The sequence below is a fragment of the Physeter macrocephalus genome, chromosome 9, assembly GCF_002837175.3.
Source record: "Physeter macrocephalus isolate SW-GA chromosome 9, ASM283717v5, whole genome shotgun sequence".
NCBI classification, from domain to species: domain Eukaryota; kingdom Metazoa; phylum Chordata; class Mammalia; order Artiodactyla; family Physeteridae; genus Physeter; species Physeter macrocephalus.
The window spans coordinates 20,065,565-20,189,966 of NC_041222.1; the positions used below are offsets into that span (position 1 = coordinate 20,065,565).

General features: G+C 35.9%; 2 protein-coding genes, 1 long non-coding RNA gene and 1 pseudogene across 3 annotated transcripts; 3 read left to right on the forward strand and 1 right to left on the reverse strand.

Annotated features, from left to right (window-relative positions):
* Positions 1-5,238: 5,238 nt before the first annotated feature.
* Positions 5,239-6,136, forward strand: LOC102984791 (olfactory receptor 13C3-like; annotated as a pseudogene).
* An 11,158-nt stretch (positions 6,137-17,294) lies between these two features.
* On the forward strand, positions 17,295-18,538 carry LOC102985084 (olfactory receptor 13C4-like). Its single transcript, XM_024126466.1, is given in 6 exon segments — positions 17,295-17,352; positions 17,355-17,378; positions 17,381-17,442; positions 17,444-17,538; positions 17,759-18,234; positions 18,237-18,538. Coding segments are annotated over 6 exon segments (1,017 nt in total).
* A 20,326-nt stretch (positions 18,539-38,864) lies between these two features.
* On the reverse strand, positions 38,865-39,797 carry OR13F1 (olfactory receptor family 13 subfamily F member 1). The gene is given in 4 exon segments (XM_024126361.1): positions 38,865-39,126; positions 39,128-39,550; positions 39,552-39,710; positions 39,712-39,797. Coding segments are annotated over 4 exon segments (930 nt in total).
* Positions 39,798-59,840: 20,043 nt separating this feature from the next.
* Positions 59,841-119,552, forward strand: LOC112065537 (uncharacterized). The gene is made up of 4 exons (XR_002892085.3): positions 59,841-59,915; positions 61,335-61,443; positions 118,601-118,718; positions 119,353-119,552. It is a non-coding gene; the product is annotated as an uncharacterized lncRNA (long non-coding RNA).
* Positions 119,553-124,402: the final 4,850 nt, after the last annotated feature.

Below are 124,402 nucleotides of genomic sequence, written 5' to 3' on the forward strand. Positions count from 1 at the left end.
TTCATGTTACTAATTATCATCCTTTCATTTCACCTTGAAGAACACCTTTCAACATTTCTTGTAAGGTGAGTCTAGTGGTGGTGAACTACTTCAGCTCTGTTTGACTGGGAAAGTCTTTATTTCTTTTTCATTTCTGAAGAATAACTTTGCCAAAGTTCAGTGTTAATATCTACAGTATAACTCAATAGACTTTCCTAAAACACTGTAATTTGATGATGAATTATTACCTGTCTGAATTCACACCTTCTTCCCCTCCTCCTCTTCCTCTCCTTTGCTTTTATCCCTCCTCCTCCTCCTCTTCTTCTTCATTTTTGTGGCCTTAAACATATGAATTCCCTTTTGTCCTGTGAATTTATTTATTTTATTGCTTATTGGTGTCTTTTTTCATTCCAAAAAAGGTGATGCCTTCCTGAACCAAATTAACTCATCTAAAAGGATGAATATAAAAAAAGCAAAAATGTTAAATGATGCATTTAATTCACAGCAAATATCTGTTTTATTTCATTTATAACATCTAGATTATTTTCAATTCAGACATTTCATTTTGGTAATTATCATTTGAATAGTAATTCCTGACTTTGAATTAACTTTATTTTGGTAATCATAATTTGAACTAAAAAAGCTCTCACATTTCATAAAGTTACTTTGGTGAACATTTGCCCCTGTTTTCATATGTTACATGAGTAGGAGAATGTCATTTCATTTTGGAGCTTTAGTCCAGCCACAATTTGTTCCCATCACCATTCTTAATTGTATCTGTGGGTCACTGTCCCTAATGTACCAGAAGTTTCTCCATTCCACAGGTCTTTCATTGCAAGTTTAAATTGCTTTGGGAACTGGGGAACAATTAAAACTGTTGCATAACAAATATTTATTCTTCCACATCTGTGAGATCTGGCATTGTTTGTTGAACCTGACCTTAATTCAGAATGCTGACATAAGTATGAAAAAGGAAGTAATGGGTTCTTTTAGGAGGTGGAAATAATTTATCTGTGTAATGGTAAGTATTGAATATCATGAAACTGTACCTTTTCAATCTATAGTAAAAGCTATTATTCAGTATTAATTTGTAATGTGAATAACTTGATGCAATATAGGTATCAATTTATTATCACCAAAATACAGCTGAGAATCATTATAATTATTATTATTTCATTATTATTTGTACAATGTCTGTTAATCCTTAAATTAATTTCCATATGATATCACATTGTTTCTTTAAAATTCTTTAAAATTCTTTAAAATCTTTCCCTGCAAGGAAAGTAAGGCAAGTATCTTTATCACTATCTTACAAATGAGAAGACTGAGGCTATAAATTAGAAGCATAGAACCTCAAACGAAAGACTTTGATTCTAGTCTGAGATACTTTTCCACTATGCTAAACCTGTGTCAATAAATGTTACATGATCCTCTGTACTTATAATGCATAAACTGGTAATAATTTGTATAAGATGGCAGCTTGTTAATACTAACTGAAAGATATTTTAAAAAATTAAAGCCAGCTCCAGATGAACAAATGTGACATATTAAAGTTTTCCTGATAATTAATCCACAAATGCTGCACAGGGAAAATGCTTAAGAGTTTAGAAAATAATCCTTCACCTATTCAGTCAGAACCCATCTATTATGTGCTACCACTGTATTAGGCTTAGGTGTAGAGGGATGAGCAAGACAGGGACGCTCCTTCCCCCATGTCTCGTTACCTCACAGTATAACAACATAAACAGTTTAAAGCACTGGGAGCAGAAGTAAACCAAAGGTAGCAAGACAAGCCTGGGTCAAGGTGGGTTTGACTTAGTGAGGGGATTCCTGCATACGAGGGAAAGGCTTGGAGCAGATGGCAGGGAGAAGCAATTCAGGTAGCCTCAGATGCATTGTCATTGCAGTTGTCTGGAAGAGGAAGACAACAGGCTCTGTAGTCCTGGACCCAAAGGGCCTGGCTAGAACATCTTCATGTGTCCTGGTAAATCTTGCTGTCTTCTTCCATTTGCGTTACTGACTGGTCTGATCAAGGGTGCTTATGTCCCTTATCCAGTACATCCTCTGACCAATTTCTGAGCCCTCTTGGGGAGAATTTTGATTTGTCATAAGAAGGAGTGTAGAGTAAGTACTGAATCATTGCCTCCTTTCTCTGGGCACTGTTGAATGAATGTAGTCTTTGTGACCCTTACTTCTCTAAGGTTCTCACTAACCATTCCCTGCTGTTGACACATGATTTCTATACAAATTTTAATGCAACCAGTTAGGCAGGGTAGTAATGTAAAGACAATGGACTTTGGATATTTCCTCTTCCTGTTATTAGTCATGTGACACCAGCCAAGTGAGCTAATTTCAAGCCTAAAATATGGCACATAAGATCCTAAAGTAAGATTTGGCAACAAAAATGAAGATTTCTCCTCCCTCTTTTCTTCTTTAAAGCAAGTTTTGGTCTTAAGATGAATAAATAAAAATTTACAATCTCATATGGGCTAAAGTTTTCATCTCCAAAATTGTGATTTTATATTCCCTTATTGTCTTTCTCTTCAAAGTTGTGATATTTCTCTTGTGTATTTTTTTTTTTTTTTTTTTTTGTGGTACACGGGCCTCTCACTGTTGTGGCCTCTCCCGTTGCGGAGCACAGGCTCCGGACGCACAGGCTCAGAGGCCATGGCACATGGGCCCAGCCGCTCCGCAGCATGTGGGATCTTCCCAGACCAGGGCACGAACCCGAGTCCCCTGCATCAGCAGGCGGATTCTCAACCACTGCGCCACCAGGGAAGCCCTCTCTTGTGTATTCTTAATTAAATTATTCCTGTAGTGTGAATCCCTTCTTTGAGTTGGACTTTAATATCTGCTCTACAGTAATTTCCCCAACTTCTATCACATGGCAAACTAAGTGGCAGAGTGGGGGAAAATTGGCTGTAATGAAATTCTTAACACTATTAGCCCATGTGAGGGCTAAACTTGTGATTTTGACCAATGTCAAATGTGGTGATTATGGAAAGGTCAGTTTTCACATACAATCAGTAATGTGACAAACCCATTAATCTAATTATCTTAATTCCTTGTATTATGTTTCTGCTAAAAATCTCATAAAATCCTATAATTTGGTGGGTACTAACATCACAGGATCCAAGCGTTCAACCCACGTTCTGTGCTTTCTAATGATAGACTCCTTCCCCACCAAAAGACGTGCCAACATAGCATAGAGAGATCAGCTCGGTGGTTTGCGATGACCTAGAGGGGTGGGATAGGGAAGGTGGGAGGGAGACACAAGAGGGAGGGAATATGGGGACATGGCGTGTGCATATGGCTGATTCGCTTTGTTGTACAACAGAAACTAACACAGTATTGTGAAGCAATTATATTCCAATAAAGATCTATTAAAAAAAAAAAAAAGACCTGCCAAATTCTCTGACTTTAGAGCCTCTCTGTGCACCTGCCATACTTTCCTTCTGAGATGCACTTGCCACCACTCCACCACGGAAACTCCCTTGTCCAAAGAGGATGTGCTGCCAATCCATTTACTCCTAACTTTTGCTCACCTTCTCACTTTTTAAATACTCCCCTTCTTTTCTTCCAAACTTGTCTAATTCTTTCCCTGCTTCCGGATCCAGCCCATTTCTGAAACTCTTCCTGAATTCTCCCTGGCATGATTTATTTCTTATATACTTTTTCCTTATGGGGAAATCTATAAATTTTACTCAAGCTACATAATGTCATTATATTTATAATATATTTTATATGTACTTTTCCTATATCCCTAACTGAATTGTGAGCTCTGTAGTGGGAGGCACTTTATTCTTTTATTTATCCTTACTGTGCTTGGAATATGACTGGGTTCAAGATAGGCTGTCAGTAATATTCAAAAGCTATTGTAGTGGTCTGGCACACATTTAACCTGCTTTAAAAAATGCTTCCAATAATATTTTTTCCCTAAGACTATTTAACTCTTTCAATAATATTTTTTTCTTAAGAGTATATGAATATTGAATTTTCTCTAAAACACAAAAGGAATATGTTCTTGTCATTTTCCAGTTTGGTATGCCAATCCACATAATAAGGCAAAAGAAAATCCATTTGTATCAGAAATATCTGGATAATCTGCCATCTCAGTGTAGATTAAAGACTTGCTACTCAAGTGCTTTCAAGACCTGTTGCATAAGTATAACCCTGGGCTATTACGAGAAATGAAGACTCTCAGGAGCTGCCCCCAAAACCAAAACAGAATCTAAAGCTTTTCAAGATACCCAGGTGATTCATGTGTATATAAAAATTAGTGATGCTGTGAACTAAACTTGATCTGAGCTTTGAGCTCTACTTCACTGTTTACTATGAGGTTAACCTTGGAAAAATTTCATGTTTTAATATTTGAAAAAATGGGAGTAATATAAACAATGATTGTATTTTGTTAAGCATAAAGTAGTAGTACATATACACATGTGTATACCTATTTGTATAAAATATTTAAACCTTCTTGCTGTTTTCTTAGGTTGACTTAAGTGAGTAAATTATGAAGGTACACTCTGAAGCCACAGAATGAAAATAAGTTAAGAGACTATGTAATACTCTCCAAAGACTGTGTGTGACATTCATGTGGATCTGGTCTATGCAATGGTCTTGTCACAGGAACAGTCACACAAGATACTAAGAGGAGCTGGAATGAGATCAACAACTATCTACATTTAAACAGATGTTAAATTTCAGTTTATGCTATTCAATTTATTATTATTAATGTCTATTAAAAAATTAAAGTGCCTAATATAAAGTATGCAGTGTCAGGCGTAGAAAGAAATATGTACCAAAGACATCAAAGTTGCTGTGAAATTTTGACCATCATGAATTGCAGAATCATATTTTCAGTCCTTGTTGAGTAGTCTCTTGCCATCTCCACTGCTTACTTTCTGGGGCAGATGAAGTCAGGCTTATAGTTGCTAATTAGTCAGGAGTTTTAGAAACCTCATCCCAGGAACAAGGCTTCAACAGCAGGAAAGGTTACTTCTGTATGTTTGCTTGATCATAGGTAGATCTTCACATATTGGCAATGGGCATAGGTACTTCCATCCTTCCCAGTTTTATTGTATTCTAGTCATACACATTGTTGAAGATAGCTGGATGTCAGAGTTTCAAGCAAACACTCCTTATAATACATTCTTAAAAAATCAATTGTTCAGGTAATATGTAACATGTAACATTTGTTTCTTGGCAGTGAATATATTTTATATTAGATCTTCCTTTGACATACTGAAAGTGGATGACATGGATAAAATCAACCAGACATTTGTGCTAGAATTTCTTCTTCTGGGTCTTTCTGGATACCCAAAGCTTGAGATAGTTGACTTTGTTCTAATTCTAATTATGTATCTAGTGATTCTGAATGGCAATGGTGTTCTGATAATAGCAAGCATCTTTGATTCCCATCTTCACACCCCAATGTACTTCTTCCTGGGAAACCTCTCTTTTCTGGATGAGCTTAATCTCAAAGAAAAGGAACATTTCCTTCCCTGGATGTGCAGTACAGATGTTCTTAGGATTTGCAATGTGGTCAACAGAATGTTGCTCCTTGGCATGAGGGCTTTTGACTGCTACGTGGCCGTCTGTAACCCTCTGATACCCCATCATCATGAGCAAGGTGGTGTATGTACTGATGGCTTCTGTGTCATGGCTGTCCGGTGGAATCAACTCAGTTGTGCAAACATCTCTTGCCATGTGATTGCTTTTCTGTGAGAATAATGTTATCAATCATTTCCCATGTGAAATATTAGCTGTTCTCAAGCTTGCTTGTGCTGATATATCCCTCAGTATTATCACCATGACAGTATCAAATATGGCATTTCTAATTCTTCCATTGCTGATCATTTTTTTCTCCTACATGTTCAGCCTCTACACCATCTTGAGAACGAACTCAGCCACAGGAAGACGCAAGGCTTTTTCTACCTGTTCAGCATATCTGACTGTGGTAATTATATTTTATGATACCATCTTCTTTATGTATGCCAAACCCACGTCTCAAGAACTGCCTGGAGAAAACAAGTTGCAAACTTCTGACAAGCTCATTTCCCTGTTTTACGGTGTAGTGACACCTATGCTAAATCCTATGATCTATAGCTTGAGGAATAAGGATGTAAAAGCAGGGGTAAAATATTTGCTAAACTGAAAACCTATCCAATAAGTATTTCAGAAATGCAGATCTTTGAGTAATAGGCACAAAGATGGACTTATAGATAAATCAGTAAGAAGCTTTGAGGAAACTATGTTTAAGGAGAGATATTTTTATTTTTCCCTTCACTAACCTTACTCAGCTAGAATTACTGAGAACTGTAGTTTGCTATAAACTCAGCTTCCAGTGTTTTCAGATCTCACAAGTACAATGAATTTCATTAAAGTCTCATCCCAGGTGGTATCTGAAATGAGTGTTTCTGGTGTACTGTACAGAAATGTAGTAGAAAACAGTTACACATAACTTTGGAGATAGAGTGGCAAGAGTACAAAATCTTCAATTCCACAAACTACCTAAATGACATTGGATAGTCTATTCTTTGTAAATCATAGACTTGTAATAAGGAAAGAGATAAAACCAGGTACCAGTGTCATTATAATTTCAATAAGTTGGAGAAAGCACCTAGCATAGCACCAACTTCATAGTGTCCTAAAATTTCAGAATTAAAGCTGGCTCCAAATTGAGGACTAAAAGTTACTACTGAGTACCTCTTTTACCCCAAGCTAATACTTATGAGAGCTAGATATCTCCCCTTAAAGGTCACTCTGTAATATAAGTCACACCCTCCTTGCCCCTCCCCCCATACCTACATAAAGAGAAGTTCGAGCCAGGGGAAGAAATAATCAAGGGAGTGTTCTGCCTTATGTGAAGTGTACAGTGCTTGGTGGGAGGTGTCGCACTACAGTCCCTGGGGAAGAATGGGAACGTTTTTTGTTGTAATCCAAGCCAGGTGAGATGGTGCTGCAAAAGAGCTCTTAAGGTTTCGGGTGCTTGCAAAGAAAGAGAGTCTGGCTTCTGGCTTGATGAGTGGAGACCTGCTGAGCTCTTGAGGCTGCAGACCAGAAGAGGAGCTAGAGGTGGAAGGAAGGTGGGTATTCTAAACCAAAAAATAAACCAAAACATTTCAAATCTGCTTGAGATGTTCTTACAGGCTCAGAATGAGTGATAAAATCCATGCCTGGGGAAATTAAGTCAGTTCTTGTCATTCTCTAATGAGTTGAAACTCCTTAGTAAATCTATTTTTTTTCTTTTTCTGTAGAGTCCTCGTCTAGAAGGCCAGTGCCTAGCATAGGGTGTCTTTGGGCCACACCATCCAGCTTCCCCATGGTCTCTTAGCTCATTATGATAGCTGGGTTTTGACTTCATTTTCCTACCCAGTCTTCCTTTTTCCTACTTGTTTTAGAGCACACGACCCCATATCTCCTACTCAGAGGCTTCATTCTTTGCCAGTCTACTTCCTTCAGGTTGACCCAGGTTTCTGCCTAGATGATCTGGTCACTAAATTCTGCTCTTCTGCCACTGTCCCACCAGAATGAGTGCTGTCACTGTAAAAAAACTCCAGATGCTCTTCTCTCTCCTCTGGGTTGGATCACATTGGTGTTGCTTTTGGTTCAGAAAGGCATGTACCCAACCCTGTGGCTGACAGCTTTTGAACTTCTAGTGCTTCTCCTCTACCCTCTCACTAGAGGCCCTGCATTTGATCCATACTTAGTTCTCTTTAACTTTTGTTCTATGACAATGTTTTAGGCATATAAAAATATTATTTATATTGTTTTAACCAACTCCTTAGCACCTTAATTTTTAATTTTTTCCCACAATACCGAGTGTCAACATCTAATATGCAGGCTTATATCAAGTTGAACTCTTCACCTGCTAAAATATTCCATAGGTATATAAAACTGGATGGTATAGGGCTTTGATATGAACAAGCGTACTCATGTTAATCAATGATCAGAAAATTGACAGATTTGATAATAAATGTCTTTCCCTGGAAAAATCAGGAAATCTCCAATAGATTCTTAGGTGTATTATTTTCTAATTAATAAATAAAATTTTAATTAAAAATATCAAAAAGTATAAAAAAATTGTCACTATGGTCATCTCCTAAAGCTACCATTTAAAATATTTCTTCTAGTAACTAGGAGTCATACATTGAACATGTTTGTATTTTGATTTATCACTTAATATGCTATGAACCCTTGAGGTTAAAGGGTTTTTTTGTGTGTGTGTGTACAACACCTGTGGTTTCAGAGGAAAATTTTAAGAAGTGAAGTTAATAGAGAAGGTGGTATGAACATTTTCAATTTCTAGCTAAATTACCCTCTACCCACCCTTAATACCATCATAGGAGTTTTCCCAAATATGTTTACAGCTGTTTACATACATACATACATTTCTCTATTTATCTATATATACACACACACTTATGTATTTTTTCTTTAAAACCTACTTTTAGAAATACTTATTTTCAAATACTTAACAAAAGAGCAAGAGTAATTTAACAAAGTTCCATATACCATTCACATGGCTTAAAAAATTACCAACACATGGTCAGCCTTCTTTCATCATTATGTATCTTCCTCATCCAGATTATTTTGAAACAAATCCTAGGCATAATTACATCAGTTTATCTGTCTATCTATCTATAAATATCTATATATCTAGTATATATTTATAGATATATATGTGTAATGTGTAGACATACACTAAGTGGCAAAAATCCAAGTGCCACTATTCACATGGTAGTCTACAAGAATGCACCTCCTGGAGTGCATAAACTATAAGATAAATGATGCTCTCTCCAGTTTAGCAATAGGACGGTGCTGGTGATGACTAAAAGGGCGCATGAGCCATGTAAAATACATTATTTCTCGATCCATTGGATTGTTGCCATGAGATAATACAGGCTGTATACTACCTGACTTTCTAAATTTCAAGGGAGCCCAGTTTTTAAAATTAAACACTGCAACACTTACCCAGGGTTGGACATTTTACAGAACACACGAGGATTCAGTGTACACTCATGTAAGGCTAATGCTTCCTATAACAGTATAGGCTATGGTCCTGCAGGAGGAAGGAATTTCAGGCCAAAAAGGAGAGTTCTGAAACTTCAGTTGTACCTGCTAGGCCAATTTTGAGGAACTGTCTCTTAGAATATTTCAGTCAATGTTGGTTTATATACCCAACATATTGCCATTAACTGCTTATTGAGTTTGAGTACATATTTTGAACCCAAAATGTTTATTTCTCCAGGATGCTATCATATAGATAGTAGTAACCTCCAAATATACGTTAGCTATAGCATGCCAAAGAGCTTCCCATAGGCTCACTTTATATCAGCAATCACTTTCCCTTCTTTCCGCCTTTCATTAATTTTTACCCAGATTATCCTCTTTGGGGTAGAACTGTTAGCTTCAGCAAGAGGACTGATCCATAAAGCTAGCAGCAATTTAAATTTGGTCAAATATCTTGTGTATTATATAGAACAGGGTTGGATAAATACAAGCATATTGGCTTGCCTCATTAACCAGGTAAGAGAGAAACAGAACCTATTAATCCCATTTTTAAAAGGGTAAATAAAGAATGATCTGTATTATTTTAACAGTGTGGGCAGTAGTACCTAGATGTGTTGTCATGGTATCATGTTCAGCAACTGATCCATGTCCCATTAAAACAGGATCAGGCAAAGAAAAAGAAAATTTTTAGAAATATAGAAGTTTCTATAAAGCACCTGTATCATTCCCACAATTTTCCCCATGTCTTCCCCTCAAAACATCTCAACGATATGGCCAATAGTGATCTTCCTTTAAGTCCACATATATCATGTTTTAACACACATTGATTCAGCCTTGAAAACCATCTTTTTGTTCTCCTATCACCCTCCAATTTTGTAGAAGCAGGGTTTAAATTACCCATTTCAATTTTCATTAGTCCACATTTTGTGGATGGGGATGTAGATGATGTCTAATGGTTTGTAACTTGTTGGATTTCACTTTGACTTCCTTAATTAGATAACCAGCATCCAAATTCCTCTTGCTATAGGCCTTAAGTAGTGGTTGAGATATTTGCATCATTTGCCAGGTATGCAAATCCAAGAATAAACAAGAAGAAAATGTGTGTCTCTCTTAGTCAAGACTCATTGTTATTTACCCAGAAGGAAGGGTAATGGGCCAATGTAATCCACTTGCAACTGAGACTAAAAGCAACCTTTTCTGCTGACAAGCATTAAAAATTGTTAGGTACATATCCAGCTCCCGAGGGGATCAATGAGATGCATATTTTTTGCACACATTACTGCATTGCTTGAATGCCGCCATGCCCTCTCATCTCCTGTTCCCCAAAAGGCCACTTCCAAAAAGAGAATAAAGGCTTCCATTTGTTATTTCTAGTCCTTTTATGAATTCGTAAGGAAAATTCATATCTATGTCTATGTGATAGACATAGATATGCCCTGCTTTGATTATCCCTCAAGTCCATAAAGTGTCCCGTAACATACATCCCCATATAGGAGAGCTTTATCTTGCAGTCATGTAAGGCCTATATTTTCAGACCATATTGCTAGTCCATTAGCTTCTGTCTGAAAATAGGTAAAAATTCATATTATGTCATTGTCACTATCTGGGTCCTCTGATGAATAAGGAAGACTGTTTTTAATTCTTCCTAATTAAATACTAACAGTGACTTTGGAATATTATTTCATCACTTTTACCTCAGTTTACTCATTCATAGAAAGGGAAGTCTTACTAAACAATATTGTACAGAGTTTTCCAGCTCTAAACTTCTGTGATCTTATTAAAAAACCCTAACATATTTCCATTTGAATTTAATGTACACATAGTATGGTTTGTGGTGTGAGTGTGTGTGAGTGTAGAGTTGTGTGTGTTTGTGTCTGTACACATGCATAAATACTGCTCTTTTTTTCTTAAGTAAATTTTTATTGCTCAGAATCCAAATACTTTATTAAATATTTTTTCAGCTTTATTGAAATATGATCGACAAGTAAAAATGTATATATATATATTTAGGTTGTACAATATGATTTTTATGGTGTGTAACATGAAGAGTTAATATATGTATACATTGTGAAGTGATTACCACAGTCAAGCAAATTTAAACATCCACCACCTCACATAGTTACTTTTTGTGTGTATGTGGTGAGAACACTTAAGATCTACTCTCTTAGAAAAGTTCAAGTATACAATAGAGTATTCCTAACTGTAATCAGCTTTCTGTAAAAGATCCCCATAACTTATTCACTTAATACCTGAAAGTTTGTACCCTTCGACCAACATCTCCCTATTTACCCCACTGCCCAAACTTTGGCAACCAACATTCTAATCCCTGGTCTTATCAGTTCTATTTTTTTTTTTTTTAATTCCTATCAGTTCTATTTTTTTTTCTTTTTAAGAGTCCACATGTAGGTGAAATCATACAGTGTCTTTCTGTGACTGATTTATTTCACTTAGCATAATGTCTCCAGATTCATCCATGCTATCATAAATGGCATGATTTCCTTCTTTTATATGGATGCATAATGTTCCATTGTATATGTGTTTTTATATATACATATGTATATGTATGTACATATATATCATATTTCTTCATCCATTCATCAATCAGTAGACAACTTAGATTTTTTTCCATATCTTTACAATGGTGAATAATGCTGTAATGAATATGGGAGTGCAGATATCTCTTCAAAATACTGATTTCATTTCCTTTGGGTAAATACCCAGAAGTGGGATTGCCAAATCATGAGGTAGTCCGAATTTTAATTTTTGGAGGAACATGCGTATCATTTACCTTAATGGCTGTACCAAATTATATTCCTACTAGCAGTGTACAAGGGTTCCCTTTTCTCCACATCCTCTCCAACACTTGTTATCACTTGTCTTTTTGATAATAGCATTATAACAGATATGAGGAGCTATTGTGGTTTTGATTTGTATTTCCCTGATGATTAGTCATGTTGAGCACCTTTTCATGTACTTGTTGGCCACTTGCATATCTTCCTTGGAATAATGTCTATTCAGTTCCTTTTCCCATTTTTTAAATTAATTTTTTTGCTATTCAGTTGTATGCATTTCTTATATATTTTAGATATTAACCCCTTACCAGGTATATGGCTTGAAAATATTTTCTCCCTTTCCATAGGTTGCCTTTTCATTTTATTGATAGTTTTCTTTGCTCTGAAGAGATTTTTAGTTTGATTTAGTCCCATTTATTTATTTTTTGCTTTTGTTGCTTGTGCTTTTGGTTCACATACAAAAACTCATTGCAAAGACCATTGTCAAGAAGATTTTTTCCTAAGTTTTCCTTTAGGAGTTTTATGGTTTCAGGTCTTAAATATGTAAGTCTCTAATCCATTTCAAGTTATTTTTTATATATCAGGTAAGATAATGGCCTAGTTTTATTATTTGCATGTGGATATCCAGTTTTCCCAACACCATTTATTGAAGAGACTGTCCTTTCTTCAAGCAGTATTCTTGTTGTCCTTGTCAAATATTAGTTGACTGTATATACTTCGGTTTATTTCTGGACTTATTCTGTTTCGTTGTCTGTATGTCTGTTTTTATGCCAGTACAATACTGTTTTGATTACTAAAGCTTTGTTTTACAGTTTGAAATCAGGAAGTGTAATGCCTCCAGCTTTGTTCTTCTTTTTCAAGATTGCTTTGGCTACTCAGGGTCCTTTGAGGTTTCTATGAATTTTGGATTGATTTTTCTGTTCCTGTGAGAAAACCATTGGAACTTTTATAGAGGTTACATTGAATCTGTAGATTGCTGTGGGTAGTATGGACATTTTTAACAATATTAATTCTTCCAATCCATGAATTTGGGATATTTTCCCATTTATTTTTCCAATTTCTTTCATCAATGTCTCATAGTTTCCAGGGTACAGATCTTTCACCTCCTTGGCTAAATTTATTCCAAAGTATTCTATTGTTTTTGATGCTATTATAAATGAGACTGTACTCTTAATTTCTGTTTCTGATAGTTCCTTGTAAGTGTACAGATATTCAATTGATTTTTCCTGAAACATGGCTGAATTAATATATTAATTATAACAGTTTTTGGTGGAGTCTTTAAGGTTTTCTATATATAAGAACATGTTATCTGCAAACAGGGATAATTTAACTTCTTCCTCTCCCCTGGAGAAGAAGCATTTTATTTATTTTTCTTGCCTAATTGCTCTGGCTAGGACTTCTGGTACTATGTTGAATACAAGTGATAAGAGTGGGCACCCTTGTCTTATTCCTGATCTTAGAGGAAAAGCTTTTAGTTTTTCATTGTTGAGTATAATGTTAGCTATGGGTTTATCATATATCCCTTTATTACATTGAGCTTCCTTCTTTTTATACCTCATTAATTGAGAAATTTTTTAATCATGAAAGGGTACTGAATTTTTCAAATGCTTTTTATGCATCTGTTAAGTTGACAGTAGAGTTTTTATCCTTCATTCTGTTAATGTGGAGTTTCACATTTATTGATTTGTGTGTGTTGAACCATCCTTGTATCCCAGGGATAAATTCCACTTGATCATGGTGTATGAGCCTTTTAATGTGCTGTTGAATTCAGTTTGCTAATATTTTGTTGAGGACTGTTGCATCTATATTCATCAGGGGTATTGGTCTGTAGTTTTCTTACAGTGTCCTTATCTGGCTTTGGTATCAGGGTCATGCTATCCTTTTAAAATGAGCTTGGAAATGTTTCCTCTTCTTCAGTTTTTCGGAAGAGTTTGAGAGGGACTGGCATTAATTCTTTTTTAAAATTTTGGAAGAATTCACTACTGAAGCCATCTGGTCTAGAGTCTTCTTTGTTGGAAGGTTTTTGATTATTGCTTTACTCTCCTTACTCATTGTTGGTCTGTTCAGATTAACTTACCACAATCAAATACAGAAATTTTACACTTTACCCTCCCTTCCCCCAATTTATGTAATTGATGTCAGGTTTTACTTGTTTCTATTAGCAAATTTCTGTGGTAGTACTTATTCTTACTAGTTCTGTCTTTTAATTTATATACTAGTATTAAAAGTGATTTACATGCCACCATTACAGTATACAATAGTCTTTGTTTGTATTTATATTTAACTTTAGCAGTGAGAGTTATATTTCATATACTTTTATGTCTCTGGGTGGTTGTAATTGCCTCCAGGACCTTTGTCAAGATTTCTGGTGCTAGGTCAAGGGTCAGCTTCATTGTTTGAAGACAGCTGGCCTATTATAAGGTGCATGGATGCATGTAGTTCTCTGTAGATCCTTGGGGGTCTCCCATTAGATCACTGGGCTAGTCCCTGGATGGGAGACTGCTCCCAGACCATAGCTGTGAGAAGTGGAAGCCAGTTTATAGTGCCCTTTCAACATCTACAGTTGGATCAATGTCAAGTGCCTACCTCCAGAGACACAGACATATGTGTCCCTTGGCAGGTACCTGGGTGAGCAGGAATACTTTCTGATTATGACTGTGAAGGGTTGGAGCTGGGTTACAGGACTGCTTCAAGACCTGTAGTAAGACTGAGGTTGGCAGGTACCTCCAGGAGCTCAGATGAGCATGTCTTCAGGCAGGTTCCTGGGTGGGCAGGGAGTTCCCAGCCTGAAGCTGCAAGAGACTGAGACAGAATTACAGGGCTGGTTAAGGATCTGCAGTCAGACTGAAGTTGGAGGTCTTGCAGTGGGGTACAAATGGGCATGCCTCCTACCTGGTCCCTGGATGTCCAGGACTATTGGCCAAGAGCGTCTGGAGTCAGGTCATGGGTCACCTAAGGGTCCACAGCTGGGATTAAGGTGGGTGAGCCCTGTTACCTGGGGCTTGGAGTGGTGTGATTCCTCTGGGTCCCTTGGCAGATGGCGCTGATGGCTAGTTCAAGAACAAATAGGGCTGTAGCCAAGTCCAAAAGGGCACAGGGCTGTTTCTTGGTCAGTAGGTGGCACCACAGTCCGCCAGCAGCAAGTCTCCTACTTGAGCATGGGCCTGCCTTCTAAAAACAATCCTCCAGAATCCAAATATTTTACAGTGAAATGTAACATCTATTGGAAAGTTAAAGTCAGAATCTAAGTGTTAATATCTATAATGTAGCTTAATAGACTTTCTGAAACACTTTAATACAACAATGTGCTGTCTGTGTATCTGAATTCATGCCCCAAACTATCCATTCAGGACTTTCAAAACTTCTTTCTGGCCTCGAACATATGAATTCACTTTTATCCTATAAATTTATTTATTTTATTTCTTATCTGTCTTTTCCTTTCAAAAAAGGTTGGTATTAATATCCTGTATGAAATTAGCTTATCTAAAAGAATGAAGATAAGTAAAAAAAATTAAATGACAATGCAATTAATTCACAGAAAATGTCTATTTTATTTCATTCATAATATCTAGATCATTTTTAAGTCTAGCATTTCATTTTGGTAATTATCATTTCAATTAAGAACTTACTTTGAATTAACTTCACTTTGTAAATATATTTGAAACTAAAAAGGTCTCACATTTCATAAAGTTAGTTTGGTGAACATTTGCCCCTGTTTCCAAAAGTTGCATGGGTGGGAGAATGTTATTTCATTTTTGAGCTTTAGTTCAGTCACGTTATATTCCCAACACCACTCTTAATTGTGTATGTGGGACACTGTCCCTGATGCATAAAAAGATTTTCCATTCCACAGATCTCTCATTCCAACTTTAAACTGCTTTGGGAACGGGGGAACAATTACAACTGTTGCATAACAAACATTTACTCTTTCGCATCTATGGAATCTGACATTGTTGAACCTGACCTTAATTCAGAATGCTGACATAATTACTAAGAAGAAATTAACAGGTCCTTCTAGGAGATGGAAATAATTTATCAGTATAATATAAGCCTTGAATATCATGACACTATACCTTTTCATTCCATAATTAAAACTATTATTAAATTTGTATTTAAAATATGAACAGCATGAGGCAGTGCAGTTACTAATTTTTTATTACCAAATGCAGCTGTGATTTGTTATTCAGCATACTTTGGGAGTTTATTAGAAATGCAGAGTCACAGGGCCTGCACCAGACTTAGTAAAAGAAAATCTACATTTTAACAAGATACCCAGGAAATTTATATACATATGAAGAATTTGAAAGACTGAAATAATTGATTCTTCATAAATCCACCAAGGCCAAAAATTCTGGGTAGTTCTTGGTGGGAAAACATGGTATAATAACTTTTGGTGTTGTAGCCCAAAGAGCTCTAGACTTCATTGGCAAAGATCTGAGCTTCAAGCTCCACTGTTTACTTATAGGCTGCATTACTTTGGCCATATTCTGTCTTTCACATTTGAAAAAAAAATAGAGTTAATGAGAAGATTAATTTTTTTGTAAAGTATAAAGTGCTACACACACATACACAGATATATATTTAAGCATTATTATTGTTTTCTCAGGTTCACTTAAATAAATAAATTACAAAGAATAACTTTGAAGCCACAGAATAAAACAAAAGAAGAGAGACTATTTTTCTTCAAAGATCTCCACTGTATACTTGCAGAGTTAGTTTACACGCTGGTCTTGTAATGGGAAAGACTACGAGATCAACAACTAACTAGACCTTTGAACAATTGTTAAATTGCTGTGTATGTGGTTCAGTTTACTATGATAAAATGTCTGCCCTAGAGGCTTCCCTGGTGGCGCAGTGGTTGAGAGTCCGCCTGCCGATGCAGGGGACACGGGTTCGTGCCCCGATCCGGGAAGACCCCACATGCCGCGGAGCGGCTGGGCCCGTGAGCCATGGCCGCTGAGCCTGCGCGTCCGGAGCCTGCGTGTCCGGAGCCTGTGCTCCGCAAGAGGAGAGGCCACAACAGTGAGAGGTCAGCGTACCGCACAAAAAAAAAAAAAAAAAAAAAAAAAAAGTCTGCCCTATAAAAATACTCTATTTAACAGACTGGATGGAGATCCAGGGTGTCAGGCAGACAAACAAAAATGCATAAAATCAAACTTGCTTTAAAATTTTCAAAATTTCTGTTAAACACTGAATCAAAATTCCAGTCCTTGTTGAGTTGTCTTTTGCCTTCCCCACCACTCTGTCACTGAGCCTGACTAAATGAAGTCAGGTTTGTCATCTGAAATATTCTAAGGCTTTTAAAAAAACCCAACTTAGGGTGTCTTCAACAGTGGGGAAGGTTGCTTCTGAATTTGCTTCTGATCCTAGGTAGATCTTCAAACATTAGGCACAGGGCATTGAAATCTCAATTTCCCAATATGATTGTATTCTAGGCTCAGACATTCTTGAAGATAACTGAATGACAGAGCTTCAAAGAAAACATTCTTTTTATTTCACTCTAGAATAATGCCTATCCAAGAAATTTGTTACATTTGTTGTTATTTGGCAGTGAAAATGTTTTACGTTGGTATTCCTTTGACATCCTGAAAGCTGGGACATTGATAGAATAAATAAGACATTTATGAAAGAATTCATTCTTCTGGGACTCTCTGGTTTACCCCGAGCTTGAAATTATTTTCTTTGCTCTAATTCTTGTTATGTACATACTGATTCTAATTGGCAATCATGTTCTGATCATAGCAAGCATCTTTTTTTTTTTTTTTTTTTTTTTTTTTTTTTTTTAGTACGTGGCTTCTCCCGTTGCGGAGCACAGGCTCCGGACTCGCAGGCTCAGCGGCCATGGCTCACGGGCCCAGCCGCTCCGCGGCATGTGGGATCCTCCCAGACCGGGGCACGAACCCGTGTCCCCTGCATCGTCAGGCGGACTCTCAACCACTGCGCCACAGGGGAAGCCCGATAGCAAGCATCTCTGATTCCCATCTTCACACTCTCATGTACTTCTTCCTGCACAACCTCTCTTTTCTGGATATCTGCTATACATCCTCCTCTGTCCCCTCAACTTTGGTGAGCTTAATCTCAAAGAAAAGGAATATTTCCTTCTCTGGATGTACAGTGCAAATGTTCTTAGGATTTGCAATGGGGTCAGCAGAGTGTTTCTTCCTTGGCATGATGGCTTTTGACCGCTACATGGCCATCTGTAACCCTCTGAGATACCCCATCATGAGCAAGGTGGTGTATGTACTGATGGCTTCTGTGTCATGGCTGTCTGGCAGAATCAACTCAATTGTGCAAACATCTCTTGCCATGAGATTGCCTTTCTGTGGTAATAATATTATCAGTAATTTCTTATGTGAGGTACTGGCTGTTCTCAAGGTAGCTTATGCTGATATATCCCTCAATATTGTTACCCTAGCAGTGTCAAATATGGCTTTCCTGGTTATTCCCCTGCATTTATTTTCTCCTATATGTTCATCCTCTACACCATCTTGAGAATGAACTCAGCCACAGGGAGACGCAAGGCCTTTTCCACCTGTACAGTGCATTTGACGGTGGTAATTATGTTTTATGGTACCATCTTCTTTATGTATGCCAAACCCAAGTCTCAAGACTTCCTTGGACAAGACAATTTGCAAGCTAGGGAAGGACTTGTTTCCATGTTTTATGGGGTAGTGACCCCAATGCTAAATCCTATAATCTATAGCTTGAGAAACAAGGATGTAAAAGCTGCTGTGAAATATTTGCTGAGTTAGAAATCTGTTAACCAATAAGACCAAAGGGAAATGTGGGTGTTTAGTGTATAAAGACTAGACATGGCATCATTGCGCAATCATTGACAACCTTCTTTGGGGAAAGCAGAGTTATATATAGAGATTTTTATTCTTTGTTTCCACTATCTCAGCTTAGCTACAATCCCTGAGAACAGTAGTCTGCTACAGACTCAGATTCCAATAGATTCTGATCCATATTTCACAAAGGCAGTCACTTTAGAATCTTATCCCTGGTGATATCTGAAATGAGTGTTTTTGGTGTACTGTCTGGCAACACAGTGGAAAATATCACACATACTCTTCAGAAATAGTGAGGCAGGAGTATAAATTCTGTTCCATCACAAACCACTTAATATTGGGAAAGTTATTCACTTTTTCTAAAATGTAGTTCTCTTATTTGAAAAAAGAGTAATTAAACACTGCTCTCAGTGTTATTGTAAAGATTGAGTAAGTTGTACAAAACACTGGGCATAGTGCCAATTCATAGTAATTCCCTTTGTAGAGGATGTTGTTTGACTTTTTCTGTTGACCCAGAATTTAGGTATTGAAGTGGAGACTCCAAATTGAAGATAAATGACACCAAGTAGCACTTTTTATTTTTTAAGCTACCAATTGTTAGAGTCAGGCATCTCTCCCTTGTCTTCCTACTGGTATCAACCACCACTCTTCCTTGCCTCCTCTCCCCACATATCTATATAAAGTAAACATCAAGACGGGGAAGATAGAATCAAAGGAGATTTATACATCATGGGAAGTGCTCAATGAATGGTGGGAAGTGTTTCACTACTGTTCCTATGAAAGAGTGGGAAGACTGTTCTTATCCAAGACAAGTAAGGTAGTGCTGCAAAAGCTGTTGAGGTTTTGGGTGCCTACAAAGAAGAACTGACATCTGGCTTGATGAATGGAGGCTTGCTGAGCTTTTTCTTTCTAGGCTGTAGACTAGCAGAAGAGCTGCTCTGGAAGAGGGCTGGGGGATGGGTGTCTTAGGGCTGAAAATAACCAGAAAGTTTTTAGTTTGCCTGAAATATTTCTTTTGACTCTGAAGATCTGAAATTTGTGACTGGGAAGAGAAATTCATTTCAATTTATACTCCAGTGAGTTGAAACTCCTCAGTAAACCTATTATAGGCTTTTTGGATGGTTGGTTGGTTTTTGTTTTTTTTTTCACTTTGTGTAGATTATTTTTCCATGGCTGAGCACAGCATGTCATTGGTCCATATCACCAGCCATTGTGATAGCTGATTTCAGCCTTATGGTACTACCTAAATTTTCTCTTCCCTATTGGTTTTGGAGCCATAGTATGACCCCAGACCTCCTACCTGAGAACTGTACTCCCTGCCAATCTACATCCTTGGGTAAATCCATGTTTTTGATCTATGTGATCTGGTCACTAAAATCCTGCTGCCTGTCTTCTGTCTCGCCTGGGTTGGAGTGTTGTCACTGCAGCAAACCTCTAACTGTGGGTCCTCTCCTCTGGCTTGTATCACAGTGGGTGCTGCTTTTGGTTCTATGTAGACAGGCATGTACCAAACCCTTTAGGTGAGGCTTTTTAACTTCTCCCTATTCCACTGGGATGAGCCCTACACTTCAGTCTGATCCAAGTGTGATTCTTTTCAAACTCTGACCTATGCTACCAAGGTTTTAGCTCATGTCTGTATGTTCATGGTTCTACTTCTATTGTCCCAGCCAATTCATTAACACCTTAATTCCCTCCCCACACAAAGCAAAGGGTGCTAGCATCTCATATGCATGTTTATATCAAACTGAATGCTTTATTTACAAAAATTGATTAAAATTATTCTTTCCGTTGCTATATAAAAAGTTGGCGCTATGTTGCTTCAATTTTGACAAGTTCTGCTCATGTTGTTGAATGCCCAGAAAATTAACAGTTTTAAAACTAATCTGCCCACCCAAGAAATTGAGAAATCTCAAAAAGATTGTTACATGTATTATTTTGTGATAAATAATAGATATTTTAGAAATTCAAAAAACTGTGGAAGACTACAAAGAAGAAAATATTGTTACCACTGTTGCTACCTCCTACAGGTGACCACCATTAACATTTTTATTATTTATCTTATTAATTTGGAGTTTAAAATTAATCATTTTAATGTTGACTTATTTTGGTGCACTGTGGTACATTTGAAGTTGCTATTTTGAAAGTTTTTTTAATGTGTGTACAGCTCATTAGGTTTCACAGAATAAATTTATTACATAGAAAATGAATTTACTATAGCAGGTGATATGATTTTTTTATTTCTCTTGTTAAATTATATGCCCCTCCCCCCAAATCATATTACCTGCTGTCAGTGTCACTGAACATGTTTCCTCAAACTTTTGCAGCTCTGGTCTGTGTGTGCATGTGTGTGTATACATATATAAACTTTTAATTTTGGAAAATTTCAAATAACCATAAAAAGAAAGCTATATAATGAAACCTCATATACCAATCACTTAAACAATTGCTAGCTCATTGTTTCACCGATATCTATACCTACTCACTCCCTTTTTCCAGATTTTTAAGCAAGTATTAGATATATATGTGTGTGTAAATAATTTTTATTTTGAAATGAGTTCAGACTTACAGAAAAGTTACAAGAATCATAGAAAGAATTTTCTTTAAGCCTTAACCCAGGATCTTCAGATATTATATCTTACCACATTTGCCTTATCATTTCTTTATATATATATATGTAAGTATATAAATATATATGGGGAGAGAGAGCTGTTTGACAGTAAGGTACAGATATTATATCTCTTTACCCCTAAATATTTCACTCTGTCTTTCTTAAAAGCATTCAAAGACTTTTTTTTTTTTTTTACCATAAACAGAATATAATTATTGACTTGAAGAAACAATACTATTTAATTTAGGAGTCAGCAAAAAATGACCCTGGGCCTTGGCTTGCTACCTATACTTGTGTGGTCCATGAGCTAGGAATGATGTCTACATTTTTAAACTGTTGAAAAAATTAAAAGAAAAATAATACTTCATGGCACCTGAAAATTATTGGAATATCAAACTTGAGTGCCCATAAAATTTTTAAAGACCTTTTATTTGGTGATAATTATAGACTCATAGAAAATTACAAAAATAGTATATAGAGTATCATGTACCCTTCACTCCACTTCCCCCAATTTTGATACCTTATATTATAGAAGTACAATATCAAAACCACAAAATTGACATTGGTTCAATACTCTTAACTATACTACAAAACGTATTCAGTTTTCACCATTTTCCATGTATTCATATGTGTGTGTGTGTGTGTGTGTGTGTTTGTGTGTAGTTCTATGCAATTTTATCCTATGTGCAGATTCTTGTAACAACCACCATAATCGAAATATATACCTGTTCCATAACTACCAGGAAACTCCCCTTTTGCTACCCTGTGATGGTTAATTTTATGTGTCCATTTTGCTAGGCTATGGTACCCCATTGTACATCAAACATCAGTCTAGATGTTGCTGTGAAGGTAGTTTTTAGATGTGATTGACATATAAATCAGTAGATTTTGAGTAGAACAGATCACCCTCCGTAATGTGGGTGGACCTCATCCAGTCAGTTGACAGCCTTAAGAGAAGACTGAAGTCCTCAGAAATGGAAGGAATTCTGCCTCCAGACTGTCTTCAGACTTAAGACTGCAACGTTGACTCTTGCCAGAATTTCCAGCCTGCCAGCCTTCCCTGTAGATTTTAGACTTGCCAGTCCTGACAATCACATGAGCCAATTCCTTAAAATCCATCTCTCCCTTTCCCTACCCCCCCTTACTTTCACTGACTGTCTTTATCTATCTATCTATCTATCTATCTATCTATCTATCTATCTATCTATCTATCTATCTATCTATCCACATCCTGTTGGTTTTGTTTCTCTGCAGAACTCTGATGAATATATACCCCTTTATATTTGCACCCTTACTTGAGCCTGTCCCCTGATAAATGCTAAGTTTCTCTTCTCCTTCTCAGTAGTCATAAATAAAGTTTGAATTGAGCGTAGCATGCTCATTTATTTACATAGTGTCTATCACTGCTTTCCTGCTACAATGGCAGAGTTGAGGAGTTGTGACAGGAACAATGTGGCCTCCAAAGCCTAACGTGTTTACTATCTATTGCTATATAAAACCATTAGTTCATACTGATACCTCAATTTCAATGCAACACTAGTAGTTGCACTCTGTCTTCCCTTTTTTATATCTGTATCTTCTACCTCTAGCAGTGAGATACTTGCAGGGAAAAAGAGTGCTGAGGAAATAAAAATCACCAGTGAATATAAGCCAAGAAATTACCAGAGATCACATAGGCCTGGGCACCATTTTATTTCCTTCCAGTCAGAGTAGAGACCATGTCTTTGGTGTATGGCATGTTCAATGGAGTGCCACAGGGGTAACATCTTGTGGGGCTTAAGTTTCCTTATAATAAGGGCTATTTTAGATTTGTCTTTAAAACTGTTTTTAAAAGTCTAGAAAAGATGAAGCTAATCTACAAGTAACTGGCTACCAGAACAAAGAAAAAAATTCTAACGTCCTTTAAAGGAATATGACAAAACCCAGCACTCAACAAAGTCAATTTCACAATATCTGGCATCCAATAAAAAATTCAAGTTATACAAAGAAGCTAGCTAATATAACCTAGAAAAAATTCAATCAATAGAAAGAGACCGAGAAATGGTAGAGATAATGGAATTAGAAGACAAGGAATTTAAGTGGGCTATCATAAATATAATAAATGTGCTAGATTTAAAGGAAAACAGGAATATAATGTGGAGGAAGATGAAAAAAAAAGACCAAGCACCATTTCAAGAGGTAAAACAAGTAGTGCCTTAAATTGTTACTGGATGAGTTTAATAGAGTAGAAGCTGCAGAAGAAATGATCAGTGAACCTGAAGACATAGCCATAGAAAATATCCTAAATGAACCACAAAAACTGAAAGGACTTAATACAAAGTGAACAGAGACTCAGTAACCCGTGGAAAATACCAGACAATTTAACATACATGTATTTTTAAGCCCCAGAGGGAGAAGAAAGAGAGAGGAGAACAGAAAAAATATTTGAAAAGATAATGACTGAACATTTCCCAAACTTTGTGGAAACTATAAATCCAAAGACCCAAGAACCTCAGGATGACAAAGCAGGAATATGTGAAGAAAATCTTAACAAAAAGCATCATCACATTGCTGAAAACCAGTGTTACTCAAAAAAATGTAAAGCAGCTGGGGGGAAAAACACACAATAAGTATAGAGGAATAAAGATAAAAAAATAATGCAGACGTCCTGTCAGAATTTATGCAAATCAGAAATCAACAGAATGATATCTTTAGAGTGGCAAAAGAAAAAAAAGTCTGTAAACCAGAATTCAATATTCGGTAAAAACATCTTTCAAAATTAAGGTGAAATACTTTTTCAGAAAAGATGTAAGCATGTTATATCTTTTTCCATCCTTTTAGTTTTAATCTACCTGCATCTCTATGTGAAAGTGGGTTTTGGGGGACAGTTTTTTACTCCAATATGACAATCGCTGTCATTTAATTGCTATGTTTAGAATATTTAAATTAAGTGTACTTATTATTTATTATAATTTAGTTATACCTGGAATTAGTCTACCACATTTCTATCTCATTTTCTTTGTTTCCTTTTTGCTCTTTTTCTGACATTGTTTTGGATTATTTTTATATTTTTGTAGGATTCTATTTTATTTTAATTGCTACCTTATTACCTATGCTTCTCAATTTATAGTTTTTGTTGGTTGCTCTAGATGCTGAAGTTTACATTTTAAATTTATGACACTCTATGGTCTAATAATTTTTTTTTTTTACCATTTCATGTATAATGTTTGAAGGTTAAAATGGTATACTGTCATTTCCCCTCTCATTTTTGGTGCTATTTTTGTCATATTTTTACTTCTGTCTATATATTTAGACCCCACAATTCTTAGTTATCGCTTTTGTTATGAATGTGTCAAATTAACACTTGTTAAGTGGAACACAGAGTGCCAGATGGTGAGCCATGGTTCAACAAAAGACCACAAGAGAAATGGAAACAGAGAATTTTACTACTCACAGGTCCTGGAGGTCTTGCTCAGTATGCCTTGAGGAGCCACATACAGAGGTCAAGGCAGAGTGTAGAGAAAGAAAGAGATAGGATCCAGGCCCATGTGTTTATTAGGGTCCATGGGTGAAGTCTTTTGGGGTTCCCAGGCTAAGGCTGGATTGGTCAATTCAAACAAAGAGCTGGGTTTTGGTAAGGCCCAGGAAGGTCTTATCTAAGGGTCATTCAAAGGGAAAGCGCTGGGGGAGAGGGGAGACTATTAATCACAAGGGCTGTTAGGGAAGTTATAACAGGAACTTACATTTGTTTGTGATGCTGCATGCTGTTACCTAGGGCATGCACTTGAATGAAAGGGGGACTAGTGTCAGTTTAATGTCCCTGCAGGCTACTTGGCCAAGCAAAATGGAAACCAAGGCAGCAAACAATGGAGTAGCTGAGCTAAACTCTCAGCACTTCTGCTTTAAATAGTCAATTATTTTTATTTATTTTTTTAACATCTTTATTGGAGTATAATTGCTTTACAATTTGTGTTAGTTTCTGCTGTAGAACAAAGTGAATCAGCTATATATATATATATATATATATATATAAGCTGTATATATATATATATACATATATATATATATCCATATCTTCTCCCTCTTGCATCTCTCTCCCACCCTCTCTATCCCACCCCTCTAGGTGGTCACAAAGCACTGAGCTGATCTCCCTGTGTGATTCAGCTGCTTCCCACTAGCTAACTATTTTACATTTGATAGTGTATATATGTCAATGCTACTCTCTCACTTCGTACCAGCTTACCCTTCCCCCTCCCCGTGTCCTCAAGTCCATTCTGTAGTCTGCATCTTTATTCCTGTCCTGCCCCTATGTTCTTCAGAACCATTTTTTTTTTAGATTCCATATATATTTTAAAGAAATATAAAACCATGAGAAAAAAATTCTATTTTGTTTACTCACATATTTACCATTTTCAACACTCTCCATTCTTTTTTGCTGATTTATGTTTTCATATGATGTCATTTTCTGTCCACTGGAAAAACTATTTTGTTAAGTGTAGTTCTACTTTTGGTAATTCCTTTCAGCTTTTGTCCAAAAAATTCCTTATTTTACTTTCATTTTTTAAAGAGTATTTTTGCTATACATAGAAATTGGTTAAGAGATTTAGTTTTCTTTCAGCACATTAAGGACATTGTTGCATTTCTTGTGGGTGGCATTACTTCTACCATGATGTATGCCATCAATATTATCTTTAATCCTCTAGATATAATGTTTCCCTTATTTGGCTATTTTAAAGATTTTCTTTTTAGTACTGATTTTCACCAATTTAACTGGGATGTGATATAGCTATTCATATGTGTGTATTTGCCTGTGTGTGTTTTTTCTGTGTGTGGTGTTTATATTATTTGTAGTTTTGTGAACTTCTTGTATCTGTGGGTTTTTTTGAATTTGGAAAAATTTTGGCCATTATTTCTTTCCATTCTTTGAGTTCTCCTACTCTCTCTTCTCAGCTACTGGGGTGCCAGTTCTATGTATGTTGAATTGCTTGATATTTCCCATGTGTCACAGAAGCTCTGTTCATTATTTTTTTTCAGTTTTCTTTTCTCTTTATGCTTCATTTTGAATAGTTCATTGCTATGTCTTCAAGTTCACCTATATTTTCGTCTGCACTCTATAATATGCCATTCATCCTATATAGTAATACTTCTGCTTTACAAATTGCATATTCTAGTTCCAGAAGTTATTTTTTAAAAATAACTTTTATCTTCATTATGTTCTTCCTTTTCTCTAAATTGTGGGTAATTTGTAATAATTCATCTACTAATTTCATCATTTCTATCATTTCCCAAACTGTTTCCATTGAATGAATGGCTTTTATTTTTTCCTGGTTATGGGCCAGATTGTCCTGACTTTTTGCATTTTTTTTGTTATTTTGGCTTGTATGCTAGTCATTTTTAACTTAATCTCATTGAGTGCTGGATTTTGGGGTCTCCTATTAAAGTGTGTTGCATATATTCTGGCAGGCAGTTACTTGCAGATTACCTTGATACCTTTGAGGCAAGTTTTTAAGTTTTATGAGGGTATATCTAGATTTGCATTTACCCTAGATCAATGGATGTGATTTACTTTGGAACTGTTAATAATTCTGCCTCTGAGGGGACATTAAGCGATGTCTGGATAAAGTTTTGGTGGTCACAACCTGCGGTGGGGGGAGCACTGCTACTGAAATTAATTGGGTTGAAACCAGGGATGTTGCTAAACACCCTACGATGCACAGGACATACCTCCATAGCAAAGAATTATTCAGCCCAAAGTGTCAATTGTCCTGCACTTGAGAATCCCTGTCCTAGAGTTAGTTTAGCCCTACTGCTAGCTAACAATTCACAGGTCTCTAAATGCTCTGGATGTTCAATGAAGATATTTTACTCTTGTTGCTTGGGACTCAGATGTCTCTCAGACCTTTGTGAGCTTTGGGAATGGTTTGTCTTATAACTCCCCATTGGTTCTTCTTTGCCTGAACTCATGTTATTTCACTGTTCTGCACGTGTGCTTTAGTGTTCAGCAGCCAATTTGATGGAACCCCTCTGATGGTACCTGGAGCTATTTCTTTGCTTATATTTTTATTTTTTAATTAAAAAAATTTTTTTAACATCTTTATTGGAGTATAATTGCTTTACAATGGTGTGTTAGTTTCTGCTTTACAACAAAGTGAATCAGTTACGTATATATATATGTTCCCATATCTCTTCCCTCTTGCGTCTCCCTCCCTCCCACCCTCCCTTATCCCACCCCTCTAGGTGGTCACAAACCACCTAGCTGATCTCCCTGTGCCATGCGGCTGCTTCCCACTAGCTATCCATCCTACGTTTGGTAGTGTATATATGTCCATGCCACTCTCTCACTTCGTCATAGCTTACCCTTCCCCCTCCCCGTATCCTCAAGGCCATGCTTGAGGACTGCTTATATTTTTAATCTCCAGAACTCTGCCCTCTAAAGCAGCTGCTTCAGCCCCTTTAACTCTTTTCTGACTTTGCTCAATTTAGTGAGACCACTGTGATCTGTTTGGGACCCTCCTCCATAAACCAGAGTCTGAAAAATAATACTAAATTGGCTTTAATTCTAGTCTTTTCTTCCAGAGGTCACTGTCCTGCCTTGCTTGTTCAGTATCTAAAAACTGTTTTTTCATCTATTTTGTCCAATTTTCTAAAAGTTCATGGTGAGACTGTAAGCATGGCTATAGTTAACTTATTATTGTCAAAGGCATATGTTCCCTCTTAGCTTTTCTGGTTGTATAATTTTTCACTTTTTCAGAACATATACTATTCATATATTATTCTGGCATCTTCATTCTCACCTATATTTTATTCTTAGACTTATAATTAAATATTTTAAATGCTCACTGCTTACCCTTTTGCCCAAGTTTCCCCATTCATCTTTTGTTTGAATGGAGATTATCCTCTCCTCGACTCTAAAAGGGGATTATGCGTACAGCATTCCTTGGGTCTTACGTGTTTAAAACCATTTTTCAATATCATGGGTATTTGAAGGACAGCTTGACTAGATATAAATTACTTGGTATGCATTTTCTTTCTTGAGTGTTTTGAAAATGCAACTCCACTGTCTGACCTTTTTCAGAAATCTAATGTTGGACTAATTCGTTTGCCCTTATAAGATGTTAACCATTTTGTTTTAAATATTTAAAGATTTTGTATTTTAAACTCCAGTAGCTTTACTGAGATACCTATCAGAGTTGATTATGCTGAGCTTATTTTTTCCCGGCACCTGGTAGACACTTTCAGTACTTTATTTACAAAAAGTTTTTCTAGGGCTTCCCTAGTGGCGCAGTGGTTGAGAGTCTGCCTGCCGATGCAGGGGACACGGGTTCGTGCCCCGGTCCGGGAAGATCCCACATGCCACGGAGCCGCTGGGCCCATGAGCCATGGGCGCTGAGCCTGCGCGTCCGGAGCCTGTGCTCCACAACGGGAGAGGCCACAACAGCGAGAGGCCCGTGTACCGCAAAAAAAAAAAAAAAAAAGTTTTTCTAGACTTAAGTTTTAAATATTAATTATATTTTATTGTTTTATTTCTTTTGTAGAGACTCAAATTTTATTTATTTGTAAAAATAACAATATTTCTTCTTTGCCTCTGTTTCATTGGATAGATTTTCTTGATCTTATTTTCATTTTGTTGATTGCTTCCCTTTCTTCAATGCCCTTATTAAATTTCATTCTAATCTATTTTACCTTAGCTATCTTTATTTTAGTCTTCATTTTTAAGATGGCTTTGTCTTTTACTTATTATTTCCTGAGTTCAACCAATTTTTTTTTCATTTCTTCCTGATACACTAGTTGAACAATTTCTTTTTAATTTTTGAATTTCTGATTCCGGTGTTTCCCTCAAATGCTTGTTTGAGGATACTGGTATTGATTTGTAGTGTTGTTTTACAATTTTAATTTTCTTCTTCTCCTCCTCCTCCTCCTCCTCCTTCTTCCTCTTCTTCTCCACCTTCTTCTTCTTCCTCTTCCTCTCCTTCTCCTTCTCCTCCTTCTCCTCCTCCTCCCTCTCCTTCTCCTTCTCCTTCTCCTTCTCCTTCCTTCTCCTTCTCCTTCTCCTTCTCCTTCTCCTTCTTCTTCTTCTTCTTCTTCAGGATGAAGGGCAGAAGTTTCCATCAGCTGAGACATTTTGTTTCTCATTTTCTACTTCATTTTATAATGGTTTTGAATATAGTCTACTTTCATTATTTATTTCATAATTTGGATTAGTTTATATGATTTGTAGGTCAAGAGTGTCCTCAACTGTCTGTGTTTTGAAGTAGAATTTCCTTAAATAATTGCTTTGACTCCCTCTTCCCCTTCCCCTTCTGCAGAAATAGAGAGAACCTTATAACAGCATTAGCTTGCTAAAGCCACTTTACCCTTGTCCTGAGGGCTCTCTGGCCCTCCTTGTCTTTTTTTCTCCTTTATCTTATCTAAGTAGGAAGGAATTGTAGGCCCTCCAATATTATAGAACACTTTAAAAAAATAATTTATTTATTTATTTGATTGTGCCAGGTCTTATTTGCTGCTCGTGGGCTCTTTAGTTGCGGCTCACAGCTCCTTAGTTGTGGCATGTGAACTCTTAGTTGTGGCAAGCATGTGGGATCTAGTTCCCTGACCAGCGATTGAACCTAGGCCCCCTGCATTGGGAGCGTGGAGTCTTAACCACTGCACCGGCACGGAAGTCCCTATTTTAGAACATTTTTGTTTAGCATGACCCCAATTTTCCTTTTTGCTTCTTTGCTCTTTTACTTCTAAATCTCCAAAGGTGACTCTCCCTTCCTTTTCATTTACTTTTTACCCCAAATCCATGACTTTAGAAAACAGTCACCTCAACTCATACACACTTTTGTGTCCCACCTGTATTCAGGGCTGTGTTTTGGTTTTAGGTCAATCTTAAACTTGCTGCTTGTATCCCCCTTCTCTTTTCCATGCTAGTCTTTGCTCTGTGAAAAGATTCAGTGAGAACATGAGAGATGCTACGATTTAATGTTAAATTTTGTGCTTATTGGTACTTCAAGGTTGGGCATGTTCTGTCTTCTGGTTTTGTGGGTTTGAATAGCTTTATTTGTTCTTCTGTTGTTCTGTTTTGTTTTTGGAGGTTATGTAAGGAAATGTGGATTTAAGCAACTGCCATTATCATCAGTTACCCATAAGTTTACATGCATTTTTAATTGATTAAAATAACATTTCATTTCTGAATTTATTAGTGTTTAATTGCATAAGAGTGAAACTAACCATATTTTCATGTATGAATTTTCTATTCTATATATCTCAGTTTGTGATTTTTCCTTATTATTTGATTATCCATTTTCTAATTGGGTTTCAATTGGAAATTGTGCAAAGTAAATGAATTGGAAATTCTTTTTATTTTTATAAGAATTCTTTCTATATTAAATTATCACTACCTCATATAAATTACAGGTTTTTGATATTTCAATATCTTTAATATGCTTTTAATATTTTATGTTTATTATGTTATTTGACTTTTTAGTGATAATTTCTAAGCAATTTTTATTTATAGAGAAGCTATTAATCTTATATATTATTATTAAGTAGCCAGGTAACTAATTGAATGTTTTTACTACTTATAATAGTCTTTTTGGTTGATTCTATTTTCTTTTTAAAAAATGGCTACTCGGGCTTCCCTGGTGGCGCAGTGGTTGCGCGTCCGCCTGCCGGTGCGGGGGAACCGGGTTCGCGCCCCGGTCTGGGAGGGTCCCACGTGCCGCGGAGCGGCTGGGCCCGTGGGCCGTGGCCGCTGGGTCTGCGCGTCCGGAGCCTGTGCCCTGCGGCGGGAGAGGCCACAGCGGTGAGAGGCCCGTGTACCGCAAAAAACAAAAAACAAAACAAAAAAAAAAAAAAAAAAAGAAAAAAAAAATGGCTACTAGTACTGATAACTTTCTCTTCTACTCCTATACTTATACTCCTAAGTTTGTATTTCATGTATTTGCATAAGCTGGATTATTCATAATTAATGCTAAATAACAGTTTTAGAAGCTACCATTATCTTGACTCTTTCACAGGAATGATTCATGTGTTTTAACATGGAGTGTGATACAACTATTGGCTCAAAAATATGTTTTTTTATTATTAAAAAATCTTCCATTGCAACAAGATTTTCAAATTAGCTAGTGCATTCATAATATTAGTAACATTTTTATAACATTTTCTCTTTTTTTAATTTTATTTTTTATTGAATTATAGTTGATTTATAATGTGTTAGTTTCAGGTGTACAGCAAAATGATTCAATTTTATATATATATATGTGTATGTGTGTGTATATATATATATATATTCTTTTTTAGATTCTTTTCCCTTATAGGTTATTACAAAATATTGAGTATAGTTCCCTGTTCTATACAGTAGGTCCTTGTTGTTTAAGAAGATCCCTCTTGGGAGTTCCCTGGTGGCCTATATATATATATATATTCTTTTTTAGATTCTTTTCCCTTATAGGTTATTACAAAATATTGAGTATAGTTCCCTCTTCTATACAGTAGGTCCTTGTTGGTTATCTGTTTTATACGTAGTAGTGTGTATAAGTTAAACCCAAACTCCTAATTTATCCTCCCCCTCTTTCCCCTTTGGTAACCATAAGTTTGTTTTCTATGTCTGTGGGTCTATTTCTGTTTTGTATATAAGTTCATTTGCATAATTCTTTTTAGATTCCACATATAAGTGATATCATATGATATTTGTCTTTTGTCTGGCTTACTTCACTTAATATGATAATCTCTATATCCATCCATGTTGCTGCAAATAGCATTATTTCATTCTTTTTTTAAATTATTTTATTTTGTTTTTAAAAATTTCATTCTTTTTTATGGCTGAGTAATATTCCATTGTGTGTGTGTGTGTGTGTGTGTGTGTGTGTGTGTGTACACACCACATCTTCTTTATCCATTCTTCTGTCGATGGACATTTAGGTTGCTTCCATGTCCTGCCTATTGTAAATAGTGCTGCAATGAACATTGGGGTGCATGTATTGTTTAGAATTATGGTTTTCTGTGGATATATGCCCAGGAATGGGATTACAGAATCATATGGTGGCTCTATTTTTAATTTTTTAAGGCGCTTCCATACTGCTCTCCTTAGTGGCTATACCAATTTACAGTCCCACCAGCATCTCCCCGATTGTCCTGAAATTGAACTTGAAGATATCTCCTTCTTGTACCAGTAGTTTTAAATATGTTAATTATTAAAAAGTATAAAAACACAAAATCTAACTAATTATTTTAAGGAAAAATATACAGAAAAAATAAAACTAAGGAAAGTGGAAGATATTAAAGGTTTCTGTTTAAAATGGCATTTATTCAAGACATTTTGAGCAATTGATTCAGTTTTATTTTTCATGTCTTCTGATATAAGGGCTAAGAAGGGCAAAATAAGTACATACATCTCAATAATTACTTTAAATATAAATAAACTAAATGCTCCAATCAAATGACATAGAGTGGCTGAATGTATAAGAACGTATACACCCATGTGTATGTGTGTGTGTGTGAGTATATATATATATATATATATATATATATACTCACACACACACACATATATACTGCCTACAAGAAACTCACTTCAGATCTAAAGACACACACAGATTGAAAGTGAGGGGATGGAAAAGTGTTATTCTATACAAATAGAACCAAAAAGAAAGCTGGGGAAGCAATACTCACGTCAGACAAATAGACTTTAAACAAAGACTGTAACAAGAGGTAAAGAAGTATGTTATATAATGATCAAGGGACCAATCCAACACGAAGTTATAAACAATTGTGAATATATGTGCACCCAACATAGAAGCACCTAAATACATAAAGCAAATATTAACAAACATAAAGGAAGAAATTGACAGTAACACAATAGTAGTAGGGAACATTAACCCCCACTTACATCAATGGAAAGACCATTCAGAGAGAAAATCAATAAGGAAACACTGGCTTAATGACACATTAAAGCAGATGACCTTAATAAGTATATATAAAGCATTCCATACAAAAGCAGCAGAATACACATTCCTTTTAAGTGCACATAAAACATTCTCCAGGGTAGATCACATACTAGGCCAAAAACCAAGTTTCAATAAATTTTAAAAGATTGAAATTATATCAAGCATGTTTTCAACCACAACAATATGAACCTAGAAACTAACTACAAGGAAAAAAACCTGCAAAAACAAAAACAGGTGGGGTCTAAACAATATATTACTAAACAACCAATGAATCACTGCAGAAATCAAAGAGAAGTTAAAAACAAAATACCTGGAGACAAATGAAAATGGAAACACAACGACCCAAAATAAATGGGACATGGCAAAAGCAGTTCTGAGAGAGACATTTATAGAGGTACAAGCCTGCCTCAAGAAACAAGAAAAATCTCAAATAAAAATCTATTCTTTCATCTAAAGGAAACAGAAAACAAAGAACAAACAAAACTCAATATTTATTATTTCCATTGTAGTAGCACAAATAATAAATATCAGAAGAGAAATAAATGAAATAGACTTTTAAAAAAAGGAAATATCAATGAAACTAAAAGCTACTTTTTTGAAAAGATAAATAAAATTGATAAACCCTTAGCCAGACTCATCAAGAAAAAAAGAGAGAGGGACCAGTACAATAAAATCAGAAATGAAAGAGGAGAAGTTGCAACTGACACCACAGAAATACAAAGGATCATAAGAGATTCCTATGAACAATTGTACGTCAACAAAATGGACAACCTAGGAGAAATGGATAAATTCCTAAAAATGTACAGTCTCCAAGACTGAATCAGGAATAAATAGAAAATATGAAGAAAACAATTACCAGTAATGAAATTGAATCAGTAATTTAAAACTCCCACCAAACAAAAGTTCAGGATCAGATGGCTTCACAGGAGAATTCTACCAAACATTTAAAGAAGTGTTAACACCTATCCTTCTCAAACTATTCCAAAAAATTGAAAAGGAAAGAATGCTTCCAAACTCATTCTATGAGGCCAGCATCACCAGGATACCAAAACCAGGCGAAGATATCACAAAAATAGAAAATTACAGGCCAGTATAACTGATTAACATAGATGCAAAAAATTTCAACAAAATATTAGAAAACTGAATTGAGCAGTGTATTAAAAGGATCATATAATATGATCAAGTGGGATTTATCCCAGGGATGCAAGGATGGTTCAGTATCCACAAATCAGTCAATGTGATACACTACATTAACAAGTTGAAAAAAAAATCACATGATCATCTCAATAGATGCAGAAAAAGCTTCTGATAAAATTCAACATTCGTTTATGATAAAAACTCTTAACAAAGTATGTATTCAGGGAACAAACCTCAACATAATAAAGGCCATATATGGCAAACCTACATCAACATCATACTCAACAGTGAAAGGCTGAAAGCATTTCATCTAAGATCAGGAACAAGACAAGAATGTACACTCTCACAACTTTTATTCAACATTTGATAATAATAGCTCTAGCTATTATTCTATTTCCTATTATATATGTATTTTCAAGTCTTAGAGGCATGCCCAATTCTTCTCAAATTCCCCACTTCATCTGAATACCCACTAACACCATACTGAAGATACTATAAAACTTTTCTGTCAAGAGCCATAAAATTGTTCATTGCCTTTGATGAAGTAAACCCACTCCTGGGAATTGATTTAAAGATATAATAAAAGATAAGTGAAAAATCAAACATAGGAAGGTGTTCATTTAAGCATTAGTTATAATAGGCACTGATTAGAAACAATCTTGAATAGAGGAATGATTAGGGTATATATTTTCAAATCCATATGAATAAATATGTAGCTAATATAATGATAATTAGATACAGAATGGCAACTGTGTGGAAAGGGTGGACAGTAGTGTGCCCAGATCTATAATCAGACATAGAGGATGAAGAGGTCACACTATCATCTGTCACTCCTGCATGGTGACAAATAAAAATCTGCAATACTGCATATTGCTGATGTGATGTCCCAGGGATCAACCTCTTCTCTTTTATTGTCTATGCTCACTACCTTAGTGATCTTATTGATTTTAAATATCATCCATATACTAATGGCTCCCAAATTTGTATCTCTAGCCCAGACTTCTTCTCTAAACACATGACTTGTATATTCTTCCATGTAGTTATCATATTTAATAGATAGTTTGAACCTAACATGTCTAAAATGAATGCCCGATATTCTCCCACAGATCCACTTCAGTTACAGACTTTCTTGAATCAGTGAGTCATAGCTGTATCCTTCTCACTTTTCAGTCTGAAAACCCTGAAGTCATTCTTGATGCCTCTCTTCCTCTATCACCCATATCCAATCCTTCTGGAAATCCTGTTGCCTACCTTTTCAATATATCCAGAATTTGACTATTTCTCACCATCTCCACAACTATCACTCTGGCCTGGAATAACATCTTTTCTCCAAATTACTACAGCAGGTTTCTAAAATCTTCCTGACTCTAAAATTATTCCCCACAAAATGATCTTAGCACAACATGTGATGATTTTTAAGAACTTGTAATAATACTATGATATGTGAACATGATTCACATCTTAAGGAAGAGAGCTATCGATACCAAATTAAGGTCTCAGATTCTGCTTTTCTCACTGTAGCTTCTAGGATCATTCTGTTGTGCTTGTCTTTTACTGATAGGAGGTCTCACTAGAGTGATTTATTAAAAAATAAACTAAGCATATTTAAATGGCCTTTAAATATTTCTTCCTTCTAGTATATATAGAGTGTATTTGTAAATTAAATTGATGAACTTGGTTTTTACTTTTTTCTCTACACAAATGAGAGCTGCAGCAAATAAGACAGAATGAAACCTTGTATTTATCCAGTTCTTCTTTGAACAGAGTCCCAAGGGTTGTGTACTTAAACTTTTCACATTATTAAATGGATTCTCCCTTTCCCTAACACTTTATAACAAAGCTCTGCACATAGTTTTCCTAAATTCTGATCAGTTCTGAGCTGGGATAGTCTCATCTCCTTGACACTTAACATATCCCCCCACCCCGATTCTAAAAGCATTAAGTAATAGGGTTCAGTCTCTTCCATTTAATGCTCTGAGTCAGAGTTCCCATAATTCTCACATAATAAGAATTGCCAGGTGTTATAAAACATACAGATTAGCATATATCTCCTCTGGAAGTTCTGATTTGGATCTAAGTTGAACATTTGCATGGTATTTTTAGCAAGCATTCCAGGTGATCCTTATTTTCATGATGATTTTGGAAAGTTGCAGGATAGCTTAAAACAAGTAAAGTAGCACAGGTATTAGTATGTTCTCAGATTGTGGGAAATTAGTGAAATGGAAAAAAAAGACCGTATCAGAAATCATGTAAAATCTTATTCACCTGAAGAAAGAAAAGCAGAGATATTTAGAAAAAGACTTTAATAAGACATTCAGGAATCTCATGGCATGGTTAAGTTCCCATTTATTGTGTGATTGCAAAGGCAAGCATTTGTTTCCTTTGAGTTCATATGACTATATTTGAAAATGGTACTTGGGAGTGGGTCACAGTGAGATGTTCCTTAAGACCTTGAATCAAAGTTGCTCTCTTAGAGCTAAAATATTAAGTTTTCCACAAGGGATTGAAGTTACTCATCTGTTGAAATTAATCACCTGTGTGAGTGAACCATCTAAGGATGCTGAATGTAAATATTGCAAAGTGTGAAGTGGATGGTACTGCAGAGAAGCAGGACTGAAATGTGATACAGTTTTGTAAACTGCTTTCCAATGAACTGTTTCCTCTATTGATAAAGAATGTTGTAACAATGGAGGTTGCTCATAATGAAACACAGAATGATAAAGAAGTAATCAAAATGCAGTTCAGGATTACATATACAGTTCTATCTTTGGAAGACAGAACAAAACATAATTGGATGATGCAGAAATTTATGCCATCCTGGATCTAGTTGTTTAGACAAGATGACTCTTGCTGAAGCATCTGAAATCTGAGGACCCTCTCTAGGCCTTTGACGATTCAGCCAGGCGGGTTAAGAGCCATTTTATTGGGTTTTGCCTCTGGACAGCTGGTTGGCCTCTCAGGCAATAACTAGCTCATCCATATCCCTTTAAAACACTTACAAAGTTGTTGAAGATGATAGCACATGCTCACTGGAGCTGATGAGGCATAAAACTACAGATTTTATTTTCACCCACATAAACAAATAAGATGGATATTTATAGGCTCAATGTTTGTGATTACTTGAAATCAGGTAAATGTTTTGTTGTAAGTGATTGTAGAGATTGAGTGGGTAAGAGTGTAATATATCTTCCTTTTTGCTTTTATTATGATACAAATCCCCAGTCTCTACCTTTGGAGAGATTCTGAATTAATAGAACTGTTCATCTGATACCTGAGAAAGAAAAAATTTTCTCATGTTTACTAAGGGTACTTGGATTAAGAACAACAGCTCAGTTCCTATACATTGAATTCTTTCCTCCGACATGGTTCCTTCATCAATCCATTCACCCTCAACTGAATCATTCCTTGCAAGTTCTCTCTTGTTCAGAATGGGACCTTCTGTTATAATTATCTAAAATTGTCTCACCTTCTCTAAGTCTTAAATTTAAGGGGATTATGTTATTGCTAGCAAGAGTCACCTTCTCCATAGAATAAAGCCATCATCCACATATACCCCAAAGACATCTCTCTGATAAAGAGGAAGTAATGTACATGCATTGGCCTCATAACTCCCCAGCTCCAGTGAGGGTGGAAAAGACAAGGAAAAACTCATTAATATGCAATATTGGTGTAATTATAATTTATGTAATTTTGCTCACATATGTCAAATATATCCATGAATCTTTTCGCACAATATGTGTGTACATTAATAAATAATTTATTTTGCAGTGTAATTTCTACAGGGTAGAAATCTGTTGTTTCTTAGCCATAATTGCTCAATTCAGCATGCTCTAAGGAAAATAAGTAACATGGTGTGTGTTGTGTGTGTGTGTGTTGGTGAATTCACTTAGACATTCAGAGTACAATATGAGAGTACTTTGACCTTATAACCATGGATACTTTAAGATCTCCTGAATGCTATTCCTTTACTCCACTTTATATACAGGATTACAATGCACAAATACCTGTCATGATGTCTTTGAACATACACAGATATTTACCAATCCCCCACATATACATCCTAAATAAGCAAAATCATTCACGTGGTAGTTTATCAAATCTAACAGATTTCACATTTTAACATTTAGAGTAGGAAAATTTCTAAAATTAATGGTGTCTTGGTTTTATGAACTGATATACCTCGAACTATACCCACACTTACATAAAAATACTAGTTCTTCATAATTTCAGACATAATTACAAATCATATGAGGATAAATTATTTCAAAATATACTAGGCTTAATATCTTACACTCTTGGTATATTAGTTATTGTCATGGTGCTGCTAAAGTTGAACACTTAGATGATATAGCAAATTAAATATGAAAAAATAAGCAATCATCTAATTTTAATGTTATATTAATATTCAATGAATGCTAAATACTTCTCCAGAAACATGATTCATTCTACCTAAATTATTTATTATCAAAAGTTTTATTTACAAGGTAAATCAAGACATTGGACTTAATGTTGAACTCCTATCTAAAATGAATATTTTCCAGGGTTTGGTTTATTCCAACGACTTTGCAATTTTCTGGATAATGTTGGAGATTATCCAGATGAGTGTGCTTGCTCCCATATTATCTGAAGATAGAAATTAAAACATTACCAAAGAATTTCTAAACAGCAATTTTTTCAAAGCTGCTTTCACCTCTTTGTTTCGTAGACTGTAGATGATAGGATTCAACATAGGGGTTAACACACCATATACCAAAGTCATAAATTTATCTATTTCCTGTGAATTTACAGATGAGGGCTTCAGGTACATGGAGAGAGCTGTCCCATAGAACAAAACCACCACAGTCAGATGGGCTGCACATGTTGAAAAGGCTTTGCTTTGACCATCCACTGAGCTGATTCAGGATGTTGGAGAGGATGAAAGCATAAGAGATACAAGTTAAAAGCATCAGCATAGGAACAAGAAGTATGGTGATCACCAGCATGATTAATTGCACCATGGAGGTGTCCACACAAACAAGTTTTAAGACAGCCAGAATTTCACAAGCAAAATGATTGATGACACTACTACTACACAGAGACAGCTGCAATACAGACACTGGTTTCACCAGGGCAGTGAAGTAGCCTGTCACCCAGGAACCAGCTGCAATCTGCACACAAATCCTCTTGTTCATGATGATGGGGTATCTCAGGGGATTGCAGGTGGCCACATATCAGTCATATGCCATAATGGACGGGAGCACACACTCAGTGGAGACCATGGCAAGAGAGAAGTACATCTGAGTGGCACACCCTGAGAATGAGGCAGTGTTTTTCCCTGAAACAGTTTATCAGCACTGGAGGGAAAGCAGAAGAGGTGTACCAGACATCTAAACAAGAGAGGTTGCTGAGGAAGAAGTACATGGGTGTGTATAGGCTGGAATCCAGGATGGTGATGGAGATCAGAATTATATTACCCAGCAAGGTGATCAGGTACATCATCAAGCACAAATATGATGACCTCAACTTTGGGGTAGTAGGAAAATCCCAGGAAGAAAAAAATTGTTACAGATGTCAAATTTGCCTGGAACATTTTATTATGTCATGGTCATTTGCATATATGCATAGAATGATTAACATTACATATTATATATAAAACATAAGATCCTCTCCCTTTATATTTTCTGGTATTTTTTCTTCACATCAACTTGTAGTCTGTGCTTAAATGTTTCTCTAGCTTGGTGATAGCATTAGTAATATATATGTGAAGGAATTTGTCATCATCAATAAGGAAAATTTCAATCAGGAAGTCAACAAAGTATCTTCAAGGTGTTATTTTTGCTGCAAGACTTTTTAAGGCAATGTTGGGGAATGGCAAGATTTATTTCATAAATATCATGAGAGACTGAGGAAAGAAACAATCTTATGGGGTCTTTCTTTTTCCAAAAGCACATTTGTAACTTATCTATGGTGAAGACATTTGTTTACCTCTGAACCATTGGAATGATTTTCTTCCCCTAGTTGGGTAACAGTCTTTTTAGGAAACTTTTCTGCTTTCCAAGTTCAGTATCTTCTGCCATTTTTAGGGTTCTGTCCAAAATAATTTGGGAGATTCAGTTAGTAAAAAAAGACAGATTTCTGCAACCACAGATTAATTAACTGAAAAGCTTGAAAATTTAGACAAAGCCCAGACTTTCCATCTCAAACCCACGAAAATGTTGATATTCTCGTGATGGGACTTATAGCCAAGATTTCCTTCATATGGCCAGAATTGTCCTGACATATGTGCTCCAGAAACATCCTCCAAAGGACCAGCCATTCACACTGTAAGGCAATTTAAGTTTTTTGTTTCTTGTGAAAAGTTTCTAATTCATGCAGCAAATTAAAGTTAGAAATCTATTTGTACAGTATTAAAAATTCTGAAACTCCAGGGACAATCTCCCATAGATCCAATTATAGTCAGTAGCTGATCTGTTCTAATTCTTGTGTTATTCAAAAAAGAAATTACCTTTTTCCTGTCTGTGCTGACTTTGGGAAGGGGAACTTTGCTCTGCTCCTAATTGTGTTATTAACTCAGTCAATCTGGTTTTTAATTCTCACTGTTTCCCTTTTTGTTTGACTATGGAAATGTCCTTGCTTTTCTTTCCTCATTTAGACAAGATTCACTGCAACCACAATACAAATGGTTGACCAAAAGGGAGAAAAGACGTTGACTGACATCTGGCCCAGAGTCCCATTTCCAACTCACTTGTTCAATTCCTGTAGACCAAGGCTTATATGGCTGAACGTAAATCATTTAGGTTGACCTGATTATGCCTAGGGGGAAGGATCAGAAGAGAACTGTACTTTAGAGATACACTCACAAAGTTAAGATAGAGACAGTGGGACTTCCTTGGTGGCGCAGTGGTTAAGAATCCACCTGCCAATGCAGGGGACATGGGTTCGAGCCCTAGTCTGAGAAGATCCCACATGCCGTGGAGCAACTAAGCCTGTGCGCCACAATTACTGAGCCTGCACTCTAGAACCTGTGATCTGCAACTAGAGAAGCCAATGCAATGAAAAGTCCGCACACCGCAACAAAGAGTAGTCCCTGCTCGCGGCAACTAGAGAAAGCCTGTGCAGCAACAAAGACCCAATGCAACCAAAAATAAATTAATTAATGAATTTAAAAACAGATGGAGACAGTGACTAAGACTGAGGAAGAAGGTTGCTGACCTGACTCCCTACTATGTATAAAGCACCAAACCATACTTCTGCTTTGGAATTACCTTGAAGCACACTGAAAAGAAGAGAAATTCAGAACCTCCATGATAGTTTCTGTCTGAAAAAGAAATAGCCAAAATTTTAACAAGTTTCCTGATGCTTATGAGTCTGTATTCTTCCCTATCTCCAATAATAGTAATAGCATTTACTCACATACTTAGGCCAGCAATCTAGAAGTAATCTTCGATCCTTTTCCTCCCTCTTATTCCATACCTAGCTCAGAAGGAAGTCTGTCAGATCTTCCTGAAAAGTACATCTTAGATTTCCAACTTCTAGTAACGATGGAGTATCTTGTGGCAGAGTAGCTTAGATCAGACTAACTCTCCTGCTACTAACAATGTAAACTCTGAATCAAATATAAAAAACGACTGTTTTATGACACTGGAGACTGATCAAAAGCAGGCAGAACAGGAGGGAATCCAACCCCTGAAAGATGTGAACCAGACTGAGTGAGATCAACAGGGCACTCCCAAGTCCATATAGCAGATGGTACGCAAGCAGAAAGTAGCAGTCTTGATCTGAGGAATCAGATTAGCATTTGGGGCTGCCAGAGCACCTGGAAATTTAGGGATACATCCTGGAAAAGAAGGAGCCATAAAGGAGGAAACTAAACTCTATGTAAAATCTCTCATCAAATCCTTGACTGACCACTGAATTGGGCATGAAGAGAGTGAGACTTCTTAGAACCCAAGGGAAAGTGACAATTGGAAGGCTAAAGAGTTGAGCAGAGATTTTAATAAAAAGCTCACAGCTGGGGAGAGAGAGTTTGGCATTCAAGTCCCACCAAAAAGAAGGGCTTGGTAAATACTTCTAGATTTCCATTGAAACCCAGGTTGTTTTTCTATGCATTAGACAGGCATATTGGCCCAAATAATGGGTGTGGTCTTAAGTGAGATTTGCAGTTACCTCACACAGAGCATTTAAGTTAAGAAGCATCTTAGTTTATACCCCAGCTATTGTGTAGCATAGGAAATATTCTTCAGGGAGTCAAGTATTATAGAAGAATCTATAACCACAGAAGGATTTATTTACTGTAAGTGATTTTTATCCAGGGACACTCTGGAAAGGGCATTGAGTAGATATGGTCAGTTGACTCCCTCAAACATCATTAGTCTCTGCTCAGGAATCCAGTTGATAAAGGGCCTATACCAGGAAACCTGTCTTTTTTTCTCTTTCTTCTAAGAGATTCCACCTGATAAATAAAGTGAATGGATCACAGGCTAGTTGCTTTAACTCCTTAATCCTTGGGCAGATAGAAAATTCCTGTCATAAGGTTTTTACACTTTACATTAAGTGATTTAATATTCATTCAACATAGAGTGAAAGAAATTGAGGAACCATACTGTAAACCCAAGAGCAACCACTATAAATCCTAGAAATAAATTTAGCTTAAAAGCTAATAAAGGAGGTACAATGAAATAAAATAATAATAATTTAAGACTTCATTCATCCAAAAATACAGAAATCAAAGAAAACAAGTAAGAAAAACGAAGGGGACAAATAGAAAGCAAATAGTAAAATAATGGATTTAAACCAAAACATATTGATAATCACATTAAATATAAATACTAAAAACTCCAATTGAAAGACAGAGATTGACAGACTGGATATAAACAAGGAAGATACAACTTTGTTGTTTTAAAAAATACACTTTGGACAAAGATACAGAGAGGTTGAAAGTAGAAGGATGGAGAAAGATATAACAATCAAAGACTAAATAAAAGCTGGAATGGCTATATTAATTGCAGGCAAATTCACTTCAAGAAATAGAATATTGCCAGAGATAAATGATAAGAAGGTCAAAGCATCAAGAAGACATTAAAATAAAATCTAAATGTATATATAGCTAATAGCATAGCTTCAAACCTATGAAGCAAAAATCGACACAACTAAAGGAAAAATAGGCAAATCTATAATTATATCGGGAAATTTTTAACACCCACCTTCAATAATTGGTAGAGTAAGTAAACAAGAATTCAGCATGGATTCAGAAAATTGAAAAATACTATCAAACAAATTGATTTGTTGACATTTGTAAAACACTATTCAACAATTACAGAATATACAGTTTTTTCAAGTGAGTATGGAACATTCACCAAGATAGAGATATGCTGGTTCATAAAACAAGTCTCAATAAATTTCAAAACACTGAAAACATAAGAAAATGTTCTCTGACCACAACAGAATGAAATTTTAAGCCAATATCAAAATAATAATTAGATAATTCCAAAATGCTTGTAAATTAAGCAGTACACTCCTAAATAAACAGTGTGTCAAAGAAGGAATCACAAGGGAAACTAAAACATATTTTGAGTTGAATGATCATGGAAATAGAATATGTCAAAATTTGTGGGATGCAGTAAAGCAGTGTTAAGACAGAAAGGAATAGTGTTAAATGATTATAGTAAGACAGAAGAGAAGTTCTTATTCAGTTATCTAAGATTTCAACTAAGGCTGGAAAAAGAAGACCAAAGTAACTCAAAGTAAGTAGAAAGAAATAATGAAGAGCAGAAACAACACGCAAAAAAACAGAGAAATGAACAAAACCAGAAGTTGGCTATTTGAAAAGATTAATGAAATTGGTAAACCTCTAGCTAACTCATTAAGAAAAAAAGTGAAACCACAAACTAAACATTTCAGGAATGAAAGAGGGAATATTACTGCAACAGAGACAGCTTTGCTAGTGAATTTTGTCAATTTAAAGAGTAAACAATATTAATCTTACAGAAACATTTATATGAACTCAGAAAAGAGGATAAACTTCCATATATCAGGAGAGAACACCTATGAATCTTTTTTATGAGGCCACCATAATCTGGTACTAGCAAAACCTGACAAGAATATTATAACAAAAGAAAATTATAGACCAATATCACTAGTGGATATAGACTCAATAATTATTAATAAAATCTTAGCAAATAATATCCACCATTATATCAAAAGGGTATTATATCATGAACAAGTGGGTGTTATACAAGAAAGGAAAGATCAGTTTAATATTTGAATATCAACCAATTAATTTTATCACATTAACAGAATAGAGGGAAAAAATTCTTATGACAATGTCTATAAATGCAAATTTAAAAATTTACGAAAATTCAAACCCTATTTATGATAAAACACTCTCTGTGAACTAGTAGTAGAAGGATACTTTCATAAGGACATGAGCAATATAGTAAAATAGGAGTTTCCAGAGCTTGTCGCCTCACAGAAACATCAGTTTGAACAACTATCCACAAATGAAAATACCTTCACAAGAGCTAAGGATTCCAAGTGAGAGATTAAAGATGGGTAAAGACTTCTGGGTTTTTGTTGAAACCCAGCACAAAAATAAGAAAAGACCCATTAAAGAGGGTAAAACAATAGTTTTGCATTACCCATGTCATCCTTCTCCCAAGCCTGAGCAGTGCAGTTCGTAGAGAGACTCCTACTTCATGGAGGAAGAAGAGTGTAGTGTGTACCCTACTTCCTCATGAGCCCCAGCACCAGGCTCACCCCAGTGAACCCTGGCACCATGCTAGCACCTGTAATCCGAGGCTTGCCCTTCCATATATAGGCTCCTGGCTGCCACAGTGCCAGTCCAGGCCCAAAGGCCCCAGGGTCCAGGTCAGGCCCCATGGACCCAGGCTCAATGGCTGCCTCAGTGACCCAGCTTCCAGGCCTGCACCAGGGTTAAGTTGGCACCTGCAGCCCCAGGATCCAGACCAGCCCCTGCTAATAACTTCAACAGATGCAGAAAAATGTGTTTGACAAAATTCAAAACACTTTTCTGATAAAACTTTTGACAAATTTTAAGAAATATACCTCAACATAGTGAAGGCCATATATGACAAACCCACAGCTAACTTCATATTCACAGATGAAAAGCTGAAAGCTTTTCCTCCAAGATCAGAAACAAGACAAGTGTTCCCACTCTTGCCACTTCTATTCAATATAGTACTGGAAGTCTTAGCCAAAGTAATTAGACAAGAATAAGAAATAAAAGGCATCCAAAATGGAAAGGAAGAAGTAAAATTGTCTGTGTTTGCAGATGACATTTTCTTATATATAGAAAACCCCAAAGCCTCCAGCAAAAAAGAGGAATTAATAAACAAATTCACTAAAGTTAGAAGATACAAAAATCGACATACAAAAATCAGTTGCATTTCTATACACTAACAATGATCACGAAAAGATATCAAGAAAGCAATCCAATGCATAATAGCATCAAAAGTAATATAATACTCATGAATAAATTTAATCAAAAAGATGAAAGATATGTACACTAAAAATTACAAGACATTGATGAAAGAAATTGAAAAAGAAAAATAAATGGAAAGATATTCTGTGCTCACAGATTAGAAGAATTAATATTGTTAAAATGTCATACCACCCAAAGCAATCTACAGATTCAATGCAATCCCTATTAAAATTGCAATGGAATTTTCCAAAGAAATAGAAAAAGCAATCCTAAAACTTATGCAGAATTGCAAAAGACCCCAAATAGCCAAAACAATCTTGAGAAAGAACAAATCTGGAAGCATCACACTTCCTGAATTCAAAATATACTACAAAGCTGTAGCAATTAAAACGGTATAACTGGCATAAATAGACATATAGACCAATGGAACAGAATAGAGAGACCAGAAATAAATCCATACATTTACAATCAATTGATCTTTGACAAAAATGCCAAGAGCATACAATAAGGAAACGATGGTCTCTTCAGTAATTGGTGTTTGTAAAACTGGATATCCACATGCAGAAGAATGAAATCGGGCCCTTATACCATCTACTAATATTACCTCAAAATGGATTAAATACTTAAATTAATACTTGAAACTGTAGAACTGCTAGTAGAAAACAGGGAAAAAGCTTTCTGACGTTGGTCTTAGCAATGATTTTTGGTTATAACTCCAAAAGGACAGGCAACAAAAGCAAAAATGGACAATTGGGATTGCATCAAACTAAAAAGTTTCTGCACAGCAAATAAACAAATAGAGTGAAGAGTAAACCTATGGAATGGGAGAAAATATTTGTAAACCATACATATGATCAGGGATTAATATACAAAATCTATAAGGAACTCAAATAGCTCAATGGCAAGAAATCAAATTCCCTGTTTAAAAAAATGGGCAAAGGACCTGAATAGATATTTTTCCAAAGAAGACATACAAATAGGCAACAGGTACTTGAAAAAAATGCTCAACATCACTAATCATCAGGGAAATGTATATCAGAACTACATTGAGATATCACCTAATATCTGTTAGAATGGCTATTATCAAAAAGATGAAGGATAAGTATTGATGAGGATGTGGAGAAAAGGAAACCCTTGTGCACTGTTGATGGGAATGTAAATTAGTACTGCTATTATGGAAAACAGTATGGGGGTTCCTCAAAAAGTTAAAAATAGTACTACCATATGATTCTGGGTATATATTCAAAGCAAATGAAATCAGTATCTCAAAGAGAGATCTCCATTCCCATGTTCACTGTAGCATTATTCACAATAGCCAAGATAATGGAATCAAACTAAGTATCTATTGATGGATGAATGGATAAAGAAAAGTAGTATATTCATAAAATAAAGTATTATTCAGCTTTAAAAGAGAAGAAAATCCTGTCACATGCTACAATAAGGATGAATCTCAAGGATATTATAATAAGTGAAATAAGCCAGGCACAGAAAGACAAATATTACATGATCTCACTTATATGTGGATTCTAAAACAGTTGAATTCATAGGATAATAGAATAGAATGATGCCAGGGGCTCAAGAGTAGAGAAAAATTCAGAGATGTTGGTCAAATGGTACAAAGTTTCAGTTATGCAGGAAGAATAAGTCCTAGAGGTCTAATTACAGCATGGTGAATATAGTTAATAAATACTATATACTTGAAATTTGCTAAGAGAGTAGATCTTAAATGTTTACTCCACATACACACAAAAATAACTATATGAGGGATGGATATGTTAATTAACTTGATTGTGATAATCATTTCACAATGTATACACATTTCAAAACATCACATTGTACATTATAAATATATATACCTTTTATTTGTCAATTTTACCTATATAAAGCTGGAAACAGATAAAAATAGTACCTAACAACAACAACAACAACAAAGGGTACTTCCAAAGCATAATAAAGGACATCTATGGAAAACTTCAGCTAATACCAAACATAATGAAAGAAGAGCTGAAACTTTTAATTTCGAAAATCATGATATTTGAAATTTTCTTTTAATAGATGTTGATGTTTTGAGATCCTATCTAAGAAATGTTTGTCTTCCCCAGGGTAAAAATGATATTCTGTGTGCCCCACAAGAAGTTTTATAGATTGAATATTTATGTTTAGGTCTATTATCTACCTCAAATAGATTGTTGTATATGGTGTATATACTTGTTCCAGCATTATTTATTGAAAAAACTATCCTTTCCCCATTGAATTACCTTGGCATCTTTGTTGAAAATCAATTGATCATATATGTGTGTTTTTTTCTGTACATCTTTATTCTGTTCATTGATTTATTTGTCTTTCTTTATGTCAGTACTGCAATGACTTGATTATTATAGATTTATATTGAGTTTAATGATGAGGTAAGTGTAAATCCTCCAACTTGATTCATCTTTTTCAAGATTGTTTTGGCTCTTCCAGGTCCTTTACATTTCCATGTCAGCTTAGAATCTTCTTGTCAGTTTCTCCAGAATTTCTGTCTGGATTTTGAATGGGATAACATTAATCTGTAAACTGACTTGGGAAGAAATGATATCTAAATAACATTGAGTCTTCTAATCCATGACAAGGTATCTCTGTAATAGGTCTTCCTCAATTTCTCTCTACAATGCTTTGTAGCTTTCACTGTAAAAGTCTTTTTTTGGTTGTTGAGTTGTATGAGCTGTTTGTATATTTTGGTAATTGAGCCCTTGTTGGTTGTATCATTTGCGAATATTTTCTCCCAGTCCATAGGTTGCCTTTTCATTTTGTTTATGGTTTTCTTTGCTGTACAAAAGCTTTTAAATTTGATTAGATCCCGTTTGCTTATTTTTGCTTTCATTTCTATTACCTTGGGAGACTGATCTAAGAAAACATTGGTACGATTTAGGTCAGAGAATGTTTTGCCTGTATTCTCTTCTAGGAGTTTTATGGTGTTGTATCTTATGTCTAAGTCTTTAAGCCATTTTGAGTTTATTTTTGCATATGGTGTGGGGGTGTGATCTAACTTCATTGATTTACATGTGGCTGTCAAGCTTTCCCAACACAATTTGCTGAAGAGACTGTCTTTTTTCCATTGTATATTCTTGCCTCCTTTGTCAAAGATTAATTGACCATAGGTGTGTGGGTTTATTCTTGGGCTTTCTATTCTGTTCCATTGATCTATATGTCTGTTTTTGTGACAGTACCACACTGTTTTGACTACTGTAGCTTTGCAGTATTGTCAGAAGTCTGGGAGGCTTATGCCTCCTGCTTTGTTCTTTTTCCTCAGGATTGCTTTCACAATTCTGGGTCTTTTATGGTTCCATATAAATTTTAGGATTTTTTGTTCTAGTTCTGTGGAAAAAGTCATGGGTAATTTGATAGGGATCGCATTAAATCTGTAGACTGCTTTGGTAGTATGGCCATTTAAACAATATTAACTCTTCCAATCCAAGAGCATGAGCTACTTTTCCATTTCTTTGAATCATCTTCATCCCTTTTTAGATATTTTATAGTTCTCAGCATATATGTCTTTCAACTCCTTGGTCAGGTTTATTCCTAAGTGGTTTTTTTTTCATGCGATTTTAAAAGGGATTTTTTTTTACATTCCCTTTCTGATATTTTATTATAAGTATAAAGAAATGTCTTGCCTTATTCTTGATCTTAAAGTCTTTTAAGTGACTTTATCTTGTTATTTCTCCTTGCCCATGTCCCTACATTCTGCCTCTTTTTTTCTAGTCTATAAATGGAAGGGACTGAAATATATCATCTTCTTTTTATTTTTAACTGTGGCAAAATTGGTTAAATTTACCATCTTAACCAATTTTAAGTGTACAGTTCAGTTGTGTTAAGCATATTCACGTTATAGTGCATCAGATCTCTAGAACTTTTTCATCTTGCAAATCTGAAACTCTGTGCCCACTATACAGTAATCCCTGTTGCCCCCATCCTTGGCAACCAACTTTCTGTTTTCAGTTTTTATAAGTCTGACTACTTCAGCTGAGTGGAAATCATACAGCATTTGTTCTCTTGTGACCAGCTTATTTAGCATAATGTCCTTGATGTTCATTCATGTTGTAGCATGTGACAGGAATTCCTTCTCTTTTAATGCTGCAGAATATTCCATTATATGTATACACGACATTTCCTTTATCCTTTCAATTGTTAATGGACATTTGGGTTGCTTCCTTCTCTTGTCTATTCTGGATAATGCTGCATTAAACATGAGTGTACAGGTATCTCTCTGAGATATCACTTTGAGTTCTTTTAGGTATATACCCAGAAGTGGGATTGCTGGATCATATGGCAGTTCTATTTTTAATCTTTTAAGGAGGCTGCATAATGTTTTCCATAATGACTGTACCATTTTATATTCTCACCAGCCACGCACAAGGGTTTCAACTTTGTATTCTTGCCAACACTTGGGCATAGGAGCTACTGGATTGAGGGGCTTTTCTTACTTAGGTAACCTAGGTATTGCAAAATCAGCATTTTTCATATTCCCATTCCCTCTTCCCCCACATAAAACAAGCAAGCAAGCAAACAAACACCATGTTTCTCCTGCTCTGTTCTGATCTTGAGTAAATCGTTTAATTAACACTCACCAATTTTCAGTTACTTTGTTAGGTGCTGGTGATGAGAAGATGATAATGGTATAAACACTTCCCTTACCATCTTCTCAGTCTAGAAATATAGTGTAAAGGTGGAATCATTTGTGAAGCATGGGAGTGAGTGGGTAACCTTTGCTGTGGTCTGGAATGGGTTACAAAGGACTTCTTGGAAGAGTTGATACCAGAGTTGAATTTGGAAGGTTATTAAGGGTATCCAAATGAGTATGTGAAAGAAAAGATTTCCAAGACAAATAGAATAACATGTATTTAAATTTAGAGCTGTAAAATGTCATTTTGCATTCAGGAAAAAAATAAGTAGATTGGTGTGATGTGATCATTATATATGAAGAGGGAGTAGCAGGTGGTAAAGCTGGAATTGTCACACAAGGTTGTCTATGCTAAGTTAGTAGCTTTATAGCTTACGTTTTAGGTACTAAAGAAGTAATTTTTTTTAACCAGGAGAAAAGCAATATGAATATTGCTTAAATTTTTAAAAATATAACTTTGGTGAGAGTGGGGAGAAGAGATTAAAAGTAAAACTGAAATTAAAACTCTGACAATGAAAATGGATGGGCAGAGTTGGAGTGCTGAGATAGAATAGATTGAGAAGTGTGTAACTTGGGTTATATTGCCATCTGGTGTTCACCATACAGTATAACTTGATTCGGGGAGTTAGAACGTTAGAGTTGAACGTAATTTGAGAAAATTTGGAAAAGAGGAAAATGAGCTCTCAGCGGAGATCAGAATTTGGCTTTGCAGGTGCTTAATTAATGTCTTATTTTGACACATTCTAGAAGCTCCTGGGAGCAACATGAAAGATGTGTCACTTTCAGTCGTTTTAGGAGGGTCTATGTGCATAGATAAATCATGAGGGAAGTCACCTAATGAACATGTGGGGCTGAGAGAATTGCTTTGACACTTTCCTGATCTCCCTTAAATAAGACAATCTTTCATCCTGACTGAACGTAAGTCTGGCTGAGTAATCATTAACTTCCCCAAAGAAGAGTCAAGATTATGGGAAAGACAACCTCATCTTCTAAGAAGGTAGGGTTTTTATTCAAGTTGAAGACTCCACGGAGTTAAATTTTCTAGAGGGGGAAGACCATTAAACCAAGATTAGGGTTATTACATAGGAGGATGTATTAGTTTAGTAGGCTTCCTTAACAAAATACCATAGACTGTGTGCCTTGAACAACAGAAATTTATTTTCTCCCAGTGCTGGAACCTGGAAATCCAAGATCAAGGGGTTGGCAGGGTTGGTTTCTCCTCTGAGGAGACCTCCCCTGAGGCCTCTCTCCTTGGCTTGTGGATGGCTGCCTTCTTCGTGTGTGTTTACATGGTTGCCTCTCTGAATGCACCTGCCTGGTGTCTCTCTGTGTGTCCAAATTTCCTCTTGTTACAAGGACACCAGTAGTACTAGATTAAGGCCCACTCTAAGGAACTCATTTTAACTTGATTATCTCTTTAAAAACCCGATCTCCGGTCCCATGCTGAAGTTCTGGAGGTTAGGACTTCATCTTATGAGTTGTGGGAGACACAATTCAGCCCAGAAGAGAGAGTATGGCTGGCTATTTCATACTTCCTCAGGAACATACTCAGGGCCTATTGTTAAAACTAGTACCTGGCTCTGGGAAACACTGGGAAGTCCTGTGAAGTAATCTGCCTGCCAAAATCCATACTGATTGTCTCTCCAAGTAGTGGTGAGTTTTCTTTCATGGCGGCAGGGATAAGCTTTCTGGAACCTTTCTTGAACTCGGGTACCAGCAAAGCAGATGCTTTAGGCAGCGGTGCGGGTGGGGGTGTGTGTGTGATGGTAATTGTTAACAGCTGGGTGCACAGAACTGTGTTTGTACTGCATTTCCTAAACAGAGAGTAAAGAAGACATTGTCTCATTCCCAGTGGACAGGGACCTCAAGGCCTGAAGATTTAATGTAGTGTCATTTTTGCTTCCTAGTATAATTTTTGGTTTGTTTGGGTTCTCTAAGCCTGGCATAGAAGTTAGAGTTTTAAAAACTCATGTTTAAGAAAAATTTCTGAGGAGCAAAGTCAAAGAAGTGTGGTCAAAAGAATCATCAAAACAAAAGGTGGTTTCAGCCTGAACTAGGAACCTGGGGGCAAAGCCAAGGGTTTAGAAAGTCCAAGGAGATGAAAGCAAGAATGGATCCAAATGGACAGAGGGAGGGCTGAAGTGGACAGAGTAACTTCAAATGGGTGAGATTTTGAATATTTCTGGTCGTGTGGCAAGGGAAGAATAAATTTATTTAAACACATTTAAGTATGACTCCCTTATATCACATAATTGTCTATTTTGTGGATAAAATGTCTTATATCACTTTTGATTACCATTACAGTGCCTGGAAAATAGTAGTGGCTGAATAGAGATTTGATAATTGAATAAATAGCTCATCACAGAGCTCATGCTCCTGTAAACCAGCACAAGATAACAAGCAGCGAAAGGCTACACTGGCCTACCTTGTGTCGAAATAGGAAGAAGCTCTACATGTGAGCTCTACACTCTTGCATTTTTCCAAGTACAGTTTTAACTATTCCTTGGAAGGATTGAGTTTAAATTTAAGCTCTATGCTGTTATAACCCTCTAGCTACACTAGATGGCGACAGAGACTAGCTTGTCTTTGCGGTCGCCCTACTGAAAAGCTTTCTCAGGAAGAAAACAAATTCACTGGTTTGTTTTCTACCTATTGTTATTGATATTTACAAATAGTGAAAAAAGTTGTTTTACTTATATTTTTATTCAGAAGATTTTAAAACAAAAATGAACTCTCGAAGAGACTTGTAGTGTCTTATATCAAAGATTAAATAATAAGTAATAGTTCTGTGCTCAGCACTGAGCTGGAATCTATGGGGAATAGCAATAAGGAGAAGGCTTCATCCCTGCGCTTGGACTTACTAATATCTCTTACATTAACATAATGTAATGTATCAGTCATTGGCTCCCTGGCCTCGCCATTGCTCAGGGTAAACAATAGGAAAGCTCTATGAGGAGCACCTCTGATCTAGTGCTGCTTCTGCTTTGTGTAATCGCCAGGTAAGATAAAGCATTTGTTTCAATGTTAAGTGATTTTTAACGCTTCAGCCAAGGCAGAGCTCAAGGTTGACCCATAGTGTGGTTTCAGTGGGGGTGGGAGTGTGGTAGTAGACTGTCTTGACAAGACAGACACTATTGTTTCTAGTCAATGACTTCAAAGAAGGTGTATTCGTTTTGCTAGGGCTGCTATAACAGAGTATCACAAACTGGGCTGCTTAAATAACAGAAATATATTATCTAGCAGTCCTGGAAGAGGCAAGGCCAAGGTCAAGGTGTTGGCAGGGTTGGTTCCTTCTGAGGGCTGTGAGAATCTCTCTGCCTCTTGCCTAGCTTCTGATGGTCTGATAGAAATCTTTGGCATTCCTTGGCTTACAGAAGCATCAGCCCAATCTTTGCCTTCATCTTTGCATGGTTCTGTGACCATTTCTGTATCTAAATCTTACCCCGCACCACCTTTTTAATCTTCTGAGAGAAATTATACAAGATAAGGTGCTTTAAGGATATTATAATTTTTGAACAGTTATGAATTCATTTATAAACATAATTATAAAATTGAATGCACACATAGGATATAATGAGACACATAAATGCTGACTGAAGGGGACAAGGTAGGGGCTGATTCAAAGATATGTTTAGCCCCTTAATTCATAAACCCTTGCCTGAAAGAAGATTTGGAAAAATCAAAATGATCTATTAATTATAATTAATGTAATGGTTTTTCAAAGTACACCTGGAATGATCTTTGATAAGAGTCATGTGGCAGATTAAAGAAGGCTGTGCATTCTTAGACACTCCAAGACAAGACATGGGTCTATGTCACCTCCCCTGAAGTGTGAGCAAGCCCTGTGCTTGCTCTAATAAAATATTGCAGACATGATATTGCACCAGTTTTTCAATCCAGGCCTTAAGAAAGTGGCAGCTTTCGCTTCTTAGCTCTTGGAACACTTGGTCTTGGAGCCCTGAGCCACCATGGAAGAAGTATGGCCGCTCTGCTGGAGCCACCATGTGGAAAGAACAGGCATTTGAGTGAAGCCATTCTGGATACTCCAGTCCAGTTCTGCTGCAGCCTAATCCCACCAAATTTTCCCTTTTTATAAGAAAGGGCTTACCCTACCCCAGTATGACCTCATCTTAACTAGTTATATCTGCAATGACCCTATTTCCAAGTAAGGTCACATTCTGAGTTGGGGAGTTAGTACTTCAACAGATGAATATTTGGGGGACACAATTCAACTCATAGCAGAAGTCTTTAAAACTGTTTCTCAGGTCGGTATTATAAGTATCCTCTGGTTGATTTCCTTTTTTGGGCGTGTGTGTGGCTTTTAAAAATCATGAGATGGCCCCTGTATAAAATGTATAAAATCTATCATAGAATCTATGCTAAAAAGCAATAAGTTATCTCTCCTTCTCTTTCTTCCTCCCTCCCTCCCTCTCTTCTTTCTTTATTATTATTATTTTTTACACAATGGTGTTAGACTTACATCTGGTACATGACTGGCAAATACTGAATCAGTAGAAAACAGGAGGAGCACAAAAGTAGGAAAGGATAAGAGAGGTTTCTAATTTATCAAAATATTAGCAGTCATACTTCATGTTTTAAACAAAAATGACAACATGGAGCCTCATTAAGTTATGAATAACTAAGTTTCCTACAACAGATATTCTAAGGCCACTTAGCCAAATGAATCTAATTTTTTTTTTTTGAGTCTTGAAGGACACTAGCTGCTTACCTCATAGGCAAGGCAGGCAGGCTCCTTGAAACATCATTCTGTATTCTCTCTGCTATCCAAGATGAAGCACACTGGGGAATGATGTGGCCTATAGCAGCCAAACTGGCCATGAGGAAGAATGCTCAAAAACAGGATGTTAGTGACTTTAGTGAGTGCATGTGTCAACCTTGTTGTATTGTAACTGGACTTTTGGTGTTGAATTAAATTTGTCTTTACAAGATGCATTATTTACATTATATATGATTAGAAAAATGTTGTTTTGGTCCTTCATACATACAACAAACTTCTAAAGAATTCTTTCTATGTGAAGGCTCAATTTTCAGCACAGAGAACTCAGAGCGGGATAAGACATGATCCTTGTTTTCAGGAGAATCCCTCCATGCAGTTGAGCTCATTCGACAACCTGGATACACACATGTGCATTACAGCAGCACGAAGAACACTTGAATATCTGCTGAGCCCAGTGCCAAAATCCTGGACAAGTGTCAGAAACTCTGCATGTGCATATCGTTGATGAGGATCCCATGCCAGCTCGTGGGAAATTCTTGTACTCCTGCCCTTGCCTCTTTTCTCAAACCTCTTTGACTGTTCTGCTGGTCACGTTTATGGGTCAGGCAAGTGAGGGTGGGCAGAACATCTGGAGAACACCTCCTGGATATACTTTGAGCACATTTGCTGAGTATGATTGTCATCATGATTAGTGTCCTCCTCCCCAATGAAGGACGACTATTGAATATCCTCTGTTAACCTTAAAGTGTTCATTGATTCTTCAGTTCATCAGCATTCTCAAATAATGTTATTTAAATACTTAACTCTTCTTTCACTGGCTCAAATTTATTTTCAAAGCTCTCAATTTTGCTTTATTCAACAGCTTTTTTTTTTTTGCGGTACGCGGGCCTCTCACTGTTGTGGCCTCTCCCATTGCGGAGCACAGGCTCTGGACACACGGGCCCAGCCGCTCCGCGGCATGTGGGATCTTCCCAGACCGGGCACGAACCCGTATCCCCTGCATCGGCAGGCGGACTCTCAGCCACTGCGCCACCAGGGAAGCCCTCAACAGCTTTTTAATATGTGAAAATATATTCCTGGTTATAATTGTATAATTTATTCAGGCAGTAGAGTCCTATTTCTGCAGAAAACATCTTCCTCATTTGTATGCCAGATCAGCTATACTCCTTCAGAGAACAGCGTGTGTCCAGTGGTCTGCCAGTGGAGAAAGTGTGAGTCCCACTGTCCCACAGCAACCAAAGAGCTGGGCGGAGAACTGCCAGGCAAAATGTACATTCCTAAAAATTGCGAAAGGAGCCCTGGTGGTTGGACGTAGCCTAAAGTGGAGGTCTACGTGTTAGTATAAGATAGAGTCCTAACCTTCAAGGAGTCACACAGACTAAAGATGGCACCTCATTTGTTTTCATTCACACTGTGTTCCCAGCACTGAGCACAACTTACATGTTCCCCGACTGTATAACAGGTTGAAAACAGTTAACTCAGTAGTTTTATTGGAGGCTCTATTAAAAACTGCTTAAAGGACCAACAATTTATTTGACAAATGATTTTCGGGCAGGTCACAGGAGACTACAAGCCCAGTTGTTTTTATTATTGATTTTGTTATTTTTAAGAATAAATAATTTAGAAATTGACAAACATAATTGAAGTATGGCCTATCAAATCGAAGCAAAGCAAATTTGCACATCTATAAATCAATAAACCAGAAAAATTATACTCCTGACTAGTGCATGGTGTTTGCTTGCCTAGCCAGTGCTCAGTAACCATTTATTAATTTGAAATTGAAGGAGAAATTTCAAAAAAGTAATCTCAAGTCAAAAACAATGTATATTCTTTTGTAATAAAAACTTTACACCATGATGACAAGTTTAAAGCTCTCATTTGGCATTGCTTGAGTCCCTACTATGTACCCAATATCCAGACCTATGACGCACCGTCCTTTTCTGAACTTTATTATTTCACAATAACAATTTTTCTTACCATGTATATACAAATTAAATTGTCTGTCATTCTCTATTAATAGAGAGAAGGAGTTTCTTTTATTAAGCTCTTATTGGAGACAAAATTTTCCCACTCTGAGAAAGATCAAATAATTTCTAGCCTTTCAAATTCTTTAATTCCATAAAAATTAATGCTAGGAATATTTCAATTAGGAAATATGTGCAGTAGTTAACTTGTTTAAGAGTGTGGTAAAAGTCATTTCAAAGAGACTCAGTTCATGGAGGACATTAATTATAGCAAGAGGTCTTTTGATATTGACATCAAATCACTATAATTTAAGTGTTTTGACATGTGCTGACATGCTTAACTTTCTGAAACACATTTAAATATTTCTGTAAATCATCTACTAAAGGTGAAGAGAAGACTACCCATAACACCAAGTATCCTTGAGAAATGACCACGGCATTCACTGTGAAGCCACATTACAGAGTCAAAGTTGCTAGTCCTTCTGCAGTGTAAAATGAAAATGTTTTATGAGTCTAAGTGGGACCAGTGAGTATTGGTGCTGCCGTTGCTAAAGGAGCCACGGCAAGGTGACTTCAATTCTTGTAGGTAGATAAAACCATCCTCTGTGAGGGTATCTCATAGGACTTAGCACACAACATCCAAGAGTTTAATTATTCGCAGACATAACCATACAGTTTTAAAATAATTGACTGAGGGACTTCCCTGGTGGTCCAGTGGTAAAGAATGGGGGAACTAAGATCCCACATGGCGTGGGGCAGCTAAGTCCACATGCCACAACTACTGTGCTTTGGTGCCGCAAACTACAGAGCCCACGTGCTCTGGAGCCTGCACGCTACAACGAAGAGCCCACACGCCACAATGAAGAGCCCATACCACAGTGAAAGATCCCACATGCCGCAACTAAGACCTGACGCAGCCAAAAAAAATAAAAGAAAATAAATAAATAAATAAAATAATTGACTGAATTATATGCAGTGTCTACACCTTACTAAAGTGACCAGGCTAAAACAAGGAAAAGTGTCTCTGAGTCATCTGCAGTGTACATGTTCCTGTGAACAAAAAAGGAGTCTTACCTACTTAAGTCTAGAAAAGGAGGAATTTTGCCCAATATAGAAAAACGTTATCCAAAAGACAGTCTGACCACTAGAAAAGTGAACAGGATTGGGGGACAAGGAGAGATTGCTGGCTTTTCTACATCTCTGTTAAAATATTCCTCAAGAGCATCCAATTCCTTTGCTCCGATTCTTTGTCACTGAGCAACCTTCTGATGATGCATTCATTTTCAAACTACTGAAGTCTCCTGTGTCTAATACCAGGGAAAGAGTGCCCTGAATTTGCTGGAAGTATTTCTTCTTCCATGATAAATTAACAAATCTGCTAGTGTCTGCTTTACCACCTATCTCTTGAGAATTTTGTTGTTATAAACCAGCCCCTCAGAGATCAGTTCCAGACCCTCAGAGATCAGTTAACTCTTGGCACACTGACAAATTCAAATTTCTGGGACTAAAAAGGAAGCAACTTTTGGAGATGATGGATATAGTTATTACCTGGATAGGGATGATGGTTTCATGGGTGTATATATATATGTCAGAACTCATCAAGTTGTATACGTTAAGTATGTTCAGTTTCTTGTGTATCAATTATACCTCAGTAAAGATGTTTAAAAAAAAATAAAGAAAAAAAATCAAGGAACAGACTCTGGGCTCTGTACGATCAACAGGCTCTGAGGCTTATTCTCATATCTCATATCTGTGCTCCGTCAAAGTCAGCATGTTCTAATCATGACTTGTCCCTGGTGCAACTGTTTGATACAACAACAGCAGTAACAAATTTGTGAGTGATAACCATGAGTTAGCCAATATGCTGAGTACTTTCTCATATATTTAATTATCTAATTAGCTCTTTGCCCTGTGAGACAATTTCCATTTTACAGGTGAAGTAATAGAGGCTCAAGGTAAAAAAATAACTTGGTCACACAGTGGTATATTTATGGTTTGAACCTAGGCTTATCTGACTCCAAGATCTTTATGGTATTGCCTGCTGTCTCTCTCTAAGTTATTAAATGAGTTTTCATAGAGATCCTGTCCTTTACTAGTACAACGACTTCCTGGTAAAGAAAACTCCTACATTGTGAACAACCTAGATGTTAACAGTGGAATAGATCTCACCAATTAAGACAGTGGAATATAAAATGTAATATCTAGTTATTGAACTGATTTTGAATTTCTTAATAGACCTCTATTTGACTAAAAGATTTTAAACTATTAATCAACCCAGCCATGGATGGGCTGGGTTGATTGTCTGTGGCTTAATTACTCTAGTGTCCTCCACATTGGCAGTCTTTTCACAAATACATTTAAACTTGAGTCCATCACTTGGTGCCGTGAAGGGCTACCAAATTTACTATTTAGGCTATAAGGTCTAATAAAAGAAATAGTCAAATAAATATAATTGTAATGAAATGTGTTGTTACAACCATCTGAACCAGTTGCTGTGGGAACCTTAGGTAAGAGCAATAAATCACCTGGGCTTATGGGAGAGCTTTACCAGTAAGGAGCTCTCAGTTGGCTCTAGTCTTAAAGGATAGATGAGTGTTTGCTGGGTGAAGAATTGAATAGGGGAAAGTGCTTTGCAGGCAGTAAACCCAGGCTCTACCAGGCATTAACATGTAAAAAAGTTCTATAAGACCATAGAATGGTAAGAAATACAATGTGGTAGGTTTTTATTTGTTTGTTTTTGTAATTATGAGCATGTTGGCTAGAGGTTAAGACAGGTGGCATGTAAGGGAGAGCCAGATCATGGGAAAGTGCTTGACTCTCTGTTGCTTACAGGTTTTTTCTCCGTGAGTGATTTCAAGTCTAAAGGAGGAGACTCAATGAGACAGACGTAGGTCCTCCATCATCAGGTAGGTTCTAATTTTTAAGTCTGATTGTCTCAGCTTTCTGGACTTCGATTAGCCTCTGCTTCAGGTCATGTTCAGTGTATGCAGTGAAAAATGGGATGGATCTTTTCATTCACACTGGACATTCTTTAAAGAGGTTGTCAGTGTGTGGTTATGAGACCGTTGTATCAGAAAAATCTGGAAAGCTTGCTGAAAAGGCAGATTCCTGGATCCTGGGACTTTGGTATTCTTGGTTTGAGTTAATGGCAGGAATCTAAAGTTTTAACAAACATCCTGCAAGATTCTGTTACGTATATAAATGTGGGTACCCTTGTTCTATAGGATAAAATACAAAAAGATATAGTTACATTAATTAATGGCAGCCATCATATAACTTAAATATTTTCTTCCCTTTAAGAGAAAAGAAACTACAAGACAATATATTGATAACATTAATATAGAATTACAAATCCATCTTCTAGATCTAGAAGACTATGTATATCATGAGTTAGGATTAATTCAATTTATGTACTATTCTTATGTATATTACAGCAGAGACTACACAATGGAAGCCTGTTCAACCTGAATTTGCTCATGGAAGTGTTCGTTTTGGCTTATAGTCTAATTTCTCAAAGCTTAAATTATCTTCCTCATTTAGACACAACAATATTTCATATAAAATATTGCATTCACATTATGCAATCAATAAACAACTGAAACTGTTTAGGGGATGCCTCCTTTGGGAAAGAATCCAGGCTATGTAGTTCACCATATACCCCACCCAGTCTTTTCCACCCTGGGCTCTTGCCTGGCCCATAGGACTAGTCCTGTCTCCCTGAAACAAGGCTCCTCCACATCTGGCTACTGCATGCCTTCTAGTTTCATTTTTGCTCTTTCCCCAGTTCTCCTCATGCTCAAGCATTGCCAAACATTGGGAGGTGGTTGGTCAGAGACCTTCACACTTCTGTGTCTTTGCACATGCTGTCCCTTAGGTCTAAAATGCCCTTGTCAACTTTATATTCTTGGTCATTTTTTAAGAGCCATTGCAAGTATCATACCAGTTGTGCAGTCCTCCCTGACTCTTCCCAGGCTAGGTTAGGAATTCTACCTCTGCTCTCTAACAACTTTGTGAAACTCTCTAGCACTTCTTAGCATGTTGTACTATAATCAACTGTTGAACATCTCCACCACTAAACCATGACTTTATTCAGTATTTGACATTTAAAATAAATTCTTACCTAGGCTTGGTATAGAAAGGATCCTTTCAAACCCACAGGCAACCAGAAGATCTAATAATCCCAGTGACCCAACTGCTTAATTATCTTTCTAGTAGACATTGTGACATTATTTTAGAAGAATGAATATCCATTTTGACTTTATCCAGAAATTTTGGGGCAGAGTTCTTCAAGTAGGTGCAGTGTATTCTTTCTTATTTCATTACAGTTATTACACTTCTGAAACGAATATATCAAAGGAGACCTAAAAACCGACTTTATTAAAATTCTTCCTATCAGATATACTACAACTACATCTTAGCTGAATGCAATTTGTGGTAAGTTCTTAGAAGAAAATCCTATTCTATATTTAACTGTAGACTTATCTAACATAGAAGTCACATTTAACTCTGAATTCTGTTTATTCTCTGTTTGGTAAAATAATCTATTGCCCCCTTCATAATAATTCGTTTCAACTATTCTCTATCACTTTCAACATTCCATTTCCTCCAAATATCATGCGAAGTTATTTTTCCTTTTCTTGAGCATACTTATTAGTTTCTCCCTTTCTTTTTCTGGTCAAATGCCATCAGGTTTTAATTAATTCCTTCTATAATATTTGCATGCTATGATTTTCTTTAATTTATTTTGTCTACATTCTTGCCTTATTTAATTCAAGGGAACATTTGGGGAATGGATATAGTTTGCATAAAGGATGCTTCACAAATAAATTATTCTGCTTCCAACTGCCAGAATGGTTAAGCAAAAGCTTGCAAAGCCATTTCTATAAAGTCTATCTGCAAACAATGAGAACACTCTTGATTAATGTAGGCTAAAGCTACACCGAAAGTCATTAGTACACTTCAGTTGCACTTGCCCACTTCAAGTTTTAAAAAGTGCGCTGAGTTTAAATGTTTGAAATTACTTTTTCAGCAACAATTTTAAAAAGAATGCATAAATCTGGCCTTGTTTGGCTGATAGCTCTCTGTCCAGATGGAACTGTGCATGTGAATTTCTCGAGTATTACAAGCTTGGAGGTCCAGTGATTGTACTATGATGTTTCACAAACTAAATTTCTCTCCTTTGTTAGTTGTTGCCAATATGATAGCATTTAGTTTATTTAAAATAACTTCAATTCCATTAAAATTAACTGGGTGAATTAATATAAAGCATATTTTTTGGAAGGTCTTAGGAGACAGAGACGAGCCTAAGGAGAAGGAGAGCAGGGCTAGAGGAAGAGGTACTGGTATGAAGTGACACAGAGAGGGGAAAGTGTCTGATTAGAGGTCTCCAAGAGGGCTAGAGAGAGAGAGGATGCAGAGGGGGTGCCAGGCTGTAATGATTTTTGTTCATTTTTTTTACTCTCTATTACCTCTGTTTTTTTCATAAAACTTTACAATTTGATGTTTTATAAACACGTATGTAATTGCTTATTATCTCTCTCCTGCAGTAGAGTGTAAGTTCTAGGAGTGCAGAAACTGTGTTAGTTTTATTTTCAAATATATACCAAGCACCTGTCATGGTGCTGGTAAATCATAGATTCTGAATAAATATTTGCTCCATAAAATAAGAAAGGCTGAGAAGTTAATACATTTCCAAGTTCTGGAAGTATATGAGCCATGAAGATCTGAGCAACCCAGGCAGGAAAGGAATTGTGAAGGTAACTTAAAGTTAAGTATTTACAGGGAGAAATGAAACAGCAGGAAGATTAGAGATGGAGCAGGGGAAAATTCTGGTGTTTTCCTACAGAATTAATATGATAACATTTAAAATACCTTAAAAGATAAACTAGTTTGTTTGCAGTAGATTAAAGTAGATAAAGAAGTAATTAATATTAGAACATGTATATATGAGTTTTATGGTGAAAGAGTAAAGAAGTAGAGGAAGTAAGAGAGGCTAATTTTAATGGTGTTACACCAGGCATAGTTATTGTGGCCATGTTTCTGAACAAATGGGGGATTCTTCTTTTGCTTGTAATTAATTTAGGAATTCTCTTTTCTACCAAAAGAAATTTAAAACAATGTCTCCATTCAAGGTAGAAAGGCAGTATGGTGCTGAGTGACCTCCATCAAGGCTGCTCCCTGTCAGGCAAAGGATTGGGGTGAATCCCATATCAGTTTATATCAAGGGATAAGAAATAGGCTTTACTGGATATAAAGAAATAACACAAGGCCAGATCAGTGACACAGATACCCATGTCTGCCTGTCTCTTACCACTGCACAGAATGGTATACCAGAACCAAGGCTTCCACTGATGAAGTTGAGGGTCTCACTTTTAAAGGGCAAACATGAGAAAGTGGCCTTGTCAAGAAAGGAATAAACTGGCCAGTTGCATTTTGGGTACTAGCTATTTATAGGGGTCATCTGGGATGCTTATGCCCCAGTATCTGAAGATCTTAGGACCTATGCAATATTGCAGTTCTCTGGGGGAAGGAAGCCTGACACCTGGGATGCTGAGCCTGCATAAGCTCCTTTCATTGGGAGCCTACACCAGTTTCTCAGCCTGCTTATTGTCTGGGAAACCCAGGCAGAGAGGCACAAGTCATCAGTAGTACTTGCTTTGTGCCCTTTGACAAATTAACTTCTCAAGGTCTCAGCTTTTTTTTTTTTTTTTTTTGCGATACGCGGGCCTCTCACTGTTGTGGCCTCTCCCGTTGCGGAGCACAGGCTCCGGACGCGCAGGCTCAGCGGCCATGGCTCACGGGCCCAGCCGCTCCGTGGCATGTGGGATCTTCCCGGACCGGGGCACGAACCCGTGTCCCCTGCATCGGCAGGCGGACTCTCAACCACTGCGCCACCAGGGAAGCCCAGGTCTCAGCTTTTTTATCTTAAAATAAGAATTAAGTGTACCTCATGGAATTCCTTGGAAATTTGGATTTTATTCTAAATGAACTAGATGTATTTGTTTCTCAAAAATGTACTATAGAATCATTTATTAGTGACCACTAAAAACTACAAAATTTCATTTTCCTGACCTTCATGACTTTTTGGAAAGTACAAACAAATGATAACTCCATTCCAGATATGAGTTAATACTGGGATTTAAGTGCAGAGTGCTAGAAAACTAGAATTCTGTTTGAACTTAAATATTATTTAACATTTTTTAACATAGTTACATGGACCTCAATATTAGGAACAAAATGCTCAATGATCAAGACTTTGAGACCTTTTTATTTACACATTTATTGCAAAGTAATTCTGGCAAGAAAAAGAAAAGGGTGGCATGATTGTTTAGATGATGTCAAAAGGACAATTCCTGAGTTTTCTGGCACATACTAAGAGCATATTTCTCTGTTTTTTAATAAAACTGGCATGGAGAATCACAATGTCTATGTTCTTATTGCCCAGAAATAACTCAAGCCAGACAGTCCATATAGTTGGAGAGGCTAAGGACGTTCTAGACCAGTCTGTGAGGAGGGAACTCTTAGTGTGGTGTGCCGTGGAACTAACAGGATGCTTTCTTTGTACCAAGCACCATGTTTTACCTTTTACACATATCATTGCATTGCATTGCATTTTCACAACAGTCCCTGTTGTTCTCCTTTAGTGGTTCATCTGAGAAAAAATAATAGATTACTGAAGAATACTGGGTAGCAATCTGAGAAGGAAAGATGCCTACCTTTTTTTTTAATTGAAAGAATGGATTACTTTAAAAAGTTTCTGTAGACTTAAGGTCTTAAGAAATTTCAGAACTAGGCAGCAAAAATATTTTTTAAAATAACAAAATTAGCTAAAAGATAATAGACTAAACTCTAAATAGAAGGGTACTTTAAATAAGAGAAACACCAAGGACAATGGCTACACTCATATTGTAGTAGAAGACAGGGTCATGGTCTGCAGTGAGGGGACTGGGTCAGGCTGTTCCAGAACAAGGCCTCATCACTGTGCATGGAGGTCAGGACCTTAGAAGCTGGAGTGACACAGATCAGGATTCAATCCAGGTGTCCCTATTCTCCAACTATGTGACTTTAGGCAAGTCATTTAAGTTATCTGAGTATTTGTTTTCTATTTATAAAATGAGAATAATAAAATGCCTCCATCATACAGTCCAGATTAACTTAGTTTGTACAAATTACACCTAGCACGGTGCTAGATACATGAACATTCAGTAAGTGGGCTTATTGTTTTTAAATTTTTTATTGCCTGGGCAACTTTTAAAGGGTTTCTGGCATATAGGATTAGAATGAATCTCAGGTCCCTAAGATTCCTGTGTCCCCAGTTGAGAAACCAGTGTCTTGGGGCTCAGTGCCTGGCATCAGGGGTTCATACCTTAAGGGAGTGACATTGATCTTTTTTCCATTTATAACACAGAGACTCATCAGAAAGGAGACATTCTTCTTAATTTTGTTCATACCAAGTGCCATATTTCCCTTTTCTTTTAAAATAGCACATAGACTTCAATCCAAAGTCCTTGTTAATGAAAATGTGACATGAACTATTGGCTTTAAGAAATCTTACGCACTACTTTAAAGAATTGGTATTGATACTTTCATTTGTATATTAACAAGCACACTGAACACATTTATAGCAAAACACAGATCTCATCTGAATGCCCTTTGACAATAAGAATAGTTAACTCTTCATTTCTTACCATCTTTACTCCTGTAGTAAAGAAAAGGCATGAATACTTCTGAGTGAAACATGAAAGCTAATTTTCTGCAAAATAGATTTATAAGTACTCTGAAGTACTATAATAAGAGTGATAGTAAAATTCCAATCATTCACTGCTACAAAAGTTAAAATACAAAAAACTTATTGGAGTTTCTTTTAATCATCTTTTAAATCTACAAAGATAGTCAAAGTAGAACACTATTGGTTTTTATTTCTGAAAGTACTTTCCCATAGGGCATTATGCTGCTGTATCAGACCAAGAACTCCTTTCCATCACTTTGTGTGAGTTTTATAAATTAATGAAGATCTCGTTTGGGGGGAAAACGTGCCATTTAAGATATTGTATGTTAGAAAGAGCTCCAAAATTCATAGGTTCCTTTCCATTTAGGCACTTGAAATGCTCAGATTATACTGAAAGCTTCTTGAGGAATGCCAAATGCAGTTGCCTCTGCAAGTGAGCAGCAGAGTCCCAGAGGGTCATCTGAAAGATGTTTTGATCCATGGCTGATGTCACTGGAGGGATGGCTCAGTCTAAGACTTGAGATGTCTTCAAAGACCAAGGATCTGTGGTTTAATTAAAATGGATGGACGGAGGTGTTAAGGGGGAAATTTTTTCAACAGCTTCAAGACTAGAATTTATTGACTTCAAAGACAAAGAAAGTAGACAAGACGATAGTCCAAGAGGATAGAATAAAATATGCTAGTAAAAATGGAGCAGCATTTTGTTTCTTTTTAAGATCTCTTAAACATTGCAAAACAAACAAAAAAAATATTCAAAGCACCCTCCATAGCTCTGGTTCTCAGATTTCTATGTTCATTAGGATCAGCTGTTACAATACAGATGCCCAAGCCAGACATTAACCCTAATGATTGAGATTTTCAGTGGGAGAAGGTAGGTGAGTCTAATGCAATCAAGGTCTAAGAATAGTTACTCCATGGTTTTTGTCACCTGACATACCAGGCAATAGGGAAAGGGCTCTGGATTTTAAGACAGTAAAACACCACAATTTTTTTTTAATGAGGTATAGTTGATGTACAATATTGTATAATTTGCAGGTGTACTGCACAGTGATTCACAATTTTTAAAGGTTATATTCCATTTATAGTTGTTATAACATATTGACTATTTTCCCTATGTTGTACAATATATCCTTGTAGCTTATGTATTTTATAGATAGTAGTTGGTACCACTTAATCCCTTACCACTATCTTGCCCCTCCCCCTTTCCTTGTCTCCACTGGTAACCATTAGTTTGTTCTCTATATCTGTGAGTGTTTCTTTTTTGTTATATTCAGTAGTTTGTTTTATTTTTTAGATTCCACATATAAGTGATATCATACAGTATTTGTCTTTCTCTTTATGACTTATTTCACTTAGCATAATATCCTCCAAGTCCACCTACTGGTTTGGCCAAAAAGTTCATTCAGTTTTTTTTTTTTAACATCTTTATTGGAGTATAATTGCTTTACAATGGTGTGTTAGTTTCTGCTTTATAACAAAGTGAATCAGCTATGCATATACATATATCCCCATATCGCCTCCCTCTTGCTTCTCCCTCCCATTCTCCCTAACCCACCCCTCTAGGTGGTCACAAAACACTGACCTGATCTCCCTGTGCTATGTGGCTGCTTCCTACTAGCTATCTGTTTTTCTTTTGGTGCTGTATATATGTCCATGCCACTCTCTCACTTCCTCTCAACTTACCCTTCCCCCTCCCCATGTCCTCAAGCGCATTCTCTACATCTGCATCTTTATTCCTGTCCTGCCCCTAGGTTCTTCAGAACCACTTTTTTTTTCTTTTTTTAGATTCCATATATATGTGTTAGCATGCGGTATTTGTTTTTCTCTTTCTGACTTACTTCACTCTGTATGACAGTCTCTAGGTACATCCACCTCACTGCAAATAACTCAATTTCATTTCTTTTTATGGCTGAGTAATATTCCATTGAGAATGATGTTGACTGGGGTTTGTCATATATAGCCTTTATTATGTTGAGGTAAGTTCCCTCTATGCCTACTTTCTGGAGGGTTTTTATCACAAATAGGTGTTGAATTTTGTTGAAAGCTTTTTCTGCATCTATTGAGATGATCGTATGTTTTTTATTCTTCAGTTTGTTAATATGGTGTATCACATTGATTGATATGTGTATATTGAAGAATCCTTGCATTCCTGAGATAAACCCCACTTGATCGTGGTGTATGATCCCTTTAATGTGTTGTTGGACTCTGTTTGCTAGTATTTTGTTGAGGATTTTTGCACCTATGTTCATCAGTCATATTGGCTGGTAGTTTTCTTTTTTTGTGACATCTTTGTCTGGTTTTGGTATCAGGATGATGGTGGCCTCGTAGAATGAGTTTGGAAGTGTTCCTCCCTCTGTTATATTTTGGAAGGGTTTGAGAAGGATAGATGTTAACTCTTCTCTAAATGTTTGATAGAATTCGCCTGTGAAGCCATTGGTCCTAGATTTTTTGTTTGTTGGAAGATTTTTAATCACAGTGTTAATTTCAGTGCTTGTGATTGGCCTATTTATATTTTCTATTTCTTCTTGGTTCCGTCTAAGAAGGTTGTTCTTTTCTAAGAATTTGTCCATTTCTTCCAGTTGTCCATTTTATTGGCATATAGTTGCTGTAGTAATCTCTCATGATCCTCTGTATTTCTGCAGTGTTGGTTGTTACTCCTTTTTCATTTCCAATTCTATTGATTTGAGTCTTCCCCCTTTTTTTCTTGATGAGTCTGGCTAATGGTTTATCAATTTTGTTTATGTTCTCAAAGAACCAGCTTTTAGTTTCATTGATCTTTGCTATTGTTTCCTTCATTTCTTTTTCATTTATTTCTGATCTGATCTTTATGATTTCTTTCCTTCTGCTAACTTTGGGGGTTTTTTTGTTCTTATTTCTCTAATTGCTTTAGTTGTAATGTTGGGTTGTTCATTTGAGATGTTTCTTGTTTCTTGAGGTAGGATTGTATTGCTATAAACTTCCCTCTTAGAACTGCTTTTGCTGCATCCCATAGGTTTTGGGTCGTCGTGTTTTCATTGTCATTTGTTTCTAGGTATTTTTTTATTTCCTCTTTGATTTCTTCAGTGATCACTTAGCTATTTAGTAGTTTATTGTTTAACCTGCATGTGTTTGTATTCTTTACAGATTTTTTCCTCTAATTGATGTCTAGTCTCATAATGTTGTGGTCGGAAAAGATACTTGATCTGATTTCAATTTTCTTAAGTTTGCCAAAGCTTGATTTGTGACCCAAGATATGATCTAGCCTGGAGAATGTTCCATGAGCACTTGAGAAGAAAGTGTATTCTGTTGTTTTGGGATGGAATGACCTATAAACATCAATTAAGTCTCATTCAGTTTTAAGTAAAAGTAAAAGACACATTTTTCATTTTCACCGAGAATTTTATTGAGCAATGTATTCACTAACCAAATGAACTTTTTGGCCAACGCAATATGTTGTTGCAAATGGCAAAATTTCCTTCTTTTTTACGGCTGAATGGTATTCCATTGTATAGACATACCACTGCTTCTTAATCCATTCATCTGTTGATGGATACTTAGGTTGCTTCTATATCTTGGCAATTGTAGATAATGCTGCTATGAACATTGGAGGGGTGGGGGCATGTATCTTTTTGAATTAGTGTTTCTGTTTTTTTCAGATATATATCCAGGAGTGGAATTGCTGGGTTATATGGTAGCTCTATTTTTTAGTTTTTTGAGAAACCTTTATACTGTTTTCTACAGTGGCTTCCCCAGTTTGCATTCCCACCAGCATCGTATGAGGGTTCCTTTTTCTCCACATCCTCTCCAACATTGTTATTTGTGTTCTTTTTGAGGATAGCCATTCCAACAAGTGTGAGGTGATATCTCATTGTGGTTTTAATTTTCATTTCTCTGATGATTAACAATGTTGAGCATCTTTTCATGTGTCTGTTGGCCATCTGTATGTCTTCTTTGGAAAAATATCTACTCAGGTCTTCTGCCCATTTTTTAATTGGGTTGTTTGTTTTTTTGATGTTGAGTTAAATGAGCTGTTTATATATGTTGGATATTAACCCCTTATCAGTCATATCATTTGCAAATATTTCTTCCATTCAGTAGGTTGTCTTTTTGTTTGGTAAGTGGTTTTCTCTCCTATCATATGCACTCTTGGAAAGTGGAAAATTTTATTAGAACATTTAGCAGTGAGGTTTCTTCAAAGATTTGATGTTGGTTATGTGTGCTTTCATTCAATAAATGCCTTCTGCTGACTCTGCTAAGTATAATCCAATGTAATTCCTGTTGGCAATAAAAGGATGAATCAAGTTATGTTTAATTTACTCATATTCTAATTGTAGAGGCACACAAGCAACCAGGAAAATACAATAGAGGGCATGAAGATAGATATGCACAGACAGAGGATGGCAGTAGGGAGTGAGAGCTTTAACCCAAGTTGAAGAGGGGAATTTCTCAGAGCAAATTAAGCCAAATCTTGAAAAATGATTACATAGCTAAGATTACTTGGAATTGTCTATAAGAGCACATTTCATTCAGAATTGATCTGGTAAAAAGGTCATGAAACAGCTGGGGTAACCACAAGTACTTAATATATCACTTTTTAGTATACTTGTGGATATACTTAATTAGTACCAATTAAATGTAGTAATTAAGTATACACAGAGTAATAGTTGTGGAAGAAGTGTAAATAATGGAAAGGAGCAGACCACAACAGTCTTTTTCAGTAAAATTAGAAATTTAAATTTTATCCTATAAACAAAGAACTACTGAAGAATTTTTAAAAACCAAAGTGAAAAGACCAGATTTGCATATTTGAAAGCCCCTTCTGCCATTCTGATCAAATTATGGAGATTAAAGGCACAGTAATGCAGTTGAGGTCTGAGAAAATATTATGGTAATCTGGGCAAATGACAGTGATAGAGATGGGAATGGATATGAAAGATATTAAGAAGACAATAAACAGGACTTGCAGACAATATGAGTTGATTGTGAGTAAATAAATGCATGCAAAATCAACATTTGATCTGCAGAAATACTTCACTGCTGAAAGGTTTAATAAAATACCCATTCCCCATAAAATGTGGGATTTGGAGAGAAAACTAAAGTGGACTTGTGTTCTTGGAATCCAGAAACACTGCCCTGTCTTCTGAGGTATGGGGGTGGCAAGAACTGTGGAATTTGATAGACATGTCTTGTTTATTGTCTGCTTAATATTTTCTTAATTGGAAAATGACCTGGTAAGTGTTTTAAAAATATTAAATTTAGCTCAATAGGAGAAAGATATATAGGTTTTCTCTTAATCAATATTTTAAATATTCTGGTGTTAAGGTGGTTAACCTAGGGTCAACAGCATCTGTCGAGCACTCAACAATATTTTTATTTAATTAAAAATTTTTTTTCCAGTTTTATTGAGATGTAATTGACTCAGGTATATTTAATAGCCCGAATCAGCAGGGTTTGCTCATGGATGGAGGTAAAGTGAAAGGAGAGAGTCTGGGGTGGTAAATGGATGAATGGCAACATCATCAACTCAAGTAGTGGAGAGAGACAGGTGTTCGGGGAGGATCATGAACTCCATTCAGCCACGTGGATTTGAGGGGACCATGGGACATCCAAATGCAGGTACTGGACAGGCTGTTGTACAGGTGGTGCTGAAGCTCAGGGAATGAGTCTGGGCTGGTGAAAAGAATTCAGAAATCATCACTGTTATTATAATGGAATCAAGAGAGGACGTGTGATGAGCATTCAAAAATATTAATTATGCAATTAATATTAAGCAGCTACTATATTCCATGAACTGAGGAGATTGAGTGAAGGACTCTGTTCATAGGGCTTATATTGTAGTGTCAATGTAGGACACAACAAATCATGGTCTACATGCCAGGTCTTTTCAGGAGTGTTGTGTGAGATGGAAGGAAGAGTAGTCACCTGGGACACTTCATGGTATGGATGAGACTCAAATTTGCTTTAAAAAAATATGGTATTTTTGCTTTCCACAATGGCACAAAAAGACACCAGGCAGAAACATATTCATGAAGTAAAAGTGTAGATACATTGAAAGGAATTAATAACATTTACTTTTCTGATTAATTTTAAAAAGAAGAGGGAAGGAAGGGGAAGAGAAGAAAGAGGAGGAGGAGGAGAAAAAAGAGGAAGAAAGAAAATGAGAAAAAAACTATTTGAAAAAATTACCTGTAACACTTCCATCCAGGGATAAGCTTCATTAACAGTTTTCTGAATAATATTAAACTCTGTTTTAAAAGTACATATTGCACAGTTATTGCAGCTGTTTTTTGCTTTAACTTTTTATCATTTTACATAAAGTAATTAGGAGACTAATACGTAAAAAGGTATGAGAATTAGGTGAGAATACTAATCATAGCACTGTTTACACTTGTCTGCCCAGCTTTTTACATTTAGTCTTTTCGTGTCATTATATTTATTGTTTTAGAATGCTAACAAACACAATAGCAAACAAAATTCTGCTATGATAAAATAGTAGCATTAATATTTTGGTATTTTTTATATCTCTGTATATTTCTTTAATAAATATTTGAACCACACTATATAGACAATTTAATATTCTTCTTTTCTTCCTTACAGTTTAACTTTATCCTAAGCTCTTTAAATATTTATTTAAAAACTTATTCAAAATGACTGCATGGTATTTTATCATATGAGCCATATTTTTTTAAATATTGTTAAACATTCTGGTTACACATAAATATATACATGTATATGTATTTCCTTAGTACACCCTGGCAATATGGTAATAAGAAATAGGTTTTATTTTACTGGTTCATGCTTCACCTGCTAGTGCAGAATCCAGCCTTCCCTTTGTTCCATCATCATTTCTGTAACCTCCTGGACATATGTATCAGATGTGCTTATTGCCAAGTCTGGCCTTCTGTCACATGGCATCTGTCATTTTCCTTGTTCCCTTGCCTGCCTGGACTCCAACGGTCCTGCCTCTGCTCCCTAAGCCAGGCTAGTTTGCTTTCTCTCACCCTCCACTACTCACAGGTGAGCTATGTCCCCTCTGGTGCCATACTAATGTTGGGTACCACCTAACTTTTTGTCTATTTCTTTTGGCTATGAGCTCACTTCCACAATGTGCCACCTCTTCTGGAGGGACACTGTAATTACTGCCTCAAGCCTTATGCACTGCTGGTCTTTTCTTGGGGGATTCTACTACTATGGTGAGGTCAGGGTGACAAAACAGCTTTGGGTACTCTGAGCAAAAAAAAAAAAAAAAAAAACAAACCCGAAAAGCAAACAACAACAAAGTAAGAGAGGATGTTCCCCCTTCAGAAGCAAAAGCTTTCATAAGAGTACATTTTCAAGTCCATAAAGAAGTGTAACACGTGCCCTAATCATTTACAGGGATTTTTATAAACTAGCTCTTTCAGCTTTTATTTATTGCTCTCTCATGGAATTTAGATTTACTTACAGTAGGAACTGGGCTAGAAAATACATTTAGAATGGGAAATGTTATATTTGGAATCTCTCTGCCTTTTCAGTGACTGTGGCTTTATTAAGTCAACTTCCTTGTGCGTTTTTGTTCTTTTTTTAAATCTTTATAATTACTTCTTTGGGCATATATACTTTTTTTTCACATCTTTATTGGAGTATAAATGCTTTACAATGTTGTGTTAGTTTCTACTGTACAACAGGCGTGTATACTTTCAAGAAAGGATGATTAGGTTTAAACTGGTACTTCTGCTTACTTTTTCTTTACTAAGTTCTCAAAATTCTTTGAAAAGATCCTTACTAATATCCAATAATCCATTCTGGGTGTGGCATGGGATAGAAATATTTTTAGTAGAGTCACCCTGTCTCTTCCCTTTGGGCAGGCTATTAGAGATGAAGATTTGCCAACCATTGCTAAAAGGCGAATGAAATTCCCAATCTAGACCTATGTCAGCGAATTTTGGCACTAGTCCTTTTTCTCTGGCTTTGTCTTGGGAATCTCAACCTCTAACTAGCCCTTTTCCATCCTTGGGTTTTCTCTTAGGTGTGCTTGCCATTTTCTCAGGCAGGATGACCCATTAGTGGAAGGTTGTTTCATACCTAGTGTGGTGTAGGAACTGATGCAGAATCCTTGTCTCAAAGACAATAGAGCTGGATTTGGCAAGCCTCATAACCCTCCTTTATTCCCTTGCAGACTTTCTCTAGCTTCTGCTTTGGACTCTGCTGGTAATCAACCAATTATCTGAATGATCTACCTCTGCGAACCATGAAATACTCTATATGCTTCTGTATAGGTTGGCATGGTGCCTGCTATTGGCCCCTTTCTCTGCCCTCATTCTTTTCTCTAGTGTTCTTTTCTAATACATCAGCAAAGGAAAAGAAGCATTGCTCATAAGCTTCTGATTTCTGAAATTAATCCATCTGGGTCAAACATAAACGTCAGGAAATGGTATAGTCGACAAGAACAGAAGGCACCAATAAACATATGAAAAGATGTTTGACCTTTTCATATAAAAAGAAATGCAATACATTAAAACAACTATAGAATCTCATTTTTTTATATATCATGTTGACAAAAATTACAAGGTTTGATAATATCTTGAGCTGGTGAGGACAAAATTATGCAGAAGCATGTACTGGTGCTGAGAGGATAGGCATGGACCTCATTAGTATCAACTTGCTAACACACATATAAATTAAAACTGCCTATACCTTTTGTTGTGGGAATTATACCACCTAAAATATACCTCCTAGATACCCTCACCCAATTGTGCCAAGATATACGTATAGGAATATTCATTTAATGTTGTGATATAGAAAAATAATCAATAACCACAGAGGGAGAAATAAAAAGACATCCAAAAGATCTGGATACAACAAGAACCTCAATCAACAGAGAACTGAAAAACATGTTATTGAAAAGAATAAGGTATATACTGAAAAGGAAGGATTTCTAATATATATTAGAGGAAAAAGACAGTATAAAGAACACAATGTGTACTGTAATTCTGGTCTGTGGAAATAAAAACGAATCTGTCCATGTGGTATTAAAATTTTTCTAGAAGATAAAAGTAAATACTAATAGTTATTACCTTTGGGAAGATAAATCGGTTGGAGAAGAGCAGCTTTCACATTTCATTTGGAATCCTCTGTGTCTTATAATGCAACTTTATTAATTATAAATGTATATGGGAGATATGTGGACTGAGTTTTTAGATGAAGATTTTATTATTAAAAGATTTTATTTATACATTTTTGACACAAAACAAAATGTGTATGTCTATACGTATTTAAATTTTTGTAATTTAAATTTTTAATTTTGAGATCATTGTATGCATGCCATTGCAAGAAATAACATAAGAAGTGTTTTTTAGCATCTCTTGTATAGCTTTTTAGTGTTGCTAAATGAGTAGTAAAGCTGTTTTAATGTATAAATGCTTACTGATTAAAGAGATGAAGTTTTAAAAGTATTACTGTGTTAAAACATGACTGGAGTGAGAAAAAGACTCTCAAACATGGCAGCACATAAGAATCACCTGGGAGCTTTTACAAAATAGTAAAACTCAGGCCACATAGCACACTAATTAGATTAGAATCTTTTGCGAAGGCAAGGATTGGACACATAAATTTTTACAAGTTGTCCAAGTAAGTCTAATGTGCAGCCAGAGTAGAGAACTATTGGCTATACCAATGCTTCTCACACTTTAATGTACCTAAGAATCACCTGGGAGTCCTGTTAAAATGCAGATCTGGTTCCATGTATCTGGGGTGGGATCTGAGATTCTGCATGTCTAACAAGCTTCAGGGCTGTGACAAGGCAGATCACTCATGGACTGCACCTGGAGTAGCAAGGGACTGTAGCATTTGTTGTAGTATTTGCTGAGACCTTAGATTTTGGAATTCATAGAGCTCTATGTGTGAATATAGAGGCTGCAGACATAGAAAAAAATGTGAGTAGGGGAATAGAGGGTAGAAGGAAGGAGGAGAGTGTAAGTGTGATGGGAAAGAAGAGAAGGTGCAGGTGAATAGATAGTGGGTAAATGGATGGTTTCGGGGGTAGCACCTTTCCTTCTGTCTTTCCCTTATAAGAATATCATTGTTCTTTGGAGGAATTTTGTCTAAATTTCACCATTATCTTAAGCAGTCCTTGTACCCATGAATAGTTACAATTTTGAAGAAGAGTTTTGGATTTGTTCCTTGGGAAAATATGAACGCCTCAGTGAATTTATAGCTCAGTTCCGCCTTGTCTGAGTAAGGACTTTAATGTTATAATGGCTCTAAATATGTTAGAAGCAATGTTAAGGGCAATGACAGCTCCACAAATAAATGGTAACAAATATTTATTGAGCACTCAGTGTATGCCTGGAACTTTCATTTATACTATCTAATTTAATTTCAAAACAACTCTATGAGCTAAGTACATGTTTGTAATTTTATTTTTGATATCAGAAAACTGAATCTAAGGCATTGAAGCATTCAAGATATTTCCCAAGGTCACATAAATATAAAATAACAGAACTAATATCTATACTCAGATGCTTTTACTCCAAGTTCAGTGTTCTTTCCATTTAAACTAGAAGAGTTTAAAAATACAGAAATAGTAGATAGATTGAAAAATAAAGTTTTATTGCATAATATATAGGTCATCAAAAGATGGAGACTAGTCTGTAGATTATAGAAACAGTTATGAAGAGAGCACTGAATCTAAAGAACATAATAAAAAAAGTTCAGAATATAGTCTTGAAAATTGTGAATGGTTTTGCTATTGGACTACTCCAGTAAAAGACTGAACTATTAAGAAGTAAATGTAAGAGTCATTTAGGAACCCAATACTATGTTTAGAAAGTTCTTTGCTCTAATGATTCTCTAATAGTAAAAATAATCCTTAGTTTTTCTCAGCTCATTTGCTCAGAACTGCATGATACATCAATGCTCTTGTGCAAAGCTGTAAGTACGTCTGAGAGAACTGTACAGAATACTACCCTAGGAGTAGAGAAGATATATGAGTGTGTGTGTATGTTAGAAGAAACTTGTTTAAAAAAGTAATGAAGACATTTTACCATCAAGGATTAAATAGGCTCAAGACCACCATCGTCTATAGCAGTGGTCCTCAACCTTTTTGGCACCAGGGACCGATTTCGTGGAAGACAGTTTTTCCACAGTGGGGGGGTGGGGGGTGGGCGCAGGGGGTGGTTCAGGCGGTAATGCAAGCGATGGGGAGCGAAGGGGAGTGGCAGATGAAGCTTTCCTCCCTCACCCGCTGCTCACCTCCTGCTGTGTGGCCTGGTTCCTAACAGGCCGTGGACCAGTACCAGTCTGTGGCCTAGGGGTTAGGGACCCCTGATCTAGGGCCCCTGATCTATAGAGAATATGTAAAATGAGTTTTAGATTAATGCTGAGATAGATACGCTCTCATGCTAAAAGCCAGTTCAAAACCCTCATGCACTTACTGTATACCCACCTGTAGTATGTTAGCAGTGGCTGCCATTAGATTCTTCTCAGCCATTACCCCAGACTCTCTGCCTTTCTGTCTGATGCACATCACTCTCAAGTTGCTTCTCTATTTCTCCTCCTGGCTTTTGAACTTGTTGTGGCATGATAAGGACTTGATATCCCTTGTGATTAATTTTCAGCTCTGGGAAGATGCTCCTCTCTGATACAATCTCTCAGAACTTGTCCTCTGGCATCAGGTTTTAGCTAGCCCTTTGTAATGTCCTCCCTTCCTTCATGAGCGAAAAGGCTCAGGTAAATGTATTGCAATTACAGTTGTGTTGAAGATATTCCCAACATACCTGATGCTGATGTGCAAAGAGCTATTAAGTGGTAAAATATCAAGGCTAATATTCTCAACACTACTTTCCAGAAATACATACTGACAATGTGATCTAAGGAAAACAGCAGCAAAAGGAAGCCTATTCTAGCCCATTTGTAAATTTTGCTTTACAAGTAAACCTGATCAATCTTTGTTATTGTTAAGTAATGAGTTATTACTGAGGATGTGAAAAACCAAATGGGAGGGACTCTTCCAAGAAAGATTCAAACCAAACATACGATTGCCCACTATTTAATTCTCTTGTTTCTGTACTAGTTTCAGATTCAGGCATTTCATGAAACTCTGGACAAATGCCAAGGATAAAATTCAATATGTTGTGCCTGACTTGAAAAACTAAGTTACAGAAAAAGTCCTTCTCAGGTCTATTCCTTAAATATCAGTGATGCAAAAGCATACTAAAATAAAGTCTGCATGTATTATTATTGCAATTAGTACTTTCATTATTTAAATGTAAATTTTTCATTTTTATTAATTTAAGGGAAAATTCTGGCTTTATATATGTGTTCCTGTATAAATAAATGTATATTAAATGACTAAAGTAGGAATGATTGTCTCTTCCATATCTTCTTATGGAGTGAATTTTAAGACTCTTATAATGCCATAAAAAAAAATTGTATTCTTTTTCTTAAAAAAATGAAGGCAAATCCCTATCACCTTCAGATATGTTACACCTCTTGATAGTGTCCCGCAGTTCTTGAATGTTTTATTCTGTTTTTCTTTTCTTTTCCATTATTGTCCTTTTTGAGTTTCAGGTTGGAAAATTTCTATTGACCTAACTTCAAATTCACCGATTCTTTCTTCATCTATGTTGAGTCTAATGATGAGCCTGTAGGAGGCATTCTTCATTTCTGTTACTGTTTTTAATTTTTTTCTTATAATTTCCATTTCTCTTTTGGCATTACCCATTTTCATCTTCAGATATGACATCAAACACTTTAACGTAGTAGACAAACTTTCACAAATTTTTGTCCCTTTTTGCTTCACATTTACACTATAGGTGCACCAAATTACCTCATGTATTTCGATACAAACCCTTTTCAATTCCATGTTTAGTGAAATTCTTATCTTTCAATACCAAGCTCAAATATTACTCTGTGAAGCCTTTCTGGTCTGACTTCACCACTCCTTGGCATGATTATTAATAGCTCCTTCCTATGTTTAGTCAGAATATTTTCTATATAACTTTATATATTTAATACATATTATACATATTGCTATTATGTTATATTATTATACCTATTATATTATATTTTTATTACATCTATTGCTGGATATCTATTTCGTTTATAAGACTATAGCATCCTCAACAACAGGGAAGGCATTTTATCCATATTTACAATTCCTGGCACATAGTAATTGTTCAATATGTTATTACTTATACTCTGTCTTATTCTTGAAAGCATGGGAAAGCTTAGAATAAAACATAAGCAGAAAAAGAAAAGAGTGATAATAAATTATAAATAGAAATATAGAATCCAAATAAGTGGAAGTGCATATAAAATTTAAAACTTGAAACGCTTTCAAATAAATGTCCAAATATTCAGACTACTTAAGGATACAACTGAGTTTTAAACCTGGCTCTGAGCTTCCTAGAAGGGAAATAAGTAAAATGAGATACATGGTCTATTAGGAAGCAAATTGCCACAACAATGAGAGATAACAAAGACGCACAACATCTTAGCGGTCCGTACCATTTATTTATCATGCATCTCCAGGTCAACTTGAACAATTCTGTTGATCTCAGCTGGGCTGAGATCTGGGGATTAGATGGGTATTGGCTGATCTAGACTGCAGTGACATATATTCTGCTTCAAGATGCAGCTGTGAGGGTCTGCTCCAGTGTCTCTCAACTTCCTTGAACCAGTGGGCTAGCCAGATCATGTTCTCAGGGAGATGTGGGGATCAAAAAGACAAGACCAATATTGCAGGCACTTTCCAAGCCTTTGGTTCTGTCATGTCCACTAGGATTCCATTGCCCAAAGTAAGTCAGATCCAATGTCAAGAGGCAAGAAAATACCCTGTTTCCAAGTAAGTGGCACCAATGAGGCACTGAATAACTCTGAATCATAATCTAATCATACATCCTAAATACTGAATATATTTTTTTAAAATATTATTTAATAAGGGGAAACAAAAGAAAACAAAACTTGATGTACCAGTCTAGTACACAAGTAAATATTACTCAAGTGCTATTTTTTGTGGGAGGTCCTTAGTGATACCTTATCACCAATAATATTTTCTAAGCCTATCTGGTTTTAAATTTGTATCACTGTTTCCTTAGCTTCACCTAATACAAATAGGTGTTTATGATATGGTTATTGTTTCACATGCATTGTTTAATAATACCTCTATAAACATGTCAGAAAGGGAAGGCACTGTCTTTATTTCCATTTTATAGATGAGGAAACATTACTCAGGGATATTAAGTAATATTTCCAGTACCAAAGATTTAATAAATGACATAATTTAGGTATCACAAAATCCTAGTTCATTCCATAATGTCATGTCATTTTTCCAAGGACTGGAACTGCTTTAATTCTGAAATTGATAATGATAATGTAAATAGGAAATATTCATACACAAGGCTAATAGTTGTGTGCAGTATTAAAAGGGCTTGCCACTGCCTATTTTTCTAGCCTCATCAATATTCACAGTGGTGTTTATATTCATTTTTGCATGTGGATGTCCATTTGTTCCAGCACAATTTGTTGAAAAGACTATCTTTTTCCATTGAATGACCTTTTCTCCTTTGTCAAAGATTCAGTTGGCTATGTTTGGCCGGTCTACTTCTGGCTCTCTGTTCTGTTCTAATGATCTATTTGTCTATTCCTTCACCAAAACCACCTTGTTTCGGTTATTGTAGCTTTATTGTAAGTCTTAAAGTCATGTAGTGTCAGTCTTTTCACTTTGTTCTTCTTCAATATCACTTTTTAGGTCTTTCACATATAGATCCTGAACATATTTTATTAGATTTGTTCCTAAGTACTTCATTTTCATGACAATATAAATGGTAGTTTTTAATAAACAATTTTTTAAAGCAGTTTGAGGTTCACAGCAAAATTGAGTGGAGGGTACAGAGATTTCCCATATACCTCCTGCCCCAAAATATATACCTCCTCCCTCATTATCAACATGCCCCACCAGAATGGTACATTTGTTAAAACTGATGAAGCTATATTGTCACATCATTATCACCCAGAGTCCATAGCTTACGCTGGGGTTCACTCTTGCTATGGTACATTCTGTAGGTTTAGATACAGATATAATGATATGTATACACCATTGTACTATCATACAGAGTAGTTCCACTGCCCTAAAAATTCTCTGTGCTCTGCCTATTTGTCTCCAATTTTGCCTTTCCCAGAATGTCATATAGTAGGAATCATACTGTATGCAACCTTTTCAGATTGGCTTCTTTCACTTAGTAATATGCATTTAAGTTTCCTCCATTTCTTTTCATGGCTCGTTTCTTTTTAGTGCTGAATAATATTTTATTTTCTGAATGTACCAGTTTGTTTATCTATTTACCTACTGAAGGACATCTGGTTGCTTCCAAGTTTTGGCAATTATGAATAAGCTTCTATAAACATCTATGTGCAGGTTTTTGTTTAGACATAAGTTTTCAACTCCTTTTTTTAGATACCTAGGAGCACGACTGCTGGAGAGTATGGGAAGAGTATGTTTACTTTTATAAGAAACTGACAAACTGCCTTTCAAAGTGCATGACTGCACCATTTTGCATTCCCACTCACAATCTAAGAGTTCCTGCTGCACCACATCCTCACCAGCATGTGGTGGTGTCGGTGTTCTGGAATTTGGCCATTCGGACAGGTGTGTAGTGGCATAGCTCCTTGTTTTAATTTACATTTATGTGGGATCTTCCCGGACCGGGGCACGAACCCGTGTCCCCTGCATTGGCAGTCGGACTCTCAACTACTGCGCTACCAGGGAAGCCCTCAACTCCTTTTAAATATCAAGGAGCGTGATTGTGGGATCATATGGTAAAAGTATGTTTAGTTTTATAAGAAACTGCCAATCTGTCTTCCAAAGTGACTGTACCATTTTTCGTTTCCACTAACAATGAGTAAGAGCTCCTGTTGCTCCACATCTCGCTAGCATTTGGTGTAGCCAGTGTTCTGGATTTTGGCCACTGTGTTGTGTTTTTCATTTCAAGTTCCGGTTTTCCATGGTTGATATCTAGGAAAGCAATGAACTTCTGTGTATTGACCTTGTATCTTAAACCTTGCTATAATTGCTTATAGGATTTTTGTTGTTGTTGATTCTTTGGGATTTTCTACATAGATATCATGTCATTTGTAAGAAATGCACCCCCACAAAAAAACCCACAAAAAAAGCCCCCAAATAGCCAGTTTTATTCTTAAATACCAATTTGTATACTTTTAATTTCTATTCTTATCTTATTTCATTAGCTAGGACTTCTGGTACAATGTTGAAAAGGAGTGGTGAAAGAAACATTTCTATGTCCTCACATGGTCTTTCCTCTGTGCACACATATCCCTGGTATCTCTTTTGTGTGTCCTAATTTTCTCTTCTTATAAGGACACCAATCAGATTTGATTAGGGCCAATCCATATGACTTCATTTAAACTTAATTACCTTTTTAATCGTCCCATTTCCAACATAGTCACATTATGAAATAGTGGGAGGTGAAGGCGTCAACATATCAATTTTGAGGGACAAAATTCAGCCCATAAGAAACACCATAAGCATAAGTCTTGCTGAGAGCAGCCTCCATTAAACTAAGTTTTGACCAAGAAGGACACAGCTGCTATTGCCTTTCTTCTTCTCCCTTTTTTTTCCGATTGACTGAAGATGTGACAGATGGAGCTAGAGCAGCCATCATGTGGTCCTGAAATAAAGGCTAAGTGAGTCAAGGATATATCAGAATGTACACTGTGGAGTCTAAAGTGACTATCGATAGCCATTTAGCTCCAGACTTCTTATTATATAAAAATTTTTTTAAAAACCCTGATTAATTTAAGGCTTTTGAACCAAGTGTTTTATTATTTCCTGCCAGATATAATTATACTTAATATACTTTCTATGTTAGAGATTTCATAAATTTCAATGATTAAATTTTGATTATTAACACGAATTAAGACAATGTGTCTGTTTCAATCAGGGTCCTGTTAGGAAAACAGAATTCATCCCAAGTATTCCAAATGAAGAGACTTTAATGGAAAAGTTACATATACTGGGTAAGACTAAGAAAAGGAGCAGTGAAGAAATACTGCGGTCTTGACTTCAGAATACCTGCCTCCGCTTCTAGTGTCCAAACCCAACTGGAAGACCTTTGGCAGGGGAGTCTAGTAGATAGCATCCATGTATGTCAGCCTCCTAGGGAAAGTGAAGGGCAGAGAAAGGCAGAGAATAAATCTTGGAGAGGTATAGGGGAAATGCAAAATAATCAGCACAGCTTCCTAGAAAACTTTAGCCTCATATTAACCATTCTTCATTTCAGTTACTCTTGGACATAATACAGTCAGTAGCTCTTCTCTAATATCAGATATCCACACTATAACATGAATGTACAAACCTATGAATTAAATTCAACCATCTCTGGGAAATGAGATTTGACTAAAAAGTAGATGAGTGAAAAATCTGTGATAATGCAAATTGAGAAACTGCTGCTTGTAATCAGTTAGAATTCATCAGAAAATAATAATAATAATAAAGAATCCATAGCTGTATCCTAGGTATACCTTGGTTTTAATCCAATAATGATGAAAAAAGTGCTGCTTAAAAGCAATTAGAAGGTTTAGGAGGAAGTCTCAGTTTCTTTATCTATAAAAGGAAAGGAAGCAATCTCATCAATTATATTACAGGTCTCTAAAAATAAGACAAAATATCAGTGATCAAATACATATTTTTAGACTAGAGCTTGATAAATATTCTTATAATGTATATGGTAATTAGGTTAGAGGAAAGCCTATATGTTAATGATAGCCCAAATTTATTAAACACCTCTGATGTGTAAGATGAGTTATTCTTCTTTTTTTCCTTCTTTCTTTCATTATTTCCTTCTTGCTTGCCTGCCTGCCTGCATTCCTCCCTTCCTAGCTACTTTTAACAAACATTTCATGCTTTGTGGTAGTTATTGAGAATACAAAGAGCTATGGTGTTACTAGAAGAATTACGTAACCTAAGTTGGGGACAGGATATAGAACGCATTCTGAAATTTGGAGATCATACAGAAGCTAGCTGTGGGAAGAAGTAGGGAGGTATACAGACCATGTGCAAAGACACTGAAAGCAGAACACATAACGCATAATACTACTGCATTTTCTAAGCATGCCAGGAAAATATAGGGTGGAGGGTGGAGGCAATCAAGGGTGGAATAATGTAGGTCTCAGAATGATTCACATGACTTGCTGAAGAGTGTGGTTTTAAAAGTATTAGAGTTGCTATGTGTTATCATTCAAACTAGGAAAATTTTGAGAGTGAGAGTTGGTGCTATTAATAATTACCCTGGGATAAAAGTTATAAACTGAGAATGGGCAAACCAGGATTTATGGTTGCTCTAAATATTAGAGATGCATTGAATGGTTTTAAGGAGAGATGTGGTGTGACAAAAATTCCCCTTGAGGTAAAACAAGTTTGGACCCTATTTAAAAAATTAGTGAGACAGATTCAGAGACCTTGGGCCAAGCCAGCAGCAGTGTGGTTGAATACAAGAAGTTATATTTTAAAAATATAAAGCAAGTAGCACTAACAGGACTAGACATGGAGGGTGAAGAAGTATAAGTATCTCTTATGTCACTTGAGCAAGATAGCTGTCTCATATTCTTCATCAATAGTAATTGTTAGATATCCATATCTGCTACAAGTAGATTTTTAAATTATAAATCAGATATTTTTCTTGCTTAAAATTCCTAAAGGATTTCCCATTGTTTTTAGAATAAAACTCAAACTCTATACAGCCCAAAGTCCCTGTGGGCTGCCTGTCTTTCAGCTAAACACAGTGTCTGCTCCATTGAGTCAGGAAAGTTGTCTGTTTATTTATTGCCCAGTGCTTACTTGCATGGCATATGGTAGGTGATTAATGAATATTTATTGAACAAATAGATTAACCCATGGATTCTCCACACAGAGTCTTCTTAGGCTAGGCTTTGATTGGAAGAAGGTTAAAATTTATATAACGTGTTTTATAGCTAGATGAGATCAAGAGAAGTCATTAAATCACTAACCTTCCTACAGACAGGCATTTTCTGGGAAGCAGCCACAAAAATCAAGGCACCAGACATGTGTAAATGTCCCTTCTGGGAGATACTGGTGCTGTGGAGCACAGCAAAGTGAGAATGCAAATATGGCGCCTGCCAGTCTCCTTCCCTGGAGAGTGTTCCAGCAGGCTCCTAGATGTATGTGTTAAATTAGATGCCTGCCCCTCAGGTTGAGGTTTTATATAAGCAGGTGAGCCTCTTTCACCTTAAGTCTGGGCACGACTGACTGTTCTGAGCTGGGCCTTGGGGCTGGTGAATTTGAGAGCCCTGTGAGAGGTGTTTCTTACATCACTGCCATCTTGTGGGTCTCGGACACATTGGTTTTCAAAATTAGATGTTTTGGAGGTTCATCTCTCAAGGGCATGTCTTAAAAGTTAGAGTGCCCAATGTGAGTTTTGAACCCTTCACTCCTCAGGGAGAAGCTCCAGGTTTTGAGTTCCCTCCCAGGTTTTGAATGGGTTGCTGCTCTAGAGGTGGGATTTATGGTGAGATTGTGTCCCACTCTTTCCTACCAACTCTGATGTGGTTTTCTTCTCATTTGCCTGATGTGTAGTCATCATTTAGCCAGTTTTTAGGGTTTTTTTTTAAGAGGATATTGTTCCATATGTAGGTGTAGACTCAGATTCATTGTGTCCATAAAAGGAGGTGAGTTCCTCACCACTAAACCAACATTATAACGAATGTTAAAGGGGCTCCTTTAAGCTGAACATCTCCATCTTGAACCGGAACTCAAGATAAAACCTCAGAAAAACCTTAATGAAATGGAGAGAAGTAATTTACCTAACAAAGTGTTCAAAGTAATGGTAATAAAGATGTCCATTGAACTGGGGAGAAGATTGGATGAACACAGTGAGAACTTCAACAAAGGGACAGAAAATATAAGAAAGTACCAAATGGAAGTCACAGAGTTGAAGAATATTATAATTGAACTAAAAAATACACTAGAAAGGGTTCAACATCAGACTAGATGAAGCAGAAGAAAGGATCAACCAACTTGAAGACAAGGCAGTGGAACTTACCAAATCAAAGGAGCAGGAAGAAAAGAGAATGAAAACAAAGTGAAGATAGATTAAAGGACTTATGGGACAACATAAAACAAATTAACATTCACATTACAGGGCTCTCAGAAGGAGAAGAGAGAGAGAAAGGAGCAGAAATTTTATTTGAGGAAATAATGGCTGAAAACTTCCCTAACCTGGAGAAGGAAACAGACATGCAGATCCAGGAAGCCCAGAGAGTTCTAAATAAGATGAACCCCAAAATATCCACAAAAAGCTACATTATAATTAAAATGTCAAAAGTAAAGGCAAGTAGAGAATATTAAAAGCAACAAGAGGAAAACTTGTTATGTATAAGGAAGCCCCCATAGGCTCTCAGCAGATCTTTAAGCACAAAATTTGCAGACCATAAGGAAGTGACACAATATAATTCAAAGTTCCAAAAGAAAAAAAAAAAAACCTTCCACCAAGAATACTCTACCCAGCAAATTTACCATTCAGAATTGGAGGAGAAATAAGGAGTTTTCCAGACAAACAAAAGTTAAAGGAGTTCCTCATCACTAAACCAACATTATAAGGAATGTTAAAGGGGCTTCTTTAAGCTGAAAAAAAAAATAGTGCTAATTAGTAAATAAGAACACATATGAAAGAATAAATCTTACTGGAAAAATAAATATATAGTAAAGGTAGGGGACTAATTACTTATAAAGTTAATGTGAAGGTTAAAAGAAGAAAGTAGTAAAGATAACTATGTTTACAATAATTAAACACAAGATTTAAAAATATTTAAAATATCAAAAACATAAAATGGGCAGGGAGAGTAAAAATGTTGAGCAGAATGGGATCAAACTTAAGTTGTCATCAACTTAAAATAGGCTGTTATAGATATACATTGTTATACAGAAGCCTTATGCTAACCACAAAGCAAAAACCTATAGTAAATACACAAAAGATAAAGAAAGAGGAATAGATAAGCATATCACTAAAGACAGCTGTCAAACCACAAAGTAAGAGAGCAAGAAAAGAAGAAAGGATCAGAGAGGAACTACAAAAACAGCTAGAAAACAATTAACAAAATGGCAATAAGCACACACCTATCAATCTGCTTTACATGTAAGTGGACTGAATTCTCTCATCAAAAGACATAAAGTGGCTGAATGGATTAAAAAATCAAGACCCATCTATCTGTTGCCTACAAGGCACACACTTTAGATGTAAGGACACACACAGACTGAAAGTGAAGGGATAGAAAAAGATATTCCATGCAAATGGAAACCAAAAGAAATATGGACTAGCTATACTTAGATCAGACAAAATAGACTTCAGAGCAAAGACTGTATAAGAGACAAAGAAGGGCATCACATAAAGATAAAGGAGTCAATTCAGCAAGAGGATATAGCATTCATAAATATTTATGCACCAAACATAGGAGCACCTAAATATATGAAGCAAATGTTAACAGACCTAAAGGGAGAAACAGGCAACAATACAATAATATACAAAATAATACAATAATAGAGGGAATTTTAATACCCCACTTACATCAATGGATAGATCATCCAGACAGAAAATCAATAAGGAATCATTGGCCTTAAATGACATGTTAGACCAGATAAACTTAATGGATAATTACAGAATATGTTATCCAAAAGCAGCAAGATAACATCCTTCTCAAGTGCACATTAGAACATTTTCCAAGACAGGTCATATGTTAGGCCACAAAAGAAGTCTTAATAAATTGAAGAGGACTGCAATCATAACAAGCATTTTCTTCTGACCACAATGGTATAGAACTAAAAATTAATTACACGAAGAAAACTGGAAAATTCACAAATATGTGGTGAGTAAACAAAATGCTACTGAATAACGAATGGGTCAAGGAAGAAATCAAAAGATAAATTAAATAATTCCTGATACAGATGAAAATGGAAATGTAACATAACAAAACTTATAGGCTGCAGCAAAAGGAGTTTTAATAAGGAAGTTCATAGCAATAAATGCCTACCTCAAATAAACAACCTAACTTTACATCTCAAAGAATAGAAAAAGGAGAACAGTTGAAGCCCTAAATGAGTAGAAGAAAGAAAATAACAAAAGTTACAGCAGAAATAAATGACATAGAGACTAAAAAGACAATAGAAAAGATCAATGAAATGAAGAGCTTGTTCTTTGAAGAGATGAACAAAATTGACAAATCTTTAGCTAGACTTACCAATGAAAAAAAGAGAGAGGGCTCAAATAAATAAAATCAGAAATGAAAGAGAAGTTACAACTGATATCACGGAAATACAGAGTATCATAAGAGACTGCTACGAACAATTATAAGCCAGTAAATTGGACAACCTAGAAGAAAGGGATAAATTCCTAAAAACATACCACCTACCAAGACTGAATCATGATGAAATAGAAACTATGAACAGACCAATTACTAGTAAGGATATGAATCAATAATAAAAACCTCCCCAAAAGCCAGCACCTAATGGCTTTGCTGGTAAATTCTACCAAATATTCAAAGAATAATTAATAAGAATCCTTCTCAAACTCTTCCAAAAAAATGGAAGAGGGGTGAACTCATCCAAACAAATTTTATGAGTCTAACATTACTTTGATACCAAAACCAGACAAGGACGCCACAAAAAAGGAAAATTATAGGCCAATATTGCAGATGAAGATGGATGTAAAAATCCTCAACAAAGTATTAACAAATTGAATTCAGCAATACATTAAAGGAATCATAAAAAATGATCAAGTGGGATTTATTCTAGGAATGCAAGGATGTCTAATCATCTGCAAATAATGTGATGTACCATAGTAACAAAATGAAGGATAAAAATCATATGATCACCTCAATAGATGCAGAAAAAGCCTTTGACAAAATTCAATATCCATTTATGATAAAAACTTTCAACAAAGTGGGCACAGAGGGAACATACCTCAATGTAATAAAAGTCAGATATGACAAGCTTATAGCTAACATCATACTCAATAATGAGAAGGTGGAGCCTTTTCCTCTAAGATCAGGAACAAGACAAGGATGTCATTTTAACCACTTTTATTCAACATAGTATTGAAAGTCCTAGCCAGAGCATTTAGGCAAGAAAAAGAAATAAAAGGCATCAAAATTGGAAAAGAAGAAGTAAAATTGTCACTATTTGTAGATGATGTAATATTATATAGAGAGAAGCCTAAAGACTCCATCAAAAGACTATTAGAACTAGTAAATGAATTCAGTAAAGTTGTAGGATACAAAATCAATACCCCTAAATCTGTTGCATTTCTTTACACTAATAACAAACTATCATAAAGAGAAATTAATAAAATAATTTCATTTATAATCACATCAAAAAGAATAAAATATCTAGGAAATAAACTAAGGAAGTGAAAGACCTATTAAAAACTATGAAACAATGGTAAAGAAACTGAAGAAGACACAAATAAATGGAAAGATATTTCATGCTCATGGATTGGAAGAATTAGTATTGTTAAATGTCCATACTACCCAAAGCAATCTACAGATTCAATGTATTTTTCAATGGTATTTTGCACAAAAATATAACAAACAATGCTAAGTATGGAACCAAAAAAGAACCCTGAATAGCCAAATCAATAGTGAGAAAGACGAACAAAGCCGGAGGCATCATGCTTTCTGATTTCAAACTATATTACAAAGCTATTGTAATTAAAGCAATATGGTATTGGCATAAAAACAGACACATATTGTAGATCAATGGAACAGAAGAGAGAGCCCATGAATAAACCTATGCATATATGGTCAATTAATGAATGACAGAAGAGTCAAGAATATACAGTTGGCCAAAGAAAGTCTCTTCAATAAATGGTGTTAGGAAAATTGAATGAAACGGGGACACTATCTTATATCATACCCAAAAATTAACTCGAATAGATTATTGAATGTAAGACCTGAAACCGTAAAACTCTTAGAGGAAAACATAGGCAGTAAACTGCTTGACATAGATCTTGGTGATTTTTTGAATCTGACACAAAAAGCAAAAGCAACAAAAGCAAAAATAAATAAGTGGGACAATATCAAACTAAAAATCTCCTGCAGAGCAAAGGAAACCATCAGCAAAATGAAAAGGCAATCTACTGAAAGAGAGAAAATATTTGCAAATCATATATCTAATAATGGGTTAATATCAAAAATATATAAACTACTCATAAAACTCAATAGTAAAAAACCCAACAATCCAAACAAAAAATGGGCAGAATATCTGAATAGACATTTTTCCAAAAATGACATGCAGATGGCCAACAGGTATATGAAAAGATGTTCAACGTTGTTAATCATCAGAGGAATGCAAATCAAAACCACAATAAGATATCACCTCACACCTGTTAGAATGGCTCTTATCAAAAAGACAAGAAATAATAAGTCATAGTGAGGTTGTGGAGAAAAGAGAACCCTTTTGCACTGTTGGTGGGAATGTAAATTGGTGCAACAACTATTGAAAACAGTATGGAATTTCCTCAGAAAATTAAAACTAGAACTATCATATGATCCAGCAAGTCCTCCTTGGGGTATTTGTCTGAAGAAAACAAAAACACTAATTTGAAAAGATATCTACACCCCCATGTTCATAGCAGCATTATTAACAATAGCCAAGACGTGGAAACAATCTAAGTGTCCACTGATGGATGAATGGATATGGTAGATGCAGTTTATCACATATACATATTACTCAGCCACAAAAAAAGAATGAAATGTTGCCATTTGTGACAACATGGATGGACTTCAAGGGCATTATGCTAAGTGAAATAAGTCAGAGAGAGAAAGATAAATACCATATGATCTCTCTTATATGTGGAATCTGGATAGGAGGGAAGCCAATAGATCCAGAGAACAGATTTTGTTGGTTGCAAGAGGTGGGGTGTGGAAATTGAGAGAAATGGATGAGCACATTTTTGTTTAGTTTAAATAAGCTGAATAAACGTTTTTTAAAGAGTTACACATCTTGTTATTGTCAGAGCTGGTAAGAATTCTGTGTCCTGTATTTTAGCAGGAAAAACACTCACATTATAGTGTATTTTCTTAGTGCCCAATCTGTGTTAAGTGCTTTATTCAGTAAAATCACCTATGGATAGACACGTAGCTAAGAGAAATTAAGTTACTAGCCCAAGGTTACACAGCTAGTAAGTAGCAGAGTTGGAATTTGGTAGCAGGTCTACCTGGCTTCTTTGCCTCATGATATCCAAGTGAGTATCTATTACAATGAATGCTCAGTCTTACTCCCTCTCAGTGGAAACCCCTGAGTAAGATTTTAAAAATCTATTAGAAAGTTAATAAATAATCCCAACAATGTAAGTGATGAAATAATGACCATATAAGGGAAGAGCTGAGTATTGAGATCTCCAAGAAAGGGAGATCAGAATAACTTCCTTGCCCTAATACACATTTTTCTTATTCAAGTACTATAAATACCTGACAGAATCATGCTAATGTATTAATAAACTTCAATTAACTAAATAATTGGTTCATTTATTCAACAAATGGTTACTGAGCATTCCATGTGTACAGCATATTACTAAGCAATGGGAAAGACACAGTGGAATATAGCTAGTCACCCCTCTCAAGGAATTTCCGATATAATTGGAAAGAAAAAAAAAAGCATAGACCAAATTTAAATATATATTTGTGATAAAAAATGAGGAGACTTACAAGAATACATATAGTAACTCATTTAACTAAGTTGTTTTCATTTTTCCCCACACTAAATCTTCTAATAGAACATCAAACAGGTACTACCTGGACTGATTTGAGGCTCATATTTATTCCATTCTTTAGCTTGTCTTTTAGGTGACCACACTCGTGGGGCAATTAATGAACGAAAAGAAAGTAAGGAAAATAAAAGTTGAATAATTCATGAGCCAGTTTTTTTTCACTTATTCAAGCTGTGCCAGAGACCAAACTGGGTGCTGAGGATACAGGGAGGATAACACAGACATTGTCCCTGTCCTGAAGGATTGAGAATCTAGTAGGGGATAGAGTCATAAACTGTAGTGCTGCAAGACTCTTATATTTGTTGTGATAAAAATCCGTAAGCGTTACAGAGTGGCAATAAAGCATGTGGATATTCTGGGTTCAGACTGCCAGAGTTCATATCTTAGCACTACCACTTACTACGTGTGTGATGTTGAGTACAATTCTTAATCTCCATGAATTTCAGGTTTCTCATCTGAAAAAGGAGGATAACAATAGATCCAGCTTTGGTTATTGTAATTGCTAAGTTATTAATATGTCTGAAGTTCCTGGCAATAATAAGAGATATTCTCATTAGCTATTCTGTCTACAGACATCTAGACTGTTTTCCTACAAGAATTTGTCTCTGTCTGAGATGACTCAAGGAAGCGTAATTAGGAATATTTCCAGATTTGGGAGAACATTCTGGACAGATAGAGCATCATGAAAGAAAAGTCACCATGAAAGAGATACTCAGGGAAATGTAAGCCTTTTGACTGGCCTAGACCCTTGGTCTCTGGTTAAAGGTGGGTTGTCATTTGGGAAGGAGATAAGGTTGGAAGACAGAGGCCAGATAATGTACAGCCCCGTATGGCATGTAAAGAGGTTTGGATTTGATCCAGACTGCAGTGTAGAAAAAAGAAAATTTTAATCAGTGAATTCACATAGTCAAATTAGACTTGGAGAGAAGTGCAGAAATACACTGGAGCAGGGAGAAACTGGCAGCCAAGAAAAGCAGTTAAAAGATGGTGGTAATAGTTCAGCTAATAGATAGTAATGGCCTGAAGGCTACAGCTGTGGCTATGGAGAAAGACGCATAGTTCTGAGACATTCTAGAAGGTGAAATATAGAGGACTTAGTGATTTATTTAGTTTGTAGGGTGATGAAGGAGAAAAAGTCTGGGCCATCTTACCAAAATGCCTACAAAATGAAAAAAATACATTCTTCCAGATAAGTTAAGTAATGACTATTCCAATTAGTGCTGCAATTTGTTTGCACTGTACTTACCCCTGGGTGAATAACAACTTTCCTCACTGATCAAGTACTCACCTGATTAAAGATAGGCAAGCGCATTATTGATTCTTAACGGCCCATAGTTAATTCTGTGCCTGACCATTCATGAAAACTAGTGCTTTTTCTACAAAAATAAAATAAATTTGAATTACCAATTACAATACAGAAAGTTAGAGCTAGCTAAAGATAACTGTGACTCAAGAATAAGCTTTGAGTTTATTTCTAATTCTAGCATTTCAAAGCTTTAAAGACTATGCACTAATGGATTTCATTCCCAATGCAGCTAGTATTCTGAAATTTAATCAGCAATTTCATTAATTCCATAGCAGAAAGTTTCCTAGCCTGTAGTTTACAGTTGCTATATGCATTTTGGTACAGACTACAAAAAATATTATTTTTAGCTTTTTATTGCTTTGGAAACCTTAACTTCTTCCTGGAAAAGCCTAAAATAGTCACAGGGAAGCAGTCGTTTGAAATTATGAGTTGGGGAATTTTAAGTCTACCTGGACTAGTGATCTTCCATTCTTATTTGACCTACTGGTTAGAAGATTACTTACGATGCATTTACTCATGGAAGAGACAGTCATCTAGTCAGTGGGCATTCTGTTTTGGTTTAAGGAATGATATGTGAGTTGTAGCTTCCCTTTGGACTAGACGTCATGAAATAGGATGAGACGTTATTCTCTTTCAAGGTGCATTTTATTTTTGTTCTATTTGCAAAATATTATTTACATGGCTTAAGCTTTTTAATTTGTGCATGTGACTATTGGATATTAAGTAAAGGCATGCATTATTTTTAAAAAATTTTTTTAAACATCTTTATTGGAGTATAATTGCTTTACAATGGTGTGTTAGTTTCTGCTTTATAACAAAGTGAATCAGCTATACATATATTCCCATATATCCTCCTTCTTGCCTCTCCCTCCCACCCTCCCTATCCCACCCCTCTAGGTGGTCACAAAGCACCGAGCTGATTTCCCTGTGCTATGCGGCTGTTTCCCACTAGCTATCTATTTTACATTTGGTAGTATATATTAGTCCATAAGGCATGCATTATTTAAGCAGTATATTGTATGCCAGGTTGCCAGCACTGACCAGATGCATCTAGAATTTACTGATACTAGTTAATCATTATCAAAAGTTAAAAATTACCAAAAGAAAAATAATGTTAAATATATGATAGTATTGCAGAAAGAAATGCCATAACTTTTTTGTTTCAATCTTTCTTTAAAGCAGCTAATGTGAGATGTGATATGTTATATTGTAGGAAGGCTGAATCGGGAAGTGATTAAAAATATTATGAAATATTTAAGAGTTTATTATGCATAAGTTTTCTGGAAAATGTTTACTTCTCTGAATTGAGCTTAAGACTTCACAATTTCTACTCCAATTCCATTTTTACCTCGAAAGAAATGATTGAAGGAAAATACTCCAAAATGTTAATCCTAAAGTTTTAGGTACTTAAGAAGATTTAAGATGATAAAGTTTGGATTTGAATCAGGTTTTCAGCCTAAATTTCAATCTTTTACTCTAAGAATAACCATAAATAGTCATCAGGATATGTGATTATAAGCTATATCTACCATAGTTACTTAGATTGTTCCATTTGACAAGAGTGACAAAAATTCCATCAAGGACAAGCAATCATATTTTTTGTGTTATATACTTCAGCAGATCATTAAATTCTTTGAATCATAAGCAAATTTGGGAAAGTTTCTTGTCTATTTTATGTATCCTTGCTTTGGGATTCTATTCCTCTATGAAATGCCAATAAGCTCCCTCATAAAGGTACCCAAAGTACTACTTTTGGTCTGCAAACTTCTCTTAGATGATAAAAGAAAGCAAAAAAAAAATCATTATAAATAATAGCTCAGAAGGAAAACAACACACTAAAATGAACAGAGAATAACCTGTATGATGAAAAAATATGTAAAGAAGATATGTGTGAGCTAAAGCCTTGCTAAACAGAAAAAAAATACATTATAAATTATATAATAATCTCCAGTGTTATGTTATAGGTGATAATTAGATGTTAATACTATTAATTTTGGGTAAGGCTCTCCATCATATAACAAATAATGAACAATTATTTTGATCCATATTTATAAGTGGTGGAGAATAGATGAAAAAGTATTGCTTCAGCTCAAAATAGTTTATAACTGTTGAATATTTTATTTTGGATTGTAACTTTCACGTATTGAAAATGCAAGGGAGGGTATCTTGACATGGCTGAAGATGCAATTTCTTCAAAATGGCAGTATCAAGGTGTAAAAACTCAGTTACTTTAACATCAAATAATGTACACAACAGACATGACTTCATCTCTGAAATTTGCTCAGTTCCTTATTTTTTCCTTCTATTTTTGTCACCCAAATCCTGGAGGTAAACAATATAGTGAAGGTGAGAAATGGAAAAGTTGTTTGTCTTATACAAACCCTAATAATTATTAAAGATGAATATTTTATTATTTGTAAATTTATTAGAATCATATTTAGTGTATTTTTTCTCTAATACAGTAAATGGATGAGAAGATCTTTCTAAGTGAATGAGACTGAAAAAAAAAATGGAGAAATAGATTAAGCCACTTGACTTCATAAAATGAAAAAAAATATTGAAAAAAATTAGAAATAAACCAAAAAACTTCAACAGCAAAAGCTTATCTGAAGGACAACTTCATGAGGAAAAATAGTCACAAGGTATATGACAGATTAGAGGATGATGTTTTTAATAAGTCAAGGGCTATCATATATCACTAAAAGAAGATGGAATGCAGAATAAATAACAATATGTCATTTACCCCTATTAGACCAGCAAATGTTGAAATTCTGGCTAATGCCAAGTGTTGTGTGGGAGTGAGGGTGTAGGAAGCCTCAAGTACTGTTTGTGAAAACATAATTGGTGCAGCTATTCTGTGAAAAAATCTAGTAGTATTAGGTGAAATTCAATATATACTTACCATTTTACCCAGTGGTTCTAGTCCTGGGTAAATATCACAAATAATAAACACTCACACAGATCTATAAGAAGACATGTTCAAGATATTCATGAAAATTTATTGTGATAGAAAGAAATGGAAGCAATTTGAGTAAATGAGTAATGTGATGGGTACAGACCATGAGGTTTTAACCAGCAGTGAAAAGCAATGCACTAGATGTACATAAAACAACATGGGTAGGTCTTAAAAACAAAGATCTGTGTTTAATATATGTGTATGTACACACACACACCACGTACATATAAAGACACACACATACTTCCATATAATTAATGAAATAGAAGGAAACCTATAGTACTGTATTACCCATATAAATTATGCATGCATACATATATACATATATATCACAGAACAATAAAATAAACATTTTATAAAATATTATATATATATAAAGAATGTATTAAACATTAAAATGGTTTCTTGGGTGGGGGTGGATAGAAATGGGCAAAGGGATAAAAAGGAATAAACCAGTTATAGTGCTGTGTCCTTGTGTGACCACTGATGGTACTGTTCCCAATGAAAGTGTTATGTTAATTAAACAAGGAAGACATTGAACTGAGCTGGTTCTTATACCTTAGCAGCCTATGTAAGCATCCAAAACCTAAGCCTATAAATGCCTCAGGGTTAAGAAATCAAAACCTAAGGGCAACCAACCACAAACAGCTAACTAGGCTTTTCCAAGTAAAGCAAATGCTTAAGCTATAGCCAATCACGTAATTTCCTTTCTGTTTTTGCCTTTTCTCTATAAAAGTCTTTCCCCTAACCCCTATGGTGGTGCACTCCTAACCACTTACAATTTTGCGCTGCCCACTTCATTATCTCATAACTGTATCACATTGTCCTCTATCATCTTCTTGTGTATTGTCTATGTATGTTTTCTTGATGATATATAAGCATACAAATTAAAAATGAAGCCTTAGTTCTCTCTGTTGAAAAGTGGGAAAAGACTTCCTCTCCCTTTTTCTGAAAATAATTTTTATTGGACTATAGTTGATTCACAATGTTGTGTTAATTTCAGGCATACAGCAAAATGAATCAGTTATACATATACATATATCCACTCGTATTTAGATTCTTTTCCCATATAGGTCATTACAGAGTATTGAGTGGAGCTCCCTGTGCTATACAGTAGGTCCTTATTATTTATCTATTTTATATATTGTAGTGTGTATATGTCAATCCCAATCTCCCAATTTATCCATCTCCACCCCCCCAGCCACTTCCCCCCTGGTAACCATAGGTTTGTTTTCTACACCGGTGACTTCATTTCTCTTTTGTAAATAAGTTCATTTGTACCATTTTTTTACTTTCCACATATAAGTGATATCCTATGATATTTGTCTTTCTCTGTCTGACTTACTTCACTCAGTATGACAATCTCTAGGTCCATCCATGTTGCTGCAAATGGCATTATTTCATTCTTTTTTATGACTGAGTAATATTCCATTGTATATATGCACCACATCTTCTTTATCCACTCCTCTGTTAATGGATATTTAGGTTGATTCGATGTCTTGGCTATTGTGAATAATGCTGCAATGAACATTGGGGTGCATATATCTTTTTGAATTATGGTTTTCTCTAGATATATGCCCAGGAGTGGGATTGCTGGATCATATAGTAATTCTATATTTAGTTTTTTAAGGAACTTCCATAGTGTTCTGCATAATGGTTGTACCAATTTACATTCCCACCAACAGTGTAGGAGGGTTCCCTTTTCTCCACACCCTCTCCAGCATTTATTGTTTGTAGATTTTTTGACAATGACCATTCTGGCCAGTGTAAGGTAATACCTCATTGTAGTTTTGATTAGCATTTCTCTAATAATTAGTGATGTTGAGCATATTTTGATGTGCTTTTTTGGCCATCTGTATGTCTTCTTTGTAGAAATGTCTGTTTTAGATCTTCTGCCCAGTTTTTGATTGGGTTGTTTGGTTTTTTTTTTTTGATATTGAACTGCATGAGCTGTTTGTATATTTTGGAGATTAATCCCTTATTAGTAACTTTGTTTGCAAATATTTTCTCCCATTCTGTGGGTTTTCTTTTCATTTTGTTATGGTTTTCTCTCCCTTTATTTGTTTATTTTTTTCCTGGAAAATAGATTTAATCCTATTCAAATTAGAAATGTTCTGTGTTTTTCTTCCAAACCCCCTCCAAACAAAAGTCTCCTTTTTATTTCCCCCAGTAGTGAGTTGTTTAAATTTTTTTTTTTTTTTTTTTTCAGTACACGGGCCCCTCACTGTTGTGTCCTCTCCCTTTGTGGAGCACAGGCTCCGGACGCACAGGCTCAGGGGCCATGGCTCACGGGCCTAGCCGCTCCGCGGCATTTGGGATCTTCCCAGACCAGGGCACGAACCCGTGTCCCCTGCATTGGCAGGCAGACTCTCAACCACTGTGCCACCAGGGAAGCACTGTTTAAATTTTTTAAAATAAAAAATTGTATGTATTTAAGATGTACAAAGTGATGTTTTAATATATTTACTTCAGAAAATTTGTAATTAAGTTCTTTCTCTGTCTTTTTGAGATGCATGTAAGTCTTTTAAAAATGAAATAAGCCTTTTTGGAGCTTTATGGTCCAAGAAGCTCTTTTTCAAGGACCTGGAAACTCTCTCTTTGAAACATAATCATCAAGGAACATGGTGCCTCTATCTTCCACTTTCTGAGGGAGAGTAAGAGCCTAACTTCAGTCAGCCAGTGCCTTGCTCCAAGATGCAAAACTACCTTTTGTCATAAATATATTAGAAAATTACATTCCTTTGGATGAAGCCAATTAGCTAACATAGATGGTCACCCCAATTATCAAATGAAATTAGGATAGACTACGTGACAAATGGTGCTGTCAAGTCCCCTTACTTGAGGAGCAATTATTGTTTACTTTGAGAACATGTATGTAAATGGGTACTTGGCTATATAAAAGGATGAGATTTATTTCTGTTTTTGCAGTCTCTTAGCAAATTGCCTGGTTTAGTGTTTACTTAATGATAAAATTGTTTCCTTTCTCTTCTACCTTTATGGAGAAGTTTTCTGGATAAGGAGGAAATTTTGTTTTTAATTATATTTCTCCAACATATGGAAGGACTTAAGGTTAAGTAGTAAAGAGTTAAATAAATGCTTAGAATGATTTATTCAATCACAATGCTCACATCAATCTGTGCTCATATACATGAGTTTTTGCTTCCAAAAGTATGTCTAATATTACTCCCTTCCCTTGTACCTGAACATTTAATGACCAGAAAGCTGCAGCTTTGTTGAAGAAAAGGTGGTGAGTTGATCCATGGAGCATAGAGTTGGTATTGATGTGTGCTAATCTAATATTTCAGGTATACCAGCTGCTATGTCATTGCCAAGATTCTAAATTTGAAACTAAGAATTCTACAGTGAGGTTCTTGAAGAGATTAGTACCATGATAGATGCTTGTGAAGGGTTGAGCTCCACCTTCAACCAACTTATGTCAAGAAAACCTCATCCTACCTTTACCCCTGGAGAGTGGAGCTCTTGCCCTGGACTGGAGCATAGCCCCTGGGACCTTGAAATCTGTAGATAGACTAACTTGAGGTTGCCTGCCTGCTTGGAATTCAGACTTTGGAATATTATCCATCCATTCATTCTCTTTTACCTCTACCTACCACTGGTCAGACCACAATACATTTCATTCTGAACTGTCCCTGAAGAGTGAAGGAATGAATCCCTGATTGGGAAGGAGCAGTCTCAGACAATAGCCAAGATTCTGGAAGCAATTGAGAGGGTGATAGGTAAAGAAAAATGCCGCATGGGAAATGCCAGCAGGGAAGAAAAGATAAAGAAATTATTGTAACGATGCTGCTAATACAGTGTTATGTCATGCAGGTAATTCTGAAATATGTATGTGTGAGCATGTGTGTGTGTACTTATATATTTCAATTCAATTACCTTTAACTATAGTAATTCAAGCCAAAAAAGTTCAGTTATTTATTATAACTATAGTTTGTATATGGCTTTATGGGACAGTATTTATAATCTTTTTTGTTTTCAAACCAAGCTTGTGCCTTTTACATGTCTAAGCTGTCCAGATGCCAGTTAGCCAGCACACAGAAGTAGAGAGCTGTGGACAGGGCAGCCCTGTTTATAATTGAAGTCTTCCTCCTTTGCTCCCTGTTAGAGCACTTATTCTTGCCTGGCTCTTCTGTTCATCAAGCTCTTGAACTCTTGCCTTGCCTACAGTTAGGATCCTAGTGCTTTCTCTTCAGAAGTAATTGATGACAAACACACATTAACTTGTCTTGAACCCAGACTATCCTTCTTAGATATAGCTTTGTTTTCTGGTCCCTCAGAGTAGCTATCTTTCCTTATCTAGACTCCACTAAAAAATAATTTGTAGTGTTTTGTATGTATTGAATTATTCTAAATTGCTAGAAGGTTGGTTCTTAAGTATTTTAACAATTATTCCACCACAGACTCCAAATTTATTTATAATATCTGATGATTGCATTTGGAAATATTGATTATGGAAAGCAAACAAGAGTGTATTCTGGGGCCACATAGAATTAATGAGGTTTTATGATGTACATTTTAGTCTCTTAATCTATTATGTGTTCATCATTAACAAAGAAGAGCCACAGAACCAATGTAGGCCTAGGGAAATCTAGAGTAAATATTAGTTCTGAAGTACAAATTAGAGGTCAGAAGAGGCAAAGGTCAACATCTAAGAAGTGTGTGTTATTGAAGAGTCATGTTCCAATTTTCACACTGCAAAAGTAGTAAAAAGGTAAAATCAAAAGGAATGGTCCAGCGTGTTGGATCAGTTGCCTAGAGAATTAATGGTCAGAAAAAGGGGATTAGGACAGTTCAAGGGGTCTGTGAGGGGACAGAGAATGAATAAGAAATATTTCCATTTCTTTTCAAGGCAAAGGTGCCATTAACTTGACAAATGGCTAGTTCATGGTTGTGCTGTTGATCACATACATTTATAGTGTCAAAGATGTGGTGTGATGATGAGAAATAGGGTAGTTTGAAATTATGGATAGCAAAACAAAGATGAAAATAAATGAAAAATTGTCTTAAAAGTCTCCAAGATAATGGGGAATAAAGACCCCATGAACATTTGCCATTGCCTAAAACTCCCTACCCTTTGAATATCAAAATCATTAAATTTATCTAAAAATCCCATCAGCACCGAAAGGCATTCATTTCTAAGAGAAGTTCTGGGAACTTATATTCATTAAAAAGGTTATACCAAGGGCTTTTGATAAATACTTCCCCAGACCAAAAATATATTAACTTTTGCTAGAGATTGGGGGGAATAATATAGGAGGCAAAGAAGGTTGGAGTATCCTAGAAGGAGGGAAACTGAAAGAGTGTTAGGAATGTGGCAAGATCTGAGATAGAAATGAATGTACCGACATAGGCAGATGGACCATGCATAATCTTGTAGCAAGTTTCCATGTCATTAGCATGAAACTAAAGTAGAAAAAAAAAAAAAAAGGCTCCTGTGTGAGCATTGTTTGAGTACCTAACAGCTGCATAGGAACTGAGTCATCCACAGCTGACTGTCTGGTCTCTGCTGAATAGACCCAGGGTCTATGATATTTGCTGTGTCAATTTTTGATGTGGCTTATAATAACCAGAAACTAGAATCTAGCTTAGAGACCTCCTAGCAAAGACTTAATGCTTGACTATGCCCTGAGACTTGGTCTAGTCCCCATCTGACTTAAGCTATGTGGATACCCAGTAGCTGTACATACAGTCTCCAGTGATACCCACAAGCTCAGGAAGTGACACAGACCCTCCCTCCTGGATAAAGGTGAGGGAAGTACTTGTTTTTGGGGAAAGACTGAAAAAGCATCCTCCTCAGTTACATTTTTTATTGAATCAAACACATGGTAGGTACTCCATACATTTCATTCAATGTATGTTATTTATCATTTTGGGAAAAATAATTTTAAAAATAACTCCTCAAGGTATTATAATAGAGAAATACAAAAAGAAGTTGAACTCATAGTCAACACTCTGGTGCTCAAAAACCAGTCTTCCTTAAAATGTCATACTGGAACAGGACTTGTTTCTGGCTGGCTGTTTAGCATATTATGTATCTAATGTGTAAAAACTCATTTTCCTGGGCTTAATATTTGCCTTGTAATTTTGAGAAACATTTTGTATAAGAGTCGGCCACAACTTATTTCTTTGTATGTACTTTAGTCTCTTTTCATCTTTATGAATATAATAGTGATCTAACTGCCATATCTGTCACCCCATTTTTACCCTAGGATTGATTCAGATGATCTATCTGACTAGCAGGAGCCCACTTTATCTTATAACCACCCAAATGTTTCTTCCTAAAGTTGCTTTCTTAACTAAAGAGATAATCTTCTTCCTTCATTCAACTATAATATTTATTACATCCCTGGCCTCATAGAATGTAGATTCTACTGGAGGGGAGAGAGAGATTAATTACTCAATTTTTTTTTATGCAATTAAAAAATTACATAATCTAATGTAAAAAATTTTTTAATGTGATAAACTATATGAAGGAAGATTCTCAGAACTTTAAGAGGACATAATGCAGGACCTTTCATCTGGTGGTGGTGGTCTTCTTTAAAGGCTTCTCTGAGAAATGGTATCTGTGCTGAGATTGAAAGGATGAGTAAGAGTTTAATAGACCAGAGGAGGAGAGGGGAATGATGGGCTAGAGAAGACCATGTGAGGACACATATTTTGCTAGACTGTAGCATGATTTGCTACCAACAAAAGGGGGAATTCCTGTACTGTTAATTTTCATTATTTCATTCAGCATAGTTTTTTAAGCATTTATCATATGCTAGACACTTTACAATATGTTGGGAATACAGTGGTGAGTAAGTAGTTATTTACTTGGCTGTTTGTCCATGCAATAAATTATTTATTTAGCTTGTAGTCTAGTGGGGTAGAGAATTAACAAAATGATCACAAAATAAGTATAAAATTTCACATGCCACAGTGCTGTAACAGATGCTTTATGTAACAAGATGCTTTATAATCTGTAATAGGGGAAAATCTTCCCTGAAAATAATATCCTTATGTTGAGAGCTGAAAGATCAATAGATATTAAATAGGAGAAGATAGGAGAGAACTAGCTTCAACATGAAACAGTAGAAGGCCAGTGTTGTCAAGGAAGACAGTATCAGAGGATGTGCCTTACAAGATGAAGATGGAGAAATAGGCAGAGGCTAAGCTGTACAGGGCCTGTTGGAGGACAGAAGGAACAAAAACTGCACACTAAACTGAGAGGACATCTTTTTTTAAAATATCTTACATTTATTTAGTGTCTCATAGTTTACGATACATTTTCACATTCACTATCTAATGTAAATGAGGAGACAAATTCTATGGAAGAACTAATGGCTTATTCCATCACAGTCATCATTTCAAGTGGAGAGAAAGTGGTAACTTTTATTATTGTGTTATTTAGTTATTTATTTTTGTTGAGGCATAGTTGATTTACAATATTATATAAGTTTCAGGTGTACAACAGAGTGATTCACAATTTTTAACAGTTATACTCCATTTATGGTTATTATAAAATATTGGCTATATTCCCTGTGCTGTATAATATATCCCTGTAGCTTGTTTATTTTATACACAGTAGTTTGTACTTCTTAATCCGCTGCCCCTGTCTTGCCCTTCCCCCCTTACCTCTCCCCATTGGTAACCACTAATTTGTTCTTTATATCTGTGAGTCTGGTATTTTTTTTCTTATATTCAGTAGTTTGTTTCATTTTTTAGATTCCACATATAAGTGATATCATACAGTATTTGTCTTTCTCTGTCTGACTTATTTCACTAAGCGTAATACCCTCCAAGGCATCTTGAGACTAAAAAACAAGGCAGATAGCTCCATATAGTCAATGGATCAGTTTATTATAGGGTAACTTACTCACAGAGTGGGATTGGGATCGGGGGGACAACCATCCAGAAGCTAGATGGTTAGTTAGACTCAAAAGGACTTGAATAGTTGGATGTATCAATTGAGGAAGGGCAGAATTTTTTCATAGATTTCTCAAGTTTTTTAGACTTTGTAAGTTACAAAAAGTGTAGTCATTCATTTGTGTAAGACATAAAGGTGGATAAAGATACTTCTGGCACGGAAGTAATAGTTATGGTTTTAGATAGGTTGAATTTGAAGGGCTTGGAGGTAATTTAGGAAAGCGAGTTCAACATTTAAATCGGAAGTTCAAGAGTTAGATTAGATATAAAATGTCCCTTAAGGAATCACCAACATATAGGTGATAGAAATGATCATTGAGTTTATGTGAATTGATGATTTCAAAGAGTATATATATGGAAAAGAAAAAAAGGCCAATAATAGACCCCCAGGGAACAGCAACAGGTTGAAATATAAATAGAGTAGACTGAAAAGAAACACAAGAAGAGAGAATAAAAACATTATGATAGTATGGCATGATAGAAACCCAGGAAGGACAGTATTTCTAACAGCAGGAAGTGATGATTACTGTCAGATACCTCAGAGTATTTTCACAAAGTAAGGAATGAAAAAAGATCACCTATTGGAAATACAAAATTGGAAATAAGTTGGAAAACTTAGCAAGAATGTTTCAAGAGTTTCACTGATGAGTACCAAGTTCCCAGTCAGTGATTGAGCACAGGGGCTTGGAATTTCTGATTAACATTTGTCTCCTCTAATAGACCATCTTTGCTCCAGGGCTGCCTCCTGGGTTAAGCTGCCTATTGCCTCTTCAGAAACAAATCATTTCCCCCTCCCGCCAGAAGACTTAGCCCAGGAATTAGAAAAGACACTACCCTAAAGGATTTCTTATATTCTTATGTTTACTAAACTAATTTTACTACATTTCGTAGTATTAGGACTCTTTCCGCACCTTTAGTCATTTTACTATCTTTAATTCAAAGTGTTTGGATAATAAAACCACTTCATAAGCTTGGGAAAAAATAATAAGTATCACTAAAGAACATAAAAGCAGACAAAAACCTTCATCTACAACATACTCCATTCTTGGTCTTCTTCCTGGAAGTAACCACTTTTCAATATTTAAGACAATATCTAGGAATTCTCTGCTGTTTAAAACAGTTTAGTGCTCTTGCACAACCTCTTATCTTCCTTCCCAATTCTTCTCCCATTAGAAACAATAAATGTTGTGTGTTTGTCCTATCAGTAATCTAACTTGAAATTATATACTTAAGCTTAAATGATTGACTTTACAAGATGAGGGATTTAGGAGAAGTGCATTTTCATTTTCACTTCTCTTTACCTCTGATGACCCTTTCCTTTGTCAATCTTCTGTCAGATGAGCTTAAAAATTGTCATTATTTATAACATTTTCATTGAGTTCTGAAGTATAAAAACATTTTCTTTTTAGCCTATGGATTTACTCTAAAATGTGAGAAAAAAATAATGCTTATTATGACCATAAAAATATGAATCACTGTAGAACCAAATAGTGTTACTAACTTATAGAAAGAGAAATGTAATTGTAAGTTAATACCTTGTCAGCTGAAGAAGAATCAAACTGAATAAATTCTATTTTCACATACTTCATCAATTATTCACAATTGTGCCACATTTAGTTTTCATTCTTGTATAGCTTTTTGTCTTCTCTGTAATTTCTACTTATTTTTCTTTTTGCCATTGTTGATAGATGAGGTATGTATTATCTATATTTTATCAGTAAGATTTTCCAAGTTCTTATTTATATATTACTATAAATTTTGTGCATCTACTTTCTTATTAAACTTTCTGACTTCCTGTTCTAATTTAAACCATTTGTTTTCTTTGCCTGCTGTACAACAGACTGTTTATTGCATTTCTGGTTTAGTTTCATTGTTGGTGGGTTTCTATGTCTTTTTCATTTTTTAGATGCCTTTTTTATTCTGCTGCAGTGTGTCCTGAATGAATTTTAGAGGCAGAGAAGATAAATTCTAAACCTTTATGTGTCTGAAATGGTATCTTTAATTTGCCTTCACATTTATTTGCCAGTTTGGTGAGGTAGAGAATTAAGGGCCAAATTCATTTGATTTTCAAATTTTGAAGACATTTCCTCCAACTCCTTCACCTTCTTGTATCCAGTATTGTTGATGAGAAGTCAGGCACCTTCCATAATGGATCCTCCTTTTCTTTTATCAGTTTTCTGCTGGATGAACTTTTATTTATTTTTTTTTGCATATATCTTTAAAAAAATTTTTTTAATTAAAAAATATATTGGAGTATAGTTGATTTACAATGTTGTGTTAGTTTCAGGTGTATGGCAAAATTATTCAGTTATACATATACATATATTCATTCTTTTTCAGATTCTTTTTCCATACAGGTTATTACAGAATATTGAGAGTTCCCCATGCTATACAGTAGGTCCTTGTTGGTTATCTATTTTATGTATAGTAGTGAGTGTGTGTTAATCCCAAGCTCCTAATTTATCCCTTCCCCCCACATTTCCCCTTTGGTAACCATAAGTTTGTTTTCAAAATCTGTGAGTCTATTTCTGTTTTGTAAATAAGTTTATTTATATCAATTTTTAAAATTAGATTCCACACATGAGTGATATCATATGATATTTGGCCTTCTCTGTCTGACTTACTTCACTTAGTATGATAATAGATGAACTTTTAGATTGTCATGGTGGACTGGCCTGACCATTGCCCCACAACCAACTCTGCACTTTAAGCCTTCCACTGCTTATCCTGGAAGAGCATGTCTGTCTCCATCACTGCCTCTCCCGAGGTGTATTCAGAGCTAGAGTCTTCTTGATACATATGACTATGATGCTGCCCAATCTCCATCTTCTAGAAATTCATAAAAATGTATTTTATTCATGGAAATTTATATTGTCTTAAGTTGCATATATATTAAAACCTTTTTTTTACAGTCATTCCAATAGGATCTTGGGAGGTGGAAAAAATGTGTGTTCTGTCACTTGGAACAGGAAACACCTCACTGCTGCTGTCTATAGATCCTCAATAAAGGAGGCTATATGTTTTCTTGAACCAAGTAGACACAATTATTAGTTGTGGTTAATAGTAGACTAAATAAGGAAGATAAAATTATCATGGGTGGTCCTCTCATTTAAGAGACAGCAGGGCAAAGTTAAACTATGTCTAAAATCTGATTTGATATAAAGTATCAAAGAAAACTATCAAGGTTTTTATTCAGCTGATGACAAAGCAAACTCACTTTCACAATCATTGTTCCTTTACACTAATTTTTTATACTTGTACTAATTAAAGTGGGTTTTTTTTTTATTGTAAGGAACAGAATTTAATCCTGATTTGCTTACTGAAAGAAGTAGAATTTTCAAATAAGATTTTGGGTTGTTAGTAAATCTAAAGAAAGGTTAAATAGTCCACAAGGAAATGGCAGAAATCAGGGAAGATCTAGGAGCCCCAGCAGTCAGTATTCATGAACCCTCTTTCAGGGTAGGAAATCTCCAGCTTTACTGACTCCCATTCACTATATCCATTCCAAATTCTTGGTAGAGAGCTACTGATTGGCTCAAATTTGTTAGGAATCCTCCCCTCAATCAGCGGTAGAGTTACATCATATAAACAGAGCCAAAAATCAGCCCTGAAAGAAAAATGCCTGTGCTTTGAGTGGTGCTTATGGCTCTCACTTCACTCAAAGAAACAACATTTCAGGGTACAGTGTCACAGTGAACTCATTAGCCACTGAACTCAAAGATCAAAACATCCTTACAGTAAAACTTACTGGCTGCTATCACTAAATAGGAAATTCACTAGCTCATGTTGGCAACAAAACCAACCCTTCTTTCTGTATGTCTTTCATAGTTTCAGATGCAAAAAATACTAGGGCCTCAAAAAGCAGAAGGTATTTTTACACTGTATTATTTACACACATTTATATCTCTTCCTAAAAAATAAGCAAACAAAACCCAACAAAATTGAGAGTGGAAAATAAAATTAGTCAAGCAATGAAAGAAAACAGAATAAATGATTAATCCTAAGGAGGCATTTCATGAATAAGTCAGTTGGCTCCAAGAATCACCATATTGTAGCTTTCCTCTTTTAAGTTAATATACAATCCTAAATTAGAGACTATGACATCCATGCTTAAAATAATAGAAATGTAAGTCAAGAAGTTAACATAAGAAAATTGCCTCATGTTATAGACAAGAAAACAGTCTCAGAAAAAAGAATTGGTCTTCTAAGACTAAGAGCTTACTATTGCAAGAGGAAGACTCCAGTCCAGACCCTCTCATCCTAAATTCAGGGCTCTTTGAACTAGTTTCTAAAATGGCATTACAGTATTCCAAGAGGCTTCTATTCTGTTGGCTATTGGAATCTTTTGGTAATAATTGAGGTTATTCTACTGGGAAAACATATTACTGCATTCTATAAAAGAATGATTTTTCACCAAACTCATTCTCTATTTTATTTTTAGGATTAGTCTTTGCCTAGAAAGGTTAAAATTGTCAGTGGTATCATTTTGGTTAGTTTTCAGACTTGCATTAGAGGACATTTTATAAAGCTAAGTGTTACAACTAAGCTTATTGCTCTGAGATTTTAATTAATAATTAATTTAAACATTATTTTTTTCTGATGACTTCTGAATATCTAGTTTCACTTGATCAAAGTGCCTTTATTAATTTCTTTATTAAATTTCTAATCCAAATGTTAATTTACACAGAAAAATGAGCTATTTTTGAATATGGAGATATAAAGCTAGATAATAAGTTTTCTACTTTTGAGGAATTCATAGGATAGATAACAGAGAGCTACAATAAAATAAGTATAATGCAATGTAATAGGTGATAAAGAGAAAAATCAGTTATGAAAACATATACTATTTGTCACAGAGAATGTGTATGTGTGAAATGTTATAGTTCCTTTCCTCAAGGATTTCACAATTCAGGACCTCCAGTAATAATATCCTCTATCCAATGAGGCAAATGCCTTATTATGACCACAATTTGCATGACCATTTTTTGGGAAAATAGATGTTAAAGGACATGGAACTTTGGTAGAATCTTTGGAGTTAAAAAAAAATGTAAGACCCCATAGTCTTAAGCTTTTGAGTCTCAATTTTCTCATTTTAAAAATGGGGATAATATTATCTACTGATTGTTGGTAATTATTAAGTGAGAAAAGGAATGTCTTGGAACATTAGTATTTATTATGCACTCAGTAAATATTGCTTGAATAGTAGATGGTTGAGAAGTGGAACATGGAGGATAGTGACACCTAATGGCAGGCAACAAGAGGTTTTGGTGGATGGTATAAATGAAGATAAGTGAAAGGGAAAATAATGCGTTCCACCAACGTAACACAGCCAGATTCCTTACACATATAAAAAATTCATAAAACATTTTTCTAAATGGAAATAAAAATATGGGTTTTATAGCTGACCATGTGACTATTCTTTGGGATACAACTTTTTAGGCCCTAATTGACTCCACTTAAATTCATCAGCAAAAATAATAGCACCATGAATCTTCAAATTGGCAATTGAATCAATCTGTATTTATATCTATATTAGGAAGCCATAATTCAGTCTCATAGATGCCCAGTTAATGAGATGTTTTGTCTTAGTGAGTTTCTCCATATAAACCATGTTTTTAAACCTAAATTAAATGAGAAGGCAATTTCCCATGCCTCCTTGGGATTTTGCCCAGAGACAAATTCCTCTAAAACTCCCAAGTTCCTTTGCTGCATTGCTTTAATGATGTTCTTTTATTAAAATGCCCATGAAAATTAGAAAAATAAGACAGTGCATACTTTATTTATAAAAACAAGTAAAAAAGATAAACATTTGTAACTCCAATGCACAGTATAGTTGTTTGTCTCTCTTTCCTTCACCACAGTTTGCTGAGCAGGTTGAAGAAAATTTGTGATCTGCAGTGCACCCTGCAGAGACTTAGCATCATCCTGCTGTTTCTTCACGAGTAAACGGTAAACTGCTTGGGTTTCCCAAACAATTATGAGATAATTAAGCTTTGCTCTTTAAGGATGAGTTCAGGACTAGAACTGACCTCTTCTTGGCTAAATAGTGCTCTGAGGGCAAAACACCTAATTATGGAAGATCATTTTAAACACACAGACACACACACACACACACACACACACACAAACACAGAGTAATCTAAGTCCCTTGTAATAGCATATGTAGACAATACTGCCATTTTTTTCATGGATTTAAATGTATTGCAGACCAAAAGGTTTTCTAATTACAAATGAGCAGAAACAGAAATAAGCTTCTTGAGACATGTTGACACACATGAAACCTCTCACTGAGTAAAATCAGAGCATTAGAAGCCAGCAGAAAATTTCCAAAATCTAGTCACCTTAAGAACATACAAGAAACCAGTAGTTGAAGAAAAGAAAAAGGTCTCTAGAGACCCTCAAATCATTCCATCCCTATAATCACTTCTGCTTCTTTAGCTCTGTGCTTTGGTAAACTGGAAGTAAATGGAAGAACTTGCCCTCATATACCTCTTCTAAAAGAAGTAAAATAAGATGCTCTGGATAGATGCACATGCATGACTTCTAGAAGAGATTACTTCTTAATCTCTCCTTACTTGCCTACCCTAGGGAGTTGGCTGGACTTTGTAGAAAAATAAAACCTGAATTTTGTCTCCCAACCTGTTTTTTACATCTGTAAAATGAGGCCAATATCCTTCTCATAGGAATTTGTAAGGATTAAAGACATGTATCTAAAAATGTTTATTGAATTTCTGGGGATAAAGTAAGTATTTGAAATGTGTTGAACAAATCAGTTCTATAATTAAATTTTTAAAAATATCTGTGGAAGTTAGGATTAAGACATGGTACACATGGTCCCTGTTATATCCTGGTACTGAATCTTGAATTTTGATTCCAAGATAAATTTGAAGCTATTGAAGAGTTTCAAGTGGGGAAGAGGGGTAAGATGATTTGACTTACATTTTTAAAAGATCACCTTGATGGATCTATGGGAAACTCTTTGGAGAATAGCAAGAAAGTGACAGGCAACAATTCAATTAATGAGGCTTTTGCAACTGTCAGATGAGAAGTGATGATTACTTGGGCCAACTGGTATTGGAGGAGACAAAGTGATGTTTAAACAGAGTACTTAGTTATGGATTGGGTGGGAGTTTTTGGAAAGATGCTGGGTAAAAGGAAACAATTTAGAATGAAATTCAAATTTTGCCATTAGCAACTGGGAGGATACAGAAATGGCATTTTAAAACATGAAGAAGAAATAGATTATATAAGAAATGTGCTGGCACATTATAGCAATGACTGAGGAAAACCTGAGAACCAAATTTAATAGACTAAAATATAGATAAAATTATCTTATTTGAGGAATGTCTTTCTAATCTCAGAAGACGTAAAGGAACAAAGAAATTGGGAAAATGGAAAGATTTGACTATGAATATTTAAAAACTTTTCAACACCAAAATAAATGGTGAATAATGTATAATAATAATTAGCTTAAAATTAGCTTTAAAAATACAAATGAGAAGAGGGAAGAATTAGCAAAATAATTCTTGAAAAAGGATTGCTATTCCATATTTATCAAGGGTAAGTTGGAAGGGTAAATCAGATAATTTAAATAATGCTAAAGACTAAGTATACAGGAGGGAAGAACTAACATAAAGCCTTTTAAATAATAGCTCCAAATGAATATTGGAAGGCTGCATTGACCAGAAATAAGAATATTGGTTAGAATCATGCAGGAACCAGATTATTTTAAAAGATTATAAAAATAATGGAATATAATCACTTGGTGGAATAAGGGGTGCTATTACAAATGACTTCTAGGAAATTGTGCCATCCCTGAGATTTAATTTATACTTCATTTATATCTAGAAAGTAGTTCTGTTCTCTACATATATAGACATCTACAAAAACCTTCTCTTTTATGATCGTTTTCAAGTTATCTGTGTCATGTTCTCCCCCTGCTCCCACCCTCTCTATATGTAGCCAGATGTCTTTCTAGCTAAAGTGCTTTAGGTTTTATGCTTCATTTTACGATTATGAAATTAAAACTGCTGGCTTTTATAGATATTGTGCCTATATTTGATTCTAGTTGTTAAAAAACTTGGGTCAATCCTTTGACCAGTAAGCTCTTTTGTGGGACTTTATCATACTTAAATAATCCAAAAGCAGATAAAGAAGAATACCTGCAACAAGAGAATTATAAATGATTAATGAGTAATATAATGTGCTCTGTATCACAATAAAATAATATGTAGCCATTAAAAATGACTATTAGAAAGACTATAGCAGCAAGAATATTCTGATGAATAATTTTAAGCAGAGTATAAATGCGTATCTACACTATGGTTAAAACATTGTAAAAATGATATGTATTCGGGGGCCAGGTCTGGAAAGGAGCAATAAAAATGAAAACAGTTTGATTCACAGAGGTGATCAAATAGTGGTTCTCAAACTATAGTGTGCAAATGAATCATCTAAACTATTTCTTAAAAATTCACATTACCAGGCCCATCCTAAGAGATTTGTACTTAATTTATCTGAAGAGAGACTTCAGAAGAAACATTCCAAAGTAATTGTGAGGCAGGTCATAAGTAGTTTGCTGTTGGGGGCACTGTGACAGGATCAGGGGTGATTTAAAGGATTATAACCACAGTATTAAAATCCACTAATGTGGGTATGTTGTTTGCCCCATCAGTATGAAATATACGGCACTTGAGTGTATCACCCCTAGTCAAAATGTGATAGACTAAATTTTACACTGTCAATGTATAATATTATGATATATGCATATTTCTGACCCACATTAATCATTTTTTTATTGCCTGTGTCTGTGGGACTCTATTTTCCCTGTCTACTCCCTGGGAAGAGACTGGCTCCATTTGCTAACTTTCTGCTATTCAGTTCTCAGTATTGAACAGGGCAAACAGTAGATTTACATAAGCTTATTGGTTGATGAAGACCTTAAATGATAGTTCTCTAGTGGTGGAGGATTCAAACAGTAGATTTACATAAGCTCATTGGTTGATGAAGACCTTAAATGATAGTTCTCTAATGGTGGAGGATTGGAGTTTAGCCTGCTATCATGGATTCAGTATCCATATTTCTGGGTGAACCTACATTTGCTGTATCTTGACCGTCCTCCTGCCTCCTCAAACCTGGTTTCTTTACCCTATTGAAGCAGATCCCGTCTATGACTCAACGCACATCATGCCCCACTGTATTCTTGCTAGCACTCTCCCTAGTGTGCTGAATTGCCTCTCTTGGCAATTACTCATTAGCTTCCTGCTTTGAAGGTACTTATCAGTAGGAAGCATATGGCTGTAGCCTGCTATGATTTAATTAATGATTGCTACCTAAATGGCTACTGTACTTAGAACTGTGACTGGCATATAGTTAGAAAGTATACAACAAAAGTCAGGGATTATCCACTCCATCTGTTGGTCTGCATACCTTTAGATATCAACATTGACACTAACCCTAACCATCTCCGTGTCTATGTTGGATACTTGAATTGGACTTTAAAGAAATTAACCACTATGGCTTCCTGAATATCCCACACCTCCAACTTCTTTCTGGTACCAATTTCATCTTTCATTCCATGGGGATGAACTTTCAGCAAGAGTTATATCCAATCTTATCATATTTATAATGATTAGATTAGAAAATATATGTAATTTCTAATGTAGACATAGACAGTCACATTAATAGTTATCTTCCCAAAGTATAATATACACACTAACTCTGTATTGAGAAGAAGGAAAAGGATGCAATACTATGTCCGGTACTTGGCACACATAATTAAGTTTACTTCACAACAGTTCCATATTACATGAGGAAACTGAAGTTTGGAGATAATAGAGGTTTAAATGAAGTGACAGAGGCAAGATTTCAACTCATATCTATCTGGCTCCAATGCATTTTTTTTTTTTTTTTTTTTTTTGCTACTATGTTACAATGCTAGTCAATCTGTCTGGTTTGTTGAATTTAGTTTAGAAGGTAAAAACAAATCATGTAGAAGGAAAAGCTTATTGCTAGCTGCATGATGTCACACAAGCCAAGCTGCTGAATTAAGGTTTTTAGCTTGTGTATTTTAAAATTTTCTAGAACTGCTTATCTCAAGTATTTGACTATTGTGTAACTTTAGATTTTGATCAAGTCTGAAAAACACTGAAAGAAGAAAAATGAGATTTTAAGTGTATATACTACGGACAAATTCTCGACATAAAATTAATGTGCAGGGCAAATGGGTAGCTGAGCAAAAATGATTAATTGCTCATTAAAATTTACCTTGGTATTAAAGTGTGTCAAGGGCATATAGTTCTGAAGGCTATCCAGAGGATACTAAGAGTGTGAGAAAAATAAGAAGTGGCCATGAGGTCATTCTTTTGTTCTATTCTGTGAACTTAATAGCATGAGAACCATTGCATAATGACTGACACAATAATACAGATCAAAAATGAACAATGTAGCCATGCAAATTAAGAGGCTGGTATTGGTTTGACTTGGATAGGAATAATGAATAAGCAAGGTTAGGTCATGTGAGAAATTTTCTTTTATTTAAGAGCTCTAATAAGAGTTTTGAACAGAAATTAGGGACTTCTCTGGTGGTCCAGTGGTAAAGAATCCACCTTCCAATGCATCTAAGCCCACGTGCCACAACTACTGAGCTTGCGCACCTCAACAAGAGAGCCTGCGTGCCGCAAACTACAGAGCCCACGTGCCCTGGAGCCCGTGCACCACAACCAGAGAGAAAAAACCTGCACTCCACAACTGGAGAGAATCCTGTGTGACGCAATGAAGAGCCCGCGCGCTGCAACAAAAAATCCTACATGCCTCAATGAAGATCCTGCGTGCTGCAACTAAGACCCGACACAGCCAAAAGAACAAAAACAAAAAACAAACAGAAGTTAAATTGTAGTTTGTATTTTAAAGATGTCAGTACCTTTTTCATTAAAATGTTCATGGAGACAAAGATAACACATACAAATCATTCTGAGAACTAAGGATATGTATGAACAATTGGAAAGGGACCCACCCAGAGGAGTTTACATGAGCTTATCATACTTAAATAATCCAAAAGCAGATAAAGAAGAATACCTGCAACAAGAGAATTATAAATGATTAATGAGTAATATAATGTGCTCTGTATCACAATAAAATAATATGTAGCCATTAAAAATGACTATTAGAAAGACTATAGCAGCAAGAATATTCTGATGAATCATTTTAAGCAGAGTATAAATGCGTATCTACACTATGGTTAAAACATTGTAAAAATGATATGTATTCGGGGGCCAGGTCTGGAAAGGAGCAATAAAAATGAAAACAGTTTGATTCACAGAGGTGATCAAATAGTGGTTCTCAAACTATAGTGTGCAAATGAATCATCTAAACTATTTCTTAAAAATTCACATTACCAGGCCCATCCTAAGAGATTTGTACTTAATTTATCTGAAGAGAGACTTCAGAAGAAACATTCCAAAGTAATTGTGAGGCAGGTCATAAGTAGTTTGCTGTTGGGGGCACTGTGACAGGATCAGGGGTGATTTAAAGGATTATAACCACAGTATTAAAATCCACTAATGTGGGTATGTTGTTTGCCCCATCAGTATGAAATATACGGCACTTGAGTGTATCACCCCTAGTCAAAATGTGATAGACTAAATTTTACACTGTCAATGTATAATATTATGATATATGCATATTTCTGACCCACATTAATCATTTTTTTATTGCCTGTGTCTGTGGGACTCTATTTTCCCTGTCTACTCCCTGGGAAGAGACTGGCTCCATTTGCTAACTTTCTGCTATTCAGTTCTCAGTATTGAACAGGGCAAACAGTAGATTTACATAAGCTCATTGGTTGATGAAGACCTTAAATGATAGTTCTCTAATGGTGGAGGATTGGAGTTTAGCCTGCTATCATGGATTCAGTATCCATATTTCTGGGTGAACCTACATTTGCTGTATCTTGACCGTCCTCCTGCCTCCTCAAACCTGGTTTCCTTTACCCTATTGAAGCAGATCCCGTCTATGACCCAACGCACATCATGCCCCACTGTATTCTTGCTAGCACTCTCCCTAGTGTGCTGAATTGCCTCTCTTGGCAATTACTCATTAGCTTCCTGCTTTGAAGGTACTTATCAGTAGGAAGCATATGGCTGTAGCCTGCTATGATTTAATTAATGATTGCTACCTAAATGGCTACTGTACTTAGAACTGTGACTGGCATATAGTTAGAAAGTATACAACAAAAGTCAGGGATTATCCACTCCATCTGTTGGTCTGCATACCTTTAGATATCAACATTGACACTAACCCTAACCATCTCCGTGTCTATGTTGGATACTTGAATTGGACTTTAAAGAAATTAACCACTATGGCTTCCTGAATATCCCACACCTCCAACTTCTTTCTGGTACCAATTTCATCTTTCATTCCATGGGGATGAACTTTCAGCAAGAGTTATATCCAATCTTATCATATTTATAATGATTAGATTAGAAAATATATGTAATTTCTAATGTAGACATAGACAGTCACATTAATAGTTATCTTCCCAAAGTATAATATACACACTAACTCTGTATTGAGAAGAAGGAAAAGGATGCAATACTATGTCGGGTACTTGGCACACATAATTAAGTTTACTTCACAACAGTTCCATATTACATGAGGAAACTGAAGTTTGGAGATAATAGAGGTTTAAATGAAGTGACAGAGGCAAGATTTCAACTCATATCTATCTGGCTCCAATGCATTTTTTTTTTTTTTTTTTTTTTTTGCTACTATGTTACAATGCTAGTCAATCTGTCTGGTTTGTTGAATTTAGTTTAGAAGGTAAAAACAAATCATGTAGAAGGAAAAGCTTATTGCTAGCTGCATGATGTCACACAAGCCAAGCTGCTGAATTAAGGTTTTTAGCTTGTGTATTTTAAAATTTTCTAGAACTGCTTATCTCAAGTATTTGACTATTGTGTAACTTTAGATTTTGATCAAGTCTGAAAAACACTGAAAGAAGAAAAATGAGATTTTAAGTGTATATACTACGGACAAATTCTCGACATAAAATTAATGTGCAGGGCATTTAACCAAAACTCTAACAGGTGTATCATCAGAGTCCAAAAAAGGAGATGAGAAAGAGGGCAGGGTAGGAAAAGTACTCAGAGGAATAATGGCTTTAAACTTTCCAATTTGGCAAAAGACATAACCTACAGATTCAAGAGCTGAATGAACTCCAAACAGAATAAACGCCAACAATTTGCACTAAATGCATCATAGTCAGTCATCTGAAAACTAAAGAAAAAGAAAAAGCTTAAAAGCAGTGAGAAAGGAAAGACACCAAGTTCTGAAAGAAAAGAATTGTCAACCCATTATATTATATCCAATGAAAAATCTTACAGAAATAAAGAGGAAATCAAGACATTCTCAGATAAAGGAAAACTAAGAGAATTTATCACCAGCAGACCCATTGCATTATTACCCAATTTTATTTCCCTTAAATTCCTACCCAGTTATTCCTGCACAAGTTAATGAATAGTTCTTCCTTTCTGGTGATGTCACTTTTGTTTTCTAGCAAATTCTTGTATGGAAAAAAATCAATTCTGGACTGTCTAGTGTGTGTTCTATATCTTTATATTTTTTCTTCTTTCTGTAGTGTCTTATTTTAATTATCATAGCCTTATTTTTTTTCACCATAGAGAGTTTATTTTCCATATAAAAGGGCAGAAGCTAACAAGTGAGCAAAAGGGTAAAAAGCGTGGAGCTCGTGTGGGAGATCATGACAGGTGACTTGAGGCTGAGGGTGGTGAAGGCTGGTCCAGGGGGAGAATTGGAGGTTCTGATGAAGAGATGGGGTCAGATCCAGGCCCTGTCCTTCAGGCAGAGACCTTGAGACATGTTGATGCCAAAATTTATGGGATATAGCAAAAGCAGTTTTAAAAGAGACTTCTCACAAAAAAATGCTTACTGGTCTTGGAGAGTTTCCCAGAGAGGCATGGGGTGAGGGATGGTGGCGACTGCAGCTCACCCTGGGGACAGAGTCAACTGGCGCAGCCACACTTGGAGCTCTCCCCACCATGTGGACACTGATGCTGGCGGGCGCCACTCCCTCCAGCTCAGCTTTATGCTGTATTCAAATATCTAGTGACCCATTCATATTCTTCATTCAAAAATTTATTTGATAAACTTATCAATTTTTTCTTCCTGAGAACATCAGAATCTAGTCAGATTCTCCAAATTTTCATAGACTGTTTATTGGACTTTTGTAAATCATTATGAGGGTTGTAATGAGTTTGTGTATTATTCATTTATGTATGAATTTACACCCATTTTCAATCACTTTTGATGTTTGTGACGACAGAACAGAGATTAGAGTCAATGAATTAGTCTAAAATAGTAACAAAGACATTTTATTTATCTCAGTTGCCTTCTTCACTTGAGCAATTCATAGCCAAATTAAATTTAATCCCCTTTCATTTTTGCACCTAAATGTCTGATGGAGATGTAATCCAACAATCAAGGATCCAGTGACTGGCCTCAGGGGACAGAATAAAAGACACAATGATAAACATTGTCAGTGAATGGATTTGGAAATATTTGAAGGGTAATTCACATTTCAACTTTTATCTTAACTTTCATTTTAATTCCTCAGTATTTCAAATGGAAACCCATGATCCCCTTCTGCAAGAATTTTCACCTTAGGTGTTTACAATTTTTTTCTCTTACTTCCTTTGCCCTCTTCATGCTTGTCGTATCTGTACAGCAAGTTCTCTTGGCCCTAGCTAATTCTTAGTACTGTTGAAACTCTCCTGACAGCAGAAAGCAGTGATCAGACAGGTTGAATGATTCAACGGAAATTTAATCTGATCTCATTTTAGCTACCTGTAAGAAGCAACCTGCTGTGAACTAGAATTGTAATGCTGGAAATTGTCTGATTCCTACAGGCCTCTCTTCCTTCTCTGCCCTGGTGAATGACTGCTAAAGTAATTTAAATCATGTAAAACATGATAAACATTGATTTGTTGCCTTGGCCATTGAACTGGACATCTTGCCTTCTTGCAGGTAAAACTGAAGAGAAGTATGATAGATTCTAGATTTTATTTATAAGGGTGAAGCTTTTAAATGTACTCACTTAAGTTGCTTCTTGAGGCAGTAATGTCCTATTTCCTTTAAACTAGACTTCCAGCTTTGAACCCAGTTTATAAAGCAAAGCAAAATGAAACAACAACCTAGACAAAGAAACCTCTGTCAATAGAACACTTTAGCTGCAAAGACTGATGACCTGAAGAATAGGGTTGACAAGATGCGATTGGTCAGTTCACTGCTCTGAAGGAGACACATCCTTTATTTGTGGCTGCCTAGGGAAGGCCAGTTAACCACGCAGAAAAGCTAAGAAATGGTAGGAGAAAGCGGAGAAACAAACAGGAAAAGAGTGAAAAACTGGACATAAGAAAAATGGAAGGTATAGAAGAAACAGCAACTTTTACAGTTGATTGTGCCACAGTTTAAGAAGAGTATAGCGACCACTGTTACATTGTTGGCCCCCTGTGATCTCCCAGTATTTGCCTCTGTGTAGTCCTCTTTCTTAGAACCTGAATTGGGAGTATGACTTATTTTAATTACCTGGAAGTGGCAGAGTGATGCTCTATCAGTTCTTGTTCTAAGCCTTAAGAAGTTCTGCTTTTGTTCTCTTCAGAGCCATGATCTGCTTTATAAGAATTCTGTTAGCCTGCTAGAGCTATGTGGAGAGGCTGTCAGAAAAGCCACATAAGAGAGAGAGGCCCTGAGACACAAGCCTGGCCATCCCAGTGTTTCAGTCAAGCCCAGGCCCCTGCTGACCTGCCAGCTGGATGAATCCACTTGAGTAGCCATCAGGAAGATCAACAGAAGGGTCACCCAGCCAAGCCCAGCCCAGATTGCAGAATTATGAGCAAATAAAATGTTCATTGTTTTAAGCCACTAATTTTGGGGGTGGTTTGTTATACAGCAACATATAGCTCCTGGCATGTTAAAATGAAGTCAGTGATTAAGACCCAGTGACTCTGCTCTCTGAGACAGTATCGTGTGGATTGAAGATGAACGTCTGGGACCAAAGCAAGCTTGGTTCACATCCTTACTTTTTCACTTTTTAGCTCTTATGGCCTTGGGCAAGTTATTTAGTCTTTCTTAAGAAGTTCTGCTTTTGTTTTCTTCAGAGCCATGATCTGCTTTATAAGAATTCTGTTAGCCTGCTAGAGCTATGTGGAGAGGCTGTCAGAAAAGCCACATAAAAGGGAGAGGCCCTGAGACACAAGCCTGGCCATCCCAGTGTCTCAGTCAAGCCCAGGCCCCTGCTGACCTGCCAGCTGGATGAATCCACGTGAGTAGCCATCAGTAAGATCAACAGAAGGGTCACCCAGCCAAGCCCAGCCCAGATTGCAGAATTATGAGCAAACAAAATGTTCATTGTTTTAAGCCACTAATTTTTGGGGTGGTTTGTTATACAGCAACATATAGCTCCTGGCATGTTAAAATGAAGTCAGTGATTAAGACCCAGTGACTCTGCTCTCTGAGACAGTATCGTGTGGATTGAAGATGAACGTCTGGGACCAAAGCAAGCTTGGTTCACATCCTTACTTTTTCACTTTTTAGCTCTTATGGCCTTGGGCAAGTTATTTAGTCTTTCTGGGGCTCAGTCTTGTTATCTGTGAAGTGAGAGAAATATTTCTTCTCTCACAAGATAGTTAAGAAATGAAATGAGTGAAAGTTTGGGGCACAAATTAAGTACCCACCAAATCTTATATTATTTGTTATATTCCATTTCCTTCCTGTCGTTCCCTTACTCCCTGAGGGGATAAAAGTGATCCAGACTACATTTACTCTTTAGGGCAGCCCTGTGACCTGCTAAAGGCAGTTCTGTCATAGGTCAGTTTTGCACTGCGTGTGTATATTTGACAAACAATTGTTGTGTTTATATGAAAAAGAGGTTAAACTCCTAAAATGCAGGTGATGGATTTTTAAAATGATAGCAGGTTTGTGGGGCACTGCTGGAGACAATGCACGTTTGTGTCCATGTCCCAGACCACCTACACCTGCTCCTCTGCAGTATCACAGCTGTTTATTAGACTAAGCTGGGGTCACCAAGAAATGTTGAAGTTACATTCAGCTTATTTTATTGCAGAAGGCATGAAGGCACATGCTGTATTTCCATTTGGTTTTCACAAAAAAGCATTACTATCTCAATGGTTTGTGAAGTTCACTTAGGCAAAAATTGCAGATTTTGAGGTAGTACTGCATAAAATTTGGTGTTTTTTGAGTCCTTGTCTTCCTACTGGAAAGAAGAAAGTCCTATATTGAGTGACTAAATTATGTGCAGACACCAAGAAAAAACACACACACACACACACACGCACACACACACACACACACGCACACACACGAAAGAAAGGATTAAGGAAAAAAGAAATAAACCTGCTCTGGCCTCAGTTTCCAGTTTGTAAAATGAGAAAGCCAGACTAGAAGGTTCTCCAAGGTCACTTCCAGCTCTGAGTTTTAGCAGACATCTCAAATTCTGTGCGTTTATTCGCCCTTTGTGAGATTGAAAACACAGGTTGTTCTCCAGCAAAACTTTAATTGCAGAGCTTTAATTAGAAAAAAATCAAAATGCTCTTTCAGATTATGCTTTTTTAATTTTAGTTTTAATTGTGTTTTTATTGTTTCCATATTATTTTAAAAGAGAGATGAAAGCTGCAATTTGACAAATTGCTACACCCGTTTCCTTGCCATACAACTGCCCTAGCAAGTTAACTTAAAACTATTTTCTAAAATGTATTTTTAATGAGAAACTTAGACCCCTGAAATTTGTGTAAAACATTTTTTTCCTTCAGACCTCTTATAGGGCTGTAGAGTTTCCATACCTCAGTGCCAAGAGCATGGCAGAGGAATTTGGTTCAGCTTAGTAATTACCTTGTGTTAGTCTAGCTCAAAGTTGTTTTTCTCTTAATGGCTTAAGAGAGCCATTCAAATGCTTTGATTCTAGTAATAAAAGTTCTAATGGGCAAGGTAGGTGAATGCCCATGTAATGTTTAGCCTATTAAACTGGCCATATCCAAAGCTTATGCAGAGTAAATTCTTACTAGGGACTCTGAATAAGGGCATGTCAATGTGGAAAAAAGCATGAGAAAATAAGAGAGCTAAAGTAAGTCTGGGAATGTCCTTCCTCTCTCCAACTAAGATCCCGATTATAGTGGACATTTATTTTTGCCTTCTTTAATGGCGAGGGTGAAAGAGCTCCCCAAAGTCTCCCTGTGTGCTTCCAGAGTGTTGTTTCACCTGCAGGCTTCACAGTGGACCATGTATATGAGACCACGGTTTCTCAGACTATCTGTGGTGAAGGACCAGTTTGCTTCATCTCCCACACCTCCATCCACTGTGGACTGGTACTTGTATAAAATATAGTAAAAATGAATCACTGGAAAAATGACACACGAAATATGACATACAAAATATAAGCCTTAATTTTTTATTATTAAATTTAATTACTCTCTCAAATTGCAGTACAGGTTTCTAACCATCCTCAGTTTCTATACTTACCTTTTTTTTAAACATCTTTATTGGAGTATAACAAAGTGAATCAGCTATACATATACATATATCCCCATATCTCCTCCCTCTTGCGTCTCGCTCCCACCCTCCCTATCCCAACCCTCTAGGTGGCTGCAAAGCACCGAGCTGATCTCTCTGTGCTATGCGGCTGTTTCCCACTAGCTATCTATTTTACATTTGGTGGGGTATATATGTCCATGCCACTCTCTCACTTCGTCCCAGCTTACCCTTCCCCCTCCCTGTGTCCTCAAGTCCATTCTCTGTGTCTTTATTCCTGTCCTGCCCCTAGGTTCTTCAGAACCATTTTTGTTTGTTTGTTTAGATTCCATATATATGTGTTAGCATATGGTATTTGTTTTTCTCTTTCTGGCTTACTTCACTCCGTATGACAGACTCTAGGTCCATCCACCTCACTACAAATAACTCAATTTTGCTTCTTTTTATGGCTGAGTAATATTCCATTGTCTATACTTATCTTGTTGCAGATGGTAACAAAAATGTGGAAACAGGCATTGGTCCACAGACCACACTTTGAGTAGCACTGGCCTAGACTAGGCCAATAGTATTCTCTGGTTCCCAGTAATTATTTCATGGGTGTTCTTATGACCTGAGCTGGTCCCAGTCACTTGAATGTTGGGACTTTGGTTGAGAAACTGGGACAACAATTCTGTTTTTCCTGGCTGGATGCCATCTTGGGACTATAAGAGAAGTGGCTTGAGAATGAGTCAACACCAAGAAAGCAGAACAAAGAGGTAGCAAGTCAGAAGCTGAATCTGCTCCTGTGTTGTAGAGAAATAGAAGCCAATAAATTAAAATTTTTGTTCAAGCTAGAATTCATTAGGTTTTTCTATCATCTGCAAGAGAAAGAGTCCTATGTGATATAATTTGCATGTTTTCCCCTAACTCTCAGTCACCTTGCCAGTCATCTTTCCAAAACAGAGATCTGGGAATGACATTCTTCTGGTTATGAAAACCTTAGCTTCCCACTGCCTTGGTCCAGAGTTCAGGCTTCTTAAACTGTCATTCAAAGTCATTCACAGTTGAGTCCCCTTCTTTTTCAGCCTAATTTTTTTTGCTACTCTCATCTGCAGACACATGCCCAATGCTTTAGTGTGACAAGACATGCACTTTTATATATGTTATAGGTTTGCTCATGTTCACTTTGGCTGAATTGCACTTTCTCTTCCCACACCCTCTTCTGATTTTCTAAGAATAGGAAATTGAGAACATAAGGTGTTCATTACTTTTAAATGTTAAGCATTATGCATCACCATCATTCCTGCTGACTCAAGGGCTAATTTTGAGAGTGTTGGCAGGAGGGCAAATTGATTCACCCAGACGTTTGACAAAAACTGCATTTAGACTCCAAAGCTTTCATTTCATAGGGAGTCTGATATGGTTATATTACCAAAATCTCAGAAAACAGCAAACTTAGACAAAGTGTGACTTTAAGTTATTGCAAAAATGAATAAGCAAGAAATGAAAACATATGTCCGCACCAAAATGTGTACATAAATGTTCATAGCAGCTTTATTCATAATAGCCGAAAGTGGAAACAAACCAAATGTTCATCAGCTGATCAGTGTATAAACAAAATGTGGTATATCCATAAAATGAAATATTACTTGCCATGAAAAGAAGTGAAGTACTGATACATGTTACAACATGGACTAACCTTGAAAACATTATGCTAAGTGAAAGAAGCCAGATATGAAAGGCCACATATTGTATAATTCCATTTATATGAATGTCTGGAATTGACAAATCTATAGAGAAAGTAGATTAGTGGTAATCTAGGGCTGGGGAGAGTGATGAGATTGAAGGGTGAAGGCTAGGGGGAACAGAGTTTCTTTTTTAGAGTGATGAAAATGTTCTCAAATTGATTGTAGTGATGGATGCACAACATTGTGAATATACTAAAAGTCATTGAACTGTACACTTTTAATGGGTGAATTATATGGTATGTGAATTATGCCTCAACAACGTGTTTTTTTTTTTAAAGCGTTTATAGGAGCTTTATTCATAGGTGCCAAAACTGAGAAGCAACAAGATGTCTAAGGTGAATGGATAAATCAACTGTGGTACGTCCAGACAACTGAATAGTGTTCATTCAGCACTGAAAAAAATGAGCTATTAAGCCATGAAAATACATGCAGGAACCT